The following is a 142,171-nucleotide window of genomic DNA, read 5'->3' on the forward strand; positions in this document are numbered from 1 at the left end:
AACCTACCTCTCAGGGCTGTTGTGTGGAATTCAACGAGGACGAAGGTAGAACCACGTTCGTCACCTTGAGCTCTTTGGAGACGAAAAGGGGGGACAGAAATTGCAACAAATAAACGAATAACATTTTTTTAAAAAATAAAAGAAAACGAGATTAATTTAAACCCCGCATCCATTTAACCCTTACTTTCCTCACCATTTAAACCTTTCCTTCCCCATTCTGGGGACTTTCGGAGGGAATCTACCAGCAAAAAGCTCTCCCCCCTTTTTGTTCTGTTTCGCTTTTCCCTTCGCACCCCCGGGAAAGAAAGAAAGAAAAGAAAAGAAAAACCACACCGTCAGCTGGAACTGCCTAACGAGGCCATTAGTCACTTGGAGTCCCCTTTTTGGGGTTAAAACGAAAAAAAATATCTCCGAGCCTGCAGAAACCTGAGCTTGCAAAGGTCCTCCAGCACGGAGACCGAAGGTAACTGAGCGCAGGGGGTGGGGAAGAGCCGATTATTTCCCCTCTCCCCCAAATCTGCCCAATTTTGCTTGGTCCTGAACCCCTTACTGCATCACACCCCCCCACCAACCCCTTCTCTTTCGCCTGCCCGCCCCTCCCTTCCTCTCCCTGCCACAATGGACTCTCCCATCCTCATTCTCCTCGTTGGAAGCTGCAGTGTTAACGCTGCTCCCTCCCGCCAGCTCTGGTCCTTCCCTCCTCCTGCATCCTGGTTGCAGTAGCATCCTTTGCCGGCTGATGGTGAGCGCCTGAGATAGGAGGAGAGCTGTGTCTGGGTACCACAGGAGCCAGGTAAGCAGGGTTATCTCCGCTCTCTTCCTTAGGTGCCTGCCTGGCTGCCTTTTTCCGCCACCTTGTTGAGGGTGAGTGGCGTGGCAAAACCACCCCCCAAATTACACCACCACCACCACATCTCTTCTTCGGTGCTGTGGCCATTTTGTCCTGGAAAACCTTGCCTTTGGGTTCGGCCTGAATTTCTGCAAGTCTCTCTTCCTCTCGCCTCCCCCCTCGCCAATTTCTTATGGCATCCTTCATCTTTCTTGGCTGTCAGGCTGGGGAGCCATAGTTGGCAAAGGGCAGACGAGGCTTACTGACTTTGGCATCTCGGTTTTACGGGAGGTTTTATTTATATCTGGCTTTGCAAAGGAAGGAGGGGGGATATTGAAATTTGGAAGAGCCGAAGTGTGTGCACACAGAGCAAGGAATGACCTTGGGGGTGTTCAGAATTGCAAATTCGGGGTGTTTAGTGGTAGCGGCTGTTCTTAACTCTGCGCTCATCTTTCTGCAGACTGGATCCCCCCCCCCCGTCTTCCCAGGGCCCACCAAATAATTTGATTGTGGGGTGTGGGGGGCATTGAGGGGAGGTTGTTTCTGATATCTCGCCCCCGGCAACAATCTCCTTGCCACATACACCATCTGTATGAACGGGGTGAGCCTGGAGAACGGATGGCGGAAAGGAAACGCCAGAAATTAAAAATACCCATTTTTTTTTAAAGAGAGGCTGGATTGTGTGGGATGTGCTGAGGAAGGTTTTAATTTCAGTCTTCTGGAGATGGTTCCCTTATTTTAAAGAAAATCAGGGCGTTTTGACATTTAGAGGCTGGAATTGAAGCTTATGATATGTCATTCAAGGAAAATGTGGGACAGGCGTGGGGTGGGGAGTTGGGGGTCTTCCTCTGGCTTCCGAATTTTGAGAACCTCTCATTCCACCCTCCCCCCTTTAGATCGCTTTAAAACTATTTTACCCCGCTGCCTTTGAAAATTGGTGGGTTCGGGAATCTTTCCTTTCCTACGCTAACAAAGCGGGGAGGAGGGATTTCCTAAAGGGGGTCACCGCTCTCTCTCAAACCCCCCCCCCATTATGTCCAGCCATTATATATTATTTTAACCTCCCCTCCCAGGTCCCTTGACTCGTTAGCATCCTTACAGGGTTTTGTTTTTTGGGAGGGGAATGTTGCTGTGATATTGAAATAAGGTCATTGGACTCCGGGGGGGGGGCGGGAAGCTATGTTTGATCAGCATTTTGGGGGGTGAGGGAGAAGATTGAGACAGATCCCGACTTCCAAATATGATTGCAAAACGGATGGAAGAATTGGGTGGGGGTAGATGTTGGCTGGGGGGGGGGGAGCCCACACGTGACTGCTCCTGCTTTGATGTTTTAATTTTAATTTGTAAGCCAGTTCTTTCCCGGCCGAGTCGGTCAATACAACACGATAAATATCCCATGTCCTTCCTCTCTCTCTCTCTCTCTCTCTCTCTCTCTCTCTCTGGATCCGTGTTGTGTGCTTTTAAATCAGTCATCAGAGGGCAATGAATTAGGAGGGAGAATGCAAAGATGTGGGTTTTCTTTTTTTAAAAAGCTGTGGTTCAGTGGGTGACCTTGTCAAGCCAAACACTAGGCCCTGCAGATGCTGTGTTTATCTTCCTTTCATTGTGGTTTCAAAAGTTGCGTTCGGTAACGCACAGAGATGGTCACAAAGGACCCACACGCACAAACACATCCCAGCGGAGAAGGAGAGAGCTGATGCAGGCACCTTTGAACGGGCTTTATTTGGCTTCAGAGGCCCATTCAGGATCCTGAATGTGCAGAGGCAGGGAGGAAATGCACTTGGCACCTTTGGAACTCCCTGCCTATTGATATCAGGCAAGCACTTTCATTGCACACATTTAGGTTTCTTTCTGTCTGTCTGTTTCCATTTGTGCACAGTGTGTATGCGTGTGTGCGCCTTGCAGCTAAGGACCCTTCTAGGCCACTGGTTTATTCAGCAACCATCCTAAACTTTGGAACTCCCTGCCACTTGATATATTGCAGTGGGGCCTTCTCTGTGCTCTCTTTTTTGGTTTCTTTCTGAGTATGTGTTCGTTTCAATATGTGCACAGGTGTGTGTGTGTGTCTGTGTGTGTGTGTGTGTGTGTGTGTGTGTGCCTCTTCAACCAAGGCCCTTTCTATACCACCAGTTTATTCAGAATTCATCCTATACCTTGGAACTCCCTGCTTATTGATATCTATTGCAGTGGCATCTTCCCTGCACTCTTTTGGCATCTGCTAAAAACCTATATATATATATATATATATATATATATATATTTACCCAGGCCTACTCAGGTGTTTAGACAGTTGATGCGAGTTTTAATTCTGTGTTTGGTCTATTGCTATTTTCACTTTTCAAAAGACTTTGAAATCACTGCTGCTAATTTCTTTCTAGTGATGATGTTACGGTTTTATCTTCTTCTTCTTTTGTAAACCGCTTTGAGCTTTTGGTCTGCAATCAAGCGCTTTATAAATTCTACATAAATAAATGAATAAATACGTAGGCTCAGGAGGAGGTGCTGCGACATTCGAAAGGGGTCAGGGAAGGTAAAAACGAACACCTCTGCACTCAGAATTAATTGAAGCGAGGATGGGGGACATGGAATCAGAGAATTGTAGCATTGGAAGGGACCCTCAAAGGTCCTCTAGACCTACCCCCTGCAATGCAGGAATCACAGCCAATGCACAGCATGTACAACGATTTCCCTGCATTGTCCTCTCTTTTCAAAACCCACTTCCGGTCTCAGTGTTACACTTCAGTGTGACGAATGGAGCCCTGGGCGGCGCCATGCAGATTTAAGGGTGTCCGGGTCATGCGGATAAGAGAGACAGGTTGAGCTCCAAATGGCTCCCATTGAGTTCTGTGGGACACAAGGCAGGCGGGTTGTATGTAATCTGGAGCAAAGAAATGGGCAGTTTCAATGGCAGATGGGATTTCCAGACAAAATCAAAACCCCGATGAATGTCAAGGCTTGTCTCTTCAATGCCAGTCTTACGCAGAGTAGACTCACTGAAGTTGATGAGTGTGACTCATGTAGGCCCATTGACTTCACAAAGCAGGACTTAGTTGGATAACCACCTTAAGTTATCAGATATGAGAGATGGCAGCTGGAGAGCTGCTGGGTGGGTCTGAGTCCCCCCCCCCCCCAAGATCTTGTTCCAGATACAGAGCCACAGTTCCCAAGTACTCAACTTATTATTTTATTTTTTATTTACTGCACCGGTATGCCATCATTTCCCTTCAAGGAGCCCAAGGTGGGTCATGCGATTCTTCTCCCCCTCCTCATTTAATCCCCACAACAACCTTTTTCTACCTTTCCCTTTTAACCCCTGTTTTCTACACTTTTTATTCATTTATTTTTCTTTCTCTATTGACCCTCCCCCTCCCTTTTGTGTTTTGAGTCTATCTAGATAAAAGTCTTGGTTTGGTTTTTTTCTATATATATATAGAAAAGGGAAAACGATATTAAGTTTTGTATTTTTCTCTAGAAAACTTAATGAAAGGTATTTTTAAAAATAAAATAAACAACCCTGTGAGGTAGGTGAGACACAGCCTAAAGGTAAAGGTAAAGGGACCCCTGACCGTTAGGTCCAGTCATGACCGACTCTGGGGTTGTGGTGCTCATCTCGCTTTATTGGCCGAGGGAGCCGGCGTACAGTTTCCGGGTCATGTAGCCAGCATGACTAAGCCGCTTCTGGCGAACCAGAGCAGCGCACGGAAACTCCGTTTACCTTCCTGCCGGAGGGGTACCTATTTATCTACTTGCACTTTGATGTGCTTTCAAACTGCTAGGTTGGCAGGAGCAGGGACCGAGTAACGGGAGCTCACCCTGTTGCGGGGATTCGAACCGCCGACCTTCTGATCGGCAAGCCCTAGGCTCTGTGGTTTAACCCACCCCCTTGGTGAGACCGAGAGAGTCAGTGACCAGCTCCCAATACCACAGCCTAAGTCTGCTTTATAACCAAGTGGGGATACGAACCCAGCAGAGGCGGTTTTAGGGTAGGGCGGCTGATGTGGTTTCACTGGTCGGCTGCCACAACCGTGGTGTAGAATGGAGCACAAGAGGCACGGATTTTGCATGAATTTCGGCGTGGTACAAATTCCGGGCCCTGCCAAAATTTGAGACCCCAACGTCCGCCACTGTTCCTGGTCTCCCAGAGCCTAGTTCAGCACTCTAGCCCCTTCTTCCACACTGGTTCTTCACATATTTCCACATATTTCCTCCACATAATAGAAAGCAAAGTGGCTGCCCGGATTTTGGGAGGCTGGGGTCCAAACTGCACCTACCGTCTTGACCAGGGGTCAGCAGACTTTTTCAGCAGAGGGCCGGTCCACCGTCCCTCAGACCTTGTGGGGGGGCCGGACAATATTTTTTTTGGGGGAAATGAACAAATTCCTATGCCCCACAAATAACCCAGAGATGCATTTTAAACAAAACCACACATTCTGCTCACATAAAAACACCAGGCAGGCCCCACAAACAACCCAGAGATGCATTTTAAATAAAAGGACACATTCTACTCATGTAAAAACATGCTGATTCCCAGACCGTCCATGGGCCGGATTTAGAAGGCGATTGGGCCAGATCCGGCCCCCGGGCCTTAGTTTGCCTACCCATGGTGCTGACAGTAGATGCCTAGACCTTTTCCTCCCCCCACCCCCTATGAAATGAGGGAGGGGGTCCTTAAAACTCTTTGCCTACATGCCCAGGGTGTGTGTGTGTGTCTGCCAGATGCTGTCTCACCTACTAAGTCCAGAAGGATGGCAAGCACCTTGCTGGCTAAATACACAGCCCCAACGTTAGCAACTGATAGTTCATTTCCCCCTGGCAAATCCAGGATTTATTTTATTTTATTTTTTGTCGAGAGGCGAGGACAGTGTTATGTTCCCATTTTAAAGGCTGGACAACTGAGGCTGAAGGAGAGGGACACCTGAAGGAAAAGTGGGACATTCCAGGATGAAATCAGAAACCGGGACTGCTTCTCTAAAACAGGGATGGACGGCCCTGGAAAAATAGGGATACTTAGAGGGTTTGTGAAAGGGACCTGTTTCTAGGCATCTTCTGACGTCCCCTATGGCACAATCCTGTCCCTGCCCTTACCGTTTGTGTCAGCATTTTCTCCCTCTCATTCCTCCACTCACTACCATGTTTTGGATTCCCATCATCTCCACTAGAAACCTCCTGCGCTTATTTGCATTCCTTGGAAATCAGAATTTCAGCTTATATCTCTGAACATCCCTAAAAGGCATGTTTCTATTTGTGAATAGGCAGATGGACATTAGTGGCACCCTTCCCTTTTCTTACCGATCATTTTAATCACTTTATCCTTTTCGTAAACTGCTTTGTTTTTGTTTTTTAACACCAAGTGGCGTTTAATTTTATGAAACAAATAAATAACCCTCTTTGACCAGAGCTTATGGGGAGATTAGGCCACACACAGCGTTTATTGAGCGTTTGTTCTGATTTTGTTTACGGGGTTGACTATGTGACAACGAGGCTCCACTCTGATTTTCTTATGGGGCATTTGCACGTCTTCCTGTTAAGTCATTCGTCCAAACTGCAAAATGTCAGTTTCTTTATTATTATTATTATTATTTAAAAGGAATGGATTTGTTGTGCCGCGGTGACAGGATGAGCCTTGACCCACTTTAATTGTGCAAACCTGAATTTGCAGCGTGCGCTGGTATCTCTCCCAAGTAACGTCGGCAGCCTGGAGGCACCCCACCAAAGTCCATTAAAAGTTTATTTATTCATTCACTGCCTTCATATCCTACACCCCCCCTCCAAGGAGCTCAAGGTAGCGTACATTGTTCTCCCCCTCCTTGAGTAACTTCCACAACAAGTTACAGGGAACCAGGCAGAGGGCCTTCTCGGTGGTGGCACCCGCCCTGTGGAACGCCCTCCCACCAGATGTCAAGGAAATAAACAACTACCAGGCTTTTAGAAGACACCTGAAGGCAGCCCTGTTTAGGGAAGCTTTTAATGTTTAATAGATTATTGTATTTTAATATTCTGTTGGAAGCCACCCAGAGTGGCTGGGGAAACACACTCAGATGGGCAGGGTATAAATAATAAATTATTATTATTATTATTATTATTATTATTATTATTATTATTACACTGTTCTCCAGAGTTTCCCAGACAGGCAACATTTGCAGGGCTACCTGGAGAAGCCTTCTGAGATCATGCATATTATTATTATTATTATTATTATTATTATTATTATTATTATAACAACCCTGTGAGGTAGGCTAGGCTGAGATGCAGTGACTGGCACCTAGTGAGCCTTGTGGTAGAATGCGGGATTTGAACCCTGGTCTCCCAGGCTTTAGCATGACACTCTAACCACTACGCCACGCTAGCTTCCCAGTAACTCTAGAGTTACTAGCCAAAACATACTTTCCCTCTGGCTCAAACCATACCTGCTGTTCCACCTGTTCCCCGAGCAGCAGAAAGCCCCTGGGACCAGGGATTTGGCCTCCGGCCTGTCTGTAATTATTTAGTTTTATTTACATGTGCACAACTCTGGTCTTGTCGGAGGCAGACGCCTTGTGCTCATAGCAGGCAAGAGACCCACTGCCCCACATTGGATCGTGAGAGAAAAAGAGAGAATTTCCTAGCAGATGATGGCTCAGCTCTCTGATCTGCTCCCCGTCTTGCTTGGTGCCCGTCTGTTCCCCAAAGTACAATTTCTTCTACATGGAAGCTTTGCTTTGGCAGCCCAGCTCCTCCGGGGCTCCTCTCCTGTCACCTGGGAAAAGCTGCCTCCGTGGGAGAGTTAGGAAGCGGAAACTTGATTTTATTAGCTTTAAGAACGTAAGGAGAGCCTGCAGGATCAGGCCAAAGGGCCCCCATCTAGTTCAGCCTCCTGTTCTGACGGTGGCCAACCCGGATGTAGGATTCGAACACAAGACCGCTCTCCCCTCTTGGGGTTCCCAGCAACTGGTATACAGGAGCATTTACTGTGGAGGCAGAGCACAGTCTTCATGGCCAGTCGCCACTGATAGTCCCACCCTCTTTTGAAGCCATCTAGATTGGTGCCCATCACTGCTTCATGTGGGAGGGAGTTCCAAAGTTTAACTCTGCGCTGCACGAAGAAGGCCTTCCTTTTATCTATCCTGAATATAGGGATGCAGGTGGCGCTGTGGGTTAAACCACAGAGCCCAGGACTTGCCGATCAGAAGGTTGGCGGTTTGAATCCCCGCGACGGGGTGAGCTCCCGTTGCTCAGTCCCTGCTCCTGCCAACCTAGCAGTTCAAAAGCATGTCAAAGTGCAAGTAGATAATTAGGTACCACTCCGGTGGGAAGATAAATGGCATTTCTGTGCGCTGCTCTGGTTCGCCAGAAGTGGCTTAGTGCTGCTGGCCACATGACCCGGAAGCTGTACGCCGGCTCCCTCGGCCAGTAAAACGAGATGAGCGCCGCAACCCCAGAGTCGGTCACGACTGGACCTAATGGTCAGGGGTCCCTTTACCCTTTACGTTTTTAGATTGGTGCCCATCACTCCTTCATGTGGGAGGGGATTCCAAAGTTTAACTCTGCGCTGCATGAAGAAGGACTTCCTTTTATCCATCCTGAATCTCCCCATATTTACCTTCAGTGGATGTCCAAGGAGTTCTAGCGCTTTGATAGAGGGAGAAGAACTTCTCTCACACTTGTAATTTTATACACTTCTATCATTGGCACCTCCCGTTTTCTCTAAATGAACTGGACCAGCTTCTCCTTAGAGGAACAAATATTTAGAAACTAGTGCCTGAGTTTTTATTTTTTTAAAAAAATATTTCTTTCCCAGTCCCTTTTTCAAAGAATCCTGGCATTGTAGAGTTGGAAGGGACCCAATCCCCTGCAATGCAGGAATATGCAGCTGTTCCGTACAGGGATCGAACCTGCAACCTTGGCCTTATCACTGCCATGCTCTAGCCAACCGAGCTCTCAGTTCTTGTGTGTTATTCTTTTTCAGAATGGAAGGCTGTGCAGGCAGGGACTGTATTATTTTGAGTGTATGTAAGGCACTAGGAGACTTTTTGGCTGAACAGCAGGGTACAACTGCTCTAGATAAAGAGATATAGATAGATAGATAGATAGATAGATAGATAGATAGATAGATAGATAGATGATAGATAGATAGATAGATAGATAGATAGATAGATAGATAGAAGGTAAAGGGACCCCTGACCATTAGGTCCAGTCGTGACCGACTCTGGGGTTGCGGCGCTCATCTTCCTTTACTGGCCGAGGGAGCCGGCCTTTGTCAATAGACAGCTTCCGGGTCATGTGGCTAGCATGACTAAGCTGCTTCTGGCGAACCAGAGCAGCTCACGGAAACACCGTTCATCTTCCCGCTGGAGCAGTACCTATTTATCTACTTGCACTTTGACGTGCTTTCGAACTGCTAGGTTGGCAGGAGCAGGGACCGAGCAACGGGAGCTCACCCCGTCGCGGGGATTCGAACCGCCGACCTTCTGATCGGCAAGTCCTAGGCTCTGTGGTTTAACCCACAGCACCACCCGCATCCCATAGATAGATAGATAGATAGATAGATAGATAGATAGATGATAGATGATAGATGATAGATAGATAGATAGATGATAGATAGATAAGGCATATCTGTAATTGAGCATAGTCAATCCTTTGGTTTGGGCTCTCCTGACCTCTCCAAATATCTCTGCAACCCCAGGGATGATCTATGTGTACACTTCAGTTCCCAACTGAGGAAACCCACTCATCCAACCAGCTATTCCCAACCTGGTGCCCCCTAGATGATCTTCTTGAAGTACAGCTCCCATCAAGTCCCCAGAGAGTATTGGTGTGCCAGAGCGGGCAGCTTTGCCATACTGGTCGGGGGCTGACAGGAGTTGTAGTCCAAAACCATATAGGGTGCATTATCATCAAATCACAGAATTGTAGAGTTGGAAGGGACCTTGAGGGTCATCTAGTCCAACCCGCTACAATGCAGGGATATTTTTGCCCAACGTGGGGCCCGAACCCACAACCCCAAGATTAAGAGTCTCATGCTCTAGCGACTTAGCTATCCCTTTCTGGCCCATTAAACTCTGGTTTCCCGAGCGAAAGATAGGGCTGGCTCTGCTTGGCTAGTATGCATGACGGCCTGGAAATGGGGACATAACCAACGGAAAAAGGCATATTTCAGTTTAAGATGTCTGGTTCTCTGGAAGCAGTTTCGACTCACTGCAGACATTCAGACAAGTGGCTTATAGAAACCTAGCCAACCCACCTTATGTATATATCAAAACTCATAAATCCATTCATGCATTTACAGGTGGTACAATGGGTCGTGCATCTGGCTGTTAACCAAAAGGTTATTGGTTCAAGCCCACCCAGCGATGGCTATGGACAGGATTCCTGCATTGCAGAGGGTTGGACTCAATCATTCTTGGGGTCCCTTCCAACGCTACAGTCCCATGATTCTATGATATACTTTTTGTTCAGTTATTTGTTGTTGTTTAGTCGTTTAGTCGTGTCCGACTCTTCGTGACCCCCTGGACCAGAGCACGCCAGGCACTCCTGTCTTCCACTGCCTCCCGCAGTTTGGTCAAACTCATGCTGGTCGCTTTGAGAACACTGTCCCACCATCTCGTCCTCTGTCGTCCCCTTCTCCCTGTGCCCTCCATCTTTCCCAACATCAGGGTCTTTTCCAGGGAGTCTTCTCTTCTCATGAGGTGGCCAAAGTCTTGGAGCCTCAGCTTCAGGATCTGTCCTTCCAGTGAGCACTCAGGGCTGATTTCCTTCAGAATGGATAGGTTTGATTTTCTTGCAGTCCATGGGACTCTCAAGAGTCTCCTCCAGCACCAGAATTCAAAAGCATCCATTCTTCGGCGATCAGCCTTCTTTATGGTCCAGCTCTCACTTCCATACATCACTACTGGGAAAACCATAGCTTTTACTATACGGACCTTTGTTGGCAAGGTGATGTCTCTGCTTTTTAAGATGCTGTCTAGGTTTGTCATTGCTTTTCTCCCAAGAAGCAGGCGTCTTTTAATTCAGTTATTAGAGACATGTAAATGGGAACGTAACAAATCAGAAAGGTGTATTCTGCTCCAAAATTCACTGGCCGGTCCTTTCAGCTTGCTACAGGCGACCGGACAAGTGTCTGTTTTGTATTTTTTATTTTTAAAAAACCTTGTATACATCCATACTCAGACATCTGTTCATGCATAACCTGCCTGTTCCTCTTCCTACCAGACATGCTTCTGCTACCAGTGCTTAAAAATAGCATCCTATTTCGAGCGGAGGAGAGAGAGAGAGAGAGAGGGAGCAGGGTTGCTTGGCAAACTGTGGGATACTTGCATTCATCATCGTAAATCCCTTCCCCGACTCCCCTTGCTTCCCCTCTTCCCTGGGGCAGGCGATTATATATAAAAAAAGTGGGACTGAGATTCTTTGAACCAGCCGGTTGGTCTATTGACAATAAAATTTTAAAATCCATTTCACGGCCCACAGGATTTATCAGTGACGTGTTTTCTCGTGTTTCCTCCCCTCCTCCTTCTCATTTCAGTTTCATCTGTTTGTCGATAAGCAAACGTCCTAAATGCTCAGCTGTCTAGAAACAGGGGGATGCCCTCTGGGTGGGGGGACAAATGTTTTGACAAAATAATGGAGGAGAGAATGCGGTCAGATCCTGCTCAGGGGCTTCCCTTTGGGGCATCCGGGTGGTGGGTGCCATGGGCCAGATTCAGCAGGGCTGTTCTTATGTAAGGATGTCTGGAAGAACGGTAAAGTCTTAGCCAAGGTTCACATAGCACCGTGAACGTAATTTTATTGGCTTGCACGCTTTCCGCAGTTATAGCCATGCTCAAGATGGCTTGTCTGAAGGAGCGTCTCCACCCCGATCGTTCAGCCCGGACACTGAGGTCCAGCGCCGAGGGCCTTCTGGCGGTTCCCTCACTGCGAGAAGTGAGATTACAGGGAACCAGGCAGAGGGCCTTCTCGGTGGTGGCGCCCGCCCTGTGGAACGCCCTCCCACCAGATGTCAAAGAGAAAAACAATTACCAGACTTTTAGGAGACATCTGAAGGCAGCCCTGTTTAGGGAAGCTTTTAATGTTTGATGCATTACTGTATTTTAATATTTTGTTGGAGGCAGCCCAGAGTGGCTGGGGAGGCCCAGCCAGATGGGCAGGGTATAAATAATAAGTTGTTGTTGTTGTTGTTGTTGTTGTTGTTGTTGTTGTTGTTATTAACGGCAAAAATCACATAATTATAAGCATAGCAAAAGTAATAACAGGCTATGAATAAAACACCGAAAAGTACACAACCAAATTAAACAATTTCCATGTAAAGCACAGGATCTAAAATACAGTGGTACCTCAGGTTACATACGCTTCAGGTTACAGACTCCGCTAACCCAGAAATATTACCTCAGGTTAAGAACTTTGCTTCAGGATGAGAACAGAAATCGTGCTCTGGCGGTGCGGCAGCAGCAGGAGGCCACATTAGCTAAAGTGGTGCTTCAGGTTAAGAACGGACCTCCGGAACGAATTAAGTACTTAACCCGAGGTACCACTGTAGAGGTACAAAACGTTAATATCAAAAGCAGCAACAGACGCTGCCACCACCACCACCACAAAATTCCAGTTCATTTATTTTATGGCCTTTCTAATGCACCCTTTTCTCCAAGGAGCTCAAGGTGGTGTATATGGATCTCCCCTCCCCTCCATTTAATCCTCATGACAACCCTGCAAGGTCGGCTAAGTGGGGCGATTCAAACCCTGGTCTCCCAGGTCCCTGTTGTCATTTAAGACCCCCCTCCCAACAACAGCAACCCTGTGAGTCTGAGAGACAGTGTCTGGCCGAAGGTCAGATGCAGTGAGCTTCATGGCTGAGTGTGTGTGATTTTAGCCTTGGTCTCTCCCAGCTCCTAGGCCAATGCTCTAACCACTACACAATACTTCCTCTTTGTTCTAAGGCTGACATTGAACAAGGCTGTGGAAAGATCTCCCCAGCTTCTCCCCTTCGGGTGCCGTTTGGCTCCCGGCCTGGGTGCCTGTCTGGCTGCGAGCCCGATGTGAACATCTTGGATAAACGCTGCCACTTAATTTTAATAAAACATAGGGCTCGTTATGGGCTGCCTGGCTTCACTGTTCACTTGTAATGTGGCCATATTGCTGCTGGACTCCAACTCCCATCGGTCTTAGCAGTGAACGTAGGCAATGGCCAGGAGTTGGGGTCCAGCAATATCTGGAAGGCTTGCAGGAGAGATGATGCAGAAGACATATGACAGCCATCTTCAAATATCTGAAGGTTTGCCACCCGGACGATGGAGCAAGCTTGGTTGCTGCAGAGGGCAGGGTCTGAACCTATAGATTTAAGTGGTGAGAAAGAAGATTCCGACTCAACCTTGGAAAGAACTTTCTGAGGGTTGTTCAACAGTGGAACGGACTCCCCCTTGGAAGATGGTGGACTCTCCTTCCTTGGAGGTTTTTAATAAACAACAACAACAACAACAAATTTTATTTATACCCCGCCCTCCCCGGCCAGAGCCAGGCTCAGGGCGGCTAACACCAGTAAAATTACAGCAAAAACAATAGGGGGGAAAAACCCCACCAATTTAAAATACAGGTTAAAATGCAATTTAAAATGCAGCCTCATTTTAAAAGTAGCTCATAGATCAAAACCGTAAGGGGAGGGAAGACATAAGGGTCAGACTGAGTCCAGACCAAAGGCCAGGCGGAACAGCTTTGCAGACCCTGCAGAAAGATGTCAAGTCCCGCAGGGCCCTGGTCTCTTGTGATTGAGCGTTCCACCAAGTCGGGGCCAGTACTGAAAAGGCCCTGGTCCTGGTTGAGACCAATCTAACCACCTTGTGACCTGGGACCTCCAAAATGTTGTCATTTGTGGACCTTAAGGTCCTCCGCGGGGCATACCAGGAGAGGCGGTTCTGTAGGTACGTGGTAAGCAGAGGTTGGGTGGTCATCTGCCAGGGTTTCCTTAGCTGTGATTTCTGCATTCCATGGGGTTGGACTAGATGACCCTCGGCGTCCCTTCTAGATGATTCTCTGTTCTTTTGAGTCACAGTGAGGGCTCTTGTCTCCATGACTGGGCTGTGGGTTTCCTGGAAGAATCTGCCCACTCTGAGAAGCCTGTCTGTGCTACAAGTCAAATGGCATAACCCTACCATTCAAATGAGGGACGTGGGTGGCGCTGTGGTCTAAACCACAGAGCCTAGGACTTGCCGATCAGAAGGTCGGCGGTTCGAATCCCCGCGACGGGGTGAGCTCCCGTTGCTCGGTCCCTGCTCCTGCCAACCTAGCAGTTCAAAAGCACATCAAGGTGCAAGTAGATAAATAGGTACCGCTCCAGCGGGAAGGTAAATGGCATTTCTGTGCACTGCTTTGGTTCGCCAGAAGCAGCTTAGTCATGCTGGCCACATGCTCCCTCGGCCAGTAAAGAGAGATGAGCGCCGCGACTGGACCTAATGGTCAGGGGTCCTTTTACCTTTACCATTCAAATACTTCTCACTGTACCGCCCCACTCACCAAAACACACACACACACACCCTTCTGCTAAAACGAAAACTCCAGCGTCAGCTTTATTTACAACGGCTGAGTTTTCACAGTTCAGGAGTGCAGCGCCATAGTTCACGAATAACAAGCATATTAAAAATATACAATGGCAGGTTTATTTCTCTCTTGCCGCAGCAAGGGAGCTTCGTTGTCTGGGCCTTTTCATTCCGGCAAATTGCGTGCTTGATTTGTTTTTGGAAATTGGGGCTTGCCTGCTGCCTGTTGGGGGATGTTAAAATGCTTATTCTCCTCCAGAAAGAACAGATGCCCTTAACACAAGGAGGGGGGGGGGCGCATTCTCATTCAATGCCCAGGGTTAGGTTGGGGGGGGGGGTCCCAACATAGGAAGAGTCCTGTTGGATTAGCCCAAGGGAGGCCCATCTGGTCCAGCATATTGTACTCACAGTGGCCAGCCAGATGATGTGAGAAACCCTCACACAAGGGCAAGACTCTCCTCTCCTGTGGCTTCCAGCAACTGGTATTCAGAGCTGTTGGCCATCCCTGTTTCAGGTGGGAGGGAGTTCCATAGTTTAACTGTGTGTTGGAGGTATTCTTTTGGGGGTGAGTGGGGATAAGTCTGGGGCTTTCAAAAAATGCACTTAGCACTGCCAGCTAGTTCCCTGTTCAGGGAAGTCTTTAATGTGTGACATGTTAATGTATTTTTAATCTTTGTTGGAAGCCGCCCAGAGTGGCTGGGGAGACCCAGCCAGATGGGCGGGGTACAAATAAATAACAACAACAACAACAACAACAACAACAATAATAATTCCACACAAAGGCGATGGGTGGAATATTTTTTCCCCCTGGTGGGAGAAGCATGTCTATGAGAGAGAGCAGACCCTGGAATTCTTGGAGACGAGCCCTTTCTGGTTTTTTTGGCTTACATTTCAAAAAGCATCAGTTTGTCAGAGCGGTAATAGACTCCTAGTTTTGGGCGGTAGGGTTAGTGTGGGCTCTGTCAGTTATTTCGTTCGGAGAAGCTGGCTACTCATATGATAGAATCATAGAACTGTAGAGCTGGAAGGGACTCTGAGGATCTTGCAGGTTTGGGTTGTGGAAGATTAAAGACAGACAAAAGAAACAACTTCTTCACGCAGCGTATAGTTAAACTATGGAACTCCCTCATGCAGGTTCTTGTGTTCTGCTGTAGCCAGATCCACTAAATGCTCATTCCTCCTTAGGCCAGTTTGGCCGTGCTAGTTTGATTAATAATAATAATAATAATAATAATAATAATAATAATTTATTTATTTATACCCTGCCCATCTGGCTGGGTTTCCCCAGCCACTCTGGGCTGCTTCCAACAAAACACTAAAATACAATAACCTATTAAACATTAAAAGCTTCCCTAAACAGGGCTGCCTTCATATGTCTTCTAAAAGTTTGGTAGTTATTTTTCTCTTTTACATCTGGTGGGAGGGCATTCCACAGGGCGGGTGCCACCACCGAGAAGGCCCTCTGCCTGGTTCCCTGTAACGTGGCTTCTCGCAGTGAGGGAACCACCAGAAGGCCCTCGGCGCTGGACCTCAGTGTCCGGGCAGAACGATTTACAGCCTCCCTTCTGTGTGAATTTGCTCCTGTCCTTCGTTCCATGTCTGAAGTGTTCCGGTTTTTGCTTTGTCGTCCTTGCAGGCCCATCACCACCCACGCAGAAGGAGCGACTCCCTCCACTGGCCCGTTGGCTCCCCAAAGGCAAGCTTGGACTTAGACGGATGGGGGCTTCAGCCTGGCAGAGGGCAGCCCTCGAAGTGGCTCTCACCCGCCTGCTGGAAGGCCTCAAGTTAGCCTTGTAATTTGGGTGGATAACCCTCCAAGGGGAAGGAGCTGTCCAGCCTTTCTGGGTGCTGAACTGAGAAGACAAGCTTAGTCCTCTGGAGTGCATTTCTCTGCTAACAAAGGGAAGGAGCTCTCCACACTTTCTGGGTGCTGAACTGGGAAGACACTGCAGATTTCTCTTATTCGGAAGGAAGGAGCTATCCACCCGTTCTGGGTGTTGAACTGAGAAGACCTCCCGAGCATATTCCTCTCCCTTTGACCCCCAAAGCGCCAGAAAACCATGGATGAAGGTTTCAGAGACCGGACCGCCTTCATCCGCGGGGCGAAAGACATTGCCAAGGAAGTGAAGAAGCACGCCACCAAGAAGGTAGGCAAAGGGGTGGACCGGATGCAGGATGAGTACACGAAGCGCTCCTACGCTCGCTTTGAGGAGGACGACGACGACGAGGACTACCAGCCCCAGGATGGCTACTATCGTGGGGAGCCGGCAGTGGACGACGAGGGGGCCTCTAGCGACGCCACCGAGGGCCACGACGAGGACGATGAGATCTACGAAGGGGAGTATCAGGGCATCCCCCGGAACGACTCCCTCAAGGGTGGGGACCACTTGACGGCCAACCAGGAGGTGGTGAGCGAGTTCAGGGACTTTGACGACCTGGAAGGGGAGAAGAAGAAGGAGAAGGAAGAGCTGGCCCAGCAGTATGAGCTGATCCTCCAGGAATGTGGACACGGGAGGTTCCAGTGGACGCTGTACTTTGTGCTGGGGCTGGCCCTCATGGCTGACGGGGTGGAGATCTTCGTGGTGGGCTTTGTCCTTCCCAGCGCTGAGAAGGATATGTGCTTGTCAGACTCCAATAAAGGCATGCTGGGTAAGTCCCCCCAACCAAGAAGAAAATGGGCTGCTGGTACAGGCAGCAGCTTGATGTTGGATTTAAGGGGCTGGGATATAGGTTGGCATTTATGTGTAGAGGCATACCTCGGGTTACAGACGCTTCAGGTTGCGCGATTTCAGGTTGTGTACCACGCCGAACCCGGAAGTACCAGAATGGGCTACTTCTGGGTTTCGGCGCTTGTGCATTTGCAGAAGCGCTAAATCACCACACGTGCGGGTTGCGGACACTGCGGGTTGCGAACATGCTTCCCACACAGATCACGTTCGTAACCCGAGCGTCCACTGTACGCCGCCTTTCAGACAACTCCACCTGCCCCAAGATAGCACACAAGTGCGAAATTCAAGTTTGAAAAAGCCTCGTTGACAGTCTCTGTAAGCTGTTTGCATGGGTTTTAGGCAGAGGGCAAGCCGGCGGACCCTAGCACAGGGATATCCAACATGGTGCCCTCTAGGGGTTGTTGAACTACAGCTCCCATCCATCCAAGACAGAGCGACCAAGAGTCAAGGATGATGGGAGTCATAGTCCAACAGCACCTGTAAGACAACCCACTGGTTATCCCCGCTTCTGGCACAAATACAGGGACACTTGCCGTGTTGTGTCTTGAATGACAACCTCAGTAATATGGAGATGAGGTCTCAGCAGCACCCTGGACAGCTGCTTTAGAGCAGTAGCTAGAGGACAGCACCGCCATCTCCTCGGGCTGAATGGCTACCGGCCCAACAGCCTCCTCTTGTGCAAGGGCTTCTTCTGGTTCAGTGTGCACATCTGGGGCAGGGTATGGGGAATTCCCTCTCTCACTCCACCCCCCTGCCTCATCCCCTGAAGGAGAAGTGCTAGTGGTGATGTAGCAGTTAGGGTGTTGGACCAGGACCTGGGAGAGACCAGGGTTCAAATCTCCAACTTGCCCAGGAGTGAAGCTCACTGGCTGTGACTTTGTGCCTGTCGCTGCCTCTCAGCCTAACCTACCTTACAGGGTTGTTGTGAGGATTAAATGAGAAGGAAGGGAGAACCACGTACCACACCTTGAGCTGCATGGAGAAAAAGGTGGGAGAGAAATACAATACAATAAATACAAATAATAAGTAAAGGGAGCCTGATTCCAGGAACGTGACACTGCGGAGAGGAGGACACTTAGTCGAAGCATGGCTGGTGCTGAAACAACGTCCAAACTCTGGTCTTACCATTAGGCACAGTGAGTCGGCAGATGTTGGGCAGCGTGTGTGTGAGTGATGAGGTTTGTAATTAATTGTAAACACTCCTCTACACGGGATCCCCTCTTCCCCGCCTCTTAATAAAAACTTGTAGTGAGTTAGGACTTCAGGGAGACATTGGCTTTGTATAGCCGTCCATTTGATATGCTAGCTTTCTACGTTCAGGGCATTCTTGTTTTGGTTTTCACATGGAAATTGCTCTGAAACCATAGACGCCCTCTACTCCACATGGAGTTCAAAGCGGCTCATCCTGAACCCTGACCATCTCGTTTTGTGGAATTGCCTTCAAGTGCCAGGATGTTAAACAGTCTGGACACAGACTGAGACACACCCTGGAGTATAGAATTCGCTGCCGCATGGTGTATCAATCAACACAATTTTTAAAGGAGTTCAGAAAAATTGATGGAGAAAAAGGCTGCTGATGGCTACTAGCCATGATGGTGAAGTTCTGCCTCCTCTATCGGGGGCAGCGGCTGCAAATCACAGACAGGGAGAGCATGGCTGTTGCACTCAGGTCCTGCCTATGCGCTTCCCAGGAGAGGCATCTGGGTGACCACTGTGAGAACAGGGAAAGGGGGGCCATTTGCCTAATCCATCAGGCCCTTCTCATGTCCTTATGGAGCCTCGATGTCCAGAGACAGTCTATCCAAACTCCTAGATTCTTAGGGGCTTTGGCCACTGTGAGAAGGTTGGATTTGATGGGCCTCCTTTGGCCTGATGGCTTAGACAAATTCCCCCAGAGGAGGATGAGGCCAGTAGCCACAATGGCTGTTGGAGGCAGCATGCCCTGGATACCAGTTTCTGGGAGTAACAAATGGGGAGAGGGCTCTCGCACTCAGATCCCCGCTTGCGGGATTCCCCATTTGGGCATCTCGTTGAGAAAAGGATGCTAGACTTAGATTGGCCTCTTCAGCTTGATTCAGCAGCTGTGCTCTTCTTGGGTCATTATGAAACCTCCAGGTCCAGAGGCAGTCTATCTGGATTCTTAGGCTCTTTGGTGCATTTGGCCTCTGTGAGAACAGGATGCTGGACTAGGCAGGCCCCCTTGGGCAGCTGATCCAGCATCTGGGCTCTCCTTTGAAGTCAGGGCCTTCTCCTTGTCAGTGTACATCACACTCCAAAGCCAGTGTGGTGTAGTGGTTAAGAGCAGTAGTCTCGTAATCTGGTGAACCGGGTTCGCTTCCCCGCTCCTCCACATGCAGCTGCTGGGTGACCTTGGGCTGGTCACACTTCTTTGAAGTCTCTCAGCCTCACTCGCCTCACAGAGTGTTTGTTGTGGGGGTGGAAGGGAAAGGCGAATGTTAGCCGCTTTGAGACTCCTTAGGGTAGTGATAAAGCGGGATATCAAATCCAAACTCTTCTTCTTGTTGTCAAGCTCGCTTATTACACGCAGGATTGTGGGACTTTCAACATCAGCCTTGACTATTTATTGCATTGGCAACCCATCCCCTAGCATGCAGGATCCAAGCGTGGGAGACCACATTAAGCTACAATAATACAGTTCATTAAAACACAAGGCAGCCACCAACCTCAAGAACCTAGTAGAAGCGCAGTATACATCACCGGCATCTTAAAAAGCGATAAACGCAATAATGTTTTGGCAAACAGACCGGACCTCACAGCAGCCATTTCCCGATGGCCTGGACTGAAAGGTGGGGAGCCCCGTAGAATCGCGGCGACGACAAAAAAACCATCGCAGCCTTAATCCCTAACTCGGCCATCTTATGCGGCAAAACTGGCTCGAAGCAGAGGAACATCGCTGCATGCTCAGAGGCCGGGGTTGAAGCGATCCTGAGAGGCAGGGGGCGAATTGGGCCCGGCTGAGTTTTGCACTGGTGTGATCAGTCCGGATTTCTGCTCCAGGCTTGAGAGCGGAATGCGGCAAGGTTGTGACTCATCGCCTCCTCTCTCTCTCTCTCCCTCTCTCTCTCTCTCTCTCTCTCTCATTCCCCCCTCCCCATTCCTAATTTAGGAATAATGTGTCAGAATCGCAGTGGCCCCCAGCTTATCTCCCTGCCTCACAAGGCACTGCAGAGGCCCTGGTTGCTGTGGCGGAAAAGCTTAGGCAGGATTATATCCCTCTGAAAAGGAACTGTGGTGGAAGGGCGGGGGAAGCAGAGGAAACCGTGCTTTTTTGCGGGGGCGCCAAAGTGAGGAGGGCCTACGGGGGCGATGTGCATGGGGGAGAATGCTGACATTTTGAGGCAAAACTGACACCGGCTTTTCCGCACAGACTGCACTGCGGCAAGGCTGATGTCCCCTGCTGAACGCCTGCAGAGACAGGACATCGCATTCCCACAGGCCCCCAAATTGGGGCTGGGGAGGGGGTTCCCTTTGGCCTAGAGGCTATGGAGAGAGAGAGAGAGAGAGAGGGTCTGCACTGTCTCTCTGTTCATCGAATCGTAGAAGTGAGTCAGAGCAACGGGGCCCATCTAGGCCAGTGTTGTCTGCTCGGTCTGGCAGCAGCTCTCCTCCGTTTCAGAGATGGACTGCTTCCCAGCGCTTACCTGGAAATGGGGCTTGAACCCAGGACCTTCTGCATGCGGAGCAGGTGTTCTACCACTGAGCTACAGCCCTTACCCTAAAAAGCAATACCCTAGTCCTCATGGTTCCGAGCAAAGGGCTGATTTAAAACAGGAACAAGAGAAGCTGCCTTATACCCAATCCGGCTATTGGGGCATCCAGTGTTGCCTACACATGCTGGCAGCATCTCTCTGGGTTTTCATCTCTGCCCAGAGAGATGCTGGGGATTGAAGCCTCATGCAGCCTTTCCTATAAGCTAAGATCCCAGTCCTCACAGTTCTGATTAAAGGACTGATTTAAATAGGAACCTGCCAACCACATTTTTTTTTTTTGGAAGGCTGAGCTCTGGCACGCCTCGTGGATCGGGGCCAAGTCAGCCGCAGCTCCCCCTTGACAAAGATCCACGCAGAGAGCCTGTGCTTCAAGCCATCACTAACTTGGCCTGGCAGCAACTGGGAACCTCTTGGGATTCTGCCTGCCTGCTCTCTATCTCCTCCTCCTCCTCCTCCGTCTTCCCTTCCTGAACTCGGAGCGTCCTCGACCGAAGATGACCCGCTTGCGTTCCTGCCAGGGAGCAGATGCCGGGAATAGCTGGCTCTGAAGCAGGGAGAGTTGGATGGAAGGCGACTCGTCTCCCTCCGTCAGGCAATGTGGCTGAACGGGGAGAATTGTTTAACCAGTTTGGGGGTTGCTATGTAGGCCTGCCCTTATCACCCCATCAGCAGAGATCACAAGCAGGTCGTGTGTGCAGGTTGTGTCCCGTGTAGTCGGGCAACCGACCTGTCAGTCGCCTGGTGTCACAAGGACAGCCTGTTTTCCCTTTGCCTGCCCCGCTGGAAATCAAACCACCCCAGCAAAGCAACAGCGCCTTGGAGATACTGGCGACCAGCTGATTGGCAGGAGACCCCGCCATCCTCTGCAAGTGATGGAAGCACATAAGAGCAGCCCTGCTGGATCAGGCCAATGACCCATCTGGTCCAGCATCCTGCTCTCACAGTGGCCAACCAGATGTGTCTTTTGGGAAACCCGCAAGCAAGAACTGAGCACAGGAGCTCTTATGTCAACACAGTCTGTCAACACAGTCAAGTACAGTCAATATTTCCTTCCAGGTGGTCAGCCTCAAACTGAAACCGTGTCTTACATTTACTGTACAGCTTACCTCTCCACCTCCAAGAATCCTGGGAACTGTGGCTTGCTGGGGGCGCTGGGAAACATAGCACCGCAAAGGGTGAAACTACAATTCCCAGTGATCTTTGGGAAAAGCTGTGCACGTTTTTGATACAGTTTTATTTACACTTTTCACATTACAGTGGTACCTCGGGTTACATACGCTTCAGGTTACAGACTCCGCTAACCCAGAAATATTACCTTGGGTTAAGAACTTTGCTTCAGGATGAGAACAGAAATTGTGTGGTGGCAGCGGGAGGCCCCATTAGCTAAAGTGGTGCTTCAGGTTAAGAACAGTTTCAGGTTAAGAACAGACCTCCAGAACGAATTAAGTTCTTAACCCGAGGTACCACTGTACAATAAAAGGCCAACTAATTACACGCACAAAAATAATAAAAAGAAAAAGAATAAAATAACAGAGAAAAGAAAGAAGGGATAGATAAGTACAGAATCCTCTCTCGCAGATATATCTTAACTTTTGAGCCATACAGAAAAGGGCGTGTGCTCCCAGCTCACACACGGGGAGCGTCCCTCTTTTCCCCCAGCCTCTCACCCCAAGAGATTTCCCTGTGCACTTTAAATGTGCATTGAGTGTGCTTTGAATATATGGCGTGGATCTGCCCCCAAACTTATTTGTAGCGCTGTGGCTGCATCAGGTGGATTTCCGGGTGGAGAAGGGGCAATGTTTTGCCAAGCCAAGAGTTCATCAGGAGGGGATTTCTCCCAGCAGTTGATTAAGGGCGAGGAGAAAACGAACGTCTTCTTCTCTTTCTATTTTCCTCTCTACCACCCACCCTTAGCCCCTAAATTGCATTTTAGCAAGCCCTGAGCAACCTGCCATTCCTAATCAGCATGGTTTGGAGCAGGAGGGAGGGAGGGAGGGAGAGAGAGAAAAGCAAGCTGTGACTCATGCAAATGATGAGACTAGAGGGATGCTCCGAAAAGGCAGAGATTTGTCCTTTCATGGTGGGGTGGCACTGGAGGAGGGAGGGCTGGATGACTGAGGAGCTCCAGTGAAGAAGGATGTTGGGTGATTCAGGGTAGACGAAAGAAAGGACTTCTTGACGCAGCGTGGAGTTAAACACTGGCCGCCAACCTAAAAGGTAAAGGGACCCCTGACCATTAGGTCCAGTCGTGACTGACTCTGGGGTTGCGGCGCTCATCTCACTTTATTGGCCGAGGGAGCCGGCGTACAGCTTCCCGGTCATGTGGCCAGAATGACTAAACCACTTCTGGCAAACCAGAGCAGCGCACGGAAACGCCGTTTACCTTCCCGCCGGAGTGGTACCCATTTATCTACTTGCACTTTGATGTGCTTTCGAACTGCTAGGTTGGCAGGAGCAGGGACCGAGCAACAGGAGCTCACCCCGTTGCGGGGATTCGAACTGCCGACCTTCTGATCGGCAAGTCCTAGGCTCTGTGGTTTAACCCACAGCGCCACCCGTGTCCCGGCCGCCAATCTAGATGGCTTCAAAAGAGGATTGGACAAACTCATGGAGGAGGAGAGGGCTACTGATGGCCACTAGCCAGAATAGCTATGCTCTACCTCCAACCATCAGAGGCAACTATGCTTCTGAACAGCATTTGCTGAACACCAAAGGGATCTTGTACTCAAGGAATCTTTGCTCAGGTCCTGCTTGGTTTGTCTTTGGATAGATAGATTATTTATTACGGTCAAAGACCAGCTCACATAACATAACACAATAAAAACAGTGTTCATAAAGATAAAATATACAATCGGAGCAGATTGCAGCAATAGCTCATGAGTTAAAATTGAGATATTTACATACACCCGTACAACTGAGATTTGGGCCAGTGGCGTAGCGTGGGGGGTGCAGGGGGGCCGGCCGCACCGGGCGCAACATCTGGGGTTAGGGCAAATCCATGGGTTAGGGGGCGCAAATCCACGGGTTAGGGGGCGCAAATTACTTGCCTTGCCCCGGGTGCTGACAACCCACGCTACGCCACTGATTTGGGCTACCATAAAACATTGACCCTGAGGCACCCCAAAGGGCGACTTCAGCATTTCCCTAGTAAGCTATTTTATTCTAGAGGATGATCTGTGCCTACAAATCTGGGCGCAGAATCTGGCTACCAGCCAGGTCGTCTTGTGATGTTTGCTTAAGAGGAGAGAATTAAGTTTAGACTTCTCTGAAAGAACGGCGAGCCTCTTCAGCAAAGGATCAATGGTGTCTCTACGGATCTCAACATAAAAAGGACATCTAAAAAATATACATTTGGGGCTTCCTATTTCCCCTAATGGGCAGGCGCAAAGTCTCTGTGCGTATGGGACCCTTCTATAGGAGCCTTCCAGGGCAAGGCTAAGCTTCTAGCAAGAGTAAAAGCCCTTCTTGCGTTTCTTCCCTTTGGAACATCTGGTTGGGCACTGGCCAACGGAGGGGAAAAAAGAAAGGAGTATATGCCACACTCCCCCACATGTCAGAGGCTCCCAGATGTTTGCAGTCAGGATCATGACTGGGCCATGGACCTCTGCGGTCAGCCCTGAGCCATCCTGCTGTTCAGCCTCAGTCAGAAATTTCAGAATGACAACGCCAGTCTACTTCAAAGGGCCGTCTTAAGGATTTATCCAAACTACCGGCAGTTCTGTTAGCACCAAACCCCTTCCAGATCTGCAATTTGGGGATGAAGTTGGTGCAGGGTGGGTTTTAATAGATAGGAGAGGATATATTAATTGCAATTTATCCTTCCGGGCGCCCACGTGTGTGGGTTGAACATACACCGAGCAGAGTTTAAAGTCCCATCCTTAGCAGAAAAATGGAAAGCAAATATGAACAGTCTGCAAAGTCTTCTTTTAATTAAGTCCCGTTGCAAAGCAAGCTGGCTCTCCGTATTCTTACCCTGCTTAACAAAGAATCAGACAACAAACTGAGAAGTTTCAAGTATGATTTACTTACTCATAGCCATGCGTTGGTTCTCAGCTTCTTCTTCAGTAAAAACTATGCAGGTAAAATACTGATATTGAAATAAAAGTCGGAGGGAGGTCCTCTTCCTTGGCTGACTGAGGAGAAGGAGAGAGCGAAAGGGAACAGGAAATACTTCTTTGATTCTTCCTGCTGGAGAGAAGAGGGGAAATGACATCACACAGAGCCCTTTCTACCAATCACGTTTCTATGGTCTGGGTCTCTGCCTACCAGCAATACAGCTCTGTGGTCATTAGCCCCTAAACTTACTAACTAGCAAGAATAGTAAGTGTTGGATTTGACTGCAATCTCCCAGGGATGGCACCATCAGCAACAACACATTTTACAGGGTTGTTGTAAAGATTATGAAAACGTCCTTGAAGCTTGAGAAATGGCAGGATTTAAGGGGGTTTAAAATTGCAACCATAGCCGCTCAGGTCTTGATAGACAAGCTTTACAAGCAGCAGGTTCAACCCCCAAAGACATCTCTAGGTAGGGCTGGGAGAGACCTCCCTGCCTGAAACCCTGGACAGCTGCTGCCAGTCAGTGTGGACAATACTGAGCTTAAGGTAAAGGGACCCCTGACCATTAGGTCCAGTCGTGGCCGACTCTGGGGTTGCGGCGCTCATCTCACTTTCCTGGCTGAGGGAGCCAGCGTACAGCTTCCCGGTCATGTGGCCAGCATGACTAAGCCACTTCTGGCGAACCAGAGCAGTGCATGGAAACGCCGTTTACATTCCCGCCGGAGTGGTACCTATTTATCTACTTGCACTTTGATGTGCTTTCAAACTGCTAGGTTGGCAGGAGCAGGGACCGAGCAACGGGAGCTCACCGCGTCGCGGGGATTCGAACCACCGACCTTGTGATCGGCAAGTCCTAGGCTCTGTGGTTTAATCCACAGTGCCACCGGCGTTCCTAATACTGAGCTAGATGCACCCTAATGGTCTGCTTCAGTGAAATGCAGCTTCCCACAGCCCTGTGCGCTGCCAAACTTCAGCAAATTGTTTAGAGCGAGCCCTTTTTCCAAGAGAAAAAGGGAGAAGTAAGTCCATGCTTCCACTGGCCTCGTGTTTTTGAAAGGTGTTTCTGAAGGTGGGAAGCGGTCTCTTTCTCTCTGTGTGCGCGCCAGATGAAGGCTCTTCTCATTCTGCTGATGTCATTATTTCCCAACACCCCCCCACCCCTATTTCACCCTGCTGGGATTGGGCGGCTGAAAAACTGCTGTCTTATTCCTCCCGTTTGTCACTTCCCATCGCTCAGCCGCATCCCAGCCCTGTGACTGCAGCTCAGATTTATGGAGAAGGCAGGATAAAAATAGACCTCACTCTCTGCTGCGTACACTCTGCCTCCCAGCTCTCCCTCCCGCTTCTCCCTGCAAAAATCCTCTCCGTCGCAGCAGAAGTCCCTTGGCATCTGGGGGTTTGATCTCGGTGGCCCCAGCTACCCAGGCCATAGCGCCTGCCCTGCGTTCAGCCATGGCTTATGGCATTTGTGTGTGTGTGTGTGTGAGAGAGAGATACCTTTTCAACTTAACTCCGAAAACAATTATGGGACACGGGTAGCGCTGTGGGTTAAACCACAGAGCCTAGGACTTGCTGATCAGAAGGTCGGTGGTTCGAATCCCCGCGATGGGGTGAGCTCCCGTCGCTCCGTCCCTGCTCCTGCCAACCTAGCAGTTCGAAAGCATGTCAAAGTGCAAGTAGATAAATAGGTACCACTCTGGTGGGAAGGTAAACGGCGTTTCCGTGCACTGCTCTGGTTCGCCAGAAGTGGCTTAGTCCTGCTGGCCACATGACCCGGAAGCTGTACGCCGGCTCCCTCGACATGTAAAGCGACATGAGCACCACAACCCCTGAGTCGGTCCCGACTGGACCTAATGGTCAGGGGTCCCTTTACCTTTACCTTTACAGGGTGCCTACATTCTGCATGGACTGGTTGCATGGCAACATGCACAAAAGGCTTTAGATACCTATTAGCTCCATAAATTACCATATAGCATATATTCAACACAAAAAAACAGCAACAATTTGTTGTTGACAAAGGACAGCTGGACATATAAAGGGCCCCATTACCTTCAGTAGCTTAGGGCCTCGTGAAACCCCAATCCGGCCCTGTCTATGATATGCTATGAGACCCATGGTCATCTCCCTTGCATGTGAGAAACGAGGGCGCTGGTGGCGCCTGCCATATTTTGAGCCCTGGAAATCCCACAGCTTCTGCGAGAGGCGCCTAGTTTTCAGAAGTGACTCTGGGGCACAAAGTGGTCTGGTGAGGGCGGCAGTGGGGGGAGGGCATTGAATGTCGCAGTGCAGTCCTGAACGTGCATACAGTGCCTGATGCAAAAAGGGGAAGCTGGTAATCCCTTATTGACACACACACATCTATATGAATGAATATATGAGTGAACTGGTGCAGGTAAAAGGGTTTGCAAGGAGGAATCTCATCTCTGCAGGGGAAGAAGCAAAATGAAACGAAATCCGCTGCATCTGTCAGGGCTGCGTAGTTGGCCTGATATCTGGTGGCTTAATCCGGGGATTAGCTGGACGCAGTGGCAAGCGGCTTAGCGGAGCCACTTGGCCGCCGCAGGGTGCCCAGTTCTCATCACGGCTGGAGGGATTATCTGCCCACTGCCCATGGGAGGGCGAGACACAGTGATGGCCTTTCCCATCCCACTCCTCCTCTCTTTACGCCGCCCCCTCCCCACCCCTGTGTGCCCAGAGGAAAGCACGCTGCCGCACGGAGGCCGAGTCCCACTGCAGTGAAAACTGCCCAGGCGCTGTTGCCATCGTTTGACTCCAGCTGCCTCACGACACCCACGTGCTGAGTCACCAGAGCCCCCTGCTGAGCCAGGCATATTCTCTCTGGCCCTTTTGCATCACCCCCAGCGAAGGGAAGGAGCTGAGGGTCTTTCATTTGCCAGGTGCTGCCTGAGGATGATGCACTGTGGCCAGAAAGCCCTTACAGTTTGGGCAGTGGTGGAAGAAGATAAGGAGAGCCTGCTGGATGAGGCCAAAGGGTCTAGAAACACAGGAAGGTGCCCAGTACTGAGTCAGACCATGGGTATTGTGCAGAATTGATGTTTTTGAATTCTGGTGCTGGAGGAGACTCTTGAGAGTCCCATGGACTGCAAGAAGATCAAACCTCTCCATTCTGAAGGAAATCAGCCCTGAGTGCTCACTGGAAGGAGAGATCCTGAAGCTGAGACTCCAGTACTTTGGCCACCTCATGAGAAGAGAAGACTCCCTGGAAAAGACCCTGATGTTGGGGAAGATGGAGGGCGCAAGGAGAAGGGGACGACGGAGGACGAGATGGTGGGACAGTGTTCTCGAAGCTACCAGCATGAGTTTGACCAAACTGCAGGAGGCAGTTGAAGACAGGAGGGCCTGGCGTGCTCTGGTCCACGGGGTCACGAAGAGTCGGACACTACTAAACCACTAAACAACAACATTCTCATTTGCTCCCCTCTCCCCGCCTTCTCCATGCAAATCCAGATTTGTGATGCGGCGCTGCAAATCTGCCAATGGGCACTGCGCTCTGACTTCATGCAAGTCCTCTAATGCTGGCTGTGTGACGACAGCCTTGCATTTTTCTGTATATAGGAGAGCAGAGTTCCCAAACTCCAGCACTCTCCAAGAACTCATGAAACCGCATGGGGAAGTTGGGACAGCAGCCTGGCTGTATCTGGGGTCAGGGGGCAGGGACCCCACACCTAAATTTTATTTTTCACATTTATATCCTACCCTTTTTTCATCCATGGAGCTAAAGGTGCCGTTCACAGTTCTCTTCCTCCTCATTTTGTCCCAACAACCCTGTGAGGTAGGTTAGGCTCAGTGGCAATGACTGCCCCTTGCCAAGGAGAGGATTCAAACCTTGGTCTCCCATGCCCTAATCTGACACTCTAACCACTACACCACATTGGATCTCTGGTTTGGGCAGTGGTGGCCCTTGGAGTTCTCCCCAGCTCACACCTCTCCTTGTGCAAACCCTCCTGGAATGTTTTTGCTTGGCTTGGGACATGTCTTTGAACTCAAACGCCTGTGCTTGCCTGAATGGGGGACAGAGAGTGTGCATGTGTGCATTATCTATTCATCATTTGACAAAACTTATACAGTGGTCCCTCGGGTTACAGACGCTTCAGGTTACAGACTCCGCTAAGCCACAAATAGTACCTCTGGTTAAGAACTTTGCTTCAGGATGAGAACAGAAATCACGCGGCAGCAGCAGGAGGCCCCATTAGCTTAAGTGGTGCTTCAGGTTAAGAACAGTTTCAGGTTAAGAACGGACCTCCAGAATGAATTAAGTTATTAACCAGAGGTAGCACTGTACATGAGTTTGCAAAATCTCAAAGTGTGTTGCAAAGGGAATAAAACAAAATTATCAGTAAAAACAGCCCTGTAACATATTCAAAATAAAAAAACCAGCAACAAGCTAAAAGCAGATTGAAGCATGTGTCTCCATGTCCAAGTTGGCTTGTCTAAGCAAAAGTGTTTTTAGCAGGATCCGAAAAAAGTACAGTCATGCCTCTCAACTCCCGAATGCCTTGGGAGTCGAACGTTCTGGCTCCTGAATGATCGAAAACCAGAAGTGATTGTTCCGGTTTTCGAACGTTCTTTTGGAAGCCGAACGTCTGACGGCTCCTGCAGCCAATTAGAAGCCACACTTTGGTTTCCAAGTGTTTTGGAAGTTGAACGGACTTCTGGAATGGATTCCGTTCGACTTCCAAGGTACGACTGTACCGTGAAGGGGCTTGCACCATGTCAACAGGCAGAAAGTTCCCAAGCGCTGGTGCTGCCACACTAAACGATCGATTGCTTTACGAATGTGGAACGAGTCTTAATGTTTGCCTGTGACAGGGCTATTTCTGCAGAAAAGTAGCCTATTGTACAAGAGAGGGCAGTCGTGGCCCCCAAAGGGTTTCCCATAAGCAGTTGTTGCCCTTGGGCAGAGAATGGTTCCCCATCCCTGGCGGCGAATCTTCCCTAACTGCGGCCGATGAGGGGTGAGTGGTTCTGCTATGTGCTCTCCTTGTCTTCCTCTAGGACTCATTGTTTACCTGGGCATGATGGTCGGTGCCTTCCTCTGGGGCGGCCTGGCGGACCGGCTTGGGCGCAGGCAGTGCCTCCTGATGTCCCTCTCCGTCAACAGCGTCTTCGCCTTCTTCTCCTCCTTTGTCCAGGGTTATGGCACTTTCCTCTTCTGCCGGCTCCTCTCCGGCGTGGGGTAAGGCATGTTCTGTGTTTGGTCGCCAGATTCTCTGTTAGAACCTTCAGCACATCTCCTCCTCCTCTTCCTCCTCTTCTTCTCCTCCCCCTCCTCCTCCTCCTTTTCTATCACCATGAACTAGGAACTTAAAGGGAAAGATAAAGGACCCCTGACAGTGAAGTCCAGTCATGAACGATTCTGGGGTTGCGGCGCTCATCTCACATGACTGGCCGAGGGAGCCGGCGTTTGTCCGCAGACAGTTTTTCCGGGTCATGTGGCCAGCATGACTAAGCTGCTTCTGGCGAACCAAAGCAGCGCACAGAAATGCCATTTACCTTCCCGCTGGAGCGGTACCTATTTATCTACTTGCACCTTGATGTGCTTTTGAACCGCTAGGTAGGCAAGAGCAGGGACCGAGCAACGGGAGCTCACCCCGTCGTGGGGATTCAAACTATGAGAACTAGGAACTTAGCTTTTCCAAATTGTTTTTAAAATGAAGGGAGGTGTGTGAGAGAGATAGATATCCTCACACAGCCATGTGCTGAACTTCCAGCTCTGGGGAATAAATTCTGAGGATGATGTCCTTGAAGACTGAACGGGGGGCATGCAAGTGGTTGCACACACCTGCTCGAAATCCATTGGTTTGTCTGGATTTTATGCTAGAACTAAAAAACAAAGAAATGTACAGCTAACACATCTGCTGACCTGATTCTCCCTCTGACACCATCCAGTGGGTTGTCTGGGTTTTGCTTTTTCGAATTGGGGTTATAGTCATACAAGGGATGCGGGTGGCGCTGTGGTCTAAACCACTGAGCCTCTTGGGCTTGCTAATCAAAAGGTTGGCGGTTCGAATCCACACTCTGTCCCAGCTCCTGCCTACCTAGCAGTTCGAAAGCACACCAGTGCAAGTAGATAAATAGGTACCACTGTGGTGGGAAGGTAAATGGCATTTCTGTGCACTCTGGCACTTGTCACGATCCTCCATGTGCCAGAAGCGGTTTAGACATGCTGGCCACATGACCCGGAAAGCTGTCTGTGGACAAACGCCAGCTCCCTCAGCCTGAAAGCAAGATGAGCACCGCAACCCCTTAGTCGCCTTTGACTGGACTTAACCTTCCAGGGGTCCTTTACCTTTATATTTACCTTTTTACCTAAAGTCAAACAAAAATTACCCTCTGCCCTCCGCCCAGCTTGAACCTGGAAGTGGTTCAGACCCCACCAACATGTTTTTCACTTCTCTCTCTCTCTCTCTCTCTCTCTCTCTCTCTCTCTCTCTCTCTCGTTCTCTCTCTCTCTCTCTCTCCTTTTTCTAGTATTGGCGGGTCGATTCCCATCGTTTTCTCCTACTATTCAGAGTTCCTGGCCCAGGAGAAGCGCGGGGAGCACCTCAGCTGGTTGTGCATGTTCTGGATGATTGGGGGCATCTATGCGTCTGCCATGGCGTGGGCGATCATCCCCCATTATGGTAAGGGATGGGAAATTGCAAGGGACGAAGGAGACCAACCGACTGGGGGCTTCTTCTCTCCATTTGGCCCCAGTGGTGCATAAATCCTATACTGGGAAAAGAGCTGGATTTTACCCATGAAAAGAGCAGGATTTCACCCATAATCAATATGCATTGATTATGCATATGGGGCTCATTTGCATATATGTGAAGGAGATTCATGCAAGGAGCAAATCACCTTGTCTCAAAAAACGCTAGACATTTTATTTCGCCTTCTTGGCAACCCTTATCCATCTTAGGGGCTGGAAACTTGGGATCTGCATTCTGAACCCAGTGCAAATTTCTGAGCTTGCATGTTTCCACTTTGGAAGGTGCACAATTCTGGCATGTTGTGAAATGGAAGAGATTTGGGGCACGTGCGGGGAGAGAGGTGGGTGTAACAAGTCTTTATTTTCCAATCCGAAGGCTGGAGCTTCCAAATGGGGTCTGCATACCAGTTCCACAGCTGGCGTGTCTTCGTCCTGGTCTGTGCCTTCCCGTCTGTCTTCGCCATCGGAGCCCTCACCACCATGCCGGAGAGCCCCCGCTTTTTCTTGGAGGTAAAAGGAACAGAACGGCTTAAGGGAGATGGGGAAGAGACGGAGGAAGGCATCAGGGCAAGGCTGGAACGTGGTGACAGGGGAGGGGAAAGACCCAGTGGGTTGGTGTCACTAGGGCTGGCCCAAGACATTTTGGCACCGGAGGTGAACCTCAAAATGGCACCCACCTAGTGGTGAATCTGCATACGTGCAGCTACACACACAGAGTGAATTAGGGTTTGGCAGACAGCCAAGGCAGTGTGAAGGAGTAAGTCTGCCTGGTGATACAGAGGCATGGAGACAGCTCCATGATTGGTCAAGCTCTCTCAAGGGAATAATAACAATAATAATAATAATAATAATAATAATAATAATAATAATAATAATAATTTATTATTTATACCCCACCCATCTGTCTGGGTTTCCCCAGCCACTCTGGGCGGCTTCCAACAAAAAACTAAAATACAATAACCTATTAAACATTAAAAGCTTCCCTAAACAGGGCTGCCTTTAAATGTCTTCTAAAAGTTTGGTAGTTATTTTTCTCTTTGACATCTGGTGGGAGGGTGTTCCACAGGGCGGGTGCCACCACAGAGAAGGCCCTCTGCCTGGTTCCCTGTAACTTGGCTTCTCGCAGTGAGGGAACCTCCAGAAGGCCCTTGGCACTGGACCTCAGTGTCCAGGCAGAACGATGGAGGTAGAGACGCTCCTTCAGGTATACTGGGCCGAGGCCGTTTAGGGCTTTAAAGGTCAGCACCAGCACTTTGAATTGTGCTCAGAAACGTACTGGGAGCCAGTGTCGGTCTTTCAAGACAGGTGTTATGTGGTCTCGGCGGCCGCTCCCAGTCACCATTCTAGCTGCCGCATTCTGGATTAGTTGCGGTTTCCGGGTCACCTTCAAAGGTAGTCCCATGTAGAGCGCATTGCAGTAGTCCAAGCAAGAGATAACCAGAGCATGCACCACTCTGGCGAGACAGAGTCAAACTGACATTATTCATACAGCTGTCTGCTGTGGAGAAATAGCAAAGCTTACATGACATATAACCTTTGGAAGGAATCTGAAGGCAGCCCTGTGCAGGGAAGCTTTTTAATGTTTTATTATGTTTTTATATATGTTGGAAGCCACCCAGAGTGGCTGGGGCAAGCCTGTCAGATGGGCAGGATACAAATAAAGTATTATTATTATTAAGTTTTAACTAGCACACTGTTTTAATGGGCTTGTTTATTGCATATTTTAATTATGGGTGATTTACTCTGTCTACCCTTTGAACAGAGTTTCATAAACTGAAAATAAAATTTTACAGACGATGACCTGCATGACATATCACTTTCCAAAATTTTATTTTCAGTTTATGAAATAATTCTATATTCTCCCACCACGCTGACGAAGATCTACGAAACAGCAGTCAATATCCGGAATCTCTGTTCAGTGTTGGACATTATATTTGCTGAATACAAAAAGCTTCACAGCTTATCTTTCATCATGGAAAGTTCGGTACCTCTCTTCATTTAAAGACTTTCAGAGACTTTGAGTCTAAGATTTCATTTTGAATTTGTTATTGTTTGAAGGAATTCTATAAAGATGGTCCATTACGTATGTCATCGTGTTGCCTTAACAGTGTTGACGTAACACACATAGGGCAGAACATTGGTTAATGGCTTTGTTATTTTTTTAAAAAATGTAACATTTCCCTTTATAGAATGGGAAACACGACGAAGCCTGGATGGTACTGAAGCAGGTCCACGACACCAACATGAGAGCCAAGGGTCACCCCGAGCGAGTCTTCTCGGTGAGGGATCATCCTGGCCACCGTCCCAGCAGACTAAAATGGATGAACAGTGCATAATCGAACTGTGGAACTCCTTGCCACAGGAGGCAATGATGGCCGCCAACCTAGATGGCTTTAAAAGAGGGTTAGGCAGATTCATGGAGGAGGAGAGGGCTATCTGTGGCTACTAGCCAGGATGGCTGTGTTCTGCCTCCACGGTCAGAGGCAGCAAAGCTTCTGAACATGAGTTGTTGGAAACCACAGGAAGGGAAGAGGGTTCTTGTGTTCGAATCCTGCTTGCTGCTTTCCCAGAAGAAAAACAACAACAAACCTCTGGTTACGTGAAAGCTTCAATAAACACACAAGACGTAACCAGCTGTACGTTTGAAAAAATAATATATACTATTCATTGTACAGTGGTACCTCGGGTTACAGACACTTCAGGTTACAGACGCTTCAGGTTACTTACTCTGCTAACCCAGAAATAGTACCTCGGGTTAAGAATTTTACTTCAGGATGAGAACAGAAATCACGCGGTGGCAGCGGGAGGCCCCATTACCTAAAGTGGTACCTCAGGTTAAGAACAGTTTCAGGTTAAGAACAAACCTCCAGAACAAATTAAGTACTTAACCCGAGGTACCACTGTACTGAATTGTAGATTTCAACAGAAGCAGCTCATAAAGTTCAATGAAAAAAGTAGAAGACCCAGTGGATCAGTTCATGCTCTAATCAGTTTATGCATAAGGTCCATATACCGTATTTTTTGCTCTATAAGACTCACTTTTTCCCTCCTAAAAAGTAAGGGAAAATGTGTGTGCGTCTTATGGAGCGAATGCAGGCTGCGCAGCTATCCCAGAAGCCAGAACAGCAAGAGGGATTGCTGCTTTCACTGCGCGGCGATCCCTCTTGCTGTTCTGGCTTCTGAGATTCAGAATAATTTTTTTCTTGTTTTCCGCCTCCAAAAACTAGGTGCGTCTTGTGGTCTGGTGCGTCTTATAGAGCGAAAAATACGGTATGTGAAAATGTCTATTTCACCTGTCTGTTGGCAGAGTCCAATAATCCACATGAAGGTTTGTTACAGTTCCACAGAATCCTATATATGTCATATATGACATCACAGGACAGTGGATCTTATAGCATAGTAGCTGCTGACACAGCAGTCCTGTGATATCATATATGAGTCTGTTCTACTGATGAAGCCCAGGATGGCGAAACAAGGCTAATATTCTGGAAATCCTTGTCTTAGACTCTGTGAAAGGATTCTGTGGAACTACGTTGCAGCATATTTTCTTTTCTTGTGATTTTGGCATTTATGCCAGAAGACAATTGTTGGAGGCCTTACAACTTAACAGGCTCGGTTCTATGCCGCAGGTTCAGGACCTGCTCTTGGACAGGATTGATCAAATTACTTTAATAGTGGCTAAATTTTTGTGGAAGGACTGGGCCGTCATAGAGAGATTTAGTGGTTCGTGATTGGTCGGTGATGTGGTAGTGTTTTACTGTATTATTTATGCAAATTGTTATGCTGAATTCGTATTTTCCACAATTTGTATGCGGTGTTTGTTTGAGAGTGTGTGGTTTGCTATGCCTAATAAAGGATTGATTGATATTGAACTGCAACAACCTTTCTTATGGATTGTTGGACTCTATGAACAGACAGGTGGAATAGACATTTTCACATATAAACTGATTAGAGAATGAATGGATCCACTGGGTCTTCTACCTTTGTCGTTGAACTTCATGAGCTACTTCTGTTGAAATCTACAATTCAGTACAATGAATAGTATATATTATTTTTTCAAACGTACAGCTGGTTACGTCTTGTGTGTTTATTGAAGCTTTCCCAGAAGAGTCATCCGGCTGGCCACTGTGCGAAGAGGATGCTGAATTACATGGTCCACTGGCCTGATCCAGCAGGACTCTTCTTATCTACTTAGGTTCTAACTGCTTTGGGCTGTGATTCTGCGGGGTGAGGGGCTCACCTCTGTGACATTAAAAATCTAAATTTGCACCTGTTAGTTCTTGTGTTTACACCCCGGTGCCTTGCAGCGCCCCTGCTGGGAATCTTTCACAGTATACAAACTTGCAAGATCCTGCCCTGAATCTAAGGCAGCACTTCCCAAACTTAGATCTCCTGCCGTTTTTGGACTACAATGCCCATCATCCTTGACCGCTGGTCCTGCTAGCTAGGGACGATGGGAGTTGTAGTCCAAAACCCTAGATTTTGGGGGAAACCATGCTCTAAAAAGCCTGGAAGAGAAATGTGTCATCATTTCCCCAATCACTTTCCCTCTCCAACTTTTTTTTTATTACTCGACAGGTGACCCACATCAAGACCATCAAACAGGAGGACGAGCTGGTAGAGATCCAGTCCGACACGGGGACCTGGTACCGGCGCTGGATGGTCCGCTTCTTGAACCTTTCCCAGCAGGTTAGTTTCCGGAGTAACGAAGGCTTGGTGGGCCCAGCCAAACAGCCCTCTCGCTTCCCTCACAGAGGTTGCACTGTTTGGCCACATTCCGTCGCTGTTCCCTGACTCTGGCAACGATTTGCAGACAGACAGGAAGTACCTTCAGAGTCCGATCCTGTGCACTTCAGCAAACTGTGGAAAACCTACACTGATTTACCCTCTTCCCTCCCCCTAGTCCCACCCCAGAGAGGCTCAAAATATGTTTTTCTCTTTTTACAGGTCTGGGCGAATTTCCACCAGTGCTTTGTTCCTGAATACCGCCGGGTGACCCTGATGATGATGGCGGTGTGGTTCACCATGTCCTTCAGGTGGGGCTAGTATAGCTTTATTCCATTTATTTATTTCATAAACTTCATATACTGCTTGATCGTAGGAGAAAAAACCCTCAAGGCAAAGAATATATAAAACAATAAAATTATCACAATTTTTTTTTTTTGCAACAATAATTTAAACCGTACAGAAAGTTAAAGCTGTGATAGAATAGACTAAAACATATACAGTGGTACCTTGGTTCTCAAACGTAATCTGTTCCGGAAGTCTGTTCCAAAACCAAAGCATTCCAAAACCAAGGCATGCTTTCCCATTGAAAGTAATGCAAAATGGATTAATCCGTTCTAGACTTTGAAAAACAACCCCTAAAACAGTAATTTAACATGAATTTTACTATCTAACGAGACCATAAAAGGAAAGCAACAATCAATGTACTGTATTATAAAATAAATAAGACAGTATTGTAGAGGATAAAAATGTGAATTACTTCTTTTTCCTTACCTACACTGACGATGGTCATTGTTTGGATGGGGGGCTTTTATCCATTTCCGCAGTCACACAATCAATCAATCAGTAGCTGAATTGGGTTCCACACAGTCACAAAAACATATTAACCGAAAAAGCCTCAAAAACCCAAAATAAATAGCAAAAACAAAAGCACCAAACTTAATCCGTTCCGGAAGTCTGTTTGACTTCCAAAATGTTCGAGAACCAAGGCGCAGCTTCTGATTGGTGCAGGCTCCCTGGAAACAATAGCCGACAACTGCATTGGACATTTGGCTTCCAAAAAACATTCAAAAACACTTACTTCCGGGTTTTCGGCATTTGGGAACCAAAGTGTTTGAGTACCAAGGCGTTTGAGAACCAAGGTACCACTGTAATCCAGGTGGGGGGGTCAAAGCTTTTTTGGCGCTGTGCCTGATAGCTCCATTCCTCTTTCAGCAAAACAGCTTCCTTCACCTCCTACCCCAATCTCCAGCTACAGTGGTAAGGTAAAGGGTAAAGGGACCCTGACCATTAGGTCCAGTCGTGACCGACTCTGGGGTTGCGGCGCTCATCTCGCTTTATTGGCCAAGGGAGCCGGTGTACAGCTTCCGGGTCATGTGGCCAGCATGACTAAGCCGCTTCTGGCAAACCAGAGCAGCGCACGGAAACGCCATTTACCTTCCCACTGGAGCGGTACCTATTTATCTACTTGCTCTTTGACGTGCTTTTGAACTGCTAGGTTGGCAGGAGCAAGGACTGAGCAACGGGAGCTCACCCCATCGCAGGGATTTGAACCACCGACCTTCTGACTGGCAAGTCCTAGGCTCTGTGGTTTAACCCACAGCACCACCTGCGTACCTTGGGTTAAGTACTTAATTCGTTCCGGAGGTCCGTACTTAACCTGAAACAGTTCTTAACCTGAAGCACCACTTTAGCTAATGGGGCCTACTGCTGCCGCTGTGCCACCAGAGCACGATTTCTGTTCTCATCCTGAAGCAAAGTTCTTAACCTGAGGTACTATTTCTGGGTTAGCAGAGTCTGTAACCTGAAGCGTCTGTACACCGAGGTACCACTGTACTCTAATTTCCCCCCTGTTAAAGCCCACTTACCCTGCGAAACAACCCCCTTGAATTCTGGGGTTGCACAGCTATGATTATAGGCTTTGATACCCTCAACTTCCCACCTCGCTAACTCGCCTGCAAGCTCATTAGCAGGTGAATATCCAGCTGCTGCAACAGTTAAACACGGAGCTGATATTTAATTTATGCAACGAAGACTGCCATGCGGCCAGAATCAAAGGCTACCAATTTGTGCAGCGGTGTAAGGAGAATATTTTAAAAATATTTTTTTATGTTTTTTCCCTTTTATTCCAAAAGCCCGTAACCACCAAGCTCATTTGCTGATATGACTCAGGGGGATAGAAGAGAGAAAGAGAAGGAGAGAGAATGAAAAAGGCAGCGTCACTAGCTGCAGTTCCATGACTGATCTCCAGGCAGCTCTCGTTAATTGGAGCTGTCAGTGAAATCATTTTCAAAGAGGAAATAATTGCAAACGGCTCGTGGATCAGTCATGGCTGGAGGCTGGCGATTTGGTTTGCAGGTGTGCGGGGAGAAAGCTTCCTTGCCTGACGGTCCATTTGAAGCCTAACGAAGCGACACCCTCGTTAACGAAACTGGCTTTCTCTGCTCCCTATCTCCATCAACGACAGGATTGTACGATATGCCTCTGAGCATGTGCAGGGATTGTTTTACGCAGTTGATCTAACAGAGCAGAACTGTGTTATTTCTGCCTGCAGGTGGGGTGTGTGGTGTCTAAGGAAATCGGAAAGCTGCCTTATAGCAAATCAGACCAATTAGTCCATTAATTAGTCCGGTGGTTCCCAAGGTGGGTGGTACTGCCCCCTGGTGGGCTGCAAGATTACTCAAAGGTAAAGGTATAGGTAAAGGTAAAGGTACCCCTGACCATTAGGTCCAGTCGTGGCCGACTCTGGGGATGCGGCGCTCATCTCGCTTTACTGGCCGAGGGAACCGGCGTACAGCTTCCGGGTCATGTGGCCAGCATGACTAAGCCGCTTCTGGCGAACCAGAGCAGCGCACGGAAACACCGTTTATCTTCACGCCAGAGTGGTACCTATTTATCTACTTGCACTTTGACGTTCTTTCGAACTGCTAGGTTGGCAGGAGCAGGGACCGAGCAACGGGAGCTCACCCAGTCACGGGGATTCGAACCACCAACCTTCTGATCAGCAAGCCCAAGAGGGTCTGTGGTTTAACCCACAGCGCAAGGGAGAGGTATTGAAGGTCTAAATAACCATCAGATCATTTGAGAAGCTGGTATCACTGGATCAAGCTGGTCAATTTTGTCGAATTAACTGAACAGCTTTAATAAGATTTGGAATAAATGTTTCAATTAATTTGACACCATTTTGAATTTTATTGTGTTACTGGCTTCCTTAGTAGGGGACGTGGGTGGCGCTGTGGGTTAAACCACAGAGCCTAGGGCTTGCCGATCAGAAGGTCGGCGGTTTGAATCCCCGCGACGGGGTGAGCTCCCGTTGCTCGGTCCCTGCTCCTGCCAACCTAGCAGTTCGAAAGCACGTCAAAGTGCAAGTAGATAAATAGGTACCACTGCGGTGGGAAGGTAAACAGCGTTTCCATGCGCTGCTCTGGTTCGCCAGAAGAGGCTTAGTCTTGCTGGCCACATGACCTGGAAGCTGTACGCCGGCTCCCTCAGCCGATAAAACGAGATGAGCGTCGCAACCCCAGAGTCGGCCATGACTGGACCTAATGGTCAGGGGTCCCTTTACCTTTACATTCCTTAGTGGGTTGTGGAAACCGCTATCCTGAATAATGTTTTTTGGTAGCATAGGGAGCACCGGGGGTGAGTTTGTGGGATAGAGGTGGTGTGGCTTCTCAGAGTTTGCCAGTCCAGAACTACCTAAATTGTATGGAAATTTTTTCATTTCATGCTGCTACAGCAGCAAGAATGTTACTTGCTCAAAAGTGGAAAGAGGAAGAAGTCCTATCAAAGGAAGAACGGATGTAAAAAGTTATGGAATATGCAGAAATGGTGAAACTTACTGGAAGAATAAGAAATCAAGATAACAAACTTTTTATAAAAGAATGGAAATGGTTTATTGAATATTTGCAGATAAATTGTAAACAGATAAAATCATTAGCAGGATTATTGTAATAAACTGTAGTTTCACAAGAGTATATAATTAAATGAGGTAATTAAATGAGCAAGTGAAATGAATCTGGATATGCAGAAGATATTTAAAAAAATAATAATTAAGGAACTGCAGAAAGAGGGGGAAGGAAGTTGAATTTTGAAATGTTAAATAGATTGTAGAACTAATGAAATGTATAAACTTGAAATTTAAAAAAACAACCTTTAAAAACACCAGAAAATTGCCAGCCCCTGAATTAGTCTTGCAGCCGACAGCCACAAAACCCCCCCAAGCAACATTGGGGATTTTATAGGGGGGTCTCTGAAATGTGTTCAGAAACAAACTGGTGCAAACAACTATGAAGTGCTACGGGATCTTCTCTGCATCGAACGCTTGTGGTTCAGTCTGACTCAAGTCTCCAGAGATTTCCGTTCTGTCTCAGTCCTCCCCCTCCTAACTCTTTCAACCCCCTTCCTCCGGCAGTTACTACGGTCTGACCGTCTGGTTCCCAGACATGATCAAGCACCTCCAGAACATCGAATATGCCTCTCGCACCAAGGTGTTCAACAATGAGTCAGTGCGCCACATCACTTTCAACTTCACACTGGAGAACCAGATCCACACCCGCAGCGAGTATTTCAACGACAAGTAGGTGGCCGCTCTCTCTTGCTCTTCGAAATGTGGCAACCCTACCATATGATAGGCTCTGGTTCGCCAGATGGGTCATGAGCGAGACCATGGGGAGTTTGTTCCTTGTTGGTTGGTTGTGCGGGAGAACGGGGCCTTCTCAGTGGTGGCCCCCGTCTTCACCATTTATGGAATGCTTTCTCCTGGGAAAACACGCCTGGCACCAAGATGGTTATTTTTTAATGCCAGACTAATACCTTTCTGTTTTGGTGGTTACACTACCCTCGACGGTGGTGCTCAACTTTCAGTGGGGCGGGGTTATGACTTGTCCTTATCGTATCCTTGGATGAGAATTTTAGGGATAGAAGCATACAACTGTAGAGTTGGAAGAGACCATGAGGGTCATCTAGTCCAGGGGTCAGCAAACTTTTTCAGCAGGGGGCCAGTCCACTGTCCCTCAGACCTTGTGGGGGGCCAGACTATATTTTGAAAAAAAATATGAACGAATTCCTATGCTCCACAAATAACCCAAAGATGCATTTAATAATAATAATAATAATAATAATAATAATTATTATTATTATTATTATTATTATTATTATTATTATTTATTTGTACCCCACCCATCTGTGGCTGGGTTTGCCCAGCCACTTTGGCTGGCTTCCAACAGAATATCAAAATACAATGACCTATTAAACATTAAAAGCTTCCCTAAACAGGGCTGCCTTCAGATGTCTCCTAAAAGTCTGGTAGTTGTTTTTCTCTTTGACATTTGGTGGGAGGGTGCCACTACTGAGAAGGCCCTCTGCCTGGTTCCCTGTAATTTTGAATAAAAGCACACATTCTACTCATGTATAAACACCAGGCAGGCCCCACAAATAACCCAGAGATGCATTTTAAATAATAGGACACATTCTACTCATGTAAAAACACACTGATTCCCGGACCGTCCGCGGGCCGGATTGAGAAGGCGATTGGGCTGGATCTGGCCCCCGGGCCTTCGTTTGACTACCCTTGATCTAGTCCAAGCCCTGGCGATGCAGGAATCTTTCACCCGACTGAAACCCATAACCTCTCTGTTTTACGACAGGTTTATAAGCCTCAAAATGAAGTCTGTGTCCTTCGTCGACTCTTTGTTTGAGGAATGTTATTTTGAGGACATCACATCTAGCAATACGTTCTTCAAGAACTGCACTTTCATCTCTACCGTCTTCTACAACACGGGTAAAGTCTGAGGCCGCCGCGTGCCAAAAAAACAAACGAAAACCTTTAAAAAATATTTTCTTTTTCCAATTTTTCAAATGTCCCTACAATGAAAATTACATCTGAACAAAAATATATATATCCTGGCGCTCCTTCCTATTCTATGGTTAAGTCATGCCACCTCCTGGTAGGACCAGTTGCTTAAGTGAGTTCCCTTTTATTCTTTCATACATTGTGGAAGCCCATGTAGAACCACAGGACTGTACAGTAGGAAGGGACACCAAGAATCATCTAGTCTGGTGGAAGAAGATTGGAAGAAATTTAAAGACTATTTACAGAAATATTGCAAAATTAATGAATGTTAGAATGATGTTGGATAGAAATTAAGTGCTTTCCAGCTGTAATGCTTTAAGAATATGGAAGAAGGGTATAATTAGGTAAAAAAAAAAATAACTAAAATGGTGTTGGATTGGAAATAAGTGGTATTGGCAACAAAGTTAATAAGAATATGCAAAAATGAATTGATAATGGATGAAAATACTGAGTTATAAAATGTTAAGTTATAGAGATAAGATAAATGAAAGAGGGTAAGGATTTGCTGATTTGATTATTTAAATGGGAATACAAGAAGGGGAGGTGTGAGGAAGTCAAAGAAACAAGCAAATGAGTTTTATGTTATGAAAAACAATTGTTTTTAATTTTTCTTGTTTTTTCTGTATGTTTTACTTATCTTTTTATTTTATTTATTTATTTATTTATTTATTATTATGTGTTTTTGTATATTTGTCTTTGTAAAATCTTAATAAATATTTCTTTTTAAAAAAAAGAATCATCTAGTCTGACCCCCCCTGCAGTTCATTTAATAAATAAAAATAAAATAACCCTCCGTCTGTCTCCTCTTGACCCACAGACCTCTTTGAGTACAAGTTCATCAACAGTCGGATCATCAACAGTACCTTTCTCCACAACAAAGAAGGCTGCCAGCTGGACTTCAGCGATGAAAACAATGCCTACATGATTTATTTTGTTAGCTTCCTGGGCACTCTCGCCGTGCTGCCAGGGAATATAGTCTCTGCGCTCCTGATGGACAAAATCGGGCGACTTCGGATGCTGGGTAAGGGTTATAGGTAGTCCTGTCGCCATTGACAGGTGAAAGAGATATAATAATAATAATAATTTTTTATTTATACCCCACCCTTCCCAGTTCAAAAACCGGGCTCAGGGCGGCTAACAACAAATTTAAGACACTTAATTATAAAAGCAGCATAAAGTACAGTATAAAAACATGAATAACAATAAAATTCAAAAATCAGTTTAGGGTAAATAAGCATTAGATAATCCCCAGGGCTAGCTGGCTGAATTGGTCCTACTTGGGCCAGCGAGGAGGCCAGGGGAGAATTAGCTGTGGTGTCTCAGAGCGGGTGATCTTCATAAAAGGGGAAGGGAAGGGAAATAAAAAATCAGGCTGAATTCAAATTGAAGGCCAAGCGGAATAGCTCTGTCTTACAGGCCTGACGGAAGGAGGTTAAATCCTGAAGGGCCCTGGTCTCATGGGACAGAGCATTCCACCAGGTCGGGGCCATCATTGAGAAGGCCCTGGCCCTGGTGGAGGATAATCTGACTTCCTTAGGGCCCGGGACCTCTAAACTATGGTTATTCATGGACTTAAGGTCCTCTGCGGGGCAGACCAGGTGAGGCGGTCCCGTAGATACGAGGGCCCTAAGCCACAAAGGGCTTTAAAGGTCAAGACCAGCACCTTGAACCTGACCTATATTCCACCAGGAGCCAGTGCAACTGGTAAAGCACTGGGTGAATATGCTCCCATGGCAGTGACCCCGTGAGGAGCCTCACTGCAGCATTCTGCACCCGCTGGAGTTTCTGGGACAGTTTCAATAGCACAGCGAAGGCGGCTCCTAATGTCAATAGGCAGGGAGTTCCACAGTGTAGCTGCTGCCACACTGAAAGATTGAGTTCCTACAAATGAGAAATGGGTGTTATGTAGCACCTCTAGAAGTCCCACTTCTGTCGGTCGCAAGTGCTTGAGGAGTATGGCAATCTTGCAGGCAAACTTCCCCCAAGTTGCTAAAGGCTTTATATACGGATAGGAATGTCCTGTCTGGAAATTTCCCACCTAATTACTGGGGAAAAGGCACCGGTCAGATCACGGGATATTGATGGCCAAAACAGGCCATGCCTTAGTGTGTCTGTATTATTATTTTTTTGCCAGCTGCAGCGACCCCAGATCCAGAGCAGGATTGTGGCATGAGTAAGAGGCGAGAGCCAAGTCCTTTGTGCTGCTTTCCTGTTGAAAACTGCTCCCCCACACTCTGAATTTTAAGTTGCTCCATGAGTGTAAATGACTGGTTCTTTTCAGGAGCAAAGGAGGAGGGTGTTTTCTTTAAGAAAAGGGCACGGGGGGGGGGGAATGATTGCCCCAGCTCTGCGCTGCAATTCTGATCTAAACTCGGACTCCGCTCAGTTCTTGCACTGCACACAAAATGCAGCTCAGTCGCTAGAGTGTGAGACTCTTGTGGGTTCAAGCCCCACGTTGGGCAAAAACAGGGGTCTGCAAACTTTTTCAGCAGGGGCCAGTCCACTGTCCCTCAGACCTTGTGGGGGGCCGGACTATATTTTTTGGGGGGAAATGAACTACCATATTTTTTGCTCTCTAAGACTCACTTTTTCCCTCCTAAAAAGTAAGGGGAAATGTGTGTGCGTCTTATGGAGCGAATGCAGACTGCGCAGCTATCCCAGAAGCCAGAACAGCAAGAGGGATCGCTGCATTCGCTGCGTAGCAATCCCTCTTGCTGTTCTGGCTTCTGAGATTCAGAATATTTTTTTTCTTGTTTTTCTCCTCTACAAACTAGGTGCGTCCTGTGGTCTGGTGCGTTTTATAGAGCGAAAAATATGGTAATTCCTACACCCCACAAATAACCCAGAGATGCATTTTAAATAAAAGCACACATTCTACTCATGTAAAAACACCAGGCAGGCCCTACAATATCACCCAGAAATTCATTTTAAATAAAAGGACACATTCTACTCATGTAAAAACATGCTGATTCCCGGACCGTCCGCGGGCCAGATTTAGAAGGCGATTGGGCTGCATCCGGCCCCCGGGCCTTAGTTTGCCTACCCATGAGCAAAAAGACCCCAGCATTGCAGCGGGTTGGACTAGATGACCCTCGTGGTCCCTTCTGCCTCTACGATTCTGTGATTCTGTGGCAGTGCATTTTGGTGCAAAGAAAGGTTTCGGAGGGGCAGGGAATCTGTTGCTTTGTGGCCCTTTTGACTTTCGTCCTAATTGGCCTCATTCGTTAATGTTTCCCCATGAAAGAGCCTGTGCGATTTCCTTAAAAGACCCTACTAGGCTGCATTTTCATTTGTGTGAATAGTTGCTGATTTTGAATGAATGAGTAACGAAGCTTCTGGAGAAATAGGAACCAAATTGCTGCGCGGGCAGGATTCCTGATGAACAGTTTACATCGGTGGGAGGGTTGGCATCGTGGCACCTGGGAGCCCTCCACCCCCCCTTGAGGTCTCCCCCAAATTCCCTGAGCTCCTCCACCTCTTTGGACATGAGCTAGTGAGGGTGATGACCTTTCTTCTCCCTTGAAAAGCACGGAGATCTGAAAGAGTGACGCTTTTCCAGGCACAAGTTAAGTCTACTGCATCTAACTGTTACCCAGATACCTTGGGAAATTAATGAGTGTGTGTGTGAGAGAGAGAGCATAGCTGTCAACTTTTCCCGTAGGGACGCGGGTGGCGCTGTGGGTTAAACCACAGAGCCTAGGACTTGCCGATCAGAAGGTCGGCGGTTCGAATCTCAGCAACGGGGTGAGCTCCCGTCGCTCAGTCCCTGCTCCTGCCAACCTAGCAGTTCGAAAGCACGTCAAAGTGCAAGTAGATAAATAGGTACCACTCTGGCGGGAAGGTAAACGGCGTTTCTGTGTGCTGCTCTGGTTCGCCAGAAGCGGCTTAGTCATGCTGGCCACATGACCTGGAAGCTGTACGCCGGCTCCCTCGGCCATTAAAGCGAGACGAGCGCTGCAACCCCAGAGTCGGCCACGACTGGACCTAATGGTCAGGGGTCCCTTTACCTTACCCTTATTCCGAATAGGATTCTTCGCAAGAAAAGGGAAAAGTTGACAGCTTTGGAGAGAGAGAGAGCATTTTCTTTTACTCTCTTGAGACAAATATAAACATATTTACACACTTTGTATACAGGAAATAACTAATAACAAAGTTTGCTACATTCTTATTATTTGGCTGTATTCAACTGAAATTGGAGACTGGTTGAATTAAGTCAGCATGGCTAACTGGGCTCCATTAATCCAATGGGTCTACTCTGAGTAGCACTTAGCTGGGTACCACCTGTTAATCAACACTATTGCAGAAACTCTTATTTTTAGCAGTACTCAAAAGGCTGCCAGTAATACCGAGCCCTCCTCTGGGTTTTGAACCTTTCCCCCCATGAGGTCTAGAAACTTGTTTGACGATTCCTAAGAGATCGGCTTCTGCGACGGATGCAGAGAGCAATGGGTGCAGTCAGACATGGGTAACCTTGAATTAGGACTATCCCATTGACTCCTCTCTCTTCCCTTTCCCCCCTCCCATCTTCTCCCCGACGCATCCAGCCGGGTCGAGCGTCATGTCCTGCGTGAGCTGCTTCTTTCTGTCATTCGGGAACAGCGAGTCCGCCATGATCGCCCTCCTCTGCCTATTTGGTGGGGTCAGCATAGCTTCGTGGAACGCCCTGGACGTCCTCACGGTCGAGCTCTACCCATCGGATAGAAGGTAAGCCTTTCATCCTCCTCTTTGCAGAAACCCCAGTTCTTAGGGAAAGCCTACTAGAGTCAGTGGCGTAGCGTGGGTTGTCAGCACCCGGGGCAAGGCAAGTAATTTGCGCCCCCTAACCCGTGGATTTGCGCCCCCTAACCCATGGATTTGCCCTAACCCCAGATGTTGCGCCCGGTGCGGCCGGCCCCCCTGCACCCCCCACGCTACGCCACTGACTAGAGTTGTAGGGGTCTGTGGTTGGGTGGTGGCCAAAGGCGATTTCTGCAGCAGAGACCCCGCCTCCACCATCCTGGAGCCAACCAATCGGCATGAAAGGGGAGCATTCCTAGCCAATGAGAAGAAGTCCCCTTCTCCTTTGTGCTGATTGGAGCCAATCGGAGGGAAAGGAGGCGGGTCAGCCACTGAGGGTTGGCTCCTAGGGTCAGAAGGTGCGCAGGAGTGTGCTGCGCCCGGGGGTAACCCATGAAACGTGGTCCAGGACCGGTCCAGAAACCGTAGGTTCCGCTAGGAGTCAGTCCGACAGGGCCAAGGCAGGAAACCAGGCAAGGACAGGTGCAGGATCTAGCATACAGCAATGTTGCTCCCGCAACTTGGGGCAGGGTCTGATAGCCTTTTATCTCTGTTGTGGTAACGGCCGGTCCTGATCCCCCAGTGACTCACCTCCCTGTCTCGCCCAAAGGTGGGCACTCCTCCTGCAAGTACTCAGGTCTCTCCTCCTCTCAGACCTCAGTCTCTGCAGCTCGGGAGACGTTGGTGGGTTACTAGACCCAGAGGCTGCCTCAGCCTCCCCTGACCCAACTGGTAGTGGAGCAGCTGTAAGTGATGGCCCAGGTGGAGGCAACGAGGTCATCCCTGCATCTGGAGCCAGGGCAGGCTCAGGCCCCTGACTCTGCCCAGCTGGTGTTTGTTGCAGGGGAGCCTGTGCAGAGTGGGACTCTTCAGGATCAGGCCCCAGACTTGGTTCAGGTGATGCCTGAGGCAAAGGATCCGGTACAGACTGAGACTCCTCTGGTTCCGAGTCCGAGTCCCAGGCCATCACAAAGAGGAAACACGGAGGAGGAAATTGTACTGGAAGGTCCAAGATCTCTAAGGTGCAGAGGTTTCTGGCAGGGTGTCCATTTGCAGAGGGCAGTCTTTCACTACAGGGTTGGGGAACCCGGAGGATAATCCTGGCCCCTGAGGCCATTTCCCCAAAATCATAACTCACCAGCTGACATCCCTTGCAATCATCATCTGAGCAGGTGCTGCAACCCAGAACATTTGGGAGGAGTTGGACTTCACTAAATGACCTTTGTGGTCCCTTCAGACTCTACAACTGTACAAAGTAGGGGGAAGTTGTCCTTGCAAAGTGTGTCATGGATCTTTCTTTTGCCTCCTATGAATTCAGATGCTGCCGCAAACCCTCCTGAGAGGGAGAGCCAGTGTGGTGTAGTGGTTAAGAGCGGTAGTCTCGTAATCTGGTGAACCGGGTTCGCGTCTCCACTCCTCCACATGCAGCTGCTGAGTGACCTTGGGCCAGTCACACTTCTCTGAAGTCTCTCAGCCCCACTCACCTCACAGAGTGTTTGTTGTGGGGGAGGAAGGGAAAGGAGAATGTTAGCCGCTTTGAGACTCCTTAAAGGGAGTGAAAGGCAGGATATCAAATCCAAACTCTTCTTCTTCTTCTTCTGTTGCAAATCAAGAATTTCGCTTAAAAGAACCCCCAGATCCCAAGTTGATAGTCCTCATGGTTTACAAGGACAACAATGTATATGATTTTTTGGGGGGAATGGGGACAGGAGGGTTCAGAAGCACTGCCTGAATGCTTCTGCGATGCCAGAACTATGGGAGCTGTCTAGATTGCGAAGGACTCTAGAGGTGGCCCAAAGCGGTTAATTGCATCTCTCCCTGCATTGCAACATCTTAAAAAAGAAAGTGTAAAATCCAAATCTCATGACGGTGCGGTCCTGTCCCTTCCCTCCCAGCGCCTCCAATGTCCTTTCAGGGATAAACACTTTGCAGGGGGGAAGCGAGAGGCTGCCTAGCATTGGAAATGAGGGCAATCCGAGAAAAAGTGACGCATCTAGCTTGCCAGTCACACGCCAGCCCAGGCTGCCCGCAGGGACCTTGGCAGCACAGGAGAAAAGGAGGAGGGGGAAGAGAGAGGGAAAGAGAGAGAGAGAGAGAGAGAGAGAAGGATGAATGGTTCCTGGAGAGGAGCAAAAACCCAGTGCTGTGTTTTTTCAGTGGGAGGAGAGAGAGAGGGGCGAAAGCTTAGAGGCCAGGTCACAGAGGCTGAGGTCCGTTTCAAAGCAGCAGCACAAACAGGCTTTGCAAAAACAGAGCAGCTGTAATGAAATCAGCAAGATGTGTTGATTTCCTTGATTATTTATTAGTAAAATTTATATGCTGCTTGGAGGTAGCAAAAAACCTTAAAGCGAAGGCTTACAAAATACAGTGGTGCCTCAGGTTAAGAACTTACCGTATTTTTCACTCTATAAGACGCACCAGACCACAAGACACACCTAGTTTTTGGAGGAGGAAAACAAGAAAAAAAAATCTGAATCTCAGAAGCCAGAACAGCAATTGGGATCGCTGCGCAATGAAAGCAGCAATCCCTCTTGCTGTTCTGGCTTCTGGGATAGCTGTGCAGCCTGCATTCGCTCCATAAGACACACACACATTTCCCCTTACTTTTTAGGAGGGAAAAAGTGAGTCATATAGAGCAAAAAATACAGTAATTCGTTCTGGAGGTCCATTCTTAACCTAAACCACCGCGCGATTTCTGTTCTCATCCTGAAGCAAAGTTCTTAACCCGAGGTACTATTTCTGGGTTAGCGGAGTCTGTAACCTGAAGCTTCTGTAACCTGAAGCGGTCTGTAACCCGAGGTACCACTGTATAGATCAAGTTGTTGTTGTTGTTGTTTTAAATGCCCTTCCTACTCCCTCTTCCGTTTCCTCTTTCTATCATCATCATCAACAACACCCCCCCGGGACCTCTAGCATAGCTGTCAACTTACAGATTTGAAAATAAGGGACCAGCAGCCTCACAAATAAGGGATCAGCAGCCAAAATAAGGGATTTTTTTTGAGCACAGTTATGTTCAACTTCTGAGCCCCTCTGAGCCAAAGGCAGAAAGCCCAGCCAGCAGCCAAATGAAGCCTCATCAATAAGGGACAGCAGCGGGACACGGCGCTGGGATAAGGGACTGTCCCGCCAAATAAGGGACACTTGACAGCTACGATCTCTAGTTGGTGCACATGGTTCTCCTCCCCATTTTATCCTCACGACAGCCCTGTGAGGTAGGTGAGGCTGAGAGGCAGTGACTTGGCCCAAGGTCACCCCGTGAGCTTCGTGGCTGAGCGGGGGATTTGAACCCAGCTCTCCCAGGTCCTACCTAGTCCAACACACGAACCATTTTACGTCACACTGGCTCTGGTTTCCTCCATTTGTTGCTGGCTTGCACAGTGAGGGTGAGGAGTCAGGTTTTTCCTGATCAGCAAGCAACTGGTATGAAGATTGTGTTTTTAAAACACGAGATACCCCGTGGCGAGATGCCACCTCAAAGCCTGGCAGACTCATCGTGCCCAAAGAGAGGCTGTGCATGTCAATAACTTGTAGTTATTTCCTGATTCTGAGATGCAGCTGCCTGGAGAACAAATTCTCTCCCTGAAAAAAACCAACCCCTATGTGCATCTTTTTCTTGATATTCCGAAGGCATCCTAAGGGAAGTTTGATTTTTTTATTATTATTAAATTTTATTTAACATAATTATTACAAAATACAGTACAAGCAAAATACTGCAAATACATACATATTTCAGATAAGCACACACACATATAAAAAAGAACAAAAAGGAGGAAAAGAAAAAGAAAAATTGGAAGAAGAAGAAAAATTGGAAGAATTTATTCTACAAATATCTCAATAATAAAATTTCACTGATGGACTTCCATCACTTACACCGCACTTCCTATATACATTTTATGCAAAATTGTGTCTGTTATTCCATATTTTCCCCATACAATCTCATGCAAATATTCTAATCAGTAAGTTTTCTAAATCTTTCATAAATCTATTCTAAACACAACCAATACCTTACACAATACCTTTTGTTGTGTTTTTATATTTTGTGGGAAGCTGCCCAGAGTGGCTGGGGCAACCCCAGGCAAATGGGCAGGTTAAAAGGTAAAGGGACCCCTGACCATTAGGTCCAGTTGTGACTGACTCTGGGGTTATGGTGCTCATCTCGCTTTATTGGCCGAGGGAGCCAGCATACAGCTTCCGGGTGATGTGGCCAGCAGGACTAAGCCGCTTCTGGCGAACCAGAGCAGGGCATGGAAACGCCGTTTACCTTCCCGCCGGAGCGGTGCCCATTTATCTACTTGCACTTTGATGTGCTCTCGAACTGCTAGGTTGGCAGGAGCAGGGACCGAGCAATGGGAGCTCACCCCGTCGCAGGGATTCGAACCCCCGACCTTCTGATAATAACATAATTATTATTTCTTCCTTTGCTTCTAGGACGACTGCTTTCGGCTTCCTTAATGCCCTGTGCAAACTGGCTGCCGTCCTGGGCATCAGCATCTTCACGTCCTTTGTGGGCATCACGAAAGCGGTGCCCATCCTTCTGGCCTCGGCGGCGCTGGCCGTGGGGAGCTCCCTGGCCCTCAAGCTGCCGGAGACACGGGGGCAGGTGCTGCAGTGAGCGTGCGTCCGTGCGAGCGTGTGAAAAAGAGAGAGAGAGATTCGCACTCGGCCCTCATCCGCGCCTGCCCTGTCCCACTTGCCAGGGGAGGGGGGCAGGTAGCAGATCTAGAGTTGTAGACACTGTGACTGTCTTGTCGTACCATTTCAACTGGGGGGGAAAAAACCAACCGTGGTCCGGGCTTTCGCCCGCAGACAAATCTCACCCCCAGCCCTTCTCCCCAATTTCCTCTTGTGGTTATCGGTGTACGTGTGAATCCTCACCCCACCTCCACCCATCCAAAAAACGACCCCAATGAAATAGCAGGGGGACCGGATGAGGCGCAAAGTCGCCTCTCTCTCTCTTTCTCTCTCTCTGTCTCTCTGCGCAAAAGGGACGCAGACGGGTCAGAGGTCAAACATCGGGGGGGGGCAGTGTGACCCCCCCTCCCGAACCCATGGCATTTCAGGGTGTGTGACCCCCCCGCAAACCACTTCGCCAATCCAAGCTGGGGTATGTGTGCATGTGTGTCCAACTATCTGGTAGAGGACATGTGACGATGTTTTACACCAATGTGTAAGCTTGTACAAAACAGTAAATCTCACAGATCTCGGGTGTGTTAACGTGCTCCAAACGTCCCCTTTTCCTTTCATCTCCTCCTTCTTTTTTATTTTTTAAAAAGGGGTTCTCAAGAGGCACACTTTTGTGTCTCAGTGCACACCCATCCCACGTGTGTGTGTGTGTGTGTGTGTGTGTGTGTGTGTGTGTACAGCGGGGGGAGACAAACAAAACAACCTCCCCCAAATCGTAGCGTCCGTTTCTGGGTGTGTAAAACTAGCGTCGGTTCGGGTGTGTGATTTCGTTTAGCTTAACGTGTCAGGGGTTGGCGCCGCTGCGGGAGGGCGGAAGAGCCTTCAGGTTTCTGGGTGCGGTGCCAAACAGGCCCTGCCGTCTCGCAAACCGGGCTTCGCTCTTGTGAGCCTTTCCACAACCTGTACATTCATTGTGCATCTGTGTCATTGGCTGCTGGTGGATCTGTTTTGCTTTGGGACTCGAGTCAGCTGCCATGATTCCGAGCCAGAGGCCTTGGGCCCATCTAGTCCAGTGTTGCTGGCACTGACCGACAGCAGCGGCGCTCCGGGGGTGTCAGGTCTCATCCAGGCCTACCTGGAGATTGGAGCCTGGGCCTTTCGGGGTTCTCCTCTGCTGAGATTGCCCCTTCCCTTCCCCAAGATATAGGAACATATGAAGCTGCCATATACTATTGGCCCAAGAGGTCAGTATTGTCTGCTCGGACTGGCAGCAGCTGTGCAGGATTTCAGGCAGGGGGTCTCTCAGCCCTCCCTGGAGAGATGCCTTCAAAGGATGGAAGCTGGGACTTTCTGCTTGCAAGGCCAAGCTATTGTTGTAAACAAAAATTGCCCTTTTCCCTTATGGGGTATCCAAGAGCCCATATAGAGTCCTTACATAGGTTCCCTATTGGTAGGAGAAAATAACAGAGGCCAACCAGAAAATATTGAGAAGCAAAGCAGCGAGTAAGCTTTCTTGATCTGTTGCAACAGGGTCCTCACACCACATGCAGAAGAGGAAGAGGAACCCAGAAAAATGGCGCGCAAGGCCTTATAAAGACTTTTGAAATTGCCACCCTGTAGATCAAGACCACCCCCAGAAACATCATACATACATCACCGAAGGGGTGTAACCTAAGACCACCCCTCGGATACATCATACCTACAACACAGAAAAGGCGGTCTTAAAACAGAAATTTGAATGTTGTTTTTCTCCTGTCGTTGTTTATCTCCTGTCTGGCAGGTTACTTGATTAGATTTCCTGGGGAGCCTGGCCAGTCTTCTGTAATGATAAATACTTAGTTCCTGGGCCAGGTCACAGGCTCACACCCTATTCATATCTTAAATGTGCCCTTAAGACAGGATTTGTGAGGAAAGAGACAATGGGGAGGTTTCCCACTTTGACCTTGTAGAGAAAACATTTGGTCAGTTTAGGAATCAAAATGGTTCCAGGTCGGTCTTCCTGTGCTGATCTAGGTATGTGCTTGGTTGGTACAGTTATGAACATTACCATATATCTAAGACCATAAAATTCCTATCACAATACGATGGCCCTTTCTCCAGAGATGGTGACAATAAAGTACCACCAGTCTAATTGGAGAGGTTGCCTTTCCCTTGGTTGGTCTCGTTTCCTATCTAGACGGAAGAACTTCCCATCTTCCGGCCCAGACCTTTGGAACATCTCGCCCCATGGTTGACTGCCACCAACTGCTCTCAGATGAGGGACATGTATTCATGTGACTTTGATTTTATGTGGGTCCCAAGACAAATTAAGATGCTCCAGTGCTAGTTGGTGGAAACCACAGAGGATATACACAAAGTACCAAATGTGGTGACAGTAATAATAATGCAACAAAACAACAACACCACAAACTGGCTTATAAGTATAAAATCCAATTTACTAGATTAATAGCTAGAATACAGATAGACTTGTAACCATTCAAGCAGCAAACATACTCAGGTGCCATGTGCAAAACAAAGCCTGGAGATACTGTAAACATGGAGTGGATAAATGTACAACTGTATCTTAACAAGTTAATGGGATGTGGGTGGCGCTGTGGGTTAAGCCTAGGACTTGCCGATCAGAAGGTTGGCGGTTCGAATCCCCGCGACGGGGTGAGCTCCCGTTGCTCGGTCCCTGCTCCTGCCAACCTAGCAGTTCGAAAGCACGTCAAAGTGCAAGTATATAAATACGTACCACTCCAGCGGGAAGGTAAACGGTGTTTCCATGCGCTGCTCTGGTTCGCAAGAAGCGGCTTAGTCATGCTGGCCACTTGACCCGGAAGCTGTACGCTGGCTCCCTCGGCCAATAAAGTGAGATGAGCACCGCAACCCCAGAGTCGGCCCCGACTGGACCTAATGGTCAGGGGTCCCTTTACCCTTTACCTTTTTATCTTAACAAGTTACACGTGCAATAAACGTTATGCAGCCTGGATAAAGGAACCGTTCAACAAGTATCCTACTTGCTTTGTGTTTCCAACTCAAGACCCATTGAAGAACATCTCATCCAGTTCAATCTTTGAAAAACAGCTTTGAAAAACTTGTTCATATTCTCCAGTGTGCTACCCTTGCCATTGTGGCGGCATGGGGTTGCCGCTCTGTGACTGGACTTACGCTACTTGTTGAACGGTTCATTTATCCAGTCTGTACAACGTTTATTGCACATGTAACTTGTTAAGATACAGTTGTACATTTATCCACTCCATGTTTACAGCATCTCCAGGCTTTGTTTTGCACATGGCACCTTAGTATGTTGCTTGAATGGTTACAAGTCTATCTGTATTCTAGCTATTATTCTAGTAAATTGGATTTTATACTTATAAGCCAGTTTGTGGTGGTGTTGTTTTGTTGGAAACCACAGAGGGACAAGACTGTTGCTCCTGTGCTCAGATCCTGCTCAGCCATGGTGAGAACTGGATGCTGGACTAGATGGGCCGCTGGCTTGATCCTGCAAGCTCTTCTTATGGTCTTAGATGTTCCCCATCCCTGCCTTCGCATCTCCACTCAGGGGCCTCATTGGGAGCTGGGGGAACGGGACTCTTAATACAAACCGAGAGATCCTTAGCCCTTTATTTCACGACCAAGAAGAAAGGAGGGAGAATCGCTGTTCCAATTTAACGTTTGTGGACCAAAAACTGCCCAGCAAAGCTTGATAAAAAAGCACATTTTAACTCAGCAGGATAGCGAATGCGGTCTTCTCATTCATTCCAATCTCTCTGTTTTCGGTGTGGTTTTTTTCCCCTTTGGAGAAAAAATACCAGAAGTGGCGAGGATCGGCTGGACTCTCAGCCTTCAGCCAGCATGACCAATGGTGGGAGCTGGAGTCCCAACAACCCCTGGCTCACACTGTAGAATTATCCATTTAGGATAATTCTGCTTCCCCAATTCCCCAGGAGGAAGAGGGCTAATACTTTTTTAGCCCTGACTTGAGAGTTGGTCAGTAGTCTGGGGGGAGGCATAGAGGAACCCTGTGTCATAAACGAAGCACTAAGTCAAACTCAGCATCTTCAAAGGTCCAGGTGTTATTCCCCTTTGTCACCTGGCCCCCGGCAGCTGCAATATCTCCCTCTGGCCAGCTGGAGGGGTGGCGCTAAAGCACAAACGGTCTTTCCCTCTGGCTGCAGCAGAATAGGGAATTTCCGAGACACACAGACCCTCAAACCTTAAGTTATCTGAATATAGAGAGGGAGCCTGCCTAACTTCAATAGGCAGGGAGTTCCACTGGTTAAGCGGTGCCCTGCTGAAGCCACGCCTCCTTGCAACGTTGAACGACAACGCAGCTAATAAATTTACATGCAACCTAGCCTTTCCTCTCCCCCTTTGTGAATCTTGACGCCTCTGGAGTAAGGTCCTATTTTAAGCAGCTGCTTTTGGGAAGTAACAGATCCACACGGGAAGTATTTATCAATCAAAGCACACGCCCCTCCTTTGCGCCTTTCCCCAAAATTGTGACGCTTCCCCCCACCTCAACCCTTCGGTCTCTCTCCATCCTTTACAGTGTAGCTGGTCTTTAAAAACAAAAAAAACAAAACCCCCCACATCCAAACCATACGTAGTTCTGTCTGTATGCAAAATAAAATAAAAAAATGACAAAAAACCTTGTGTTGTGGTTTTAGCTGTTTTTAGATGTTTGTAAAAGAACAATTGAGAAGAAAAAAAATGAGGAAAATAATAATAATAGTCATTATCTTCAGTTGTCGTCTCCAGGTTGTTTCATTTTGTATTAATAATAAAAAAAAAAGATAAAAAAACAGAAGCCAAGAATGACGACGAGATGAGACGGTTGTTTTAAATGCCGCGTTGAGAAATAAATATTCCTAAACGTGCTGCGGATGATGATGATTTAAGGTTTTAAAAAATAAAAGAGGTGGTGTGTGCATAGTTTTTGATCGCTAGGGAAAGGATTTAAATATATGTAAGTCTGGCTCTGGCCCTACACATGAATCTTCCCCCCCCTCTGGAATTATGAACACATAGTAAAAAAAAGTAAAAAAAAAAAAATCTATGTAAAAATGAAAAAAAAATAAAAGATTGAAAAAATGATGGTTGTGCGTGTTGGGTTTTTCCTTTTCGTTATTCTGTTGGGGATGTGCAAGGAAATTCAGGTATAACGAAAAGTTCACAGAATTATACTTGGAAGGGATTCCCAGAGTCATCTAGTCCAGACACGTCCAAGGCATCGATTGCGATTGACCAGTCGATCCTTGGATGAATTATGGTCGATCGCAATGCCCCCTCCGCTGGCGACCGTTCTGAGCAACCACTACCTCGTCCTGAGCTCAGGGGAAGCAGGCTGTTATGGTGCATAGCTGTCAACTTACAGATTTGAAAATAAGGGACCAGCAGCCTCGAAAATATGGAATCAGCAGCCAAAATAAGGGATTTTCCAAGCACAGGCATGTTCAACTTCTGAGCCCCTCCGAGCCAAAGGCAGAAAGCCCAGCCAACAGACAAACGAAGCCTCAAGCGGTGGTTCCCACAGCGCAGCAACCCGGCAAAGGGGATGCAGCAAGGAAAACCACCATCATCTCTCCGCTGGGAAGCGCTGAGCAAAGGCGAGTCCCCAGGCAACGCGGCCGATTTGATCGGCACAAGGCATGCAAGCTCCACCCCCCAGTCGTTCTTAGACTCCTTACTGGGTGAGCAACGCAGCCAAGCAACACAGTTGGAGCCTCCCTCCTGCCTGGCTGGCAGGGAGGGAGGGAGAGGAGCTGCTTCCTTTGAAACCCGGGAAATTTAAGGGACATCATCAATAAGGGACAGCAGCGGGACACAGCGCTGGGATAAGGGACTTTCCCGCCAAATAAGGGACGGTTGACAGCTATGTTATGGTGCTGCTTGCGTGTAACTACACAGCCTACTTCAAGTTGGGCATGCCGGATCTGGTCCAACCCACTGCAATACAGGGATCTTTTGCCCAACGTGGGGCTCAAACCCCCGACCCTGAGATTAGGAGTCTCATGCTCCGCCGACTGAGCTTTGCAAAGGTTCTCCTTGCACCCTCGATCAAGACAGGTGCCCGTTTGCAAAATTGCAACGGACCGTTGGATAAACTTTGAAAACGCTTGACGCAGCGGCGGCAAATCATAAGGATGAAAACAAAGGCAACGATGTACAGTGGTACCTCGGGTTAAGTACTTAATTCGTTCCGGAGGTCCGTTCTTAACCTGAAACTGTTCTTAACCTGAAGCACCACTTTAGCTAATGGGGCCTCCTGCTGCTGTCGCGCCGCCTGAGCACGATTTCTGTTCTCATCCTGAAGCAAAGCTCTTAACCTGAAGCACTATTTCTGGGTTAGCGGAGTCTGTAACCTGAAGCGTATGTAACCTGAAGCATATGTAACTCGAGGTACCACTGTATAGATTTGTTAAGGGGGAGAAAAACAGCGGCCGTGCCCATTTTCCAAAATGTGAAATGGGATGCTGCCTTCTATGGGATAGACCAGTTACGCAAACACTGGCTGGCAGCAGCTCTCCACAGGCAAGGGATTATCCCTGGCCTTATCTAGCGATGACACTGGGGACTCAGCCTGGCACGTTCTGCATGCCTGACCCTGCGTTCTGGTCCTCCCCTTAAAAAAAACAAGGGTAAGCTACTAGTCCTCATGGTTCTGCCCGAAGTCTGATTTACAGGTAGTAACAGAAGAAGCTTCTTTATACAACCATCAGACTGCCTAGGCCAGTATTGCCCACTCAGACTGGCAGCAGCAGCGGATTTCACACTGCAACATGGAGATGCCAGGGACCTTGTTATTGGTGTGGCAAAAATAAAATAAAATGCTAGCCTATTTACAAAGCTAAGCAGGGTCTGCTATGGTTGAAATGCCGACCACTGGCTCAAGGTCGGTATGGAATCTTCACAAACATTCTAGCCGCTCAGGCAAACGGCTGCATGCAAGGTCATGCCTGGTCCCGCTTTCAATACTGCGGGCGCCCGCAAAGGTTTTGGGGCACTCAGACCAATCAGCACGTATCCTGTAACCTCCTGCTAGGATCCAGCAACTTTTCATGTACTGCCAAAGCTCTGGTTTGCTTTCATCCCGTTCTCATTGTGCTCCAGATAGCAATTGCGTGGCAGCGTGGCACAGTGGTTAAGGTGCTGGCCTTGGGCCTGGGAGAGAGGGAACAGGGTTCAAATCCCTCCCAGTCTGCCGAACTCTCCCTGTGGTGAGGATGAAATGGGAGAGGGGCCACCTTGGGAGGAAAAGGTGGGATATACATTTAAAGGTAAATAAAACAATGTTGTGGAAGCACTGAATCTAGCAAAATCAAATAAATCTGTTATTGTGCTGTGGGAGACAAGGAAGATCAAATTCTATAGAGCCCCACGAGGACAAGTCTGCAGATTTCTGCTGGCCTCTCACTTTTCCGCACCTAGAAGCAGAAAGTGCAAAAGTTGAAACTGTTTTCCCCCAAACAGGTTCTTCTGGATTATTTCCAGCCCAGCAAGATGTCCTTGCCTCCTTTTCCATTAAGATGCTTTGCAGCAATGAGCCGGAAATCCAACAGGTGCACAGATGGCTTAGTGAGTGCCTGGGAGGGGAGAAGCTTCACCTGTTGAATTTTTCTTCTGCGCAGCTGAAGAACATGGCATGCCCTTCATTTCCCAAGGTGTATAAGGAACCTATCTGGCCATTAACAGAACCACCTTGGAGACCCCGCGACATTTTGTATCTGAAGATTAAGTGATTTATTTAACTTTTCCTTATCCATTAGCCCTGGGATGCTCTACTGAGAGACAGCGGTGGTGTAGTGGTTAGAGCAGAGCTTCCCAAACTTTTCATGTTGGCGACGCACTTTTTAGACATTCATTATTTCACAATTCAGTTTTACTTGGAGGTTAAAGATTCAGGTAGGTAGTGTGTTGGTCTGACAGTCGAGATAAATAAAATAATAATAAATTGTCCAGTAGCACCTTAGAGAACAACTAAGTTTGTTCTGGGTATAAGCTTTCATGTGCATGTCTCTGAAGAAGTGTGCATGTAAGGGACGCGGGTGGCGCGGTGGTCTAAACCACTGAGCCTCTTGGGCTTGTTGATTATAAGGTCGGCGGTTCGAATCCCCACGACAGGGTGAGCTCCCGTTGCTCTGTCCCAGCTCCTGCCCACCTAGCAGTTCGAAAGCACGTCAAAGTGCAAGTAGATAAATAGGTACCGCTCCGGCGGGAAGGTAAACGGTGTTGCCATGCGCTGCTCTGGTTCGCCAGAAGCGGCTTAGTCATGCTGGCCACATGACCTGGAAGCTGTACACCGGCTCCCTCGGCCAATAAAGCGAGATGAGCGCCACAACCCCAGAGTCAGCCACGACTGGACCTAACGGTCAGGGATCCCTTTACCTTTAGGGTGCCACTGGGCAATTTTTAATTTTTATTATTTATTAGGAGCTTAAAGTAACCCTTTACCAGCCCCAGGAGGAAAGCTCTGGGCTAGAGTGTCAGACTAGGACCCGGGAGATCTGGGTTCAAATCCCCCCACGTGAAGCTCTCGCAGGGGTGACTGTGGGCCAGTCTCTGCCTTCTCTCAGCCCTGAGCCTACCTCACAGAGCTCTCATGAAGATTAAATCAGGTGAGGAGAACCATGGGTTTTGTAGGCAAGGAATGCGTTCTGGAGACTTAGGCCTTGTAGGCCACAAATAAGGAACTAGCTCATGCGATTGGCTAGTGGAGTGGAGCTTTTGGATTGGCCAGATCTGAAATAAATACAATCCTGGCCTTCAGCTGGTCCGCTGCAGATCTCAGACCATCACCCCTTTAGTAACTAGATTAGACCAAAGGGCTTTTATCCAACCTAGCCTCCTGTTCTCATGGTAACCAAATATCCCAAAGAACCAGATACGAATTCAGATAGACTGCCTCTGGAGCTGGGAGCCCACCTTATTCTCTCAGTAGCCAACCAGGTGCCAAGACCTGAGCACCTATCTCGGAGGTAAGGCGTTCCAGGTGCGAAACAGATTCTTCAGCCACTGATGACAACCATATGTCAGGAGTGCTCTGATGGTGTTTCCTGCTTGGCAGGGGGTTGGACTCGATGGCCCTTGTGGTCTCTTCCAATTCTATGATTCTATGATTCTATGACCCAAACCAGCCTCTGTTGGGACAAGCCTCAAAACTGGGGAGGGGGGAGTGATTTAAACATGACCCCCACCACACTGCTTGCCTCTCCTCCTTTTGAAACCCCAAGGCAGAACCACAGAATTGTAAAGTTGGAAGGGACCCATGAGGGTCATCTATCCCAACCCGCTGCGGCACTGTAATTCCCCCCCCTCCCCCAAAGGGGAAACAAACCACCGTGAGAAGCCATGCCCCTTGCAAATTCCAAAGCCGGAAGTTTAATTTGCTCAAATTACAAAAAGCCCGGCCGGAATGAACTGTTGAGAAACTCAAGCGATTCCCCAGGAAACATCAGTCATCAGCGGAAAAATGGAAGCTCCAAAATGCACACATGATAATCTCATTTTTTTATATGAGAGCAAGCCAGAATGACACTCCCAAGGAATAGTGCGAAGTGCCCATTGCGGGGAGGGAATCGCAGAATTGTAGAAGACGCTGGCACCTAACCCCAAACCCCTGCGATTGCGGGAATTGCAGCTATGAACCGGAACACAGGTGTTGAATTTATTTGCTCCAGAAACATGCTCAGATCCAGCCTTTGGCAGCGGAACGCTTCATGCCCGGGGCGTCCCCCCGATCTTCCCGGCCATCTGGGGGTCGTGCTTGGACCCCCCCAGGCACTCGGGGCTCTGGATGATTTTGGGGTTCTTCTCCCACTGCTGGGGGGTCTTGGCCTGGATGGAGAGGGCGTGGACGGGCCCGGCCAGCTCCTCCTGCAAAATGTCGTTGACCAGGCGGTGGCGGTGGATGAGCGAGAGGCCCTCAAAGCGCCGGCTGGCGACCACCACCCGGAAGTGCGTCTCGGATCCCCGCGGCACGGCGTGCATGTGGCTGTCATTGATGATCTCCAGGTGCACGGGCTCCAGGGCTTGTTTCAGTTTGGCCCGGATAGAGGCCTCCACGGGGGTGTTCTCCATGGGCGAGCCGCCCAGCGCCGAGTAGCCGGCAGAGAAGATCGGCCGGCGGAGAGCTCGGCGGAGGACCAGCAGGCCCGAGGACAGCATCGAGAGAGGCCTGGAAGAGACAAGGAGGTTCGCTCGTTTCAGTTACGCGTTTGCCGTCTTAAAAAAAGGCACAGCACCAAAGGAAAATGGGCGGGGGGTTCAGTTCACTGCATGTACTGTGTTAAAGGAAAATATAATGAAAATAATGTACAGGTGGTTCTTAGTAAAGGAAAAGGGACTCCTGACCGTTAGGTCCAGTCGTGGACGACTCTGGGGTTGCGGCGCTCATCTTGCTTTACTGGCTGAGGGAGCCGGTGTACAGCTTCCGGGTCATGTGGCCAGCATGACAAAGCCGCTTCTGGCGAACCAGAGCAGCGCACGGAAATGCCGTTTGCCTTCCCGCTGGAGCAGTACCTATTTATCTACTTGCTCTTTGACGTGCTTTCGAACTGCTAGGTTGGCAGGAGCAGGGACCGAGCAACGGGAGCTCACCCCGTCACGGGGATTCGAACTGCCGACCTTCTGATCGGCAAGGCCTAGGCTCTGTGGTTTAACCCACAGCGCCACCAGCGTCCCTAGATGGTACTTGACTCCTGTAAATTAGCAAAATTATATCATAACTGTGATAATTTATGTTGGAAATGTAAAGAAAAGGTAGGAACTTTTTATCACATGTGGTGGACTTGCCCCAAGGTGAAAGACTTCTGGGAAAAGATTTATAATGAATTGAAAAAAATGTTGAAATATACATTTATCAAGAAACGAGAGGCCTTTCTTCTTGGAATAACAGGTTTGGAATTGCCCAAGAAAGATGTTAAATTATTTTTGTATGTCACAACTGCTGCTCAAATTTTATTAGCTAAAAAGTGGAAAACACAAGAATTACTAATGGTGGAAGAATGGCAGATGAAGATGATGGACCTTTCAGAGTTAGCCGACCTAACCGGAAGAGTTCGAGACCAGAAGGAGGAGGAGTATCAGGAAGAATGGACAAAATTTAATGAGTATTTAGTTAAATATGTTAAGTTAAATTAATGGGAAACAGCTTGCAGATATTTAATTGGCTTAGGATTTTACATAAGCTAAGTGGTGAACTAATATGTTTAATTACAAATTGAAAAGATTTAAGGATGTTAATGCTCAAGTTAATTCATTAGAACTATGATTTGGAAAACTGTTAAAAGGATATACATTGAAATTCAACCAAGGGGAAGCGAGGAAGTCACTTAGCAATGTTAATAAGTGTAATTTCTAATAAGGTTATGATTTTTGTTTGTTTATAATTTTGTGAAAATCAATTAAAAAAAAATTGAGAAAAAGAGGAAAATGGGCAGGGAGGGAAGAGGAAGGGGAAAGGAGGAAGTTTTTCTTAGTTACAGGGTTCTTGTGACGACCGGTCAGAAGAGAAATTGTTTCCTTTGCAGCTGCGGCGCAGAAGGTAGCTTGTTTGTTTTGGTTCATGTTTTCAGTCTTAAAAAGGGCACAGCAGAAAAGGAAAACAGGTGGGGAGGGAAGAGGGGAAAAGGTGAGGGAGCTCTGGCACTGTTTCTTAAGTTACGGGGTTCTTGTGATGACTGGCTGAGAGGGAAAGATACCTTTCCCTCTTCTATCATTGAATCATTTTTTATTTTTATCCACAACTTTGTTTGTTTATTTTAGCTGCCTCACCACAGCTGTTACAAATGTCGGTGGCAGCAAGGCAGTCCTCAGGTTCATGTTTGCAATATTTAAAAAGATGCAGCCCCAAAGGAAAATAAGAGGGGTAGGGAAGAGAGGAGAAAGGGGAAATTCTGGAGCTATTTCCTAGTTAAGGGGTTCTTGCAATGACTGGAGGGAGGGAAAAATCTCTTTCCCTCTTCTATGGTTGATTTATTGTTTTATATATTCTGACCTTTTTCTTAAGAAGACTGATGTGGGGGCTAGGTTTGTTTTGTTTTAAAACCCCTGTAAAAATCCTGCAAATTCAAAGTGTTGGTGCTGACCTTGAAAGCCCTAAACGGCCTCAGTCCAGTATATCTGAAGGAGCGTATCCACCCCCATCGTTCTACCCGGACACTGAGGTCCAGCACCGAGGGCCTTCTGGCGGTTCCCTCACTGTGAGAAGCCAAGTTACAGGGAACCAGGCAGAGGGCCTTCTTGGTGGTGGCGCCCTCCCTGTGGAACGCCCTCCCACCAGATGTCAAAAAGAACAACTACCAGACTTTTAGAAGACATCTGAAGGCAGCCCTGTTTAGGGAACCTTTTAGTGTTTGATGTATTGCAGTATTTTAATATTTCTTTGGAAGCCGCCCAGAGTGGCTGGGGAAGCCCAGCCAGATGGGCAGGGTATAAATAATAAATTATTATTATTATATAAATCAGGTTAAGGATGAGAGATAAATGAACCACTTTGTGGTTCAGCATCCAGAAGCTATTAAATCGGGGTGGAAGGGAAACTATCGATACACCCCCTTGAGCTCTTTGGGGATGCAATAAAGAAATAAATACAGATGCAACAAATAAACAACATATGTGGTTTGTGAAACAGCAAAATGAGGGCCCTCTATGTGGGGTTTAAGTCCTGGAATCCATCTCTTGGGCAAAAAGCCCAGAACTGGAAGAGCGGCTGCTCCCCTGAGCATGTGCAAAGTGCCTTTCCACACCCCCCCCCCCGGATCCCAGAACAAGTAATCAAGCTAAGTTTCCAGGGCAGTCTGCCTCCGAAATTAAAACTCCGGGGTTGCATCCGGACCAGGGGGTTTGAGAAAGGACGGGGTGGGGGGCGATGATGGCTCTAGCGGGCCAGATGCGGAAACAGAAGGGGGCTTTCTGGAGAGGCGGGCGGTCATTACCGGTGGGAGGTGGCTTGCAGAAATGGAAGCTTTTTTGCAAATAGAGGGGAAGGCGGCGGGGTTGGAATGATATTTAGTGAGAATGCAAACAAATGATTGGTATGGAATTTTGTCCATGCATTGCAAAAATAAGGGGGGTGTTGCTAGTTGAGCGCATTGCAAAACGGGGCGCGAGGCGGCTCCAGTTTACACGCAGTGCATGGAAAATACAGCCTGTCACTCCCCCCCACCCCGCCCCCAGCACCCCTGCAACCCCGGGGTCCAAACCCCCAAAGCTCCCCCCACCCCACCCTCCAAAAAACAGTCGCCTCCCCCCCCCCACCTGTCCTTCAAGGTAGAGTCTCCAAACTGCGCTTCCGGCACCGCTGACCTTCTCTCTCCTCGGCTGGGATTCTAGGAAGCGTCAACAGCACTACAATTCCCAGCATGCCTCGGGGCCCCCTCCCCTCTGGATTGCTTCCTCGGTGCATTCTGGGAAATGTAGTTCTTTTTTTGCTCCCGTGGGCAAAAGCGGGTCTTTTAATGCGAAAGGGGAAAGGGATCCGAGTTTTTTTCCTCTGCAAAATGTGGGACCTTTGAATGCGCAGGGAGGGGGCGGCTGCGTATTACCTGAGAGTAACACATCCTTACACCCTATAATGCAACAGGACTTGACTTGCACGCTTTATTAGGAAAAAAAAAATCAACCAACAACTCTGTCCGGATTTTCATTTTTGGGAATATGGCAACCCTAGCTTTAAGATTTTCTTAAATCTGGCATCCCCAAACTCATCCCTCCAGATGTTTTGGGGACTACAATTCCCATCATCCCTGAACACTGGTCCTGTTAGCTAGGGATGATGGGAGTTGTAGTCTCAAAACATCTGGAGGGTCGAATTTGGGGGTGCCTGTCTTTGCACACACACCCCTCGAAAGAACCCCGAGAACTGTAGTTTAAGGGCGCTGGGAATTGTAGCTCGGCCCGGCCCAGGTAAACTACATTTCCCAGGATTCTGTGAAGGGAGAAGCCACGTGCTTTTAAGCGCACGGTGTTTTGGAATCAGGATGCAGTTTGCTGCTTGACCATGGAGTGGCGCAAACTTCGCCCCTGAGAGCCTTTCTGCCAGTATTTACAGTACAAATAGAGACCTTTCGGAGTTCTGTGTTTAAGAGACGATGGAAGAATATCTGATCCAGGACTTAATCCAGGTAGTTAAGATGCAGCTTATAGCAAACGCATCCTCGCTTGCGCCATGGTTTGTAAGCACCTTGGGGCAGTGACCTCTCTGCTAACGGTTTCCCGTAAAGCATGTTGGGAGTTAGATTGGCATAAAGTGAGAATCAACTGGTTGCAAATCACTAAGCCAACTGAATGCCCTCATCTATAAATGTCTTGTCTCATCCCAGATTTTTTTGGACCCACACTGCTGTTCCGCAGGGTAGGATCTGAAACCAATGGATTTAAAATTGTTGCAGCAAAGGAGGTTTCGACTAAACCCGAATCACTTTCTGGTGGTGAGAGTGAAAAGGACTGTGGACTCTCCTTCGTTTGGAGGTTTTTAAGGCGGCCATCTGCCAGCGATCCTTTAGCCGTGATTCCTGCGTGGCAGAGGGGTGGACTAGATGACTCGTGGGTGCCCTTCCAACATTACAATTCTAAGCAGCGTGTGTGTGATAAAGTGACATCTAAAACTGGGCAGCAACGATTCTTACCAAACCTCTAGTGGCAGGGAGTTCTGCAGGGCGCAGGACCTGCCGCGCTAAAGGGTCTTTCCTGTGCAAAGGCTGACCCAAACCTCAGGGGCATGGCAGGGTACCAACACAAAGTTCATTTGAGAGTGAGCGATGAAGGGGGAGCAGAAAGCCTCCCCAGCTTCCTGAAGCTGCTTCGCCTGGGTCCAATCTGTTAAGGCCTTTGGAAAGCCACAAAGGAGTGCAGCTCTGGGGTTGCGCACCTGGGAGATGGGGAGGGGGGATTTAAGCGGCCACACCTGGACAAAGCCACTCCCCTCTGCCCCCTCTGCCATCAAAGGGGTAGGGTGCCCTCTGGCTAACACCTGCCAGGTTATGGACGGAGCGTGAAGTCAAGCCTTTAAAGAATGCACTCCGGGGTGTCCTCTGCACCTAAGCCGCTAATCACCTGTAATTATGTGTTGTGTTCAAAAATCCAGGGGGGAATGACCTTCCCTGGCAGGGCTAAGCTTTTGTGAGAGGTGGGCCGAGCCTTCAGTGGAAGTTGGAGAGGCTGCAGATTAGGAGCAAAATCAGGGGACGACTGTGCCCCTCTGACACCTTTGTTGCCACCGCAGGGATGGCACCACAAAACACCTTCTCGCCAGGCGTTCCACACTCTCCCCCCCCCACTCACAATTTTTATTGATTTTCCAAATTTTATAACAAACATCAAAAAACAAACAAACAAACATAGATCCTAACGGTAACAATTCCACTTTTGTTAACATTTTTTGTTGACTTCCTCAAATACCCCTAGCTGAGTTTCTATGTATATCATTGTAACAGTTTCCCAAAGCTAATTTCTCTTAAAATTCACTTAATCAGTTAACATCTTTCTTCCTTTTCATTTTAACTTTAGATCTATTATTCTGTAACATCACATATTTAAATCCTAAGCCAATCTGGTACTTGCAAGTGTTTCTATGTAAATTATCTTAACATATTTAGCTAGATGGTCTTTAAATTTCATCCATTCCTCCTGGTACTCTTCCTCCTTCTGGTCGCGGACTCTTCCGGTCAGATCGGCTAACTTTCTTGAAATTGCCCAAGAAAGATTTTAGATTGTTTTTGTATGCCACAACTGCAGCTAGAATTTTGTTGGCCAGAAATTGGAAATTACAATATGTACCAACAGTGGAGGGACGCGGGTGGCGCTGTGGGTTAAACCACAGAGCCTAGGACTTGCCGATCAGAAGGTCGGTGGTTCGAATCCCTGTGAAGGGGTGAGCTTCTGTTGCTCAGTCCCTGCTCCTGCCAACCTAGCAGTTCGAAAGCACGTCAAAGAGCAAGTAGATAAATAGGTACCACTCCAGCGGGAAGGTAAACGGCGTTTCCGTGTGCTGCTCTGGTTCGCCAGAAGGGGCTTAGTCATGCTGGCCACATGACCCGGAAGCTGTACGCCGGCTCCCTCGGCCAAGAAAGCGAGATGAGCGCCGCAACCCCAGAGTCGGTCACGACTGGACCTAATGGTCAGGGGTCCCTTTACCTTTACCTTTATTCTCAGAATATAGGGATAGAAGCATCCTTCAACAAGGATGCTTTGAAAGTTGCAGTTTTCTGCTGAAGCTCAGCTATCCCACAACACCCATTTCGCTCTCAGGATGGGGGGGGGGGCACCTTCCCGAAATCCCCTTCTTTCTCCCCTCCATGAAAAGTGGAGAGTACCTTGTGGTATTCTGGAGTAAAACTGGGATTATTCTAGCGGATTGGAACTTGGAACATTTCAAGATCTCCCACGGCAACCCTGTAAGTCCTCCCCATTGTGTCCCCCCCCCCGGGAATTGCTACTCACAGGTAGACTGCCCATGAATCTGGGGCTCAGCTTAGCCAACCTATAGTGGCTGCTGATAGACCCATAAACCCCCTTCCACAAATTTGTTTAATTCCCCTTCTTAAAGGCCGTTCAAGGCCTGGATTCCGCTGTGTGGCAGGCAGGCATTCAACGGGTGAGCCTTTCCCCCCCATTCAGCCCCCCCTCCAGGGGAAATTTCCCCTTCTGGATTCCTGCCTGTTGCAAAGCTGTTAAAAGCTCACACTTTTATATTTTCGACCCCAGTTGAAACTTTACGCGTTGGAGAAAACCCAACACAATAATTGCATTCAATGCAGGCAGGCAGAAATCCAACAGGGCATTGTTTCCTCTCTTTCCTCTTGCCCTGGTTTTGCAATCCTTTGACCATTCGTTGACCTCGGCTTTGGAGACATCGCACCCAAGATCTGTAGGCAGAGTGGGGTCGCTTTGGGTCAGGCTTCTGCTAACAGGCCAGTTCTTCAAAATTATATCGCCTGCCAGAATGTATCAAAGTGGCAGGAGGGCACCCTTGACCCCGAGAGCCTGGGAGGGGGGTGGGGTGGGGAGAGAGAAAGAGGGCTTTTTAAAAAAAAATAGAAAAAAACCCACAACCTTATTTTTGAATGACATTAGTGTTTGCTCTGCCGCCCGGGGTGAAGATGGGAGGTCACCGAAGGGTTAATACGGTGCGTCCTGGTAAATGTTCATTCAGGACTTAAACAACCTTCAGAAAGGGAAGTGGGTCAAGCTGTCCCCCCTCCTCTCCCATCCCACATTTTATTTTATTTTGGACGGGAGGGAAGTGGGTCGAGGACAGGACCATTATGGCAAGATGGCGAGTTTCTCAAAGTTGTTGTGGAATTTTTTTTGGGGGGGGGCGCATAAGAATACAATAGGACGAGCCGGCGGAATCAGGTCAATAGCCCATCGAGTCATCATCATCATCATCAAACCTTTTATTGGCATCACATACAAACATCCAAAACAAATCAGTACAGAATTACCACTTGCCCAGTGGCCCAAAACATTTGCTAAAAGAATGGAGGCAGAGCAGTCTATCGTCATATCTCTTGGTCTCCAGGGAGATCAGGCGTCTGCAGTGTATTTTGACGACAAAAAACCAAATAGAGATATTTAGCCACTAACTTGGTGAGCTCCTGATCGTTCCCCAGTAATAGAAAATGTATGACCTCCGACTCTGGTTTCCATTTGGGGATACAGAGTTGATCTAGAAATTGCTGATGGAAACCAGCATATTGTTGTTGTTGTTTAGTTGTTTAGTCGTGTCCGACTCTTCGTGACCCCATGGACCAGAGCACGCCAGGCACTCCTGTCTTCCACTGCCTCCCGCAGTTTGGTCAAACTCATGCTGGTCACTTCAAGAACACTGTCCAACCATCTCGTCCTCTGTTGCCCCCTTCTCCTTGTGCCCTCCATCTTTCCCAACATCAGGGTCTTTTCCAGGGAGTCTTCTCTTCTCATGAGGTGGCCAAGGTATTGGAGCCTCAGCTTCAGGATCTGTCCTTCCAGTGAGCATTCAGGGCTGATTTCCTTCAGAATGGATAGGTTTGATCTTCTTGCAGTCCATGGGACTCTCAAAAGTTTTCTCTAGCACCATAATTCAAAAGCATCCATTCTTCGGCAATCAGCCTTCTTTATGGTCCAGCTTTCACTTCCATACAGATCAGCATATAGTTTACAATTAAGAACCATATGTTGTAAGGGTTTCCACCAGGTGGTCTTCACATGGGCAAGTTCTTTCTTCTTCCACCCTGGCTGAGAACCTTCCCCAAAGGAGGTTTGATGGATTTGAATTAAACCTGGCCAGTGAAAATGCCCTTCTTTCTTGAGGGTTAAGCAGAAATTCAAGGTAATTATGGTTAGTTTCACAAGGGACGCGGGTGGCGATCTTAGGGTCCTTTCCAACTCTGCATGTCTATGATCCTAGGTTCCAGCTTGTCAACCTCCATCTTCAATTGAGACGCCCAGAACTGGACGCAGTATTCCAGGTGGGGGTCTGACCAAGGCAAGATAAGAGTCGTACTGTCCCTTCCCTTGACTGGGACACTAGACTTCTGTTGATGCAGCCTAGAATAATGTTAGCTTTTTTTTGCTGCTGCGTCACACTGTTGACTGCAAATGAAAATTAAGAAACAAGCTTTCAGGCTGATTCGGCAATGTCCCTTGCAAGGACTTCCCAGTGATTCTGCACTTGTTGCAAACTCCAGCCTGCACCTTCCGCTTGGTCCGGCCCTCAGCTGGTTCTTCGGCCCCCTTCCCCTCCCTTCCCCCGCTTCTCGCACTCATCCAGCAAAGCCAACTGGATCTGACATGACGCCTGAGCCTCCCGGTTTAATCCTGGGTTATGTTTCCCTCCAGTGACCACGCTGGCAGAGATTAGCTGAGGGGCTCAGGAAAAATACAACCCAAACACCACTCTGTTCGTCCAGGGGCTCTTTATTAAAGAGGCGTCGTCGTGGGAGAGGAATTCGCCAGTAGGAACAGACGAATCCATCAGTTTAAGGTTATCTCAGCTCCTCCTCTTCCAGTTCAGCTCTCCACATCAGCTTTCAATTCCTTCTTGACAAAATGCTTGCGAAGGTTCGTCGGGTACTTTAGCGTGAATTTCCTCCTGTTTATTGATTGCATTTACAATTTAGCCTAAAGCCACAGATTGTTATTATTTATATAGTTATATATTCAGTGCTTTTTTGGGGGGGTGTACAGAGGGGTACGCATACCCCTAAACATTTTGTGAATTTTTGTACTTTTGTCCATTTACTGTATTTATTTTTCCTGATTTGAACTATAAAATGGTGGTTTTCTTGAGTCAAAACCCCTAAACATTTTTTAGGAAAAAAGCACTGTACAGTGGTACCTCGGGTTACACACGCTTCCGGTTACAGACTCCGCTAACCCAGAAATATTACCTCGGGTTAAGAACTTTGCTTCAGGATGAGAACAGAAATCGCGTGACGGCGGCAGTAAGAGGCCCCATTAGCTAAAGTGGTGCTTCAGGTTAAGAACAGTTTCAGGTTAAGAATGGACCTCCGGAACGAATATAAGTACTTAACCCAAGGTACCACTGTACAGTCATACCTCAGGTTGAAGTAGCTTCGGGTTAAGCATTTTCGGGTTGCGCACCGTGGCGACCCGGAAGTAACGGAGCGCGTTACTTCTGGGTTTTGCCGCTTGCGCATGCGCAGACATGGCGAATCGCAACCCGCAGAGGCAGGTTGTGTTCGCTTCAGGATGCGAACGGGGCTCCGGAACGGATCCCATTCGCATCCAGAGGTACCACTGTATATATTTATGTGAAGCACTGCATACACACACACACACACACACACACACACACACACGTGTGTCTCTGGTCTGAAATGAGTTTTAACAGCAGAAGAGCTGCTGGGCCACTGCATCTGGTAAAAGGGGGCCTAGCACAGTCCGCCTGCGTAGTTCCTGCAGTGGTCAAATGCCCCAAAGAACCTAGGTATCTAGATAGACTGCCTCTGGAGCTGGAGTTTCCATAAGGACATCGGAAGAGCCTGGCTGCTGCGTCAGGCCTGAGGGGCCCCATCCACCACAGTAGCCAAGCAGGTCCCCCAATCCCGCAAGCAGGACCTGAGTTCAAAAGCAGCACCCATGCAACTTTCCAGCAACTGATCTATATTCCTCAGCAGAGGGAGAACATCTTTGCTCCCATGATGCATTCCAGGCCCTTTTCTTAAGGCTGTGAGGTTCCGGTACCCAAATCTCAGACGCCTGAGTCCTTCTGGACGTGGCTGCAGAGTTGGTTTATGTGTGTTTTCCCACTTTGCTATCAACTTGATTCTTGAACTTTCTCGCAGGCCGTATCAGCCCCAAAGAGCACACTCCGGTGGTGTTTCGGAGCCCTGTGGGCAACGCCCCCAAACAGCTTGGCGCTTTTCAGCTCGCTGCTCCTCTACCGCCTTCCCTTTGGCCACATGACCCCCCTTCCTCCCCCCCTCCTCTGCAAAATAACTTTTCCTTGTTTTTCGATTTCCAAACAAGACATCCCCTTGTCCCGTCCTGCTCGCCTCTGTTCCCCAGCAAAGGTCGCAACCTCCTTTGCCCTCTGCGTGACACGTTCGGTCACGCCTTTGCAGCATTCCAGAAAACTGACATTCCGGATTCCCCAGAGAGAAGCAGAGAGAGAGAGAGGGGGGGGGAGGGGGTGTCTCCCCCCCACCCCTAACTAGGCAAGCCTCCTTCACCATCACATTGGCAAATGCAATATTCAGAGAGAGAAATCAAACCCCAAATTAGGAGCGGTTTTTTCTTCTAGGATTTGTTTTCTGGGGGGAGGATTTGGTGGTGATTTTTTTTAATTGCAAACTTTATTGAATTAAAACAACAACAACAAAGGCCAAAAATAAAGCGTTTTCCAGGAAAAATGCAGATGCAAAGTCTTATATGTAGTCATCCACATGACATTGAAACAGACTAAGGAAATCTCTGATATTGCAGATAAAGTCCATGCCCAAAGGATACGCTTCAATCTCTAGAGCATTAAAATAATTTCTCCTTATTGGCTGCTGCAACTGAGAAGGAAGGGAGATTACAGTGGTACCTTGGGTTGCATACGCTTCAGGTTACAGACGCTTCAGGTTACAGACTCCGCTAACCCAGAAATAGTACCTCAAGTTAAGAACTTTGCTTCAGGATGAGAACAAACCCATCTTCCTTTGTTTTTCCTCTGATCACCGTCCGATGGTGAGTTAAGTGCCTCCATAAGTACTATATTCCACTTATATCTAGAGCATTAAGATAATTTCTCTTTAGCGGCTGCTGTGACTGAGAAAGAAGGGAGATTACTGTGCTATGGTTAATAAACTGATATAAATCGAGAAATGGAGTTTTGAAATTGACCGGGTACCGAGGAAACAGAGAGTGGAAATAAAGGCATCAGAACAGTGGTCCAAGAAGGCATTGCCGTATCAGTTAGTTTCAGTTCTTTCTCATTTTTCCACTTTTCTTCCAGTAGCACCTTAAAGACCAACTAAGTTAGTTCTTGGTATGAGCTTTCGTGTGCATGCACACTTCTTCAGATCTTCTTCTTCTTTTTTTTGTTTTTTTGTTTTGACTATGGCAGACCAACACGGCTACCTATCTGTAACTTCCACTTTTCTGTTCAGTTTTCTGCATTCCCACCACAATTTGCGGTTATTATTAAACTCTCTGTGAAAATCCATCAGCGTTTGGGTACCACTTTCCTCTAACATACAAAGGTTTATATTGATCTTATTTCTATTTACAGTATTTCTAAGCTACTCTTCCTTGAAAGTTTTCAACCCCAGAGCAGGGAACAAAGCAATAACAAACAAACAGAGATAGAAACAATGTGCAAAAATGACAAAATCATTATAAACAGGACCGATAAACAACTAAGAAGCAAAATCCCAATGCAACTTAATATTTCCAATTTAACAAAGTTCCAAGTATATGCAATTTTGCTTGTTTTTGACAATTCTGAAAAGCAAATTTTTGAAAAGCACATTTTCTGTAATATACAGTAACTGCATTTTTTAATGAAAGCTTCCATCGAGTGCATTTTCCAGGCCACATTCACCCCCTGCATTTAATGAACCGTGCTGCCACTTTAGTCAGTCACGGCTTCCCCAAAGTCTCCTGGGAGTTATAGTATCTTCAGGGTCCTGAGAGTTATTTTGGAAATCCCTATTCCTTTCACAGACCTAGAATTCTCAGAGGAGTTTAGCAAGCAATCCCTTTCCACAGGGAACTCTGGGAATTGTAGTTCTGGGGAGCAAGGGATAGAGGGGTTTCCTAACAAATCTCGGAAGTCTTGAACTACAGCTCCCAGAATCCTTTGGGGGGGAAGAAGCGAGGGCCGTTTAAAGTAGTATCACAGCGCTTTGAATGGATGGTGATAATGCGGCCAAAGTTTCCACCTTTAGGGAGTGCTGGGAAGGTGGGAAAGATTTGAACTCGAGGGACCGATTGCCTCAGTGTGAGACAGCTTTGCATTTAGTTCAGCCCATGAGGACTAGAGGCTTAGATTTTTAAGTGGCTGTTGGCAGATCACCATCAACAACACACACACACACACACACACACACACACACACACACACAGCTGTACCCCTCTAAGGGGATCTGGCTTTGGAGAAATTGCTTTCCCAAGCTCTGATTAATGACCACACCACCTGTCCGTGGAAATCTCTGCTCAGCCGACATTTTAAAACAGCCCCTCGCTTGCCTCTGACCTCACCTGTTCCGGGTGGTCTTTCAAGGGTCACCGAGGGCGTACCTAGAGGCGAAGAGGTCAGAGGGAGCCGTTTCTGGAAAGACGCCTTTTTCTTCTGCTCCCAACAACCTCCCAGCCTCTATCAAGACAGCTGAGGAGCTCCTCGTTTTAAAAATATCATGTAAGGGCCTGCCAAATATTTTCCCCTCTCTCGGAGAGTGAAAATCAAGGAAATCTTAATTTGTCTGTGTGGCTGGGGGCGCCATTGCAGATTTGAGACGCATTCAGGCCATTTTTAAGCAAGGCTGGTCTTGCGTAGACCTTCGTTTCTGGGCCGGTTCTTCAGGGCGACAGGTACCTCTGAGCGTGCACAGAGTACCCCTCCACTAGTTAATTGCTTAGCTGGTAAAAATGCTTGATATGAGTCCCCCGAGCAGTTCCCAACTCCAAAACCTTCATTAAAAACCGATAAAAGAGAGTTTAAATATAAACAAAACCTGCAATTTTGAGATAATGATGCAGAATTAAATGGCATGTTAAAAGTGTGTGTGATTGACAGCTTCTAGATCAGACGACACACACACATTTCAGGACCAGGAAGTAAATGTAGCCCTCCAGACCTATCAGGCCCTTGGAACTCTTCTCAGGCCACACCCACTCCCCTAGACCACGCCTCCTCGCCCCAAGCGACTCCTCAAGCCAGCCCCTCTTGAGTGTTTTTTGATTGCCCCAAATGCATGCTTGGTTAATTGTAAAGGTTGCCATGTGCCCGTAATTTCACAGATATAGCTGGTGGAAATCGCTGAGATGTCTGGAGAAATCTAGACACATGTAGATTTTGGCGAATTTCCTTGAAAACAGCTCAAACAGCTTTGCCAAAAAACCCCCAAAACTCAACGAGCTTGGTTTTCACGTTCTGAAATATGGCAACCCTATGATAAATGAGATTTGTACATTGTCCTTCATCCAAAGATCGCAGGGCAGTTTGCAACATAAAAATACAAAATTCATAATGAAAGAAAAGCAAACCCATAAACCCCAACCCCCGTGAACACGGTTTAAAACACCATAGTTTTTTTAATGGGCCAAAGATCTGGGAGAAGAGGAATGTTTTTACTTGCCCCCTAAAGATATTCAAAGAGCATCGCACCAGCAGGGAGCCACTGCAGAGAAGGCCCTGTCCTTGCGTTGCCTTCCTCCGCACATCTTGCTTACCTGGATGGAGAACAGAGAGGGGCGTATTTCATCTGTACACAAGGCAAACTTCACAACCCCGCACACTTTTCCTTTGCCCCGCCAAGCTGCCCAGAAGGGAATGTGGTCTGCTCCCCCAGCAGCTGCTGTTCTAGCCAATGAAAGCTGCCTTCGCAACAGGTGTGATTTGCCCTAACCCTAACCTTTAAAGCCCTAAACGGCCTCGGTCCAGTATACTTGAAGGAGTGTCTCCACCCCCATCGTTCAGCCCGGACACTGAGGTCCAGCGCCGAGGGCCTTCTGGCGCTTCCCTCCCTGCGAGGAGCAAAGCTACAGGGAACCAGGCAGAGGGCCTTTTCGGTGGTGGCACCCGCCCTGTGGAACACCCTCCCATCAGATGTCAAAGAGAAGAACAACTACTTGACATTCAGAAGACATCTGAAGGCAGCCCTGTTCGGCGAAGTTTTTAATGTGTGACATTTTTGGTCTTCGTTGGAAGCTGCCCAGAGTGGCTGGAGAAACCCAGCCAGATGGGTGGGGTACAAATAATAAATTATTACAGTGGTACCTCGGGTTAAGAACTTGATTCGTTCTGGAGGTTCATTCTTAACCTGAAACTGTTCTTAACCTGAAGCACCACTTTAGCTAATGGGGCCTCCCGCTGCCGCCACTGGAGCACGATTTCTGTTCTCATCCTGAAGCAAAGTTCTTAACCCGAGGTACTATTTCTGGGTTAGCGGAGTCTGTAACCTGAAGCATATGTAACCTGAAGTGTATGTAACCCAAGGTACCACTGTATTCTTATTGCTGAAGAAAACCCACTGTGCGGCCCTGTTCTCTGATGAGGACTAGAATCTTGATGCCTTCTGGCTAAACTCTCTGGCTCCCTCCCAACTGGTGGCCTCCCTCCTTGTGCGCCGGAGACGACAGCTGTGCTGAAGAATGTGCTGTGCACAGTTCCCCGTCTTTTTCTCAGGGCCTCAAATCCCAGTTGGGCTAACCTCCTGAGACCTCTCCTTGCGGAAGGCAGGCAGCCAGCCAGCAAGGGGTTAAGAGTAGGATGTTCCCAAACAATACTATGGGGGGGGGGTGCAAGGAGGCGGCAGCAGCGGCGTTGGGGGGGAACAAGACCTCCCTCCCTCCAGACTCTTCTTGGGCCTCCAGACTCGAAAAAACAAGAACACAAGGTCAACGCAGGAACTTATTAATCTGCCTGCGTGACGCCAGGCCTGGCCATAATTTTACGCGGATAATTAACTCCTTCCCGGACGAGGAAACGGGAGGGTCGCGTGTCACCCGGACCCGGCTCTTTCGCGCGGACGTGGCCGCGGCTGGACGGAGCCGCGTTCTCGCCTTCGCTTCCTGGATTCCCAGGCCACAGGCGGTGGCCCCCCTGTTGCTCCGACTCCATCTGGGTCATGGGAACTGTAGGGTCCCCCAAAGGTCATTTAGTTCAACCCCCTGCTGCAATGCAGGGATCACAAGCTAAATAAGTCCTGGTAGCGCTGTGGATTAAACCACAGAGCCCAGGACTTGCCGATCAGAAGGTTGGTGGTTCGAATCCCTGCGACGGGGTGAGCTCCCGTTGCTCAGTCCCTGCTCCTGCCAACCTAGCAGTTCGAAAGCACGTCAAAGTGCAAGTAGATAAATAGGTACCACTGCGGTGGGAAGGTAAACAGTGTTTCCATGCGCTGCTCTGGTTCGCCAAAAGTGGTTTAGTCATGCTGGCCACATGACCTGGAAGCTGTATGCTGGCTCCCTCGGCCAATAAAGCGAGATGAGCGCCGCAACCCCAGAGTCGGCCACGACTGGACCTAACGGTCAGGGGTCCCTTTACCCTTTACCTTTAGATGGCCACACAGCTGCTGCTTTAAAAACTCCAGTGGCGGAGAGTTCCAAGGTCAGAGAATCTTGGAACCAGAATCTAGGCTAGCCCCTTGCAATGCAGGAACCACAGTTAAGATTCCCAGGCTCCTGGGTTGTTTTTTTTTGGGGTGTGTTTGTTTGTTCCTTAACCTTCTTCCAGGGGTTCCAGGTACAAAACGAAGGGAGCTTCCCCTCCGCTCCATCGCTACGGAGTCTGCTATGAGGAAAGGTTGCAGCAGATGGAGATAATAAGGTTAGAGAAAAGGCGCCATGACATAAAACGATACAGGTCGTCTTCCTCTCTCTCCTAACTCCAATGAAGCTGAATGCTGGAAGAGTTCTGATTGTGGCAAAATGGAAGAGTAATGAAATCCCCTCTACACAAGATTGGATCCAAAAGCTGAGAGAATATGCCGAATTAGACGGTCTATCAGAAAAAATAAAGAATAAACCAAAACAGGAATTTGTCTCAAAACGGGAGGTTTTCAAAGAATATCTGAAAAATAAATATAGTAGTTTAAATTCTGTTGCAGTATTCAAGGAACTTCAGTAATGGTTGCAAGGTAGATATAAGAAATTAGATATATTAAGAAAAAGTTAAATTATGTTAAACTTTTATGTTAATTATTATGTTAATTATTGGCAATAAGTAATATGAAATCGAAATATGGAATAGATGGGAGGTTGGGTCTTTAGTGTTAAGACCAATATTTGTTTTATTGTTTGTTAAGAAAATTATGTGCCCATGGTTATTCCTGTGTGTAATTTGGTATTTGTGTTTTTTTCTTTTTTCTTGCTGTATCAAAAAAACAAAACAAAACAAAAACAAAACGAAAAAGAAGCTGAATGCTGGGAGACTCAGGACAAAGACAAGAAACTCTGTCGTCATGCGGTGCATTGTTAACCTGTGGAACTCCCTCCCACATGAGGCAGCCATGGCCAAGTGGCTTTAAAAGAGGATTGGACAAGTTCATGGAGGAGGAAGAGAGGGCTATTGGCTGTGCTCTGCCCTATACATTTGGGGGCAGCAATGCTTTGGAATGATGTATGGAAGTGAGAGCTGGACCATAAAGAAGGCTGATCGCCGAAGAATTGATGCTTTTGAATTATGGTGCTGGAGGAGACTCTTGAGAGTCCCGTGGACTGCAAGAAGATCAAACCTCTCCATTGTGAAGGAAATCAGCCCTGAGTGCTCACTGGAAGGACAGATCCTGAAGCTGAGGCTCCAAGACTTTGGCCACCTCATGAGAAGAGAAGACCCTGATGTTGGGAAAGATGGAGGGCACAAGGAGAAGGGGACAACAGAGGATGAGATGGTGGGACAGTGTTCTCGAAGCTACCAGCATGAGTTTGACCAAACTGCGGGAGGCAGTGGAAGACAGGAGGGCCTGGCGTGCTCTGGTCCATGGGGTCACGAAGAGGCGGACACGACTAAACGACTAAACAACAACAACAATGATTTGGAATACCATTTGCTGGAGACGGGAGGGTTTTTCTGCTCAAATTGGGCTTCCCTTTGGGGCCACTGGTTGGCCACTGTGGGAACAGGATGCCGGATTAGTTAGCCCCCCCCCTGGCCTGATCCAGCAGCTCTCCTGACGTTCTCCTGCGTCTCTCCTCCCATCCCCTTTATTTAAAAAAACCCCGTCTTCCTCAGGACTCCGAAAGCCAAGTGTCAGCCTCAGGTCGGGCCGTAAATTATTCCCAATTCCCCTTCTCCTGTTGGAGCCTGACCTGATCTTGACACACTGCTTGTCGTTCCCCCATTCCGCTCCCTCTTTTTTTAATGTCTCTGTGACAGGCCCATGACGGCTGGCCGTCCATCCATCCTCACCTGGGTTGCGAGCCAAAACCCATCCCTGCAAGGTCTTTGTGTTGCTTTTGGCTCTGCGGAAAGGACAGAGGGACAGATGGGGCATCTCTTGACCCTTCCCTCCTCCACCCTGTGCTCCGAGTGCCCCATCTGCAGGGGACGTCTTCCAGATTTTCATAATAATAATAAACAATAAATTTTTATTTATACCCCGCCCTTCCCGATTCAGAAAACCGGGCTCAGGGCGGCTAACAACAAATTTAAAACACTTAATTGATACAACAAAAAACAGCATAAAATACGGTATAAAACAATAAATTCAGAATTCAAAAATCAATTCAGGAGAAAAATCCATCCAATAACCATTAGATGATCACCAGGGCTAGCTGGCTAAATTATGGTAGTCCTATTTGGTCCAGCGAGGAGACCAGGGGAGAATTAGCTGTGGGATCCCAGAGTGGGTAATCTTCATAAAAAGGGGAGGGAAGGAAGAGGAATGAAAGATCAGGCTAAGTTCAAATTGAAAGCCAGGCGGAATAGCTCTGGCTTACATGCTCTGCAGAAGGAGGTTAAATCCTGCAGGGCCCTGGTCTCATGGGACAGAGCATTCCACCAGGTTGGAGCCATCACTGAGAAGGCCCTTTTCCACAGAGGTCTAGGCCAAGGGGATTCTATTCATAGCTGGGCTGGGACGGAGGCAGATCGTAACTTAGCCAAAGACCCCAGTGGGTTAGCTCATGGCCATTTGGGAGGAGGGTCTTTGGTTTGGGGTCCTCCTCTCCATCTTTTGTGATTTCCATTCTGCCCTGACAGAACCCCACCCTCTGGCCTACCCTCTTCCTCCTGGGACACTAGAGTCATCTAGTCCAACCCTTTGCAATGCAGGAATCTCAACTGAAGCATCCATGACCCAACCTCTCCTTGAAGACCTCCACAACCTCCCAGGGGAGCCCGTCCCACTGTTGAACAGCTCTTAACATTGGAAAATTATTCCTAATAATAACGTTGTTGTTGTTTAGTCGTTTAGTCATGTCTGACTCTTCGTGACCCCATGGACCAGAGCACACCAGGCACTCCTGTCTTCCACTGCCTCCCGCAGTTTGGTCAAACTCATGTTGGTAGCTTCAAGAACACTGTCCATCCACCTCGTCCTCTGTCGTCCCTTCTCCTTGTGCCCTCCATCTTTCCCAACATCAGGGTCTTTTCCAGGGAGTCTTCTCTTCTCATGAGGTGGCCAAAGTATTGGAGCCTCAGCTTCAGGATCTGTCCTTCCAGTGAGCACTCAGGGCTGATTTCCTTCAGAATGGATAGGTTTGATCTTCTTGCAGTCCATGGGACTCTCAAGGGTCTCCTCCAGCACCATAACCTAAGAATAAAATAAAATAATAAATTTATTATTTATACCCCGCCCATTTGGCTGGGTTTCCCCCAGCCACTTTCGGCGGCTTCCAACAAAATATTAAAATACAGTGGTCTGTTAAACATTAAAAGCTTCCCTAAACAGGGCTGCCTTCAGACATCTTCTAAAAGTGTGGTAGTTGTTGTTCTCTTTGACATCTGGTGGGAGGGCGTTCCACAGGGCGGGTGCTACCACCAAGAAGGGCCTCTGCCTGGTTCCCTGTAACTTGGCTTCTCGCAGTGAGGGAACTGCCAGAAGGACCTCAGAGCTGGACCTCAGTGTCCAGGCAGAACGATGGAGGTGGAGACACTCCTTCAGATATACTGGACCGAGGCTGTTTAGGGCTTTAAAGGTCAGCACCAACACTTTGAATTGTGCTCGGAAACGTACTGGGGTCATCCCCTTTATTGTTATTTGGAATCCATTGGTTTGGATCCTACCCTGTGGAGCAGCAGAAAGCAAGCTTGATCCAATTTCCACGGGAGAGCCCTTGAGATACGTGAAGATCTCAGTCTCCTCCAGGCTAAACATGCCCAGCTCCTTCAACCGTTCCTCATCAGGCTTGGTTTTCAGACCCTTGATCATTCCAGTTGCCCTCCTTTGCACACCTTCCAGCTTGTCATAAGAACAAAATAAGTGTCTACTGGATCAGGCCACAGGGGGCCCATCTAGTCCGGCATCGCCCCCCCAGTTGCCCCCAGTGGAAAACCAGCAAGCAGGATTCGAACACAAGAGCAACTCTTCCCTCCTGCCATTTCCAGTACAGTGGTACCTCGGGTTACATACGCTTCAGGTTACAGACTCCGCTAACCCAGAAATAGTGCTTCAGGTTAAGAACTTTGCTTCAGGATGAGAACAGAAATTGTGCTCCGGCAGCACGGCAGCAGCAGGAGGCCCCATTAGCTAAAGTGGTGCTTCAGGTTAAGAACAGTTTCAGGTTAAGAACGGACCGGAATGAATTAAGTACTTAACCCGAGGTACCACTGTAATTGGCGTCCGGAAGCATTGCTGTCTTGAACTGTGGTTAAAACGCTTCTTAAACTGCGATACTGAGAACTGGACCCGGGACTCCAGGTGGGGTCTGACCAAGGCAGAAGAGAGCTGTACTATTCCTTCCTGGATCTGGACCCTAGACTTCTGTCAATGCAGAAAGGCATTAGCTTTTCTTGCTGCTGCATCACACGGTTGGCTCACCATTACGCCTCAATCCTTTATCAAGCGGTTTTTTCCTGTATCCTCTTAGAGCCGCTGCTTCCTACTTGACGCGACACATCCTTTTTTTCACAATTAGCTCCTCTCAATCATTCTCTCCCCCCATTCCCTCCTCTTTTACAATTCAGATTGTCACAGCTTTTGACAAGCCTTTGCACAGATTTATTCCCTTTGCCTTAACAATGGGGTGTCTCTCTTTAAACAAAGCAGCCCGTTACCTTGAGTCAGGAATCATGCTTAATTGTTTTTTCCACTCCTTCTCCTTCTCAACTTTACCATGTTATTATCAGCCTGCAAAGCCTGCTGCATCTGTGTTTTCCAAGCCTGGGGATTCCAGCCCCTGCAAATTTTATTTTGAAAAGGACACTTAAACTATTATCGATCCTTTTCATTATTTTGATGCATCCGAGGCCTGCATAATACAAAACATCTCTCAGCAGCTTCCAGCAATAATGGGCTTTCCCCATGAGCGACAGTCTTAAATGCATTCCTCGCTTTTGTGATTTGGGCTGTTTTTAATTATCTTGCAGGTAAAACGCCTTGAGACAGTGGTTTAGAAGGCGATTAATATTAGTGTACTGGAAGAAGCAAAGATGACCAGTGTCAAAGCAATGATTCTTCAACATCAACTTCACTGGACTGGTCATGTTGTGCGGATGCCTGATGATCGTCTTCCAAAGCAACAACTCTATTCCTAACTTAAAAATGGAAAGCGTAATGCTGGTGGTCAACAAAAGAGGTTTAAAAACTGTCTCAAGGCAAATCTAAAAAAATGTAGTATAAACACTGACAACTGGGAAACACTGGCCTGTGAGCGCTCCAGTTGGAGAACAGCCTTTAGCAAAGGTGTCATGGGCTTTGAAGCCACTCGAACTCAGGACGCAAGGGAGAAACGTGCAAACATGAAGGATACTTGGCAAATCCACACCGTGATCAGCTCCCACCCGGAAACCAATGTCCCCACTGTGGAAGGACGTGTGGATCCAGAATTGGCCTCCACAGTCACTTACGGACTCACTGTTAAAACTGTGTTTATGGAAGACAATCTTACTCGGCTACGAGTGATCGCCAAAGAAGAAGGATCTGTGAGAGACCAGAGTTCGAATCTTCCCACTCAGCCATGAAGCTCAATGGGTATGACCTTGGGGGATAGTCAAAGCCTCTCTCAGCCTAACCTCCCTCCCAGCTTGGGCTCACAGAATATTATTACATGATGTTATCGCTGAACATTATTACATAATTGTATCACCGCATAGGATTCCTTATTCAATCGGATCAGTGAATATTATCACATGTTGCTTTTATTGCATTGTATTGTAAATCGGATCATTCTAAAGCCACCTAGTATGTTTACAGATTTAAAAAAGGGAAGAAAGAAACAACCACCAGCTTGCTTTTTTAAAAAACAAACAAACCAAAAAACCGCAAATCTAGTGGTGACAACAAGAAGGTAGATCAAATGGAGGATCTTGCTTTGTCTGTATCTGAGTGAATCGCTGATCTGAAGGCGGATGACAGCTGAATGGGGAGGTAGACCAAAAGAAAAGCGGGGTGGGGGGGTGCTGAGGCGGGAGGAGGGACCGAAAAAGAATAAGGCAGGCATGGAAGGAAACGGAGGCAGGGGGACGGAGGGGAAACTGAGGCAGGGCAGAGAAGAACAATGAAATGAACACAAGAGAAATGAAAAGAAAAGAAAGAACAGGCAGGGTAAAAAAACACAGACGGAAAGAGAAAATCTTATAATTAATAATAATTTATCATAATGTATTGCCTACTCTCAAGGGATGCAGGTGGCACTGTGGGTTAAACCACAGAGCCTAGGACTTGCCGATCAGAAGGTCGGTGGTTCGAATCCCCGCAAGGGGGTGAGCTCCCATTGCTCAGTCCCTATTCCTGCCAACATAGCAGTTCGAAAGCACGTCCAAGTGCAAGTAGATAAACAGGTACCGCTCCAGCGGGAAGGTAAACGGCGTTTCCGTGCTTTGCTCTGGTTCGCCAGAAGCGGCTTAGTCATGCTGGCCACATGACCTGGAAGCTGTACGCCGACTCCCTCGGCTAGTAAAGTGAGATGAGCGCCACAACCCCAGAGTCGGCCACGACTGGACCTAATTGTCAGGGATCCCTTTACCTTTACTTTACCTTATTGTCCACTCTCAGGGCCGGCCTGTCCATGAGGCAAGGTAAGGTTGCCTCAGGAGGCAAGACCCACAGGGGCAGCAGATTTGGCCTCCAAGGAATGCATCCTATGTAGATCTTTACACCCCCCCCCCACGCTTGTTCCCGATGCAGATCTTCAGTCCCTGCTTCTCCCCTGCTGGGGGAGGCCTCGTTTTTTTGGTGTTTGCCTCAGGCGCTGAAATATCTTCAGCCTGCTCCACCTGCCCTTCACCCTACAGATCCCCAGGTGGATTGCAATTAAACCACAATATGAAAACGAGTTTAAAAGCAACTTACACTTAGGTGGGTCCATAAATATGCACCTCGAGTGCCAAGAGAGGAAAGGGGGAAGAAATGGGGGAAATGAGGCAGGGAGGAAGGAAGAGTAGGAAAGTGAGGGGAAACGAAGGAAAGAGACAGTGAGGTCTAGTTGTTAGAGTTGTTATAACAGGATCTGGGAGCCTTGGGTTCAGGTTCCTCCACTCAGCCGTGTCTGCCACCTGGAGCACGAAAAGGTGAGATGTAAATGTAACTTTTTTTTTTTAGAACGCAACTTACTCTTGTTATAAGCTCATAGTATACTGCGGAGTTTGAAGGGATCCTGGGGGTCATCTAGTACAACCCCCGTGATGCTTTGGGTAATTAATAATAATAATAAGCCACGAAATTAAAAGATGCCCGCTTCTTGGGAGAAAAGCAATGACAAACCTAGACAGCATCTTAAAAAGCAGAGACATCACCTTGCCAACAAAGGTCCGTATAGTTAAAGCTATGGTTTTCCCAGTAGTGATGTATGGAAGTGAGAGCTGGACCATAAAGAAGGCTGATCGCCGAAGAATGGATGCTTTTGAATTATGGTCTTGGAGGAGACTCTTGAGAGTCCCATGGACTGCAAGAAGATCAAACCTCTCCATTCTGAAGGAAATCAGCCCTGAGTGCTCACTGGAAGGACAGATCCTGAAGCTGAGACTCCAGTACTTTGGCCACCTCATGAGAAGAGAAGACAAGGAGAAGGGGATGACAGAGGACGAGATGGTTGGACAGTGTTCTCGAAGCTACAAACATGAGTCTGACCAAACTGCGGGAGGCAGTGGAAGACAGGAGTGCCTGGCGTGCTCTGGTCCAGGGGGTCACGAAGAGTCGGACACGACTAAACGACTAAACAACAACAACAACAAATGAATGAATGAATGAATAAATAAATAAATAAGAAAAAACCCCCGCGATACTTTGTAATGATTTGGGTACTTAATAATAGAATGAGTGAATAAATAAAAATAAATAATGAATAAATGAATAAGAAAAATAATGAATAATAATGAATAATAAAACAACAAATGAATGAATAAATAAATAAGAAAGAAAGACGGAGGGGATACTGAGGCAAAGGGCACGGAACGCGAGGACCACGCTCTCCCTTTTAAAAACCATTCTCGGCTGGAGCCACGCCCCTCTTTCCCCGCCCCAGCCAATGGCAGCGGCGCCCCTTTCACCGGAGCGCTACATTCGCTTCCTTATATGGAGCGCCGCGCCTTATAAGGCGCCGCCTCGTCGCCATGGCCACGTTGTCAATGGGTCTCTATCTCTCCGCACCCCCCCCCCGCGTCCCTCCCGCGGAGCACGTGACCCGAGGCAGCAGGAGAAGCAGCGGCGGCGGAGAAGCGAAATTGACAAGCGGAGACGGAGGAGCGACGCTGCCGCCGCCGCATCTCTCGGAAAAGAAAAGTTCCTCGCCCGCTCCGCCTCTCCCACGTCCCTAGGATTTTTTTCTTTTTTTTAAAAAAGCCAGTTTTGAGGGAAGCGGGGGAGGAAAAAAATTAAAATAAAATAAAATTCCGAAGCATTGTCCGGCGGCTTGCGCGGGCGGGAGCTGCGCGCGGGCGCAACTTCAGGATCGGGGCCGCCGCGTTGCGCGCAAAAGAAGAAACCGCTGCCTTTTTTTGCACTGGAGGGAGAAGCGCGAGGAGCAGCCTCGAGCCCCCAGGTGGGATTTGCTTCAAAGAAAAGGAAAGGGAAAAAAAAGAGAAAACCATCAATTTCTTCTCCAGGATTCCGAAGGAGAATTAAAAGCGATTTTCTGGGTACTACCCTCCTTTTTCCTCTTCCTTTCCGATAAAGGAGATGTTTCCCCCCTCGCTTTGGGGTGGTATTATTATTATCAAACCTTATTTTATCTTGGTGGTTTTGCTTGTGGTTAAGTCATCGCTGCCCACTCTGACAGATAGGAATTTATTTTTGAATTTATTTGGGGGTGCAGTGGTAAGTCGAAGGAGCGCTGCCTATTTTTTTTTTTTGTCTTCCTGTTGGAGAAGAAAAGCTTTCCCTTATTTCTGGGGTACTTTCCCCTTTTCAGGTAGCAAATGACACGAGGCAACATCGTGCTATAGGCACACCTACCTGTGAGTTTTAAGTAGCGAGCTCCTCCGCTGACTGCAGGGGCGCGCGCTTACTCCTGAGTAAACGGGTGAAGGTTTGTGCCGTGTTAGGAGCGATTTATCCCCACCCTCTCCCGCAAAAGCAAGACAGGATAATGATGACTCCCGAAAAAGAAAAATTAAAAAGAAAGAACTTTCGTTGGGGGAAAAATATATGAGAGTTTGCAGAACAGGCAGAAACTTCACAAATTGATTTTTGCTCTCTTTAAAAAAACAGCAACACGATTTAAACAGTACAGATTTGATGTTAGTTGCTTGCAACAATGATGTTTAAGGATGGCTTTTGGTGTTCAGCTGAAAAACAAAAAACTTGCCCAGTCATCTGTGCTGGCATCACTTGCTAGGATTATTAATTATTATTTCTGTGGGATGAAATTATGGTAATTCAAAACGAGTTTAATGCTACTAAATATTCTGTTATAATTAAAGAAATAATTATATGTAATTTCCGTAGCAGGATTTGACATCTGTTAAAAATATTACTAATGCTAATAAAGTTGCTTTAATTGTAATAGGGTGAAAGCTTAACACAATTGTGTATAGACAGTGGCATGAATATTTATTAAATATTGACTGTTGTTACTAATGACCGTTAATGTCTAGAGAAGGAAAGAGGATCTAATAATATTAGCAACAATAGTGTTATCAACAGTAATCACTAGTAATTTTATTAACAGCAATCTAATGCTGTTAATCATGATGTATCAATTACCATTACCTGTGAAAATAGCAACGTATTAATAGGAATATATTGCTAATAATGTACAGTATTGCTTTTAACAGTGCTGCATTACTGATATTACAGATTTTGCAGGTAGCAATATCAATACAATTAGATGCCATTTCTTCCTGCGCAAAGCTTTTAAGAAATATTATTTATTATTCAATGGACATTCATTGCTATAGGGGGAAATGACATTTATTCATAAATATATTATTAGGAGGTGGTTGGAGATAATAAATTCTTCAGAGGGTTGGTAAAAGGAATATCATTTTAATTCTTGCTACGCTTGGAAAAAGACAAATCCCCCCCCCAAATCCTTCATTGATCTGTAGATGATCTTCATCACCTTGATCAGGGGTCAATAGGAGAATAAAGATATATACAGGGGTTCAGAGTTAAACCCACATGCTCCCTGATCCTAAAAACAGTTCACCGGAATAGATCTGTCTCATTCATGCAAGCTACTTTCTCTGTTGCTAGAGAAACTCTCCCTTCTTGAAAATTGAAATCTGAATGCCTGTTGATTTTGACCATAGAAAGGACAGAATGGGGAGGGAAACGGAGGCTAGATTAGGGTCTTTGCCCTGGCTGAGATGGATTCAATTTGCCCACACCCCAAAGGCAGAAGCACCCTAAAAACCCAGAGACGGGCATTTCTGGTGATGAAACATCCATCCCAGAGACAGTTTCGGATGAAGGCTCTCCCTCTCTTTCGGAAGCCCATCAAAATCTGATGGATCGTTTCTTTGGGGCCACCATCATTTTTTAAAAGAATATTTTTTTGGGGGGAATACCAGGGAACTGACTTTGAACTACCTCTCAAAGACTTGTTCGTTGCATTTTCTGTTCCTTTTGGGACACCGCTGCCTTAAAAGGCAGATGAACAGCCCCCCAAAAGGCTATCTTAAGATGTCGTATATTTTACACTCGATGGGAATGTGAACTTTAGACAACGGGGATGGGAGTTGTGTGGCTTCTGGTTTTTCCTTCGCCTTTCTTGCACAATGTTTGCTGAGCTCTCTTCTTAAAAATAAACTAACCTCTTGCACCTTTTTTCTCTCCCTGTCCTTCCTCGCCTTAAAAAAATAAAACCCCCATGCACAGATCTGTCAGGATTTGAATGCCTGCTAGCAGCTGCCGCCTCACTGGAAGAAGTTTTCTCTCTGGTTATGGGCAGCTTTTTTCGGAGCCTGCTGCCTGTGTGCTTTCCATCCTCTGGCGACTGAAGACCCGAGATTCCTTCCCTTCTCTCTGCTGGGCTTCTGCCAAATCGAGGCATTGTGATCTTCTTTCTCCAGCAAAGAAGGCAGACCGCTTCTTTGGGAAGACAGACCCACGGGGAGGAAAATGGAGGGAGGCGACTGCAATTTCCCTTCCCGGCACTGATTCTTACTAGTGGGGATTTTGGGATTCCCTCTGCCGCTTTTCCTGGAAGAAAACCTTCGTTTACAGTTGCCTGCTCGGTCTTGTGGGGCGAGCAGTGGGGGGAGAAGCTGCCAAAGACGCCCCTCCTTTCATTCCTTATTCTTCTCCCTACCCCGCCCCCCCACCCTGCAAAGCATGCAGTTGTTTGCTCTTCTGCTGGAAAGTAGATTTATAACCCCGCTTTCTTTGGGATCTGTTTCATCCTCATTTTCCTCTTCCTCCTCTCTACCTGCTCCCTCCTTCTCTCCCTCCTTCACGGCTGGTCCCTTCCACCCTCTCCTCCTTCCCAAACTTCAGCCGCTCACCCCCTGCCCTTCTCCATTCCTCTTCCCTCCTCCTCCTCCTTTCCTTCCTTCTCTCCCTCCTTTCTCTTGCCCGCTTCCCGTCCACTCGTTCCCCAGCCTTCCTGCCCATCTCATCCTTTCCTTCTCTCCCTAGCTGTCATTCTCTTGCCCACTGCTGCCCCTTCTTGACCTCCCAGCCTCTGCAGCCAGCCCCATACCTCCTCCAACCAACCCCCACCTCTGCCAGATCTCTCTCTAGCCCCCCGCAATTCTCACCCCCTTTCTCCCCTCCCACTCCCACCCTTTCCTGCCCCTTCCTTACTACCCCTGTCCCAGGATGGCTCTGGTGGTGACTCCCTGGCAGGAGGAGCTGCCTGGCGTTCCTCCAGGGGTCCCCCCGCAGCTGCCAGCCCCAGCACCCCAGGAGCCCAGCGGGGGCAGCAGCGGGGAGGGCAAGGCGTCGGCCTCGGCTGTGGACTGTCTGGTGTGCGGGGACAAGGCCAGCGGGAAGCACTACGGCCAGTTCACCTGCGAGGGCTGCAAGAGCTTCTTCAAGCGCTCCGTGCGCCGCAACCTCAGCTACACCTGCCGTGCCAGCCGCCAGTGCCCCGTCGACCAACACCACCGCAACCAGTGCCAGCACTGCCGCCTCACCAAGTGCCTCAAGGTCGGCATGCGCCGTGAAGGTGGGTTGCCCGAGGAGGGGGGGTGTCCCATGCATCTCATCCTCCTCTCTCGCTTTCTCTCTGCTTTCTTGCAATCTCCCTCTCCTCCCTTCGCTCTCCAGAGGCCACTCTTCCATTTCTTCTTCTTCCCCTGTTTTTCCCTGTTCGGATCTCTCTTGCTGTTTCCTTTTCGGGAAGTTGTGACATCCCTTTTCTTGCTCGCCTCCTCCCTGCTGCCTTAGGGCTCCTCTGGAGAGTAATTATTATTATTATTATTATTTATTTATATCCCACCCATCTGGCTGGGTTTCCCCAGCCACTCTGGGCGGCTTTCAACAGAATATTAAAATACAATAGTCTATTAAACATTAAAAGCTTCCAATTTTAAACATAGTCTATAACATTACAAGTGTTTTTTAAAAAATCCTGCTAATGTCTTAACTTGAGTACATTGCGTAGCTCAGTGGTCAGAACACCTGCTTGGCATGTAGAAGGTCCCAGGTTCCATCCCCGCTGGCAGAGGCTCTCTTGCCCCAAACCCTGGAGAGCGACTGCCAGTCAGTGCCAAAAGCACCGAGTTTCCTGTGATCCTGGTTTTTCTTTTTCTGTGGATGTATTCTGCGAAATGTCACTGATGCATCAATAGTCCTATTATTTATGTATTCATTCGTTACCTGCCCTTCAACCTAAGTTCCCAGGGCAGGTTCCACCAACTAAAACACAGTGTTGAAACGGCTAACAATCACAAAAATAACGTGGGCCCTAAAAGGATACGGCTTGAGTGTCAAAAGCACTTCATTCAGTTTATATTCCACGCTTCCTCTCGAAGGAGCGCAGGGTGGAAAACCTATCAATCATGTAGAAAAGCATTTGAGAAGAGAAAGAACATAAGCAGAGCCCGCTGGATCAGGCCAATGGCTCATGTAGTCCAGGATCCTGTTCTCACAGTGGCCGATCAGATGCACCAGTGGCTCCTGTGGGAGGGAGTTCCGCAGTTTAACGATGCACTGGGTGAAAAAGTCTTCCCCTTTTCTCTGTCCAGGGATCTGAGGGTCGCCGGAAACAGTCTTCTTTGAGCCCCCAAATGGCAACCTGGGTAAAGAGGGATGTTTTTAAAATCCCTCCGGAAAGTCAATTACGAGGCAGGTGGGCGCAACTCGCTCAGGAAGGCATTTCACAAATGGGGAGCCACCACCAAGGAGGCCCTGTCAATGCCAACTGGGCAGCCTCCAGTGGTGGCACCCTTACTACCACAGCCTCCTCTGCTGGTCTGAAATGCTTGATACTGGGAAAGGTGCTTTTTAAAAAGGTACTGGTGCCTTAGTGGCCAATGGTGCGTTAATGGCAGATTTGTGCACAGGAACAGAATAATCTGTCTTATATGGAGTCTAACCACTGATCCATTTAGCACAGTGTTGTCTCCGCTGACTGGAAGAAGCTCTCTGGGATTTCAAGCAGGGATTAAATGTGGGATCTTCGGCACGCCAAGCAATCGCTCTACTCCTGGGCTACAGTCATTCCATTCAAAAATAAGAAGCTAGTCCTCATGGTTCTGAACAGAGGGTTGGTTTTAATTCGGAGCTGCCTTACACCAAGTCAGCCCCTTGGATCTATTTAGCTTTGTGTTGTCTACACTGGCTGGCAGCAGCTCTCCAGGATTTCAGGCAAGGGGTCTCTCCCAGCTGTACCTGGGGATGGCAGGGATCGAACTCAGGACCTTGTGCATGCGGGGTCCTTGCTGTGATACCGAGCTACGGCCTTTTCCTGAACCATCCACACACCATTCTGCCTTATTAGTTGCGTTCTGCAGTGCTTCCTCAATGTCCGTGTATTATTGCCACCCAGAGGGGCAAACTGCGATTCTTGCATTGTAGGGGGTTGGACTAGATGACCTTTGGGGGTGCTCCTCCAACTCTGCCATTCTATGAAAAGCAGGGCAAATAATTAAATCAGGCCATTTGAGTTAAAGGCTGAGAAAACGATAAACTAAAACCGACAGATTTGCACACCGGCTACTTCCACCCCTGTCCTGATTTTATTTATTTCTGTTCTCCGCGGGAACCTGGTTTAATTTCAATTTATTTGTGGCATGAAAAGTGAGGAGGATTTCAGCAGGGAGTTCTGGGACTTGCAGTGACTGGGAACAAAGCAGAGTTTCTGGTCCGAAACTTTTGCAGCGGCAAACTCTGTCGAAAGGGAAATAGGTGCCCTGCCACTGTCCTGAAGCTGAATGCGGGGAAGCTTCGGGACAGATAAAATAATAATAATAATAATAATAATAATAATAATAATAATAATAATAATAATAATTTATTATTTATACCCTGCCCATCTGGCTGGGCTTCCCCAGCCACTCTGGGCGGCTTCCCCAAAAAATATTAAAATACTGTAATACATCAAACATTAAAAGCTTCCCTAAACAGGGCTGCCTTCAGATGTCTTCTAAAAGTCTGGTAGTTGTTGTTCTCTTTGACATCTGGTGGGAAGGCGTTCCACAGGGCGGGCGCCACCACCGAGAAGGCCCTCTGCCTGGTTCCCTGTAACTTGGCTTCTCGCAGTGAGGGAACCGCCAGAAGGCCCTTGGAGCTGGACCTCAGCGTCCGGGCAGAACGATGGGGATGGAGATGCTCCTTCAGGTCTACTGGGCCGAGGCCGTTTAGGGCTTTAAAGGTCAGCACCAACGCTTTGAATTGTGCTCGGAAACTTACTGGGAGCCAATGTAGGTCTTTCCAGACCGGTGTTATGTAGTCTCGGCGGCCGCTCGCAGTCACCAGTCTGGCTGCCGCGTTCTGGATTAGTTGTAGTTTCCGGGTCACCTTCAAAGGTAGCCCCACGTAGAGCGCATTGCAGTAGTCCAAGCGGAAGATAACCAGAGCTTTTTCACACAACACATAGCTAGACTCTGGAACTCCCTCCCACATGAGGGCAGAGGCAGCCACCAAGGCTTGAAAGGAGGACTGGGCAAATTGATGGAGGGGAGAGGGCTGTTTGTCGCTAGCGCTAGCCCCTGTTGGCTACCAGCTGCTGTGGCTTTGCTCTGCCTCCAGAAAGCTTCTGAAAGCCAGTTGCTGCAAATCGCAAATGCGGAGAGCACTGCTGTCGCACCCACGCCCTCCTTTTGGTCTTCCAAAGAGGCATATGGATGGTCACTGTCAAAAGAGGAGGCAGGACTACAAGGCCCCCACTTGACGTGACACAGTCGCCAGGCTCTTCTGATGTCCTTACGGTCCGTAGGAAGTCTATGTACCTCCCTAGTTCCTTACAGGTATTTGGCCTTGGTGAGGAGAGGATGTTGGACTAGACTGGACTCCTTTGGCCTGATCCAGCGGGCTCTTATTGCATTCTTAAAAGTAAAGGTAAAGGGACCCCTGATCATTAGGTCCAGTCGTGGCCGACTCTGGGGTTGCGGCGCTCATCTCGCTTTACTGGCCGAGGGAGCCGGCATACAGCTTCCGGGTCATGTGGCCAGCATGACTAAGCCGCTTCTGGCGAACCAGAGCAGCGCACGGAAATGGCATTTACCTTCCCGCCGGAGCGGTACCTGTTTATCTAATTGCACTTTGACATGCTTTTGAACTGCTAGGTGGGCAGGAGCAGGGACCGAGCAACGGGAGCTCACCCCGTCACAGGGATTTGAACCACCGACCTTCTGATCGGCAAGTCCTATGCTCTGTGGTTTAACCCACAGCACCACCCGCGTCCCATTGCATTCTTACGAGAGCACTATAAAAAGGGCCTATACGGGGACCCTAATTCTTCATCTTCCTTCCATCCCTCTTCTGCTTTCCCCGCCTCCCATTTTCCTTTCTGACTCTCTCCCTTTTCAACCCTGCTTTCCGCCTGTTCCCCTTTTCTTCATTTCCCCCCTCCTCTTTTCTTTCTCTCCTCCTCTTCTCCCTTTCTTTGCCTTCCTCTTCCTCTGCAACCCTTTTGCAAAGGCAGATTTTGATTATCCAGCCTTGCCCAACCACGTGCCCGTTGCTGAATCATCCTCCTCTCTGCTCCTGCAATTCTTTCCCTCGTACCCCTTGATTCATGCCCGTCTTTGTCTTCCCAAGAACCTCCCAGTGTAGGAGAGCATCCCCTCCTTTTCATCTTTCCTCTTCAAATTTATTTACCTTTTCCCTTTCCTTCTCTCTGTCCTCCCTCTGCGTTTTCTTCTTTTCTTTATTTTTAAGGATGTGCCTCTTAAGATTCCATTTCTTCCCCTCCACATTTAAGCAGAGGGGCTCCTTTGCAAGACTACTGGACACATTAATGGCTGATGAGGCTACCAACATCTGCTAGCTGCAATGGCTATTTTCTGCCTCCACTGTTGGAGGCAGTAAGGTAAAGGTAAAGGGACCCCTGACCATTAGGTCCAGTCGGGGCCGACGCTGGGGTTGCGGCGCTCATCTCGCTTTACTGGCCTAGGGAGCCGGTGTACAGCTTCCAGGTCATGTGGCCAGCATGACTAAGCCGCTTCTGGTGAACCAGAGCAGTGCATGGAAACACCGTTTACCTTCCCGCCGGAGCGGTGCCTATTTATCTACTTGCACTTTGATGTGCTTGTGAACTGCTAGGTTGGCAGGAGCAGGGACCGAGCAACGGGAGCTCACCCCGCTGCGGGGATGCGAACTGCCGACCTTCTGATCGGCAAACCCTAGGCTCTGTGGTTTAACCCACAGTGTCACCCATGCCCCTGACGTTAGAGGCAGTAGCCACTGAATAATAGCAGTTCCAGGAAACCACAGGGCTTGTGGGCATCTGCTTGGGCATTGTGGGAACATTTGCAGGATAAAAAGCTACAGGATTTTTGGGGAAGGTTTTGAGAAGTGCACAGGTTAGAAAGGAAACCAGTGCAGCTGCCACAAAATATTTGCAGGCCCCCGGCAGTGTTTTTAAAATCTTTTTTATTTTTTAATATATCTTTATTAATTTAAAATAAATACATATATGAAAAACAGACGTACATATAAGTAAACAAACATACAATCAAACAAATAACAGAAAAATCAAACAAACCACTGCACTATAAGAAGATTAATATAATTATCATCATATATACTCCTGGTATTGAACACAATTATAAAATTTGTAGAAAAGAAATTTAAAACTGACTTCCAATTAATCTCGCTGTACTTTGTCTATCCATTACGTTATACCGCACAGTTACTTGTATACTTTCTTTTTACCTCCTCCCTACGAATTTAGAAAACTATGGAGTAAAAGGAAACATCTTGGCAGAATTAGACTGAGCCCCCAGCAGTGTTAAAGCAGCACGGTGTCTGACCGCCCCAGTAGCAGGTAGAGAAACAAATAATCATGGCTAGGTGATAATAAAAAAAAAAGTTGTCTGGAGGGGGCAAAGGATTCCTTGGAGGAGAGAGAATGCGGGAAGATTTGAGACAGCGTTTTCGGAGCTTGCTCACGCAGCGCAACCTGTGGAACTCCTTGCCACAGTAGGCAGGGACAGTGACCAACTTGGATGGCTTTAAAGGAGGATTGGGCTGGTTCATGAAGAGGGCTATCGATGGCTGATAGCAACGATGGCTGTGCTTCTTCCGCCATGGTCAGAGGCAGCAATTCTTCTGAATGCCAGTTGCTGCAGGAACTGCAGGAGAGGAGAGGGCCTTTTGTGCTCCAGTCCTACTTGCGGGTTTCTGACAAGATGGTCTATTGGCCAGATCCAGCGGGCTTGTTTGTGGGGCCAGAGCTGAGCGCCCTCTGATCTGCCTGCCCTGTCAATCATGCACAAGGAGGGGGGGGGAGGAAGTGGGGCAGGTTCCCGTTGCCTAGACACAAGCTTTTTTTTTAAAAAAAATCATTTTTATTGATTTTCCAATAAAAAACATCCAATTAATATATCCAATCGTAATGCTCCAATTAAAATAAAAAACTAAAATAAAAAGAGACCAAATTATAGTCCAAATTATAATTATTAATTTTTCGGGGCTCCCCAAGATCTGGCTCTCTGAAGCATATCTCCACATCTTAGTCCTGTTTCTCCTCGTTGTTTCCATATTTTCCACATCTCGATTTTGACGCTTCTTACTTACTTAATTTTCAGTTTTCTTTTTCATTGTGATTACTAACAACCCCAAGGGCATGGTAATGCATCATACTATATACAAAGCAAACAAAATAATAATAATAATAATAATAATAATAATAATAATAATAATAATAGGTCAATTTATATCCTGCCTTTTTCCCTGACAGGGACTCAAGGCTGCTTACAAATAAAATAAGAACTGCTAATTATTATTATTTTTTGAGGGGTGCAACCATTAAAAAAACAATTAAACAATGTAATTAAAATTACCTATCTGTCTATAGGGGATGCGGGTGGCGCTGTGGGTTAAACCACAGAGCCTAGAACTTGCCGATCAGAAGGTCGGCGGTTGGAATCCCCGCGACGGGGTGAGCTCCCGTTGCTCGGTCCCTGCTCCTGCCAACCTAGCAGTTCGAAAGCATGCTAGTGCAAGTAGATAAATAGGTACCGCTCCAGCGGGAAGGTAAACGGCGTTTCCGTGCGCTGCTCTGGTTCACCAGAAGTAGCTTAGTCATGCTGGCCACATGACCTGGAAGCTGTACGCCAGCTCCCTCAGCCAGTAAAGTGAGATGAGCGCCGCAACCCCAGAGTTGGTCACAACTGGACCTAATGGTCAGGGGTCCCTTTACCTTTACCTATCTGTCTATAAGATTCCTGTGTTGTACGGGGTTGGACTTGATGGCCCCGGAAGGGTCCCTTCCAACTTTACAATTCTGTTAAAAACATACTGGCAATCTCCCTACGACAGAGGAATGGCAAACTAAGCTGTTGGACTGCGCCGAAATGGCAAAACTGACCGGAAAGCTCAGGAATCAAGAAGATGAGAACTTCAAGAAAGAATTTGGGGGGGGGGGAATTATAATTTATTTAGGACACCATTGTAAAGCAGGTGAAAACATTACCAGGATTCTAATAATGCTTGTAATGGAACAAATATGATGGATAATATGGACAGGTACAAAATATTGTTGTTGTTTAGTCGTGTCCGCCTCTTCGTGGCCCCATGGACCAGAGCACGCCAGGCCCTCCTGTCTTCCACTGCCTCCCGCAGTTTGGTCAAACTCATGCTGGTAGCTTAGAGAACACTGTCCAACCATCTTGTCCTCCGTCGTCCCCTTCTTCTTGTGCCCTCCTCCTTGTGCCCTCCATCTTTTCCTACATCAGGGTCTTTTCCAGGGAGTCTTCTCTTCTCATGAGGTGGCCAAAGTCTTGGAGCCTCAGCTTCAGGATCTGTCCTTCCAGTGAGCACTCAGGGCTGATTTCCTTCAGAATGGAGAGGTTTGATCTTCTTGCAGTCCATTGGACTCTCAAGAGTCTCCTCCAGCACCATCATTCAAAAGCATCCATTCTTCGGCGATCAGCCTTCTTTATGGTCCAGCTCTCAATTCCATACATCACTACTGGGAAAACCAGAGCTTTAACTATACGGACCTTTGTTGGCAAGGTGATACAAAATATAGACTGAAATAATACGCAGTTGGAAATGTTGACACTAGATTCAGAGAAATGTGTATTTGGCATTGTTACAGCTCTTCATTTGTAAAACCAAATAAAAACAATTAAAAAGACCACATACTGGCAATCACAACGGGAAAATAATAATAAGGAAATGAAATAGAAACATATGCATCCTTCGTTTCCCGAGCTTGCTTGGGTGGTGAATACTGAGAATCTTAAGTCAGAAACCCAGGAAATAAAATTTTCCCCTCCTCAGGACGACGTAACGACTTATTGGTTTCACAAAATAAATGCTGAGACGCGAATCATGTGCTTTCTCCCTTCTTCCCCCCATAACATTGTATTAATTTTCCAACAATAACAGAAACAAAACAAACAACAATAAAAACCAAAATGAAACAAATTGACTTTCCCCCTGATCCCTTCCTTGGTTCCATTATATATCAATGTACTACCTGTCCATTATAAAGTTTTAACCATTTGAATTTCTTATTGTCCATTCATAATAAAATTACAAGAATTCTCAAAACTCTGCCAATGTATTAACCTGTGTACATTGCAATAAAGTCCTTCCATTCGTCCTTAAATTCCTTGTCGTCGCTTCCTCTTAATTTCATTGCCAACTTTGCCGTTTCAGCATATTCTTCTAATTTAACTTGCCAATCTTCTTTAGCCGCGACGCTTTCTTCTTTCCAATGTTGTGCTGTTTGTGCAGCTGTGGTTGCATACATAAACAAATTCTTTTGTGATCTTGGTAAGTCCATTCCTGTAATACCTAACAGGAAAGCTTCTCTTTTTTTTTTTGGCAAAGGTTATTTTAAACACCTTCATTTCATTATAAATAATTTCTCAATAATTCTTAACAATTTTGCTGTCTCACCACGTATGAAAAAATGTACCTTCTCTTGTTTTACATTTCCTACACTTGTTTTCTCTAGTTTTGTACATTTTTTGCTAGTTTAACCAGTTAGATACCTGAAGGAGCGTCTCCACCCCCATCGTTCTGCCCGGACACTGAGGTCCAGCTCCGAGGGCCTTCTGGCGGTTCTCTCCCTATGAGAAGCCAAGTTACAGAGGGCCTTCTCGGTAGTGGCACCCGCCCTGTGGAATGCCCTCCCACTAGATGTCAAAGAGAAAAACAACTACCAGACTTTTAGAAGACATCTGAAGGCAGCCCTGTTTAGGGAAGCTTTTAATGTTTAATAGACTATTGTATTTTAATATTTTGTTGGAAGCTGCCCAGAGTGGCTGGGGAAACCCAGCCAGATGGGCAGGGTATAAATAATAAATTATTATTATTATTTATTATCTATACGTAATTTTCTCTTTTTTATATACATTTTTATTATTTTTTTAACATATTAATTCCAACATTCATACAACATAACTTCTCATCTTATACAATATTTATGGACTTCCGTCAACGCCTCTGATGATTTTCCGTTTTTTATCACTTATTATGCATTTCTTAATTCCATATTACCTTTAATTATCCTTAACTAATAATTCTCCTCATTGTCTTTTTTTTTGCAATATTTCAAATAATTCACCTTACAAAACTTCTTGCCGACCTACTAGCGCAATCTGTTCATCACAATTACTTTTCAAATCATCCGTAAATTGACTCCAGCCTTCTGAGAATCTCTGGTCCCGCAGGTTTCGAATCCTTCCTGTTAGTTTATCTAATTCTGCATAGTCCATCCATTTCATCCTCCGTTCTTCTTTCTGCCGCCATTGCATATAAAAACAACCTATACATCATTTTCTCCCTCCCTCCCTTCTTGTCTCCCTTCAGCCGTACAACGGGGGCGCATGGCTCCCGCGCAGCCCAGCCCGGGCCAGTACCCCTTCGCCAACGGAGACCCCTACAATTGCCACTCCTACCTGACGGGCTTCATCTCCCTCCTCCTCCGGGCAGAGCCCTACCCCACTTCCCGCTATGGGGCCCAGTGCCTGCAGCCCAACAACATCATGGGCATCGAGAACATCTGCGAGCTGGCCGCCCGCCTCCTCTTCAGCGCCATCGAGTGGGCCAAGAACATCCCCTTCTTCCCGGACTTCCAGTTGGCCGACCAGGTCTGCCTTCTGCGCATGACCTGGAGCGAACTCTTCGTCCTCAACGCCGCCCAGTGCTCCATGCCTCTCCACGTGGCTCCCCTCCTGGCCGCCGCCGGCCTCCACGCCTCGCCCATGTCCGCCGACCGCGTGGTGGCCTTCATGGACCACATCCGCGTCTTCCAGGAGCAGGTGGAGAAGCTGAAGGCTCTGCACGTCGACTCGGCCGAGTACTCCTGCCTGAAGGCCATCGTCCTCTTCACCCCAGGTGAGCATCACGCGCTGCCGGAACGGAGGAGGAGGAGAGGGTTATTGGTGGCCATGATGGCCATGCTCTGCCTCGTCATTTCATCATTTGGGGCAGGCCAAAGAAAGTCCTCCTTCATGCAGGGCGTTGTTAAACTATGGAACTCAGTGCTGCAGGAGGCAGCGATGCCTGCTATTAAGTACAGTGGTACCTCGGGTTACATACGCTTCAGGTTACATACGCTTCAGGTTACAGACTCCGCTAACCCAGAAATAGTGCTTCAGGTTAAGAACTTTGCTTCAGGATAAGAACAGAAATCGTGCTCTGGCGGCACGGCGGCAGTGGTAGGCCCCATTAGCTAAAGTGGTGCTTCAGGTTAAGAAAAGTTTCAGGTTAAGAACGGACCTCTGGAACGAATTAAGTACTTAACCCGAGGTACCACTGTAGTGGGGTGGACATAGCAAACGACACAGAGGTTTCTCCAAGTAGTTCTTTATAAGTAAGCTGGAACAGCAAACAGCTCAGCTGGCCTGCTTTTATAGGCAGCCAGCTGTCAACATTTTAACAACAACAGCCCAGGGTTTCCTGCCTAAGTTAACTTATGTGGACCTGAGGGAAAACTATACAGTGGTACCTTGGGTTAAGTACTTAATTCGTTCCGAAGGTCCTTTCATAACCTGAAACTGTTCTTAACTTGAGGTACCACTTTAGCTAATGCGGCCTCCCGCTGCCGCCGCGCGATTTCTGTTCTCATCCTGAAGCAAAGTTCTTAACCCGAGGTACTATTTCTGGGTTAGCGGAGTCTGTAACCTGAAGCGGATGTAACCTGAAGCGTTTGTAACCCGAGGTACCACTGTATACACAATACCCCTGGTGGCCAGGGTGAGAACTTCAGTACATAACATCTGCCATCTTGGATGGCTGGAACAGAAGGCTGTCATTGGTTAATGGCTGTGCTCTGCCTTTACAGTAAAGAGTAAGCGATGCTTCTGAATACCCAGTTGTTGGAAACCGCAGCAGGAGAGAGGGCTCTCATGCCCAGCTCCTGCCTGTGGGTTTGCCATGGCAGCGGGGGTGGGGGGCAGCACTTTGCTGGCCATGGTGAGAACAGGATGCCAGTCTCTTCTGATCGTGTTGGATCTGATTGCGCAATTAATTTGAAGGCGGCTGCAATGCTGAATGGCTTCAGGAACACGTTCCTTTCCTGGCGAGCGGTTGTTAGGGGAGATCAGGGGAACGCCACCACTGAGAAGGCCCTCTGCCTGGTTCCCTGTAGCTTCGCTTCTCGCAGGGAGGGAACAGCCAGAAGGCCCTCAGCCCAGGACCTCAGTGTCTGGGCTGAACAATAGGGGTGGAGACACTCCTTCAGGTGTACTGGGCTGAGACCATTTAGGGCTTTAAAGGTCAGCACCAACACTTCGAATTGTGCCTGGAAATGTCCTGGGAGCCAATGTAGGTCTTGCAGGACCGGTGTTATGTGGTCTCGGTGGCCGCTCCCAGTCCCCAGTCTAGCTGCCATATTCTGTCCCAGGATGACCTATGAGAAAGTCGTCTTCCCTCTGTTGCTTGATTTTTCCTCTAATGAGGGAATCCATGCCCCAGGAAGGTATGGAGGTTGCAGAAAGGCATGGGGGAAGCTTCTCAAGTGATTCAAGCAAGGAGCCAGAACAAGTTACCAGCCAAGGTGGGCTGGCTATCCTGGCGTCGGTGGGCCAATTCCTGGCCCACTGGATGGAGAGAGCTTGCTTTTGCTGGCAAGAAGAGTTTGGGGTGGTCACCTGCCTACATCTGAGTTGGAGGGAGGTCAGACAAGATGACCCCTGGGACACTAATGAACACCTGCATGGCCAAAAAAGCCACCATGGTCTGGAGTGATTCTGTGTTATGCCAGCAGAGGGTGGAGGAGTGACTCCCTCTCGCCTCCTGCTGGAGGGAAACAGAAGCGACTCGCCCCTTTGGGAACAATAGGAGAGCACAATTTCTGAACTAAAGGACCTGCCTCCCGCAACCACCAGTCTGCTGCTGTAAACCAGGCCAAGAGGCCAATCAGACCTGAAGGATCAATCTCCCTGGAAACTACCATTAATCCAGAACACAGCAGCTAGACCGCTGAGACCACATAACACCGGTCCTGAAAGACCTACATTGGCTCCCAGTACGTTTCCGAGCACAATTCAAAGTGTTGGTGCTGACCTTTAAAGCCCTAAACGGGCTTGGCCCAGTATACCTGAAGGAGCGTCTCCACCCCCATCGTTCAGCCCGGACACTGAGGTCCAGCTCTGAGGGCCTCCTGGTGGTTCCCTCACTGTGAGAAGTGAGATTACAGGGAACCTGGCAGAGGGCCGTCTTGGTGGTGGCGCCCGCCCTGTGGAACGCCCCTCCCAAAAGAGATCAAATATATAAACAACTATCTGACTTTTAGAAGACATCTGAAGGCAGCCCTGTTTAAGGAAGTTTTTAATGTTTGATGTTTTATTATGTTTCTCACCTTCTATTGGGAACCACCCAGAGTTGCTGGGGAAACCCAGCTGGATAGGCAGGGTATCATCATCATCATCATCATCATTATTAGTAATATATATATCCCTCAAACCCAGTGTTGTCCACACTGACTGGTAGCTGCTCTCCGTGAGTTCAGGCCAGGAGCTTCCCTAGAGATGCTGCTGGGCATGTGTGTGTTAACTTGGGACCTTCTGCATGCCAAACAGGTGCTGCACCTGTGAGCTGTGACCCTCCCCTTCACCTTTCTCCTGGCACCACTGCCTAGAGCTGGCCTCTGCAGAAGCAGAGCTTAATAAACTGCATGCATGTCAAGGAGAAAGGGGATAGAGAAGAGTTTTTCTCCCTCTCCCATAGTTCTAGAAGCCGTGCAACGAAGCTTGAACGTTGGAAGATTTGGGGGAGAGAAAAGAAAGCGCTTCTTTGCAGTGCACATAGTTAAACTCCCTCCTGCAGGAAGCAGCGATGGGCAAAGGCCTAGGTGGCTTTAAAAGAGAATGACACAAGTTCATGGAGCAGGAGAGTGCTATTGAGGGCTACTAGCCATGTTGTCTAGGGATGCGGGTGGTGCTGTGGGTTAAAACACAGAGCCTAGGACTTGCCGATCAGAAGGTCGGCGGTTCGAATCCCCGCGACGGGGTGAGCTTCCATTGCTCAGTCCCTGCTCCTGCCAACCTAGCAGTTCAAAAGCACGTCAAAGTGCAAGTAGATAAATAGGTACCACTCCGGCGGGAAGGTAAACGGCGTTTCCGTGCGCTGCTCTGGTTCTCCAGAAGCGGCTTAGTCATGCTGGCCACATGACCCAGAAGCTGTATGCCGGCTCCCTCGGCCAGTAAAGCGAGATGAGCGCCGCAACCCCAGAGTCGGCCAGGACTGGACCTAATGGTCAGGGGTCCCTTTACCTTTACTTTTTAGCCATGTTGTCTATGTGCTGCCTCCACAGTCAGAGGCAGGAATGCTTCTAAAGACCAGTTTCTGGAAACCGCAGGAGGAGATTTGCTCTTGTGCTCAAATCCTGCTTCTGAGTTTCCCACTGGGGCATCTGGGTGGCCGCTGTAAGAACAGGAGGCTGGGCTAGAAGGATCCAGCAGAGCCTTCTTACCTTTCTATTTGCCCTATGAACATGTGCTTTTTTTGCATTCTGTTTCAACCATGTACATGGCTTTGACACCATTGTCTTGTGAAGCGGTCTATAAACTTGTTGAATCTCAGTGGCAACCTCCTCGATTCCGCCCTGCCATTGATCAGTGCCGGCTGTTTTCTTGAAGGCATCAGGTAGCTGAGCTTGCGATGGCAGGGCGTGTGTGTGGGGTTTTTTTGCTTGTGTCTTAAGTGAGCTCACCTTGCCAAAATGTACGTCGGTTTCTGAAATCACCCCCGGGCCAGTTTGCCTTTGCCAGCACAAGATGGAAACTGTCGGAAGTTTGGGCACACAGCCTTTGCACAGAGCTAAGGGAGTGAGAGGGATGCGGGTGGCGCTGTGGGTTAAACCACAGAGCCTAGGACTTGCCGATCAGAAGGTCGGCGGTTCGAATCCCCGTGATGGGGTGAGCTCCCGTTGCTCTGTCCCAGCTCCTGCCCACCTAGCAGTTCAAAAGCACGTCAAAGTGCAAGTAGATAAATAGGTACCGCTCCAGCGGGAAGGTAAACGGCGTTTCCGTGTGCTGCTCTGGTTCGCCAGAAGCGGCTTAGTCATGCTGGCCACATGACCTGGAAGCTGTACGCCGGTTCCCTTGGCCAGTAAAGCGAGATGAGCGCCGCTACCCCAGAGTCGGCCACGACTGGACCTGATGGTCAGGGGTCCCTTTACCTTTACCACTGTATAAGGCATGCTGCTACTTAAACCAGCCCTTTGTTGAGAACAATGAGGACTAGGAAACTCAGCTAGTGCAGAATTCAGCCACCAGGTTGCTCACCGGGACAAGACGGTTTGATCATCTTACACTGATCCTGGCCTGACCACAGTGACTGACAATTAGTTTCTGGGTCCAATTCAAAGTGCTGGTTTTGACTTAGAAAGCCTTAAATAGCTCAGGACCGCAATACCTTAAGAACCACCTCTCCCCATATGAGCCAACCCAGACCCTGAGACCCCAGACCCTGAGTCTTTTTAAGAGAGTGAGGGACCTCTGTACCCCCAGACTGTACCTTTAACCTTAGAAGCTTGAAACCTTAGCAAGAATAGGTTGGAACAGAACCTGCATCTCGCGTCCCCATGTCTGCTCTGGTCATCTAGCATTTGCTAGGGGGTGAGTTCACAAAGGTGCTTGAGAAACTTTTTGCTTTGATGCCCGGAGTAATGTGCCATGACTGGCAGATAAACAGCCCGCCTCTCTTTATCTCTGTGCTTTTTTTTTTTTAATTAACCAAATCTAGCTGCCCCCCTTTCTCTCCCCACACGCACACACCCCGGTGCTCCTTTCATCCCTTTGGTGGCCCACGACATCCCCAGAGTAAGCGTTTTCAAGTCCCAGCTATTGACGCCGGCGACGGGCGGCCCATTCTCCCCATGCAGCTAAATGTCTGTTGCGTTAGCCATGCCGCGTTAGAAAAAAGCGGCGGCTGTGAATGGATTCGCGGTGAGGTCCCTTTTGGGGGTCTCTGTCAATAGCGGCGGCGTTCGTGGCCTGAATAGCCACGGCGCTCATTTGAGGGGCTCTGAATGGAGCTGTTTTGTGGCTCCCGCAACGGGGGAGAGGGATGAACTCAGCTTGAAGGTTTCGTTCAAGCTGGGAAACTGCAGCCCTCGGAGACGTATTTCACTGGAGTGCTTTGGGGTGGGGAGAGTGCTTCTCAACAGGCATGGGGGGGGGAAACACAACGACCCTCAAATGTATATTCTCTTAATTGAATCCTGGAATTATGCTCTGTGGAATTTTTGGGGGGGTGGGGGAAGGTGATGTAATATCTATCTATCTATCTATCTATCTATCTATCTATCTATCTATATACTATCCCACCCTCCCCAGCTGAAGCTGGGCTCAGAGCGACTAACAACAGTAAAATAATACAGCATTCTAAAATAAATTCATTATAAAATCAGTTCAGATCAAATTAATGGCAACCATTGGGCTAGAGTTCTGTGAAGATTACCAAAGGACGGGGTCAGGCTGTGCCTTGGCTAAAGGCTTGGTGGAACAGCTTTGTCTTGCAGGCCCTGCTGAAAGATGGCAAGTCCCGCAGGGCCCTAGTCTCTTGTGACAGAGTGTTCCACCGGATCGGGGCCACGGCCCAAAAAGCCCTGGCTCTGGTTGAGGCCAGCCTAACCTCCTTGTGGCCTGGGACCTCCAAGATGTTTTTGTTTCAAGACCGTAAGGTCCTTCGTGGGACATACCAGGAGAGGCGGTCCCGTAGGTACGAGGGTCCTAGGCCGTATAGGACTTTAAAGGTTAAAACCAGCACCTTAAACCTGACCCTGTACTCCACCGGGAGCCAGTGCAGCTGGTATAGTACTGGGTGAATGTGATCCCGCGGCAAGGACCCTGTAAGGAGTCTTGCCGCGGCATTCTGCACCTGCTGGAGTTTCTGGGTCAGTCTCAAGGGCAGCCTCACGTAGAGTGAGTTACAATAATCCAGTCTGGAGGTGACCCTCGCATGGATCACAGTGGCTAGGTCAGGGCGAGAGAGTAAAATGACTGAATTTGGCAAAGTGATGCTCACTTCAAGAATCACCTTAGACTGAAGAAAGGAAGAAGACCCTCAGTCTAGCATCCTGTTCTCCCTGAGGCCAATACCTGAACAGTAAGCTCACAAGCAAGAGTTGAGCACAAGAGAATTCTCTCCTTTCTTGTCTTTTTCGCCAACTGAAATTTAGAAACATTGCTGTCTCTGACCACAGAGGCAGAGCGCAGCCATCGTGGCTACTAGCCATCAGTGGCACTCATGAACACGAAATTTATTATGGTCAGAGACCAACTTGAGAAACACACATGGAACTACAATCCCAATATATACAACAAAGGATTTTCAGTTTAAAAGTGCGATAGGCATAGTAAAGGAGGTAAAGGGACCCCTGACCATTAGGTCCAGTCGTGGCCGACTCTGGAGTTGCGGTGCTCATCTCGCTTTATTGACCGAGGGAGCTGGCGTACAGCTTCTGGGTCATGTGGCCAGCATGACAAAGCCGCTTCTGGCGAACCAGAGCAGCACACGGAAACGCCATTTACCTTCCCGCCAGAGCGGTACCTATTTATCTACTTGCAACTTTGACGTGCTTTTGAACTGCTAGGTTGGCAGGAGCAGGGACCGAGCAACAGGAGCTCACCCCGTCGCGGGGATTTGAACCGCCGACCTTCTGATCAGCAAGTCCTGGGCTCTGTGGTTTAACCCACAGTGCCACCCGCATCCCATATAGGGGACATATAGGCATATAAACACAGATAGGCATATAAACACATAAAAACTTTAAAATAGACTACCATAGAGAAATGATCCAAAGTCGCCTGTGGATCTGGGTTTGGGAATTTTCAAACTAGATTGAATCGGGCGATGGTCTGCACCTACAGATCTGTGCGCAGAATCTGGCGACCATCTGGGTCATCTTGGTTTCTTTGCCTAACAGGAGAAGATCAAATTTTTGCTTTGCCGGGAGGTCAGCAAGCCTCACCAGCAGGGGGTCAAAGGTTTCTCTACATGCCTCATTGTAAAAGGGACATCTAAAAAATATGTGTTCAGGGCTTCCTATATATTCTCCATTGGGACGCGGGTGGCGCTGTGGGTTAAACCACAGAGCCTAGGACTTGCCGATCAGAAGGTCGGTGGTTCGAATCCCCGCGACAGGGTGAGCTCCCCTTACTCGGACCCAGCTCCTGCCAACCTAGCAGTTCAAAAGCACGTCAAAGTACAAGTAGATAAATAGGTACCGCTCCGGCGGGAAGGTAAACTGCGTTTCCGTGCGCTGCTCTGGTTCGCCAGAAGCGGCTTAGTCATGCTGGCCACATGACCCGGAAGCTGTACGCCGGCTCCCTCGGCCAATGAAGCAAGATGAGCGCCACAACCCCAGAGTCGGCCTAACCATTGCTTTTGCTTGGCCCGAGCCCAGACTTAGAGGGCTTGAGGGGCAAAACCCAGTTTCTGAAGTGTGTTCAGGACTGCTGTCTGCCAGCCTGTCTGGAACTGGTCGCAAAGGATCAGTGGAGCTATACCCCGGGGGAGCAGTTTCAGTGACAGCCATTTATAGATTGATGTTAGGCTGATATGTGCCAATCCTCTCTTTAACCCGTCCAAGTTGGTGGCTATCCCTGACTCTTGTGGAGTTCCATAGTTCCCTTATGCTCTGCAGGAAAGGCTTCCTTTTGTCTGTCCTGAATGATGAAATGATGACTCAGGGTGGGGGAAATGGAAGGATACCATCGCACAGTGCGCAGCCAGGCTCTAGGCAATGGTGGTCTCCAGCTCGTATGGTTTTTATAATTCATAGTGCATACCAGGGCTATCAACGGCTGCTAACCATGACAGATATATTTGACCTCCATAGTTTAGCGGAACCTTGGTTCTCGAACTTATTCCATTCCGGGAGTCCGTTCGACTCCCGAAATCATTCATAAACCAAGACACGGCTTCCGATTGGCTACAGAAGAAGAAGAAGAGTTTGGATTTGATATCCCGCCTTTCACTCCCCTTCAGGAGTCTCAAAGCGGCTAACATTCTCCTTTCCCTTCCTGCCCCACAACAAACACTCTGTGAGGTGCGTGGGGCTGAGAGACTTCAGAGAAGTGTGACTGGCCCAAGGTCACCCAGCAGCTGCATGTGGAGGAGCGGAGACGCGAACCCGGTTCCCCAGATTACGAGACTACCGCTCTTAACCACTACACCACACTACACACACAGGAGCTTAAGCAGAAGCTGCGTCTGACATTCGGCTTCTGAAAAAACGTTCGAAAACTGGAACACTTACTTCTGGGTTTTCAGTGTTCAGGAGACAAAATGTGTGAGTACCAAGGCGTTCAAGAACCAAGGTATGACTGTATGTCTCTTAATACTAGGTGCTAGGAATCACAGGTGGGGAGAGTTGCATACCCACCAACATTACTCCTATGAAAATAGAGACGCTCTATTCCCTTATTATTGCTGCTGCTGCTGTTATTTTACTATTTACCGTATTTTTCGCTCTATAAGATGCACCAGACCATAAGACACACCTAGTTTTTTGGAGGAGGAAAACAAGGGAAAAAATATTCCGAATCCCAGAAGTCAGAACAGCGCAGCGATCCCTCTTGCTGTTCTGGCTTCTGGGATAGCTGCGCAGCCTGCATTCGCTCCATAAGACACACACACATTTACACTTACTTTTTAGGAGGGAAAAAGTGAGTCTTATAGAGCGAAAAATACAGTATACCCTGCCCATCTGACTGGTTTGCCCCAGCCACTGTGGGCATCTTCCAACATATATAAAAACATAATAAAACTTGAACCATTTTAAAAAACCCTTCCCTATACAGGGCTCTCTTCTGATGTCTTCTGAAGGTTGTAAAGTTACTATATTGGCCCGAAAATAAGCCATACTCCCCCTCCCCCAAATTCCAACTGTGAAAAGTTAAAGTGCGGCTTAGATTCGCGACCTTACAAAACCTGGCTTTTACGATATCGCTGCTGGAACAGACATGCGGTAAAATGGAACGGGAGTGAGTGCCTGCGAAATTTCAAAGCTGTGGCTTATATTAGGGTGTGGCTTGTATTTGGGCCAATACGGTACTTTTCTCCCTGGCTCGGGGGTGGGTGGGTCGCATAACTTAATACCCTCCAACATTTCTCCAGTGAAAATAAGGAAAAGCGGGATCAGATCAGAAACCGGGACAGCTTCTGTCAATCCAGGGCTGTCCAGGGCTGGAGGAGCTGGAGTTTCGGTTGTGCTGTGGCCCTGGTGTGGGCATCGCCTTGGGAATCTGGCTGGCCCCTGTGAGAATAGGATGCTGGCCTAGCGGATGGTGACTTTTTAAAAAATAATATTTATTATTTTCCAAACATAAACATAACAGAAGAAAAAGCCAACAATAATAAAGAAAAAAGAATGAAACGGAAAAAGGAAAAAGAACATAAAACATAAAATACATCAAATCACCACATAAGCTAAAACTTAATTAATTAATCAAAATCCATCTTCATAAACATATTACTTGACTTCCTCAAATCTCTTCCATCTGAGTTTCTTAGTAATTATATATAGCCGTTTCCAATATCATTATTTCATAAAACCATATCACAGTCATAATCATATTTCCTAACTTTTCTTATCGTATATTTTCTTATTTATTTATTTAATCCTAGGCCTAATTGATTCTTTCAGGTGATTACATATCTTTAATATTACAATATTTATTCAAATAGTTTTAAAATTTCTTCCAATCTTCTTGGTATTCCTCTTCTTTCTGGTCGCGGGTTCTGCCGGTGAGATCAGCCAGCTCCATAAATTCCATCATCTTTTTTCTGGTCGCGGGTTCTGTGGGTGAGATCAGCCAGCTCCATAAACTCCATCATCTTTTTTCTGGTTGCGGGTTTTGCCGGTGAGATCAGCCAGCTCCATAAACTCCATCATCTTCATCTGCCAGCGGACGGTGACTTTTACCTCATGTGGTGGACTTGTGATAAAGTTAAGAATTTTTGGGAGTTAATTTACAATGAACTCAAGAAAATATTTAAATACACCTTTCCCAAAAAAAACCAGAAGTCTTTTTGTTGGGTTTGATGGGGAAGGAAATTAAGAATGTCGACCAAAGACTTTTTATGTACGCCACAGCAGCGGCAAGAAACATGCTTGCCCAAAACTGGAAACTCCAAGAATTTCCTACCATTGCGGAGTGGCAGACGAAAATGATGAGCTACACAGAGTTAGCCAAACTGACGGGAAGAATTCGGGACCAGGACGAGCAGAGGTTTCAAGAAAATTGGAGTAAATCTATGGTGTATATAAAGGATAAATGCAAAACTTTAAAAACACCGGCAGGGCTGAAATAACTTTTACAATGTACGGCAGATACAAGGTTTATAAATGGAATACGCGATATAAGAAAATAAGGGGTACTCGCTGAAGGGATGGAGGGAAGTCGCAAGCTCGGCAGAGCTAATAGTATCAATGTGAAGGTAAAGGGACCGCTGACCATTAGGTCCAGTCGTGCCCGACTCTGGGGTTGCGGTGCTCATCTCGCTTTATTGGCCGAGGGAGCCGGCGTACAGCTTCCAGGTCATGTGGCCAGCATGACTAAGCCGCTTCTGGTGAACCAGAGCAGCGCACAGAAACGCCGTTTACCTTCCCTCCGGAGTGGTACCTATTTATCTACTTGCACTTTGACGTGCTTTCGAATTGCTAGGTTGGCAGGAGCAGGGACTGAGCAATGGGAGCTCACCTGTCGCGGGGATTCGAACCGCCGACCTTCTGATTGGCAAGTCCTAGGCTCTGTGGTTTAACCCACAGTGCCACCCATGTCCCTGTGATTTATTGTATTGTACTGTAAAAGTATGTATAAGGACTGTAAAAGTATGCATAAGGAAAATAATAATTTTATTTTTTTTTAAAAAAGAGAATAGGGTGCTGGCCCAGATGGGATCTTCTCTAGCCAGATCCAGCAGCTGGGCTCTCACGCCGATCAGTTGATCTCCCGTGCGAACCTTCTTTCCTTCTCCCCCTTGCAGATGCGGTGGGGCTGACGGACTTGTGCCACGTGGAGAACGTCCAGGAGAAGTCCCAGTGTGCCTTGGAAGAGTACGTCCGGAACCAGTACCCCAACCAGCCCAGTCGATTTGGGCGCCTCCTCCTTCGCCTCCCCTCGCTGCGCATCGTCTCTGCCCCTGTGATCGAGCAACTCTTCTTTGTGCGCTTGGTAGGCAAGACCCCCATCGAGACGCTGATTCGAGACATGCTCCTTTCAGGGTCCAGCTTCAACTGGCCCTACATCTCCATGCAGTGAAAGCAGCCGGGGGTTGGAGGCCGTGACTGCAGCCTTGCCGTTGCCTTTGCCCCCCAAAATGGGCGACGGGGGCCTTGTTGGTGCGCAGACAGCGGTGGGCTGTCACTCAGGGAGCCAGAGCGTCTCACCTGTGCTTCCTCCAAAATGGCGGCCCTCGAGACAACCAGGAAATGACATCAAGGAGGTGGAGCTTGAGGTCGCTTTCCTGGTTCCTTCTAATCCCCCAAGGGGGGTGGGAGTGACTTTGGAAAAGCCTGCCCTTCCATATTTATATCGCAGACAAAACAAAATGGCAGCCGTTTTCTTAAAATGAGCTTGATCCTTGGATGGTTATTTTTAAAAATATGCTTTGTCTACAAGAATGTCCTTGCCCCTCAAGGAATTATACTGGACATTATGGATCGAGAACCTGAGATCTTTCGTTGTCCCATGTCTAAGAGATTTCTATAGCTTCGTTGGTGGGTCTCCCTTGGGCCCACCTTCTCAACTGGTGAATGTTTTGTTGACAGCGTGTCTGCTGAACGGCCCGCCTAGGAGAAGGTTTGCAGTAGATTGTGATACAAACTTGGTGACACGCAAAAACACGTGTGGCTTGCTGAGCCTCAATTGTGCAACGGCACCTCAAACAATCTTTCACCTTCCCTTTTGCGTTTGTGCATAAATGTGTAACGAGGGAGAAAAGGGCTGGGGCAATTAGAAAAAAAGACTTGCCTCTTCAGACCAATCAAAAAGAAAAGACTTGCCTCCTCAGCCTGCTTTTCTTTTCTTTTTATAACATGGACTTCCTTCTTCAGGCCAATATGTGTGAAAGTGTCCTTTACAATACTGCAAAAAGCCCACATATCTTCCAAGACTCCTTCCCTGTGGTCCTTTACAGCCTAGGGAACTGTCTACAATCTATGATGTTTGGGAGTGATGGTGGCTATCATACTCTATACATGAACTGAAGCAGAAGAGATACAGAAAAAAACGAACAAACCCAGAATTGGAGTCGGGGGCAGTTGATTCCATTCATGTGCAAAAAAGAGGAGATAGACAGGGGCGAGAATTCTTTTTCCTTTTTAATCTAAAGGAGGGGCAAAATGATTTGGGATGTCTCTTACCTGAAGGGGAAACATGCTATTTATAAAATAAAATAAACTCAGATTATATCCTACCCCCGTTGCCCAGCTAAATGTACTTACATACAATTCAACACCCATAATTTTTTAAATTTCGGATGGTTTCTTTGTAAGCGCAGCGGCGGAAGATCTCATCTAATGGATTGTGGGTTCCTTTCTTGGATGCGGGGGAGACGATGAAAAAGAAACCAGGAAAAATGCAGCATCCATCAAGTAGATTTAATTTTTTTTAAAAAATGATGGAGCTGGCATTATAATTAAAATTGATGATTGCTGAACTCCTTCCAGATTTTTTTTTAAAAAAAATTCACTTCCCTCCCTTTCTCCACCTTTTCCCTATCTATGATGCCCCAGAATCTGTGGGTTTGGGGAAAGATGAGCTTCACCCCCCCCCCCCCGTTTTTCTCTCAGGAAACATTTGCCCAGGACGATTACGACAGATGGTGTGGCCAAGTAGGAGGAAGACGGTTTGCGGGAGGTAAAGCAAGAGAATGTGTGTGTGTGTGTGTGTGTTTGTGCGTATGTGGTTTCAGGAAATGGAACCTCAACGTAGCTGTTAAATGTTTTCCATCAAAGAGGGGGGGAGCGGCAGGCAGGCGTGAGGGAAAGGAAAGGGGGGTGTCACTTGTGCATTTTTGCTGTTTATTCCCTCCTCGACATACAAATGGGCTCAGAACGCGTTCAGTCGCCACCATATGGAGTGATGCTCACGTCAGAAGCTGGTCCACGGAGGCGGGGTGCGCAGGGACTGTTACGAGCTTGGAGGAGGTTTTTCAGAACATAAGAGGCTCGCTGCTGGATCAGGCCCAATGGCTCGTCTAGTCCAGCTCCCTGTTCTCACAGTAGCTGACCAGATGCACAAGAAAGACCCAAATCCAGGAACACTGTCTCCTCCTGTGGTTTCCAGAGACAGGTATCAATAATAATAATAATAATAATAATAATAATAATAATAATAATAATAATAATTTATTATGTATACCCCGTCCATCTGGCTGGGTTTCCCCAGCCACTCTGGGCAGCTTCCAACAGAACACTAAAATCCAATAACCAATTAAACATTAAAAGCTTCCCTAAAGAAGGCTGCCTTCAGATGTCTTCTAAAAGTTTGGTAGTTGTTTTTCTCTTTGACATCTGGTGGGAGGGCGTTCCACAGCATGGGTGCCACTACCGAGAAGGCCCTCTGCCTGGTTCCCTGTAACTTGGCAGAAGTTGTGGTGGGCTGAGCTAGTAGCCTTTTCCTCCATGAATTTCCCCAATCCCCCTTTTAAAGCCATCCAGGTTGGCGGCCGTCACTGCGTCTTGTGGCAGTGAGTTCCAGAGCTGCTGCTGCTAATAATAATAATAATAATAATAATAATTATTATTATTATTATTATTATTATTATTATTATTATTATTATTATTATTTGTACCCAACCCATCTGGCTGGGTTTCCCCAGCCACTCTGGGTGGCTTCCAACAAAGATTAAAAATACATCAAAATGCCACACATTAAAAACTTCCCTAACCAGGACTGCCTTCAGATGTTTTCTAAATGCCACCGAGAAGGTCCTCTCCCTGGTTCTCTGTAGCTTAGATTCTCGCAGGGAGGGAACCGCCAGAAGGCCCTTGGAGCTGGACTTCAGCATCTGGGCAGAATGATGGGGGTGGAGATGCTCCTTCAGGTATACTGGGCCGAGGCCGTTTAGGGCTTTCAAGGTCAACACCAACACTTTGAATTGTGCTCGGAAACGTACTGTATCCTTCTCCTTCATGAATTTTCCCAATCCCCTTTTAAAGCCGTCCAGGTGGCAGCGAGTTCCACAGTTTAATTATGTGCTGTGTGAAGAAGGGCTTTCTTCCATCACTCCTGAATGTTCAGCTTCACTGTCTGCAAGTTCCAGTGTTACGAGAAAGCTGGCAAAAGCTTTTCTCTACGCACTTCCTTCACGGCACGCCGGATTCTATAAACCCCTCTCGTGCCACCTCTTCCGTTTCGAGAAAAGGCACGTAAGTCCCAAACGATACGACCTTTATTTGTACGGGACAGGGAGATAAATAAAGTAGTTTTTTCCGCAGAAGGCGGGCTGCAGCAGAATGGAAACGGCGCTGCGTGCTGAGAATACAGGACAGAACACTACTCTTGAGAGCCCCTCCATGCTTTGAGAGTTCTCTCGCTTGCCTTGCTGTTGCGACGGGGAGAGCTTTGGTTTACGACTCTTTTTGCAAAAGCCCATTAGAGAGCCGTCAAAAATGGCCTTTTCCCAGTGAAGGAACGGGGCAAGTTTGCATTTGACCCAGCTATAAATATCTTCCAAAGTGGAGGAGAATCTTTTAAATTATGTCCAGGACTGGCTTTGAGTTATACACCAGAAAGAGATCTCCGAGGCTGAGGGAGGGGGGCGGTCAGGACAATTTCCATCAATGACAATTTTTTTTGGGGTGTATGAAGAAGTTGCCAGCTGGTTTTCACACGGCAGTTGCTTGTCTACACAGCGGTAAAGGTGGCCGCTGTTATCTACTTCTCAACGGCTGGTTTGGAAGGACGCTGCATTTTGCAGGCTGCCTGTGCACTCTGCAGATACCGGAATAAAATTTCCGCCACTTGGGTCGTCACCGATGAAATCTGGAGAGCCTGTTCCAAAGAACTCGGTGTTAAAAAAAAAGAGATTTTGGCAGAGAGCCCTGCAGCTCATTGCTAGAACACCTTCTTTGCATGCAGAAGGTCCCAGGGTCGATCCCTGGGTATCTCCAGGTAGAGTTGGCAGAGGCCGCTGCCTGAAACCCTGGAGGGTTGCTGCCAGTCAGTGTAGACAATACTAGCTAGATGAACCCAATGGTCTGAGTTGATGTAAGACACCTTCCTATTTTCCAATATGGGAGGAGGTGCACAGCCATCTAACCCAGGGGTCAGCAAACTTTTTCAGCAGGGGGCCGGTTCACTATCCCTCAGACCTTGTGTGGGGCCGGACTATATTTTGGGGGGGGAAACAACGAATCCCTATGCCCCACAAATAACCCAGAGATGCATTTTAAATAAAAGGACACATTCTACTCATGTAAAAACACGCTGATTCCCAGACCGTCCGCAGGCTGGATTGAGAAGGCGAATGGGCCGGATCCAGCCCCCGGGCCTTAGTTTGCCTACCCGTTATCTAACCTGTAGGGATGTGCATCGATGCTAGGAGAGGATATATTTATTAGATATTATCCTTCCTTTCTCGCTTTTTTGTGTTCAGCAGAATGCGTCACTTTGTAACTGAAAAGGGAAGCTTAGGTAGGCGAGTTTTAGCCTTTCAGTTCAAGTAATCCAAGATGTTTTAAGGCAGGCTGGAGTCTCCTGGTATTTCCCTCTTTTCTCCCTGCTTAAAACAAAAACCACACAAACAATCCTGTAAAAGGTAAAAAATAATGTTTACTCACTCAGAATGCTTGCTGAAGAGTAACAGACACAGCAGCTTGGTTCAGGCAGGCTAAAAATGGTAATTCAGCTAGTTCAAAGTCTGTCTTAAGATGGAATGAGGTGGAAGAGCAAAGAGGAAGTATGCAACCAGGTGAGATGATTATATATGTGGCTATACCCTCCCGCGGTCAGGGCACAGGTGGGAGTGGCGCTCAGAGTGTTCTCTAGCAAATTTAGAAGAAAACTCTCTGAGCTTCAACTCCTATCATGCCTATCTAGCAAACATGCATTGTTGGTTGGACTGCATTGTTAATATCGCACATAACCACTGGTAGCTTTTGATTTTGCCTGGCCCTCTTTCGGAAGCATTCCACTCTAGAGGCTGTCAGTAGACCTTGTGGTAGCAGCCAAATAATAATAATAATAATAATAATAATAATAATAATAATAATCTATTATTTATACCTTGCCCATCTGGCTGGGTTTCCCCAGCCATTCTGGGTGGCTCCCAACAGAATATTAAGGTAAAGGTAAAGGGACCCCTGACCATTAGGTCCAGCCGTGACTGACTCGGGGGTTGTGGTGCTCATCTCACTTTACTGGCCGAGGGAGCCAGAGTACAGCTTCCGGGTCATGTGGCCAGCATGACTAAGCCGCTTCTGGCGAACCAGAGCAGCACACGGAAACACCGTTTACCTTCCCGCCAGAGTGGTACCTATTTATATACTTGCACTTTGACGTGCTTTCAAACTGCTAGGTTGGCAGGAGCAGGGACCAAGCAACAGGAGCTCACCCCGTCACGGGGATTCGAACCGCCGACCTTCTGGTCGGCAAGTCCTAGGCTCTGTGGTTTAACCTACAGCGCCACCTGAGTCCCAACAGAATATTAAAAAAACAGAATATTAAAAACATGATAAAACATCAGACATTAAAAACTTCCCTAAACAGGGCTGCCTTCAGATGTCTTCTAAAAGTCAGATAGTTGCTTATTTCCTTGAATTATTTATACCCCGCCCATCTGGCTGGGTTTCCCCAACCACTCTGGGTGGCTTCCAACAGGAGATTGAAAATACATTTATACATCAGTCATTAAAAAACTCCCCTGAACAGGGCTGCCTTCAGATGTCTTCTAAATGTCAGATAGTTGTTTATTCCTTTGACATCTGGTGGGAGGGCGTTCCACAGGGCGGGAGCCACTACCGAAAAGGCCCTCTGCCTGGTTCCCTGTAATCTCACTTCTCGCAGGGAGGGAACCGCCAGAAGGCCCTCGGCGTTGGACCTCAGTGTCCAGGCTGAACGAAGGGGGTACAGACGAGGTATCCTGGGCTGAGGCCATTTAGGGCTTTCAAGGTCAGCACCGACACTTTGATTTGTGCTTGGAAACGTACTGGAGCCAATGTAGGTCTTTCAGGACTATGGTTATATGGTCTTGGCGGCTGCTCCCAGTCACCAGTCTAGCTGCCGCATTCTGAGCTGGAGAGCTCCCTGTTAAAATAAAGTAAGGCCCTAGTCCTCATGTTTCAGTTGGGAACATAGGAAGCTGTCTTATTCTGAGTCAGAGCCTGGTTCATCCGGCTCAGCATAATAGCGTTCGCTAGCTGGCAGTGGGTTTCAGACGGAGAAGTTTTCCCCAACCCTAACTGGAGATTGAACTCGCGGACTTTCTGTGCACGGAACGAATGATTTCCTCCTGAGCTAGAAATCGCCCCTTTGTCTCTCATTGAGGACAATGCCTTTGCACAAAAGGAAGGGTTTCTTCACACAGTGTGCAGGTCAACTCGCTACTTCTAAGCTATAAAAGAGGATTTGACAAATGCGCAGAGGTGAAGGCTGTCATCTGAACCGTATGGTCCAGCTCCACGCTTGGAGGCAGGAAGGCTTCTGAATTTTAGCTGTCAGAAACCACAAGAGTGGAAAGTGCTTCTGCTGCACTTGAGCTCTGCTTGAAGGCATTTGCCCCTGGGGACATTTGGCTGGCCGCAGATGGAGCACCGAGCTAGACCGCCACGTGGCCCCGATCCTGCAGGGCTCTTCAGATACTCGCCCGCCTTATGCCGCAAGAGAGTCCGAGCTCAGCATGGGGCTTGGCTAACAGCATCGCAGGTGCACACATGTCCCCTGTCACAAGCTTTCGTGCAACCCATAATATTCCTGAAGTGCGCTGGCTCGCGCTGTCAAATGAGAACAGGCTTGCTTGAGAGGCTAATTAACACATTGGCAAGATTTTTTTTTAAAGACGACTAAGGAAGCAGGTGTAATTTTGGAGATGCCTCAATGCTTTGCATCAAAATTTCTGCACATTCTTAGGCGTCGAAAGATTGGGGGGGGGGGAGAAGGAAGGACTCAGCCCTCGGTGTCTGCCAAAGGAAAATAGGATTTTTTTTGGGGGGGGGGGAAGCATTTAAGAAGTATCCCGCCCTTCCCAGTTCAGAAAAACGGGCTCAGGGCGGCGAATAACAAATTTAAAACACTTAATTGATGCAACAAAAAATAGCATAAAATAACAATAAATTCAGAATTCAAAAATCAATTTAGGGGGGAAGTCCATCCAATAAACATTGGATGATCACCAGGGCTAGCTGGCTAAATTAGTCCTATTTGGGCCAGCGAGGAGACCAGGGGAGAATTAGCTGTGGGATCCCAGAGCGGGTAATCTTCATAAAAAGGGGAGGGAAGGAAGGGGAATGAAAGATCAGGCTAAGTTCAAATTGAAAGCCAGGCGGAATAGCTCTGGCTTACAGGTCCTGTGGAAGGAGGTTAAATCCTGCAGGGCCCTGGTCTCATGGGACAGAGCATTCCATTAGGTCGGGGCCATCATTGAGAAGGCCCTGGCCTTGGTGGAGGATAGTCTGACTTCCTTAGGGCTTGGGACCTCTTAGCTATGATTATTCATGGACCTTAAGGTCCTCTGCGGGGCAGACCAGGAGAGGTGGTCCCGTAAGTACGAGGGCCCTAAGCCACAAATAGCATTAAAGGGGAAAACAAAGAGAGGGTTTAAAGACAGGGGAGGGTTCCTTCTATATTTCCCCAGGTGTGGTTGGGAGGCAAAAGAGACTAGTGTTTTGCTAAAGCTAAGCAGGGCTAGGCCAGGTCAGGAAATGGATGGGAGACCTAGGAGGTCTCCTTCTTTACCCACCTTAGTTCTGGGATATTTTCAGCATACATACATATCACACCCATCCATATATATATAACAGTCACAGAAATAAGGTGGTTTCCTAAAATGGCACACCTCAATTGTCAAAAGTCTGGGTTTAAAGAGGTGTGTCTTCAGCAATTACCTTTTTTTAAAGGTAGGGTTGGGGGGAAAGATTGATATGAAAGAACAAGACGCATGTATTTTCCTCTTTTTTTTTTAAAGTGCTAATGGATGGAATGCAGCCTCAAACCCCGCCACCAGGAATATTGCGAAGAGTCGTTTATCGGATAAAAGCGTCACTTTAAAATCCCACCCTATTCCCAGCGGACAGGCGGAATGTGAAGCCTTCAGGGAGGTGTCTCTCTCTCTGTGTGTGTCTGTCTGTCTGTCTGTCTGCATGGGGCTTTTAGTAAAATGGAGGCATTTATTTCCTCTCCCCTTGCAAGAAACGATAAGGACTGATTGGCTGCCTCTGTGTGTGTGTGTGTGTGTGTGTGTGTGTGCCCCCCAAATTGTGTGCAGGTTGTTGCCATTTTGCAGGATCGAAAAATGAAACAGAATAATTGAATGGTACTGTTGGATGGGACCGCAATGGGGTGTCTGGTCCAACCCCCTGTAATGCAGGAATCATAGCTAGGGAATCGCTGGCAGACGACAACCCAACTTCCATTTAAAAACCTCCATGGAAGGAGATTCTACCACTTTCTGAGGTCATCCATTCCACTGTCGGACATCTCTTCCCTTCCGAATGTTCTTCCTCTTTTTTCTATAGGAGACTCTCAACTTATGTTTGGGTTACGTTCTGGGGATCGTTCGTGAAGCCAAAATTGTGTACAGTCAAAACAATGGGTAGGCAAACTAAGGCCCTGGGGGCCAGATCCGGTCCAATTGCCTTCTAAATCTGACCCGCAGATGGTCTGGGAATCAGTGTGTTTTTACATGAGTAAAATGTGTCCTCTTATTTAAAATGCATCTCTGGGTTATTTGTGGGGCATAGGAATTCGTTCATTATTTTTTTCAAAATATAGTCCGGCCCCCCATAAGGTCTGAGGGATAGTGGAGCGGCCCCCTGCTGAAAAAGTTTGCTGACCCCTGGTCAAAACACAATAGGTTCAAGGATGGGTGGAATTGCAAAAGTCTTTTTTCCTAGAAGCCTGCCGCCTATATAATTATATAACTATATATATAATTTGCCAAATCTCTAAGGCTGAATGCACTCCAGTTAAATGCACATAAGTTGCGAGTTGCCTATAATTCCTAAGAACAATTACGGTAATACAACAACAAGTGTGTAACAACAATAACAATAAACTCATAGTGTCCAACATTTCTCTAAGTGCCAGGCATATGTTAAAAAGCCTTTCAAAGTTGTCCTACTTGATGGCCTTGTTTATTATATCATGCCGCAGTGAGTCCTGCAGTTCTAACTATGTGCTGCTTGAAGAAACCCTTCCTTTTCTGTCTGCTCTGAATCTCCATCTTGATAATCCGTGAGCCCAATGAGGTCACATCCAGTGAAGCTGAACGTTGGGAGATTCTGACAGAGAACAGGGAGGGCTTCTTCGCACGGTCCATAATTGAACTACGGAACTCACTTCCACAAGATGCCAGCTTGGGTGGCTTTGAAAGGGGACTGGAGAAACTAATGAAGGACAAGGCTAAGAATGGACCTTTGGAACGAATTAAGCTCTTAACCAGAGGTACTACTGTACCAGGGAAAATGCGACTGAAATCTGGGAAAAGGAGGAACAAGAGAGAAGCCCAACTCTTTGGATTTGTCTACCTCTCTTAACACACACAATTTTCTCTCCCTCTAGCCCTCTCCCTTCGATCAGAACCTGCTGGCAGAGGGTCTGCGAACGTTCGAGCATTTATAAATATATATATATCTCCAAGTGAAACATTGCCTGTCAGTAAAAGTCAGTTAAAAATAAATATTTGTGAGAGTTTATTTTTACTTTTTTAAAAACAAGGAAAGAAGGAGAAGGGGGCCTTAAATCAAACCCGTTGTGTTCCCATCCTTCCTTTGTTGGTCTCAGACTCATTTTGGGGGGGGGGCTTTTTTTAAAAAAAAGGAGACGGGGGGATTTAAAAGAAGGCCTTTGGCAATGACAATTAGAGTGTCAACACCATATGTGGGAGGTGTTTTGCATGCGAAATTGACTGGGTGGGATGGATCCGAGAGAGTGACCCAGCCGGGCACCTCGGAATGAAACGGTGCTTATTTTTTTTTGGGGGGGGGGGTTAATATTCTTTTTTTGCAGCCCACCCTGAGGCTCTGCCGCCATTCCTTTTCCCGATCTGCAGTGCCTCCACTTAAAATAAAACAAAAATCAGTGGAGATAGTTGTGGGCTCTGTATAGCACCTTGTAGAAGGGCAGGCTGGTCCCCCCCCATCATCTCTCTCCCCCACTCTTCTCCTTCCCCTTCTCAACTCTTTTCAAACATTACCCATTTGGTTTTATTCTGGGAAAGCGGGTGGGGGTGGTGGTGTTACGGGCAGATAATTAGAGGCACCATCTGTGAGAAAAATCCAAAAGCGAAAGGGGGGGGAACCACCCAGCCTAGCGTGGAGAGAGAGAGAGAAAGAGAGAAAGAAAGAGTGAGGGGTGAAAGAGAAACCGAGAATTGGGGTGCGGAGAGAAAACGTTTAACGCTGTCCATCCTTCGGGAATCAAATCCAAAGGAAAAGTCAGTTTCCATTTTTGCAACCTCCTGTCGCCAGGCTCGAAGCTAAACCGAGTCTCCATATGCCAAGGTTGTGTACCTGGACATTGAACCAGCGATCGACAAAACATGTGTTCTGTTGACAAACGATGACCCTTCCTTGTCTGGGGGGAAATGTCACTGCCCTTTTTAAAGATGGCCCCATAAGAACACAAGGATCTGGCCAAAGGCAGCCCATCTGCACCAGTATCCTGTTTGCACAGTGGCCAGCTAGTTGCCAAGTGTCCCTATTTTCCAGGGACAGTCCCGGATTTACAGAAGCAGTCCCAGTTTCTGATTTGATCCTGAAGTGTCCCACTTTTCCTTAGGATGTCCCTATTTTCACATAACACCAGTCTTGAAAGACCTACACTGACTCCCAGTACGTTTCCGAGCACAATTCAAAGTGTTGGTGCTGATCTTTAAAACCCTAAACGCCCTTGGTCCAGTATACCGGAAGGAGCATCTCCACCACCATCATTCTGCCCGGATGCTGAGGTCCAGCTCTGAGGGCCTGAGGTCCAGCTCTGAGGGCCTGAGGTCCAGCTCTGAGGTCCAGCTCTGAGTGGCGCATGCTCTAGTTATCTCCCGCTTGGACTACAGCAATGCGCTCTACGTGGGGCTTCCTTTGAAGGTGACCCGGAAACTACAACTAATCCAGAATGCGGCAGCTAGACTGGTGACTGGGAGTGGCCGCTGAGACCACATAACACCGGTCTTGAAAACTTGCATTGGCTCCCAGTACGTTTCCGAGCACTATTCAAAGTGTTGGTGCTGACCTTTAAAACCCTAAATGGCCTCGGTCCAGTATATCTGAAGGAGCGTCTCCACCCCCATTGTTCTGCCCGGACACTGAGGTCCAGCTCCGAGGGCCTTCTGGCGGTTCCCTCCCTGAGAGAAGCCAAGTTACAGGGAACCAGGCAGAGGGCCTTCTTGGTGGTGGCGCCCGCCCTGTGGAATGCCCTCCCACCAGATGTCAAAGAGAAGAACAACTACCAGACTTTTAGAAGAGATCTGAAGGCAGCCCTCTTTAGGGAAGCTTTTAATGTGGACATAGGGAAGCCCCGTTGGACATTTGGCTTCAAAAAGAACGTTCGAAAATCGGAACGCTCACTTCTGGTTTTCGATTGTTCAGGAGCTGGGACGTTCAACTCCCAAGGCGTTCAGGAGCTGACGTACGACTGTATGCACTGTTATGCTCATATACAGTGGTACCTCGTTTTATGAACAGCCCTGTTAACGAACTATTTGGTTTACGAACTCCGCAAAACTGGAAGTAGTGTTCTGGTTTGCAAACTTTACCTTGGTCTACGAACGGAAGCCAAGCGGTGGAAGGGCACTGCCAGCGGGAGCCCTCATTAGGGAAAGTGCGCCTCAGTTTAAGAATGGATTTGGTTTAAGAACAGACTTCAGGAACGGATTAAGTTTGTAAACCGAGGTACCACTGTATGCATCTTCATATGCTATTTTACCAAACAGGCATTTTTTGCAAGCAACCTTCTCTATTTGTTATAATATTCTTTACATGTTAGTTTTCACTGACATGTGCATTTTAAAGGCACATTTCCTCATAATGTGCACATTTCTGTAATTTTTTGGGGGTGGGGGAAGGATGGGAGAATCTCCAGGTGCAAATTTCACTTGGAGAGCCACTTTTCGATTTGCGAATTGTTTCAGGAAGTGCAAATCCAGTTCTTAATGGGTCTTTGACCCAAGTTGCCCAGGGCTTCATAGATCACCCCAAGACCCATGAAGCTGGCCCCATAGCCTAAGGGCAACCACTGCAGATGTTTCAGCAGTGCTGTCGCACACTGTTCCTCTGTCGCCCCATCTGACTGTTGCGTTCTGCACCAGCTGGAGCTTTGAGACCAGGCCTGAAGGCAGCCCCACATAAAGCTCCTTGCAGCAATCCACTTTTGAGATTACCAAAGCATGGACCACAGAGGCCACGTTATCGTGATCCAGAAAGTGCCCAGTACCAGACTGATGATAGCTGGATGGATGGCGATGCTGTGTCTCCACTCTTCGAAGCAGTAAAGCTTCTGAATTCCAGTTCCTGAAAACTGTAGGAGGTCTCTAGTGGTTGAATCCTGCATGTGGGACTACTGCAATGCGCTCTACGTGTGGCTATCTTTGAAGGTGACCCGGAAACTACAACTAATCCAGAATGCGGCAGCTAGACTGGGGACTTAAAAGACCTACATTGGGTCCCAGTACATTTCCGAGCACAATTCAAAGTGTTGGTGCTGACTTTTAAAGCCCTAAACGGCCTCGGCCCAGTAGACCTGAAGGAGCGTCTCCACCCCCATCGCTCTGCCTGGATGCTGAGGTCCAGCGCCGAGGGCTTTCTGGTGGTTCCCTCATTGTGAGAAGCAAAGCTACAGGGAACCAGGCAGAGGGCCTTCTTGGTAGTGGCACCCGCCCTGTGGAACGCCCTCCCATCAGATGTCAAAGAGATAAACAACTACCTGACATTTAGAAGACATCTGAAGGCAGCCCTGTTCAGGGAAGTTTTTAATGTGTGACATTTTAATGTATTTTTAATCTTTGTTGGAAACCCAGCCAGATGGGTGGGGTTGTTGTTTAGTTGTTTAGTCGTGTCCGACTCTTCGTGACTCCCTGGACCAGAGCACGCCAGGCTCTCCTGTCTTCCACTGCCTCCCGCAGTTTGGTCAAACTCATGCTGGTAGCTTCGAGAACACTGTCCAACCATCTCGTCCTCTGTCGTCCCCTTCTCCTTGTGCCCTCCATCTTTCCCAACATCAGGGTCTTTTCCAGGGAGTCGAGTCTTCTCATGAGGTGGCCGGGGTACAAATAATAAATTATTATTATTATTATTATTATTGGCTTCCCGCAGGCATCTGGTTGACAAAGGTGAAAACAGGATGCTGGACTAGGCGGGTCATTGGCCTGATCTAACAGCCTCTTCTCATGTCCTTATGCTCTCATCCGATCTGGCTTTGGCAACTGATGACCAAATTCCCCTACAGTCCTACGTGAACTGCAGAAAAAGTTAAACCCTGCTGGCGACCAGTCCGATTCCACCCCTCCGCTCCCGGCCTTGCAGCGTCAAACCCCGCTTTTTTTTTTTTTTTGCTTTCCGCAGATATCAAGGCAACCCAGCTCTTAATGAGATCTGCGCGAAGGTTCCTGTTTGGGAGAAAACACGCGCCGGGGGGTGGAGGAACAGGGGATTCTCTTTCCTAATGAGTTGGCTGCAGCGCTCTAAGTGGGGTGCCGGAGAGAGGGATCGATAATTTGGGGGTAAGTTTGCGGTCAGTAGCCACATGCTATGCGAAAAGGGTTATTCCACGGCGGCGAGGGGGAACCAGGCGCAGGAGCTTAACTCTTCGGGGGCCGGCATTGAGCAAGAGCTCGCCGCTCCCAGAGTCAAATAGCGGCTTATTGGGCTGTAGAAATTGGTGCTGAAGAGGATTCTGAAACACAGAGTGAAGATGCAGAGACATGATCTTCAGGTCTGCTAGGTTTTCTGAATGGTTAATTTTTTTAGGAAATTCTACTGAAGAAGAACGGAAAATTCTGCAGCATCAAGAACAGAAACCTGCAACCATAATAATAATAATAATAATAATAATAATAATAATAATAATAATAATAATAATAATTTATTATTTGTACCCCACCCATCTGGCTAGGTTTCCCCAGCCACTCTGGGTGGCTTCCACAAAGACCAAAAATACACTAATACGTCATACATTAAAAACTTCCCTGAACAGGGCGGCCTTAAGATGTCTTCTGAATGTCAGGTAGTTGTTTATCTCTTTGACATCTGATGGGAGGGCGTTCCAGTGAGCACTCAGGGCTAATTTCCTTAAGAATGGATGTGTTTGATCTTCTTGCAGTCCATGGGACTCTCAAGAGTCTCCTCCAGCACCATAATTCAAAAGCATCAATTCTTCAGCGATCAGCCTTCTTTATGGTCCAGCTCTCACTTCCATCAAACTACAAGTAGATAAATAGGTACTGCTCCGGCGGGAAGGTAAACGATGTTTCCGTGCGCTGCTCTGGTTCGCCAGAAGCGGCTTAGTCATGCTGGCCACATGACCCGGAAGCTGCACACCGGCTCCCTCGGCCAATAAAGCAAGATGAGCGCCGCAACCCCAGAGTTGGCCACGACTGGACCTAATGGTCAGGGGTCCCTTTACCTTTACCTTAACAACAGCCGATGCAAAAACCCAAGGAGCAGAATTAAAACAATTGCGCTCACATCTCATTGCTAATCAATAACAACCATAAACTAATAATTCACTAGAAAGGTGAGAAGGCGGGAGGAGTAATCTTTCTGGTTGTTCCAAAGGACAGATCTTCCCCTGACACGGGGGTCATCTAAGGTGACCCACTTCTCGGTGAGCTAATTTGCAATCCTGGCATTTGCAAAAGGAGGACCAGGCGAAACATTTCCAAAATGGGGACTCAAATTTTGTCGCCCAGGAGTGGTGAACGAACGCAGATTCCGGCAGAGGTGGGCAGAGAAGGAGGGAAGGGAAAGGGAGAAGAAGAGGAGGAGGATTTGAAGCAGGCTGTTAATAAAACGGGTCTGGGGTGGGGGGTGGGGAGACAGGCGGTAGCTGCCCGTGTAACCCCGGTTTTAATTGGGTTCACGTTGAACAACAGGGATGTCAACAGAGACAAGCCAGTTAAGGAACGCCCGTCGGGTCCTGCAAAATGAGTGGGCGGACTTGTTGGGGGGGGATTGTGGTGGGTGGGCAGCAGAAAGCGTTGTCATTGGGGTTGCCTAGCGACGCAGGCGGCTGACCCCCCGTGAAACAAGCCCATCAGACGCGAGCAGAGAGTGACAGGCTTGCTCGGCGTCCTTCGGATGAAACAATCACAGTGGCAAAGGGGGTTTTGTTTTTGCGGGACGACTCTGGGTTTCGTCGGAGCCGATAACGCAGGCCGCCCCCCCCCCGAACCTCTTTCAAAATGCTAACGCCACACCCTCAGATGTTTGAAGTGAGAGCCACATGGCCCCCGGGCCCCTATCCCCAGACTATGTTCCAAATATGCACAGACATGACGCACCTCCCAAATTCACGAACTGCATTTTGAGGAGGCCGGGAGAGCATGGTTAGAGAAATGTTTTCCTCTCCTCGTTGCAACTCCTGAGCCTCAAGGAGGTTATATTGGCTTCAACTAGGGCCAGGGCCTTTTCAGTACTGGCCCCAACTTGGTGGAACGCTCTGTCACAAGAGACTAGGGCCCTGTGGGACTTGACATCTTTCCGCAGGGCCCGCAAGACAGAGCTGTTCCGCCTGGCCTTTGGTTTGGACTCGGTCTGACCCTTATGTTTCCCTCCTCTTATGGTCTTGATTTATCAGCTACTTTAAAATGAGGCTGCATTTTAAATTGCATTTTAATCTGTATTTTAAATTGGTCCCCCACCCTTTCCCCCTATTATGTTTTTACTGTGATTTTATTGGTGTTAGCCGCCCTGAGCCCAGCTCTGGCCAGGGAGGTCGGGGTATAAATAATAATAATAATAATAATAATAATAATAATAATAATAATCTCATGAGCATCCAGTGAAACTGAACGTTGGAAGGTTCAGGGAAGGTGAAAGATGCAGCGCATGGTTAAACTGCGGAACTCCCTGCCACAGTGACAGCCACCAACTCGGATGGCTTTAAAAGAGGATCGGACAAATTGATGGAGGAGGAAAGGGTTATCAGTGGCTGCTGGCCACAATGGCGGTCCTCTGCCTCCACTTTCAGAGGCAACAATGCTTCTGAATCAGAGTTGCTGGAAAACATAGGTGGGGAAGAGCTGCTGTTCTGCTCAGGTCCCAGATTCAGATGGGTCTGAAGCAGCAGTGATATCTTCTGTTCGAGGGTGGGGATCGCACGTCAGAGGTGGGCAGGGCCAGAGGCAAAAGGAAAATGCCTTGGGGAACAGCCAGTGTGGCATAGTGGTTAGAGCATGGGTAGGCAAACTAAGGCCTGGGGGCTGGATCTGGCCCAATCACCTTCTAAATCTAGCCCACGGGCGGTCTGGGAATCAGCGTGTTTTCACATGAGTAGAATGTGTGCTTTTATTTAAAATGCATCTCTGGGTTATTTGTGGGGCATAGGAACTCATTCTCTGCCCCCCCTCAAAATATAGTCCAGGCCCTCACAATGTCTGAGGGACAGTGGACCGGCCCCCTGCTGAAAAAGTTTGCTGACCCCTGGGTTAGAGCGTCAGACGAGGGCCTGGGAGAGTTGTTGTTTAGTCATTTAGTCGTGTCCGACTCTTCGTGACCCCCTGGACCAGAGCACGCCAGGCACTCCTGTCTTCCACTGCCTCCCGCAGTTTCCTCAAACTCATGTAGCTTCCAGAACACTGCCCCACCATCTCGTCCTCTGTCGTCCCCTTCTCCTTGTGCCCTCCATCTTTCCCAACATCTGGGTCTTTTCCAGGCAGTCTTCTCTTCTCATCAGGTGGCCAAAGTCTTGGAGCCTCAGCTTCAGGATCTGTCCTTCCAGTGAGGACTCAGGGCTGATTTCCTTCAGAATGGAGAGGTTTGATCTTCTTGCAGTCCATGGGACTCTTAAGAGTCTCCTCCAGCACCACAATTCAAAAGCATCCATTCTTAGGTGATCAGCCTTCTTTATGGTCCAGCTCTCACTTCCATACATCACTACTGGGAAAACCATAGCTTTAACTATACGGACCTTTGTCCAAATCCTCCCCTTTGGCTATTAAGCTCACTAGGAATGACCTTTGGCCAGTCACAGCCTCTCAGCCTAACCTGCCTCACAGGGTTGTTGTGGGGATTAAATGGGTGAGTGTGTGTGTGTGAACCATGTGTGGCGCCTTCAGCTCCTAGGTGGAATATAAACACTAGTAAATAAATAAAACCAATAAATAAAAATATATATTGGAGACCAGATGAAGAGCAGCAAGCAGACCTCCCAAGCCATGGATCTGGCTCCCCGAGTCGTCTATAAACAGGCTGCTTCCTCTAATTTATTTATTTAATAGATTTAATAGCGATATAACCTTCTCTTCTCCTTTGAGTTACGGCCTTGCGATATGGACCCCCCCTCTGACGCACGGCTCCCTCCTCGGACGGGAAGATGAAAAGGGTATTAGCAGTGATGGATGCTCCGCAGAACGGCCCTTTGACAGCGGCCGGCTTCACTCACGCCACCCGGCGGGGCAGCAGGGAGCCACGCCGAAAGGGCCTGTGCCAAAACTGCTCCGGGAGAATTGATGGGCGAACCTCTGATTTAAAGGGAGCCAGACCGGTGAGGGAGCTGGCTGATTTCTAAAGTGGGGGTGGGCTCAAACGTGGGAGCCCCCATCCCCGCTTCATCCCACATTGTGGTGGTGTGAAAGTGCACTCATTTCACACGCTAGCAAGGTTATGCTTAAAATTCTACAAGGCAGGCTTAAACAGTATGTGGACTGAGAACTCCCAGAAGTGCAAGCTGGATTTCGAAGGGGCAGAGTAACCAGAGACCAAATTGCAAACATGCGTTGGATTATGGAGAAAGCTAGAGAGTTCCAGAAAGACATCTACTTCTGCTTCATTGACTATGCAAAAGCCTTTGACTGTGTCGACCACAGCAAACTATGGCAAGTTCTTAAATAAATGGGAGTGCCTGATCACCTCATCTGTCTCCTGAGAAATCTCTATGTGGGACAAGAAGCTACAGTTAGAACTGGATATGGAACAACTGATTGGTTCAGAATTGGGAAAGGAGTACGACAAGGCTGTATATTGTCTCCCTGCTTATTTGACTTATATGCAGAATTCATCATGCGAAAGGCTGGGCTGGATGAATCCCTAGCTGGAATTAAGATTGCCGGAAGAAATATCAACAACCTCAGATATGCAGATGACACAACCTTGATGGCAGAAAGTGAGGAGGAATTAAAGAACCTTTTAATGAGGGTGAAAGAGGAGAGCGCAAAATATGGTCTGAAGCTCAACATCAAAAAAATGAAGATCGTGGCCACTGGGCCCATCACCTCCTGGCAAATAGAAGGGGAAGAAATGGAGGCAGTGAGAGATTTTCCTTTCTTGGGCTCCATGATCACTGCAGATGGTGACAGCAGTCACGAAATTAAAAGACGCCTGCTTCTTGGAAAAAAGTGATGACAAACCTAGACAGCATCTTAAGAAGCAGAGACATCACCTTGCCGACAAAGGTCCATATAGTCAAAGCTATGGTTTTCCCAGTAGTGATGTATGGAAGTGAGAGCTGGACCATAAAGAAGGCTGATCGCCGAAGAATTGATGCTTTTGAATTATGGTGCTGGAGGAGATTCTTGAGAGTCCCATGGACTGCAAGAAGATCAAACCTCTCCATTCTGAAGGAAATCAGCCCTGAGTGCTCACTGGAAGGACAGATCCTGAAGCTGAGGCTCTAAGATTTTGGCCACCTCATGAGAAGAGAAGACTCCCTGGAAAAGACCCTGATGTTGGGGAAGATGGAGGGCACAAGGAGAAGGGGACGACAGAGGACAAGATGGTTGGACAGTGTTCTTGAAGCTACCAGCATGAGTTTGACCAAACTGCTGGAGGCAGTGGAAGACAGGAGTGCCTGGCGTGCTCTGGTCCAGGGGGTCACGAAGAGTCAGACATGACTAAACAACTAAACAACAACAACATTGTTGTTGTTATGTGTGGGGGATGTAATCCACTGAGAGCAGTCAAGTACAACATTCCTTGTAATGCTAGAGAAGACATGCAGGGGAATATGTGGTCCAGCCAGTTGAAAACCTGTTGTGTAATGGTTAAGAGCGGTAGACTCGTAATCTGGTGAACCAGGTTCGATTCCCCACTCCTCCACATGCAGCTGCTGGGTGACCTTGGGCTAGTCACACTTCTCTGAAGTCTCTCAGCCCCACTCACCTCACAGAGTGTTTGTTGTGGGGAGGAAGGGAAAGGAGATTGTTAGCCACTTTCAGACTCCTTCGGGTAGTGATAAAGCGGGATATCAAATCCAAACTCCTCCTCCTCCTCTTCCTCCTCTTCTTCTTCTTCTAGCTGGAGCATCCTTCCTTTTGCATGTGACTACAGGTGGGTGTGACCTTACCTGTCCAGGTAACAAAAGGACAAGGCATGCAGCCCCCCTCCCATCTTCTCCATCTTCCTTTCATCTTGTGAACTGCAGTGACTTCCAGTCTGCAGTCACTGGGATTATTCCCCCATATGGGGTAGATCCACATGTACATATTTGTAACTAAGTCTGCCTTCAGGGATCCAACTGTGAACTGATGTGAGTAAACTTCTTTTGTTGACTTTGAATAAGACTGTCGTGTCTTTATTCTTTTTAAAGGGAATTTACAATTCAATGTGATACAGATTGAATTGTATAACAGTGAGAGGCTTACACGAGCCTGCAACCAGCTACCTGCTGTGCGTAAGAAAGGGGAATGTGAACTCTGCTAAGTAAAGGAACTTGCTAGCGCACGTTAGGAAGGATATTAATAAACAATTTATTCTCTCCTGCCACTCTGAACATTCCCACGATGTGGTGTAGTGGTGAGGGTGTTGGACTAGGACAGGGGTCTGCAACCCGTGGCTCCGGAGCCGCATGTGGCTCTTTTACACCTTTGCCGCGGCTCCTGGGCGGATACTAGTGAGGGGAGGAGGCGCATTGTGCGCCCGGACACTCCCCACTGTGGCGGGCACTGTACTGGCTGTGACGTCGCATGGGGGTGGTGCGTGCGTTAGTCACGCACCGTCCCGACGTCACCTTCCCACCCGCCCACCCGCTACATTGTAAGGGGCATGTACGCTGGTCACTGCATTGAAAGGGGGCATGTACGCTGGTCACTGTTTTGAAGGGGAGTGAAGAACACACACACAAAAAAAGGTAACTTGTTAATTTAACGTTTATTTCTATGAGGAGGAGTAATTCTGAGGGGTCAAACAAAGAAATAATAAAAAAGTGACAAAAAAGTTATTTTTATAATGACGAGTTTTGCGGCTCCCAGTTTTCTTTTCTTTGGAAACGGGTCCAAGTGGCTCTTTTTGTCTTAAAGGTTGCAGACCCCTGGACTACGACCTGGAAGGGACCAGAGTTCAAATCCTCCCACTTGGCCACGAGGCTCCACCTATCCTTCCTCACAGGGTTGTTGTTCCTGTGGGGATAACAAGGGGGGAGAACTTTGTTTTTTTTTTTATAATTAATTTTTATTCAAATTTATAATAACCAATCCAATTACAATTTAACATCCAATTTAACTTATACATCCTATAGACTTCCATCAACCTATCTGACAATTTCCATATTTTTCACAACATTTCACATTCCTTAAATTGTGTTGCACTTTAACAGTCCTTATTTTATCTTTCCTTTTAAACAACATTCCTTACTATTCTCTTCACAAAGCTTCCTGAAATCCAACAAGCGTTATTTCCTGATCACACACAGTTTTGATATACTCTGTAAATTTGTTCCAGTCCTCGGTGAACCTCTGATCGCGTTGGTCTCTAATTTTACATGTTAATTTATCCATCTCTGCGTATTCCATCAGTTTCATTCTCCATTCCTCCCTCGTTGGCATTTCTTCCTGTTTCCATTTTTGGGCCATCAAGATTCTGGCAGCTGTAACTGCATATCTAAATAGTTTCACATCTTTCTTTTCAACATCATGGATGGATAAAACTGGAGAATACGGAATTGTTGGACTTAGAGGGACATGACAACAGATTTGGGTGGCACGCTTATCTATGGTGTGACAAAAATAGAGTACACAGAGGTTTTGAAAGTCATATTTTTAGAGGTACGTTAATCGAAGTATGGAATAGGTACAAAAATCTATTAGAGCCGAAAACACCAATGTGGTTATCCCCACTGGAGATAATGAGCACGAAAAAAGTCAATATGACAGGAGATTGGATTACATATGAAAATTTAATAATCAAAGAAGGTGATAAATGGAATTTGAAACCATATGAAGAGGTTAAAGAAAAAGTGTATGATTGGCTGCATTATTTTCAATTGAATGCAATGTTTTAAAAAAGAGATGCGGGAGAAAGGTTACTCAGGAAAAAAATCAAAGTTTCAGCAAGAAATTTTGAATAGTGACGTAAAAGTATTGTCAAAAATGTACAAACTATTACTTGAATGGCATACAAAAGACGAGGAAGTTAAAACGGCAATGATTCAATGGGCTAAAGATTTTGGTTACAATATACAATTTGATGATTGGATAAGGTTATGGAAAGAGGGAATGAAATTCACCGCATGTACCACGATAAAAGAGAATGTGATGAAAATGTTATATAGATGGTATATAACTCCAGTGAAATTAGGTAAGATGTTTAAAGTTAGTAATAAATGTTGGAAATGTCAAGAGAAAGAAGGAACATTTTATCACATGTGGTGGGAATGCAAGAAAGTGAAAAGCTTCTGGGAAATGATTTATAACGAGATGAAAAAAATGATGAGATACACGTTTGTAAAGAAACCAGAAGCATTGTTATTAGGCATATTAGGTAATGATGTTGAAAAGAAAAGAAAAAAAAAGGGGGGAGAACTTTGTAATGGCACCTTGAGCTGTTTGGAAAGAAGAAGGTGGGGCATAAATGGAACGCATCAAAATAAATAAAAGCTTTCTTTTCCCCGCTCTCCAGCAGCATAGCCTTCTCACCATTCACACGCCACAAAAATGGTAGGATCGTGTCCTGTCCCTCTTGGGCGTGTGGGGCCTTCCCTGCTCGGTAGATTCCAGGTGCTCCTTTCTCTCTCGTTCTACGAATGTTCGGCACCGAGCCTTTATTGTTCTGTCAGTTTAGTTCCTTTCCTCCCCACCCCCCCAATTTTAAAAATAAAAATACCAGTGTCTTCGTATTTTCACGGAGGCGTGCTTGCTGCCTGAATGGAAATACCTACTATGCAATTAAGTCAGACAAGAATGGCTTCTTCAAGAAATAAAATAAAATCCTCTCCCTGCCACTGTTTCCCCTCTTCACAAAAATCGGTTGATAATTTGTCGTCAATGCAATGTGAGTTCCTCAGTAAGATCTCTCTCTCTCTCTCTCTCTCTCTCTCTCTCTCTCTCTCTCTCTGGGTCCTTCTAGTGTGGGTGATGATTTAGAAGTACTCAGAAGCGCCTGTTTTTGCTGCGTGCAGAAATGGTGAGATTTCTGCCTCGTGAAACCCTGGAGGAGCAAGCCTGCTTTTGAGAACATGCTGTTTGTTTTTGATCTTATTATTTTAAACAGTAAATAGTGATGTTTTCCGCTTTTAATAGCTTGCAATCCCTTTGGAGCAGGTGGGAGGGCATCGAGGCAACGCCCACCCACCAACTTACTTCCATGCATTTTACCCAAACGGCAAAGCTGTACCTGTTGAATTTCTGCGGCTCCAAAGGTTGGAGGATCCCTACCAGAAAAGGCTTCTAGGTCTCATATCCATGTTCCTTTACTATTAAAACCATGTTCCTAGTCCTCATGGCTGTGTGTATTTTGAAGTGTGAGGAACAAGGTTCAAGACGTTGTGGCCATCTCCCCCCCCCCTTTTTAAGCCAGTTTCTAGCGCTCATGGAGGGGACACGGGTGGCGCTGTGGGTTAAACCACAGAGCCTAGGACTTACCGATCAGAAGGTCGGCAGTTCGAATCCCGGTGACGGGGTGAGCTCCCGTTGCTCGGTCTCTGCTCCTGCCAACCTAGCAGTTCGAAAGCATGTCAAAGTGCAAGTAGATAAATAGGTACCGCTCCATCGGGAAGGTAAATGGCGTTTCCGTGAGCTGCTCTGGTTCGCCAGAAGCAGCTTAGTCCTGCTGGCCACATGACCCGGAAGCTATACGCCGGCTCCCTCAGCCACTAAAGCGAGATGAGCGCCGCAACCCCAGAGTCGGCCACGGCTGGACTTAATGGTCAGGGGTCCCTTTACCTTTAACTTTACTGCTCATGGCTGCATTTTTTTTCTAAAACAACAACAACAAGTTTCCAACATTCAGTGTTGTGTTCCATACACACAGTAAGGTGCTACCCTTGCGACCATTACCTTTCATTTTAAGCTAGTTTCTAGTCCATATGAACACATTCCTTAAAATCAAAATTTTGGTTCTTGCCCTCCTTCTGTTTTTGAAAAGCAATTCATAGCTGAATTCCCCTTTTCTTTTCTGAAAAGTAAGCTTCTAGGCTTTGTGGCTGAACTCCTTTAAAACAACAGCAACAAAGTTCTAGTCCTCATTCTGTTTTTTGAAAATTAAGCTTCTAGGCCTCATGATTGAAACCCACCCCCCTTTTTAAAAAGCAAGATTTTGTGCTTTTTGTGCAAAGGGGAGGTGAAGGCGAGGTCAGCGGTCTAGCCCATCACTTCGAATCACGAGGAAGGAGAGTTAAGGCAGCCTAACAACCTCAAGATGACCATTAACACCTTCCCTCCCGAGGCTCCGCTGTCGACCTCACAGCTTGGGTCGGGGGGGGGGGGCAGCATGGGGTTTCGTCAGCAGAGGGAGGGAGGCGTGGAAAACTCTCAGATCTCGACTGAGCAGCCCCTTCCCCATCTGATCTCAGCATTCACACAAATAGAGAACAGTCCGATTAGCTAAAAAGAGAGGAAATGGCTACGTGGCGACCAGTTAACTGCTTACTGGGGGCTGCCACCCACTTTTAAAACTTGTGAGCTGACACAGTTGTGCAAAGAGCTCCTGCTTCCCCGCCCTGGACATGAAAAAGTGGAGTTCTGCTGCCTTGCTGGGATGGCAAAATCCTCATTTGTCACACCCACCCAGGCAGGCTGCGATGTTTGGCCGACAGATGGGGTGTACCTTGGGGAGGTATGAAGTAGGCGGGCCAGTTCAAAACGAAAAAGTAATTGTCACCGCCTACATCCTGATCTTTCCTCTCTGAGAGCCAGTGTGGTGTAGTGGTTAAGAGTGGCGGACTCGTAATCTGGTGAACTGGGTTCGCTTCCCCGCTCCTCCACATGCAGCTGCTGGGTGACTTTGGGCTAGTCACACTTCTCTGAAGTCTCTCAGCCCCACTCACCTCACAGAGTGTTTGTTGTGGGGAGGAAGGGAAAGGAGATTGTTAGCTGCTTTGAGACTCCTTGAAGGTAAAGGTAAAGGACCCCTGACAGTTAAGTCCAGTTGCGGACGACTCTGGGGTTGCGGCGCTCATCTCGCTTTACAGGCCAAGGGAGCTGGCGTTTGTCCACAGACAGTTTTTCCGGGTCATGTGGCCAGCATGACTAAGCCGCTTCTGGCGAAACCAGAGCAGCGCACGGAAATGCTGTTTACCTTCCAGCCAGAGTGGTACCTTCTGGTGGTTCCCTCACTGCAAGAAGCAAAGCTACAGGGAACCAGGCAGAGGGCCTTCTTGGTGGTGGCACCCGCCCTGTGGAATGCCCTCCCATCAGATGTCAAAGAGATAAACAACTACCTGACATTTAGAAGACATCTGAAGGCAGCCCTGTTCAGGGAAGTTTTTAATGTGTGACATTTTAATGTATTTTTAATCTTCGTTGGAAGCCGCCCAGAGTGGCTGGGAGACCCAGCCAGATCGGCAGGGTAGAAATAAATTATTATTATTATTATTATTATTATTATTATTATTATTATTATTTACTTGCACTGGCGACTGTAAACTCTCCTTCCTTGGTAGCTATTAAACAGAGGTTGGGTGGCCATCTGTCACACATGCTTTAGTTGAGATTCCTAAATCGTAGGGGGGTTGGACTAGATGACCGTTGGGGTCCCTTCCAACTCTACAGTTCTCTGATCCCGCAGCCAGGCTCTTCGTACGTTCATGGTGAAAGCAGATCTATGAACGCGCACATTTTTTAAAAAAAGTATCCATGGAGCTCAGAAGGAGGAACTCTTCAATTCCCCCCAATCCATCTATGTCTCTTGTGTCCCCAGTTACAGTCCTCTGGAGGAATTTAATAAACCTAACCTCTTGTTGACTCAACAGCACGCCCCAGTAACTCCCAAGAAGGCCCTCTCCTTCCCTTTGCCCTCCATAAACATCCTGTCCTGGGAGGCCCAACCATCTGAATGAGCCCCTATGAAGAAAGGCTGCTTGGGCCTTTTCAGCTTGGGGGAACGGCGAGTAAACAATGGAAGCTTATAAAATCACGCCTGGCGTAGAAAAGGGGATACAGGAGAGGTTTTCTCCCTCTCTCGTACCACCAGAAACAGAAGCTGAATGCTGGAAGACTTGGGATAGATAAAAGACGGGGTATTTTCCATGCAGCGCATACTTAGAACTATGGAACTCCCTGCTGCAGGAGGCAGTGACGGTCACTAACTTAGAGGGGTTTATTTTTATTTATTTTATTATTTTCACCCCGCCCATCTGGCTGGGTTGATCCAGCCACTCTGGGTGACACCTTTGAAAGAGGATTCAGCAAATTGATGGAGGAGGGGCTATCGGTGGCTACTAGCCATGATGGCTGTGCTTTGCCTCCAGCTTCTGAATAGCAGTTTTTGGAAACCGGTTTCTTGTGCTTGGGTCCTGCTTGCCAGTCTCCTCCAGGCATCTGGTTGGAGGAACAGGATGCTGGACTAGATGGGCCATTTTTTTAAAAAAGGAACTTAGCTGTGAGAATGAGAATCTTACTTAAAACGAAAAAAACAAAATACAAGTTGTTGTTGTTTAGTCGTGTCTGACTCTTACGATACGATCTTTATTGTCATTGTCCCAGACAGAACAACAAAACTGAAAATCTACACCAGACATTCAGAAACCAACAAGCCTGCTATCCCAGCTATCCCAGCCTGGTTAGCCCCCTAAAAACTCTGATACCCCATAATTAAATACAATATACTCCCATAGAGACTACCTTAAAGGTAAAGGGACCCCTGACCATTAGGTCCAGTTGTGACCGACTCTGCGGTTGTGGCGCTCATCTCGCTTTATTGGCCAAGGGAGCCGCCGTACAGCTTCCGGGTCATGTGGCCAGCATGACTAAGCCGCTTCTGGCGAACCAGAGCAGCGCACGGAAACGCCATTTATCTTCCCGCTGGAGTGGTACCTATTTATCTACTTGCACTTTGACGTGCTTTCGAACTGCTAGGTTGGCGGGAGCAGGGACTGAGCAACGGGAGCTCACCCTGTCGCGGGATTCGAACTGCCGGCCTTCTGATCAGCAAGTCGTAGGCTCTGTGGTTTAATCCACAGCGCCACCCGCGTCCCATCCAGGGGTCCTTTACCTTTACTGTTATCTTCTGACCCATCCTGGGCTCCACCCCTCTGGATCTAAACCTGGCCCTGCCTCCTGGCTGCTACGGGTTCCTGCAAACCACTGCTCCTCTGTCCCAAGTCAGACTCCAGCCTCTTCCTTCACTCGCCAGCATACTGCCCTGCTTCTGAATGCTGGACAGCTGCTGCCGGTCAGTCTCTCTGAGCCCTGACTCTGTGGAAGACAGCAGCCTACACTCCAGTCTCCTTGCTTTGGGCTGCTAGGGGTCTCGAGTGTTACCACCTCCTCCTCTTCTTGCAAGGTCAGCTCGGAGGGGGCACACATGCCCAGGGCTGGCCCCGATCCCTGGCGCACGCAGGGCGTCTCGGCTAGGAGGAGGAGGAGGAGGGAGCTCGGAGGAGCCAGCGAAGGAGCGGAACGAGCTGGCAACCTCGGCCGCCGTTTCCTATAAGCCGCAAATTATCATGCGTGCCTGTTCGCTCCCCGCTGGTAATACGCTTTAATCACTGCAAAGTCATTTGATTTCCCTGTACCACAATTCGGCTTTAATTAATGGTCACTTACGGGAATGGGAAAGAGGGGGGAGGCTGTGTGCTTAGGGTGGGATCTCCTTTCTCTCTCCCCCTCCCTTTCCCCTTCCTCTCCTTTTTGACGTCGAGAAGATGAATTAACGTTTGGAGTGAGCTCAGGCGCAGACTGCCAGAAATATGGCTGGTTGGAATCTCTCCAGGGGGGGCGGAAGCAGCCTGTCCTAATAGCAGGCTTGGCGCATTTGGGGGTGAGGGGGCAAAGGATTCGTGGGCTGCCAGCAGAGCTCTGGTACATCTGCCCCAGGCACCGGGTGCGGGTAGGAGAGGAGAGTGCAGAACATGGTCCCGGCTTCAGGATTTAGCACCCGATGGGTTTAAAAGTCCTCTTTTGTAGCCCTCACCGCTGCTGGGTGTCCTTTTTTCTTTTAAGCATGGCTCTGTCTCTGTTTTTAAAAAGCAAATTTCTAGTCCTCAAAGCTGAGTTCCCCTTTGGAGGGAAAAAAGGGCATGATTTTGGTCCAAATACACGAGTGCCTGGCGTGCTCTGGTCCGTGGGGTCCCGAAGCTGCCTGAGAAACAGTTTCTATTCAAATGCGATTTTCGTTTTAAACGCAGTGTAAGGTAGGACCGGGACGTGGGTGGCACTGTGGGTTAAACCACAGAGCCTAGGACTTGCCGATCAGAAGGTCGGCGGTTCGAATCCCCGCGACGGGGTGAGCTCCCGTTGCTCGGTCCCTGCTCCTGCCAACCAGCAGTTCGAAAGCACCTCAAAGTGCAAGTAGATAAATAGGTACCACTCCGGTGGGAAGGTAAATGCCATTTCCGTGCGCTGCTCTGGTTCTCCAGAAGCGGCTTAGTCATGCTGGCCACATGACCCGGAAGCTGTACGCCAGCTCCCTCGACCAAAAAAGCGAGATGAGCGCTGCAACCCCAGAGTCGGCCACGACTGGACCTAATGGTCAGGGGCCCCTTTACTTTTTAAGGTAGAACCAGGAGGGAATTGTAAAAAGAGCAGCAGAGGAAGTCACACAGGTGTAGTCTCCGACTGTGTGCATGCAGCCTGTTAAGAGAAGCTACATATACGGGTGGGGGGAAAGTGACCCCCTGTTGCTGCAACTGCTCCACAGAGTATGGACCTAGAAATAGCTGCCCAGGCGCTAGGCTAGATTAATGTGCGCACATGTCCAGAGCTGCGAAAGCAACCGTTAAGTGTTGCATACCCTCCAACATTTATCCGATGAAAATAGGGACGCCCCATTCCTTAACGTTAATTTTACTGTCCACTCTGGGCAGCTCCCAACATACTGTATTATTATTATTAATTTCATTATTATTTATTAATTTTGTCTCTATACCTGTAGATCTCGTAGCATAAAAATACATTATTATAAACACCCAATGCATAATAATAACGCGAACAAAACCAAACAATAACCCCCCCCTCAATTTTTAAAAAGGCATTGGATATCAATCAGCCCAAGGTCTGGTTGAAGAGGAAGATTTTTGCCTGGTGCCCAAAGGTTTATAATGAAGGTGCCAGGCGAGCATCCCTGCGGAGAGCATTCCACAAATGGGGAGCCACTGCAGAGAAGGCCCCGTTCTTGTGTTGCCGCCCTCCGGACCTCTCGTGGTGGAGGGCACGTGAAGAAGGGTCTGGGGTCTCAGGGTCTGGGTTGGCTCATATGGGGAGAGGTGGTTCTTAAGGTATTGCGGTCCTGAGCTATTTAAGGCTTTCTAAGTCAAAACCAGCACTTTGAATTGGACCCAGAAACTAATTGTCAGCCAGTGTGGTCGGGCCAGGATCAGTGTAAGATGATCAAACCGTCTTGTCCCGGTGAGCAACCTGGTGGCTGAATTCTGCACTAGCTGAGTTTCCTAGTCCTCATTGTTCTCAACAAAGGGCTGATTTAAGTAGCAGCATGCCTTATACAGTGGTAAAGGTAAAGCGACCCCTGACCATTAGGTCCAGTCATGGCTGACTCTGGGGTTGCGGCGCTCATCTCGCTTTATTGGCTGAGGGAGCCGGCGTACAGCTTCTGGGTCAGTGGCCAGCATGGCTAAGCCACTTCTGGCGAACCAGAGCAGCGCACGGAAACGCCGTTTACCTTCCCGCTGGAGTGGTACCTATTTATCTACTTGCACTTTGACGTGCTTTCGAACTGCTAGGTTGGCAGGAGCAGGGACCGAGCAACGGGAGCTCACCCCGTCACGGAGATTCGAACCACCAACCTTCTGATCGGCAAGTCCTAGGCTCTGTGGTTTAACCCACAGCGCCACCCGCATCCCTACAGACTATCTTACACTGTGTAAGTCCCTAGAGACTACCTTACACAGACAGAAAGTTGTCTGTGGACAAATACCGGCTCCCTTGGCCTGAAAAGCAGATGAGCGTCACAACTCCATAGTTGCCTTCGACTGGACTTAACCATCTAGGGGTCCTTTACCTTTACATACAGTGGTACCTCAGGTTGAAGACGCTTCAGGTTACATACGCTTCAGGTTACAGACTCCGCTAACCCACAAATATTACCTGGGGTTAAGAACTTTGCTTCAGGATGAGAACAGAAATCGCTTGGCAGCAGTGGGAGGCCCCATTAGCTAAAGCAGTGCTTCAGGTTAAGAACAGTTTTAGGTTAAGAACGGACCTCCAGAATGAATTAAGTTCTTAATCAGAGGTACCACTGTATACCAAGTCCATATCTCTAAGTAGTGCTGACACTAACTGACAGCAGCTGTCCAGTGTTTCAGACAAAGGAATCTCTCCAAACACTCCCTGGAGAAGTCGTCGGGGATTGAACCAGAGACCTTCTGCATGCAAAGCAGATGCTCTACCAATGAGCCAGGACCCTTATCCCAAATTACGCCCCCAGAATCTGTTTCAGAGCAGCCTTGAAGGAGAAACACTGAAAGATAACATTTGATACGGAATCCGTAGCAGCCTGGCTAATTCACATTTTCCGAGCAATTAGCCCATTACTATCACTTTGCTAAATATCATTAGATCGTGCAGTGGATGTGGTTGGGGCGATTTCCCCCTCGGCAAAACAGCCAGCTTGAGAGCAAAAGGAGGGGAGGGGAAGCCTTTTCCCTGTCTCTCTCTCGTCTCCTGCCACAGCCCAATCAACCCAAAGGAGTCAAAGTTTCTAGCCTGCAAGCCTGTTGAGTAGCCCTACCTGCCCACACATTCTGAATGTCATGGAGAGTCTGGAGTGAAGGTGAGCGAATGAGACCAGGAACTTCTACACGCACCTCAAAAGAATTATAGGAAATTGAAGCTGTACCAGGGAACAGGGGAGAGTTTAAGGGTTTCTGGAAGCAATTCTACCGCACCCCTTGGAGGCAGCATCGCTTCTGAATACCACTTGCTGGAAACTGCAGGAAAGGGGAGGGTCTTGTGTTCAGATTCTGCTTGCACAGGCAACTGGTTGACCACTTTTGAGAAGAAGAATGCTGGGCTGGCCACTGGCCCCCTTACATTCCAAGGATTCCTTAGCGGAACTTGTGACCCGGAATGTTGGGGGCGGGGCGGAGGGTGATGGATATGCTGCAACACTTTGCTGCAGCACCACACTCTTTACACTCCCAAGAAGCAGAAACATCTCCACCCACCCGTCCACTTTCTTCTCCTTTTAATGTGCCTCACCATCTACCCCGATCTAAGCCCAGAGCTAGCATTTCCCTCTTCCCTTCGTCTGCGACAGATCCCCTCCGTCGGAGCTGAAGTGCGTGATGATGGAATAGCAGACGTCCTCCAGTTCCCTCTTCCGTTCCTCGTACTCCTTCTTCGGGGCTCTCCGGTTGCCCTCCATCCACGCGGCCGTCTCCTCACACATCTCCAGGACCCTCCTCTTCGCTCGGTCATCCAGAGCCTTCTCCTCGACAGCCACCCTCTTCAGCTGCAGAGTGCTGGCCTCCAAAGAGTTCAGGGCTTCGTTCTTCTCCTGCTCGGCCTTCTCCTGAGCCCAGTACTCTTCCTCCTCACGGATGATTCGCTCCATCTCCTCTCTGTCCAACCGGCCGCGGGTGTCTGTGATCGTCAGCTGGTTTTGGTTGCCGGTGCACCTCTCCGTAGCGGTCACGGTGAGAATGTTGTTGTGGTCGATGTGGAAGGTGACCACGATTACCGGCACGCACCGTGGGGCAGGTTGGAGCCCGCCCAGCGTGACCGTTCCAAGAAGCCGGTTGTGTTTGGTCAACGTCCGCTCCCCTTCGTAGACTTGCAAGAAGAGGCTGTTTTGGTTGTCCTCCGTGGTGGAGAAGTTCCTGGTTTCCTTGGTGGGGATGGGAGAGTTGCGCTTGACCACGACGTCCATCACGCCTCCCACCGTCTCCAGCCCCAAGGAGACGGGAGTCACGTCCAACAGGAGCAGGTTCTGCAAGCTTTGGTACCGGTGGCCGGTCAAGATGGCAGCTTGGATGGCTGCCCCGTGGGCCACCGCCTCATCTGGGTTGATGACCCTACACAAGTCTTGCCCATCGAAGAATTGCGAGAGGAGCCTCTGGATCATGGGGATGCGGGTGGAACCCCCGACGAGGACAACGTCATCAATCTGGGTCTTCTTGATGCCAGCCTCCTCCAGTGCCCTCTCCACATAGAGCATGGTGGACTGGAAGAGGTCAG

General features: G+C 48.1%; 4 protein-coding genes across 6 annotated transcripts in view; 2 read left to right on the forward strand and 2 right to left on the reverse strand.

Annotated features, from left to right (window-relative positions):
* The first annotated feature begins 486 nt into the window (after positions 1-486).
* SV2A (synaptic vesicle glycoprotein 2A) lies at positions 487-56,035 on the forward strand. The gene is made up of 14 exons (XM_083591120.1): positions 487-793; positions 15,968-16,201; positions 16,284-16,980; positions 29,866-30,046; positions 31,342-31,493; positions 31,938-32,071; positions 33,751-33,840; positions 36,140-36,250; positions 36,509-36,597; positions 40,698-40,862; positions 41,932-42,065; positions 42,955-43,158; positions 46,682-46,841; positions 51,342-56,035. Exons 3-14 carry the CDS (start codon positions 16,392-16,394, stop codon positions 51,523-51,525), a joined length of 2,193 nt encoding a protein of 730 aa, XP_083447246.1. The 5' UTR covers positions 487-793; positions 15,968-16,201; positions 16,284-16,391; the 3' UTR covers positions 51,526-56,035.
* Positions 56,036-60,872: 4,837 nt separating this feature from the next.
* BOLA1 (bolA family member 1) lies at positions 60,873-64,896 on the reverse strand. 2 transcript variants are annotated; one of them, XM_083591628.1, is made up of 2 exons: positions 64,827-64,896; positions 60,873-61,695 (listed from the first exon to the last, which is right to left on the reverse strand). In XM_083591628.1, exon 2 carries the CDS (start codon positions 61,683-61,685, stop codon positions 61,236-61,238), a length of 450 nt encoding a protein of 149 aa, XP_083447754.1. In that variant the 5' UTR covers positions 61,686-61,695; positions 64,827-64,896; the 3' UTR covers positions 60,873-61,235. The 2 variants fall into 2 exon arrangements, with proteins under 2 accessions (XP_083447754.1, XP_083447753.1); XM_083591627.1 differs by having other exon boundaries at positions 64,779-64,887.
* Positions 64,897-85,474: 20,578 nt separating this feature from the next.
* Positions 85,475-111,951, forward strand: LOC310751782 (nuclear receptor subfamily 2 group F member 5-like). 2 transcript variants are annotated; one of them, XM_083591435.1, is made up of 4 exons: positions 85,475-85,908; positions 88,091-89,381; positions 98,648-99,175; positions 110,282-111,951. In XM_083591435.1, exons 2-4 carry the CDS (start codon positions 89,033-89,035, stop codon positions 110,554-110,556), a joined length of 1,152 nt encoding a protein of 383 aa, XP_083447561.1. In that variant the 5' UTR covers positions 85,475-85,908; positions 88,091-89,032; the 3' UTR covers positions 110,557-111,951. The 2 variants fall into 2 exon arrangements, with proteins under 2 accessions (XP_083447561.1, XP_083447560.1); XM_083591434.1 differs by lacking the exon at positions 85,475-85,908 and having other exon boundaries at positions 87,518-89,381.
* A 29,211-nt stretch (positions 111,952-141,162) lies between these two features.
* LOC310751690 (heat shock 70 kDa protein 1B-like) overlaps positions 141,163-142,171 on the reverse strand; it is a 2,182-nt gene continuing 1,173 nt past the window's right edge. Inside the window, exon 1 of the mRNA XM_083591171.1 lies at positions 141,163-142,171. This exon is cut by the window's right edge and continues 1,173 nt beyond it. Coding sequence (XP_083447297.1) covers positions 141,219-142,171 — 953 coding nt within the window. The 3' untranslated portion in view covers positions 141,163-141,218.

Source organism: Podarcis filfolensis, assembly GCF_964270895.1.
Source record: "Podarcis filfolensis genome assembly, chromosome: 16".
Lineage (NCBI taxonomy): Eukaryota > Metazoa > Chordata > Lepidosauria > Squamata > Lacertidae > Podarcis > Podarcis filfolensis.

Bases quoted from the DNA above. Each gene is read 5' to 3' on its own strand.
- SV2A (XM_083591120.1), top strand. From the start codon at position 16,392: ATGGATGAAGGTTTCAGAGACCGGACCGCCTTCATCCGCGGGGCGAAA. The intron at 31,494-31,937 runs GTAAGGGATGGG...TCCAATCCGAAG, and splicing joins GGCGATCATCCCCCATTATG to GCTGGAGCTTCCAAATGGGG. The intron at 33,841-36,139 runs GTGAGGGATCAT...ATTACTCGACAG, and splicing joins ACCCCGAGCGAGTCTTCTCG to GTGACCCACATCAAGACCAT.
- BOLA1 (XM_083591628.1), bottom strand. From the start codon at position 61,685: ATGCTGTCCTCGGGCCTGCTGGTCCTCCGCCGAGCTCTCCGCCGGCCG.
- LOC310751782 (XM_083591435.1), top strand. From the start codon at position 89,033: ATGGCTCTGGTGGTGACTCCCTGGCAGGAGGAGCTGCCTGGCGTTCCT. The intron at 89,382-98,647 runs GTGGGTTGCCCG...GTCTCCCTTCAG, and splicing joins GGTCGGCATGCGCCGTGAAG to CCGTACAACGGGGGCGCATG. The intron at 99,176-110,281 runs GTGAGCATCACG...TCCCCCTTGCAG, and splicing joins CATCGTCCTCTTCACCCCAG to ATGCGGTGGGGCTGACGGAC.